The sequence below is a fragment of the Cajanus cajan genome, chromosome 5, assembly GCF_000230855.2.
Source record: "Cajanus cajan strain Asha chromosome 5, NIPB_CcT2T_4, whole genome shotgun sequence".
Taxonomy (NCBI): domain Eukaryota; kingdom Viridiplantae; phylum Streptophyta; class Magnoliopsida; order Fabales; family Fabaceae; genus Cajanus; species Cajanus cajan.
In genome coordinates this window covers 6,303,126-6,447,304 of record NC_138521.1, presented here as the reverse complement: position 1 = coordinate 6,447,304, position 144,179 = coordinate 6,303,126, and the positions used below count along the sequence as shown (strand labels likewise).

Below are 144,179 nucleotides of genomic sequence, written 5' to 3'. Positions count from 1 at the left end.
TTTTTCTTGCATTTTTCAACAACACACATCATCATGTAAGTAATGTGACTAATCTTAGTATTTGTTGTTAATTAGGACATTTTTCACACCAGTTGTCTTAGTATTTATTCTATTTAACAATTCATCAGTGGTTCAGTTTATTTAGAAAACATAAGAAACTAAAATGAATTGATTAACCTGAAACCGCTGGAGTGAAAATGCCGTCTCCTATGACCATGGAAGTCCCCATCATGGTTACAAGTACAAGCAGAACTCGAGCAAAATAACTGTTCTCAAGCTTTTGCTTTAGTTTTGAAGCTCTATTCAACTTGTTAGATGGTGTTTCGAGTATGTAATTTGAAAGCTCCTTGTCCTCTGGTTGATGGTTTGGAATCAAACTCATTTTGGCATGCCTACATATTAGTGAATAAAGTGCAAATGCTCCACCTAGTTAATGCATAAAAATTGTGTTACTCATTTTGAATTGACTTGTCATTTACTACGTAGAAACGCGTCATAATTAATATGTGAAGGAGAAATTTGAAACACGGAAAAAATGTTATAGAAAATTAAAAATGGAAAAATAGAAATACTTGGGTCCACCTTTGGTATTTAGAAATAAATGACACTGCTCTTTGATCATAATTCTTTTTTATTTTTATTTTTATAAATATATAAAAATACTAGTTCAGTAATTTCATCAGAGAAGAAACTAAAAACTTATTCTATTGGTGCATTGATAATGAACCTTATGAATGCTAGTAACTTTAGGTGTTGAAATTACATACAAACAAAAGTACTCTATTATAGATTGTGGCCTATTTATTTGTTACAGACATTATTTTAAAGGCATGACCTGATTTGACTTGATACCTAACAAAATTTTGTGAATTTCAATAGATTTCATTTTATAACAAATACTGTTAAAAAGAATATCATTAAAAATATCTCCTAAAATAAAATATCAATTTTAATTTGTGAATAAGATGAATCATGAAATGCATGTATCTTACCATTGCCATTGTCATTAGCGTGCAGCACAATGAAGACGTATTTAATGAAGGGTATGATAACAATGGTGTAGATTATGAGAGACAAAACTCCAAGAATGTCATCCTTGTGACGAATACCCTCCGTGAAGATTCCTGAGAACACGTAAAGTGGGGATGTGCCAATATCACCATACACGATGCCTATGCTTTGAAATGCTAAACTCAGAGTAGTCTTCCACCCCACCTGTTAATCACCATTCAAAAACTTAGGATTCCTTGGATCCATTAGTTGTAGATGGCACCACACAAAAAATTGATTTTCGTTGATTAAAAAATTATAAAATGCAATCACTTCTTGAGACAATCATCTTGAAAACTTATTCAAGAACAAGTGAATATATAATTTTGTATTAAAAGAAAAATATGTATAGTATAACATGTTTTATGTAAATTTTCACATCTTAAATACGATTTTCAGAAGCTAATAGCTACGGTTTTCATGTCTCAAATAAGATTCATTCCTTCCTAACAAATTATTAAGCAAAATGTTTATCACACATTTATTTTCTCTTCCATCTCAATTTTATTTTTATCTCATGTCACCTTTCATTTTTATTACTTTTCTCTCCACCTCTCTTATTTCCACCAAATAATTGGTTGGGGTTTACCATGATCATCACTCAATTTTGAAACAGGTAGAAAGAGTGTGAGAGAACTCAAACCTTGGAGAAATGTGTTGCAGTCATAGAAACTCTTCCAGCCCCCAAATTGAGGGAATCTGCCCATGATGTCTTTCTCTCTTTCATGAGATGATTTGGTGGAGTTTTATTATTGTCTCCCCCCATGTCTAAAGAATCTGATTTGGTGGAGTTTTTTGACTCTTAATTCTACAAACATGACTTGTGAGGCTTTTCCATTTATTGGAATTAATTTATAGGCACCAATATAGCAGCTACAGCTGGGGACCTCTCAAGTTTTTCCATTTATTGGAATTAATTTATAGGCACCAATATAGCAGCTACAGCCGCTGGGGACCTCTCAAGTTTATGGTCTCGCCAGTCAAGGAAATGCAAAATTACAACTGTTGATTGGGAATATAATACAAAAGTAAAAGTAATTAAGGAAGAGAGAGAAATATAATTGACAACCATCTTGATGTAGTTACAAGAGAAAATTCAGGTTCTACATGGATCTTCATGTTAAAACGACTGTAATTCCTATGCATAACAAGTAAATTAAAATATTATTTTATTTTCTATTATGGAAAAAATATAAATCTATTTTTAAATATGTTAATTAATAAAATATTCCCTCTAAACTTATATATAAACAAAAATAATTATTTTACATAGATTAAGAAAGATAGTTAAATACTTTTAATTTTTACAATTTCATATAATATATATACTATACTAAAATATTCTTAATCATATTTATTCACTACAAGAAAAGTGTCATATTTTAACATACATCCTATAGTGACATGTCATTAAAAATTACTTTTACCTACACAATAATTATAATATATGTTAATATATTATTAAAAAGTGTGGGTATAAGCTATAGTGACACATAAAATATATTGTTAAATCTCATTCAAAATCAACACTAAAATTGTGTATAACTATATGTCAAATAGACATATACTAACATATATTATACTTATAGTAACACTTTTTGTATGTCACTATATGTAACATTTCTTGTAGTGATTATAAATAGTATTTTCATTTATTTTTTAAGGGTATTTTTTAATTAAAATATTAAATAAATTTTATTTAGTTAAAATTTATTTTATAATCAAGTCCAAAAAATTTAAATATTTTCTTACTTACATATAGAGTTTCAGAGAGTAAAGACTTAAATAAGTTTTTACTTATTGTAACAGGATTGGATTTTGATTTTGATATTTTAAAAACATTTCATTGTTTTACATCCTTCAAAAATTTACAAATGTTTTTTTTTTGTCGTTATAAGATATTTATGGTCCTTGTAAAATGAGTAAAGTTTAGTTATGATTCTTCTATAATATTTTTCTTTGATTTTCTTCTTTCTAAAAAGTAAAATAATTATTTTTGACTCTTAATAATAATTTTAAGATAGATAAATAACATTTATTTTAAAGATATATAAATAAAAAAATTAAGATACCAGGCATTAATATTATCATTAATATTTGTAGGTAGCACTTAATTTAATAATCACATAACTTTTTAATAAATAAATAAATAGTTAAAAAATAATTATATAATAATAAAAACTAAAAACAATTTTTCTAAATTTTAGATGCACAATAAAGAATTTCTTTTTATAGAGATTAATGTCAAAACCACTCATTTTGCAAGTATTAAAATCATATTTAAATTTAAAACAAAAATTATATTTTTAATTTATGATGAGTCAAATAAGTCTTTTACTTATTTTTTTTTTTATAAAAAATTCATTGATTAGCTTATTACCCCTACAATTGGTTAAAAAAATTATTATATTTCTTAATTTATGGTGTGGCTAAATATAACTAATATCACTTATATATACCGTTTAATTTTATGAGCAGTAAAATTTAATTTATGATTAATGTCACTAAATATAACTTATATATACATTATTAATAAAAATTAATTACTTAACTATTTTATTAATCTTGACAAATTATGTATTTATTTGTTATATAAAAAATGTATTAGTAACAATATTTTATTAATCATTAAATTTAATTAGAATAGTAATTGGAAATTAATAAATAATTAATAAGTAATATAATATATCACTCCTATTTTATAATAAATATTATATAAAAAACACTCTAAAGATAAATATTATTTTAATTTTTAATATAATAATAGTCGGGTGGGAAGGGATTTGGGTAATTTGAAGCATGAGGACCTAAGTTCAATCTTCACTGCGACTATCTTTGTAATTTTTTTTATCTTTACCAAAAAAAAATTACACATTTTTCACTTATTTCTTACAACAATGTATTTTAGAAAGTTGTTATGTTATATTATTTTCGCTAAAAAAAATTAATAATTAAGTGAATTTCATAAAATAAAATAAAAATTCTTTCTTATTTATTTATTAGTATTGTTTATTGTTCTTGGTTAAAAAAATTAAGCCAACACTTTTTTCAGTTGTAAAAATTATTAACACTTGTTATGCCAGCCTACCTAGTAGTACAATTAAGTTAACACTTATTATGCAATAGACATTACATTTTTATAACAATACACTTAATTAGAAACAAACTTTGTAATTAAGTCTTTTTGTTTTTTATTTTATATTAAATGATTATTAACAAAATTGTTATTATTATTATATATTTTTCTTGAAAAGAATTAGTATTATTGTTACATTGATTTTTTTCTTTTGAAATAATTATTACATTAATTTAATTTGAACCTTCTCCCTTAAGTTTTCAATATGTTGACTTTGAATATTTTATAAAAATATTACGCGTAGCAGTTTGTGTCCTTCGACGCAATGACAACATTCCCCTAGGTAGTTATTTAAGCACATCCCAGTTTGGAATGAATCAGGTGAATCTATAATAATAGATAAATGATACTCAATTTTTCATGTTTTTTTATATTTATTTTTTAAAGATATTTTTATCTTTAATTTTTTACAAAAATTTAATAAATATTATAATTTGTAATCTACTCTTTTTTATCCTTTCTCTCGCTTTTAGATGTTTTTTTCTTAAACCTACAAGTAATTAAGAAGTGTTGTGTTAAAAATTGAAAAAGAAATAGAAAAAAATTCTATAGAAGATGGAAAGAAAAAAAAATGATTTTATCTTTATAATTTTTCTATTCTAATATTATTGACAATTTAATCATTTTCTTTATATATTTTTTCTATTAATAAAAATATTATATTAACATATCAATTATTCCATAATCTCATTTTTCTATTAATTGATTAAAAGTTTTCTAAAGAGTAAATTATAGCTTTTTTATAAATAAAAATATTAAATTTGTTTCCTTTTATAAATTTCAGTATACGAAGCTTTACTCATTTTTTAAAATTTTCATTAAAAAAATTGGTACCATAAATGCAAGTATATTGTAATGTACTTTAATAGTATGTTTTGATGAGAAATTCTAAAAATTTAAGAAATTTAAAATTCAAAATTTAAAATTCTAGAAATCATGTAAGTAATGTGACTAATCTTAGTATTTGTTGTTAATTAGGACATTCTTCGCACCAGTTGTCTTAGTATTTATTCTATTTAACAATTCATCAGTGGTTCAATTTATTTAGCAAACATAAGAACCTAAAATGAATTGATTAACCTGAAACCGCTGGAGTGAAAATGCCGTCTCCTATGACCATGGAAGTCCCCATCATGGTTACAAGTACAAGCAGAACTCGAGCAAAATAACTGTTCTCAAGCTTTTGCTTTAGTTTTGAAGCTCTATTCAACTTGTTAGATGGTGTTTCGAGTCTGTAATTTGAAAGCTCCTTGTCCTCTGGTTGATGGTTTGGAATCAAACTCATTTTGGCATGCCTACATATTAGTGAATAAAGTGCAAATGCTCCACCTAGTTAATGCATAAAAATTGTGTTACTCATTTTGAATTGACTTGTCAATTACTACGTAGAAACGCGTAATGATTAATATGTGAAGGACAAATTTGAAACACGGAAAAAATGTTATAGAAAATTAGAAATGGAAAAATGGAAATACTTGGGTCCACCTTTAGTATTTAGAAATAAATGACACTGCTCTTTGATCATAATTCTCTTTTTATTTTTATTTTTATAAATATATAAAAATACCAGTTCAGTAATTTCATCAGAGAAGAAACTAAAAACTTATTCTATTGGTGCATTGATAACGAACGTTACGAATGCTAGTAACTATAGGTGTTGAAATTACATACAACCAAAAGTACTCTATTATCATTACATTAAAATTAGTTTTTTGTGGCAATTAATTTATTATTTAGCGGCCATATAAATAGCCATAATTTTTTTACCAGCATTTAACTAATGGCTGGTATATCTAGTGTCGTTAATACTATTACCGACATTTATATAAAATGCTGCTAAAAATCTACTAAATAGTCGGAAAAACTTATTTCTTTTAGTGGCAATTCTAGTAACCATTTTAAAGGCTATTAAAAGTTTTTTTTTTCAATTGTCTCCTTTACTTTAAATAATTTATTCCTATAATTTCATTTTCTAAATTCATAACTTATATACTTTTTTATCTCTACTCGATATGGGATTTGTAAGATGAGAGTTGTCTTTTATTTATATATTTTTTAATTTATTTTTTTAATTGTGTTGTCTTTTAAGAGATGTGAGATTTATAAGGTGAAAGTTGCTCTCTAATTATTTTATAGCACTATTGAACTTGGTAACAATGAGTGATTTGATACCAATTTAGAATAGTGAATTAGGAGTCAATCCTATAAAATGAACCTGTAAGGTAATAGTCATTACTCATTTATATATTATTTAATTATCTTATCTCTAATCGATGTGGGACTTAAGTTTTTTCTAATAAATAATTGTTGCTAATAGTAAACTTTAGTGTAATATAATATATTTTTAGTGGCTATTATATATTAGCTATTAATATTTTTACATATGGCGGCAATTAAATTATTGCCATTAAATAATTGTCATTAATAACAAATTTTGTTGTAGTGACTTTTTATTTGAATGTATGAATTCATATGTTTAAATAATTATTTTTCCCATCATTTTACGTCTTCTGTAACTTTGACATTTATTAATGTTTTTTTTAATATTTTGTTTTATTATTATGTTTAAAGATTGTATTATTATGTGTATCATATTTTTTTTTAACATTTACTAGAATATTTCCGGTCAGAGTATACATCTCGTAACTAAACTATTGCATATACCCGTGTATTGCATAGTGATATTTGTATTTTGTTGTGTATATAAAGAGTATATAATTAACATAGTTTATTATAAATATTTAAATTATAATTCAGATAAAATTAAAACATTTTAATTAACACAATTATATTTGGTATAATTAGAGCATGCTTAAAATACGATAATTAGAAGACTTAAATATGTTTTTAGTCCCTGTAAATATAAGTCATTTTTATTTTAAATCCTATGATATTTTTTTGAAATTTTTAATCCCTCAAAATCTTTCTATCATACATTTTAATCCTTTCCATTAAATTATCAATGATTTGAAAAATAGTTTGTTGATATGTCATATATTTTAATCTTTTCCATTAAACTATTAATGATTTGGCCAATAGTTTGCTAATGTAGTTCTAGTAACATGACATATCACTAGCTCTTCTTTATGTGATGGCTAATTCATCTGCACGAAAAAAAAGTTCAAATTCCTAATTCTAATTAATCTTAAATCCATTGTATTTGCTCTTCTTTGTTTCAGGAATTAATGAGTTTTGCTGCTTACACTTGGTTTATCGAGGCGGTTGTCAAAAACTTTTTCACGATTTGTGAACCCATCTTTAACGTCTTTAAAAATGGTATCTATCTCATCTTCTACCTCTCATTCGTTAACGTAAGGAAAATAACACACTCTATAATTCATATTCACCACATTCATCGTCTTCACTTTTGATTTTATTTTTTATATATTTTCTTCTCTCGGTAGGAAACCATTTGTGAGGCCATTGAACACTAAAAAAAAGGTGTGATTTGTGACAGTTAGTTTGATAGTTTCTAGCGGTTAAACACTACCACAAATCACATTACCAGCGTTATTAATAACCGCCAAATCCACACGAAAAACGGTTTGTAGCGCATATTTTTTAAAACGCTGTTTTTGAAGGTTAGAAAATTCAATCACTTTGTCGCGGTTTTAAACCACCACAAATTGAATTTTAATATTACTCTTTTCACAGCTTTTGACGGTGTAAAAACGCCACAAAATTCATCTAATTTTTTTTAATTTAACATTTCTAGTAATTTTAAACTGCCACAAAATTACATTTTTTTTTCACATTTTCTATCAAACCATGCCTAATAAATGGTACACCAACAAAACCAAGAATAGAAAAAAAAATAATTGGGCCTTCAAACCTGAAACATATAGAGAAAAAAAGTCGCACCAACCAAAATGAAATAAATCATATTGAAGAACTCAAAATGTACCAAGTTTCATCCAACAGAACAATGATACCAATGGGTTTTTGCAAAATAATGCAATAGGAAACAAAATTAGTATCATCTAGCAAATTGTGACCAAAAAGAAATAAATCAACAAAAACTATAAAACAAATTGTGAGAAAGGAACCACCATTCTCAGGAAAGGAACATGGGCATGAAAAAGCAACTAAATTAGCAAAAACTAATAACCACCCTTACCAATAAGTACTCCTAATTCTGTACTAAAATAGAATGACCGGTTAGTTATAGAAAAAAAACTATACTTACAAGTTACAACAAAATGTTTATCTAGAGAGTGAAGGGATATGGAATTTACCTTTCATTTGTTCCATTACATGCAATGTTTCATCTTTTGTATTTTTGAAACAGAAGGCACTTAGCACTACTAATATGGAACGTTAGTTTCCATTGTAAAGTTCGTTTTAAATGTTAACATGTGGCAACCTGTGGCCCGCGACACCCATCCTCTATAGCAAGGGAGAAAGAGGAGTACCTTCTCATAAAGACCCGTGATCACCAACCGATGCAACTGTTACAACCCATCCATCTATAATCACAAAGGTGACAGTAGTTCCAGATTTTTGTGCTGAAACAGCAAAGTATATCAAAAACATATTAATTAACTCGGAAGTATAAAAACTATCAACCACAACGAAGAAATATAGAAACTATTAATAACTTCCATTAGTAATTTATATTCTTCATCAACAATCTAATACTCATACGACAACAACTAGCATGGAGTTTTAAATATAGATGATTGGATGCACCTAGTTTGTTGTCATTCATAATGACGAGCTTCTCCAAAAATTGATATATTTAATTACTAATGGTATGTGACTGTTGTTGATTACATGCTTCATGCCTTCATGTATAGTACAAAAAGTAGTTTGATCTAACTATTTTTTGGTACTCTGATTGGACTTATCTCAAATTATTGAGAGATTCAGTAAATGAATTCTCTATATAGTTGAAGACATTGTATATACAGTCATAATTATTAGCATATAAACAAGTTTGTCAGTCTGAAATATCTCCCAAGGACATTATTTTGTACTGCAGCAAGTATCTACGCTAATATAATAATGCCACAAAACGTACTACTGATGAAGGAATAATTGTGATCATTTTGTTCTACGCTAATATTTTGTTTTAGACCTTGTTGTTCTTTTCCAAACATATTTGTTTAATTAATCAACTTGAAGAAGCTAAGTAAAGATTTGTTGATGTAATAAACATGCTTAATTGTTATTAATTCAATAAATTGATGTTATTTATTTATTTTTATTTTTTTTTCAAAATTTCTATTCATAGGCTTAATCATATATGTCAGCGTCAATAAATATTGTCCTACATCTATAATGGGCAATACCCTGCTATTGGAAGAAACCAAGCACTAAGTATACTGATACAAATATAAAAACAAGATGCTATACACAAACTAAGCACCAAGTATGCTAGTTTAAGATTGAAATTGACTATAATTGTCATTAGTATCTCAAGTCTCAACAATCACAATACCAAAAAAAAATTTAAAAATTGAAATTGCATCTATCATGCTTCACTATTTGCAATCTTGTGTCTATTAAAGAAAATAGTTATTCTATCAATGCAACAAAAAAAAGGTTTATTTTATTAATATCAATGAGCAACATCATCATTGACATTTATATCTCTAGAAGCCACATTTGTTGCTGCAACACTGGTAACTATAACACCACTTGTTGCAGCTTCACTCTGATTTCCATTGCTACTTGTTCCAACTACTCAATAATTTTCCTCATTAAGTTGTCCATTTGTTGTATTTTTACATCATTTCCCTTTTCTCTGCATTATACAACACAACTCATTTAAATTAATATTTATTAGTGAGAAAATTAAAGAAAATATAATGTTAATTACCTTAGATTTGGTAGTAGTTGGTTGTTGTTGTTGTTCTCCACCACCTTCTGGTTACTTAAGAGGGTTGGGACAATTTCTCTTGTTGTGCCCATATTAAAGGCACCTACCACATCTATTGCGGGTATGAGTTTTCCTAAGTTTGGTTGGATTCTCATCTTCCTCTAGCATCCTTCTCCTTAATTTTTTTGGCCTACCAGGCCCCCTCTTGAAATCAGGTGGCAATATTATATCATTGTTAGTCACTGGCCACTTATTTTAAGATTGATTATTAGCGTGACTGATCTTAAAAGTTTAACTTTTAAGATCGGCTATTAGCATGACCAATCTCAAAAATTTAACTTTTAAAATTGATTGATGACCGATCTTAAAAAACTCAACTTTTAAGATCAATCAAGGAATCGATCTTAAAAGACAAAAATGATCGATCTTAAAGTATTTTTTTCACTAGTAAAAGTATTATAACAATTATTATTAATGAAAATAAATACAATGAAGGCAAAAAAAAAAAAAAAAAAAAAAGTTTAATAAGATAAGTAACTTGAACAAGTGAGGTACTAATCCCACTCACTCCAGAAAGAACTACATACACATTTAAACAATATGTCAAACGTTTCCATCCAAAGTCCAAATGACTAATATTATTAAAGATGTTTACATATCATACCAATTTGTAGTATATCACAAATTTTGTACAAAAACTCTCTTTTTTTTATTAACCCAACAAATGAATACAGTAAGCTGAAAGCTAGCTAATAATTGATTAACATGATATTGATGGAGTAAAAATCCCGTCTCCAATCACCATGGGAGATCCTACCAGGTTACAAGTACAAGCATATATAACTCTAGCAAAACAACTACTCTCAAGATTTTGCTTTAGCTTTTGGGCTATTTTCAGATTGGTAGATGGTGTTTGGAGCCTGTAATTTGAAAGCTCATTGTCCTCTGGTTGTTGATTTGGAACCAAACTCACCTGGGCATGCCTACATATCAATGAATACAGTGCAAATGCTCCACCTAATTAATGCAAAAGAAAGTAACATGTTAATGACATATAGACCATCTAAATCTGAATTTACTTGCAACCTAGTAAAACGGCATTGCTATCTAACGTACCATTGCCATTGTCGTTAGCATGTATGACAATGAAGACATTTAAGCAAGGGTATGGTCACAATGGAGTAGATTATGAGTGAAAAGACCCCAAGAATGTCATCATTATTTCTAATACCGTCGGGAGAGAAACCTTTGAGGACGTTGAAATGGTGGATCCCGTCTCTTGATGGAGGGAGTCTGCCTATAGTGTCTTTTGCTCTCTATTGAGATGCTTTTGTGGTGTCTTCTTCCATGAGAAAGTACAAAACAATAGTTCAATAACATAAGTTTTTTATTTACTTATTTATTATTTTTAAAATTGAAAATATATCTATGAAAATATTATTATTTATATTTCAAAAGAAAGATGAAAAAATAATCCAAAGCTACATGATTCTTGATAAAATGATTTTTGTATTGATTATTTTAGGAAAAATAGATTGTGTGAGACTAATTTAATTTTATGTTAAGAAAGAGATGAAGGTGTAGGACTATTATACATAAAGCTAAAGTGTGTTGAGAGAGTTTATAGAAAGTACTCCAATAATGTGATAATTAGTTTGAAAGCATGTTGAGATGCATAGGTAAAGAATAAGAGCACAAGTGTATTGTGTTTGTGGATAACAAACCTTACTAGTGATAAATAATAATAAATAAATAAATAAATAAATAACTTTAGATGATCAAGTGTGTTGGCGCTTACTATTTACTTTTTAAACTTTCAATTTATCATAAAAATATATTATATTAATAAAATTTATTGAAGAATTAAGATTCATCTAGTAATAATATCACGGGAGAAAATATATATATATTTATATGTGTATTAATATTTGGTCCGTGAGAGCTAGGGGTTTGGTGAAAAAAAGCAATATATAGACACAAAATGGTCTGGTAGCAAAAAGGATAATTGCAAACAAACAAACGTCACCTCTGGATCTGGTTTATTTTTGTCTTTTGATTCCTCTCCCTTTTTTTTTCTTTTTTTTTTCTTTTTTCCCATTGCATCAGAGTTTTATTGTTTTGATTATTTTGTTTTTAGTGTCATTTTAGACAGCCAATGTAAGCATCTTGAAGCCAATGACTGGCTATTCATCAAATATAGATAGTCAAATATAGATTCCTAATCAGCAATTGTGCATGTGAAGTTTTTCAATTTCTAAAAGGTGTCATTAATTAGAAAATATAGATGCATCTAGAAAAAGACGACATTGAACACTCTATAATTCATATTCACCACATTTAATATCTTTACTTTTGATTTTATTTTTATTTTCTTTTCTCGGTAGGAAACCATTTGTAAGGCCATTAAACAAAACAAAAAAAAAGGTGGGATTTGTGACAGTTATTTTGACAGTTTCTAATGGTTAAACACTGCTACAAATTGCATTACCGTAGTTATTTATAACCGCCGGGTCCACACCAAAAATGAGGTTAGAAAATTCAATCACTTTGTGACGGTTTTAAACCACCACAAATTGAATTTTAATATTATTCTTTTCACAGCTTTTGACGGTGTAAAAATGCCACAAAATTCATCTAACTTTATATTATTAAAAGTAGGATAATCTTTTTGGATTTTCTTCTAGCTCAAAATTACATAGTCTTTACCCACTTTTTTTTCTAAAATTTTTTAGACTTTTAAAATTCAAGCTATTCCAATTTATATCCATATATTGTTAAAGTTAGAATAGTCTCCTAAAAAAAATTTCTAATTAAAATTACATAGGCTAAACCTAGATTTTTGTTTCTAAAACTTTTCAAACTTTTAAAATTTCAATGCTTCCTATTAATTATAAAACAAATTTATTAGTAATTAATAAATTAAATTATGTTGACTAAACAAATACATAATCTTTTAAAAAAAATATATCTATATTCTATATATTATTGAAGGTAGAACAATTTCCTAGAATTTTTTTCTACTCAAAATTATATAGTTTAAGCTTACTTTTTTTCTAAAATTTTTAGACTTTTAAAACTCAAACGCTTCATATTTATATATCTATGTTTATAACTATATATAATATTAAAAGTAGAATAGTCTCCAAGAATTTTTTCCTGCATATAGTTTGGGCCTATGATTTTACTAAAAAATTTTAGACTTTTAAGATTCAAATGTTTTCTATCTATCTTCTATATTTATATATTATTAAAGATAAAATAGTTTGCTAGAATTTTTTTCCTTTCAAAATTACATAGTATAGACTCACTTTTTTTTTGCCTAAAGCTTTTCATACTTTTAAAATTCAGACGCTTTTATATATATATATATATATTATTAAATGTAGAATAGTTTGAGAATTTTTTTTCTCGAGTAAACACCTAATTTACTAAAATATTCTTTTGTGACGTCTAAATTTCTAAACTTTAATTTTATTATGCAAGTTAGTCTTTTCGTTATACTTGGTTACTAAATTCTATTAGTTTCTTTAATAATAAGCAATTAAGTGAGCTTGACCCCTATTCTCTCTTTTAATTAGTCGTTCTCTATCTTAACCACCTAATATAATCATAATATAAGATTTTGATATTTTTCAATTAGTAACAGACACTTTGTTATGTTTAAATAGGTGCTCTAATTAAAATAAAAGGTTCTTGTTAAGTTTTGTATGATTTTTTATAGTTGAAATTTTTTTGTTTTAGTCATCCTTAATTTTTTCGTTTGTTCTAGCTATAAGTTTAGGATTGTATGTCCTAAATTTTTTAATTTGGAATTTATCAAAATGAGTGGTCGTTATGAAAGATTTCAAGCAATGATGTATCAATTGAATACGAGTGTTTTCTGTTATGTTTAATGAATCGTAAAACTCCATAAAAGTGGAAAAAAATTTAGTAGTAATGTTTTTCTTTGTTATTGTAGAAACAATACTCTATTGAGGGTTTCACAAAAAAACCTAGGTAATTTTTTTTCACTTATCTTTTGCCAAGGTATGATAGTTATGTTATTGATGTTTTTTTTTTATTTCTTTCCTCTTAATAATTTGACATTTGAGTTGTCCTTATTGGTACAACTACAATTTCTTTGTTTGGTAAAATGGACTAAATGAATAGCCAACTAAAGAGAGAATATGTTTTAACATTGTAATTGATGGTTGATCAGCTCTAAAACTAACAAAGTTAATAATTGAGTATAATTAAAGGAGTAATTTATATAACAAAATTAAAATTTAGATATCTAAATATTACAAAAACTCTTTTAAAGATGTATATATCAATCACCTCTATCATCTTTCACAAGATCAAATTGAGTATTTATTAAATAATAATACATTAACATTTGGATGTTTACTTATGTACAACATTACATTAACATGACAACATATTGTTTCGTGGCTCTAACTTTTATATATTATAAAAAAAATTCCTTTAGTCAATTAATAATTTTCTAAAAATATTTCAAGAAATTAATAAAATAATTATTTTAAAAATTAAAACACAAATAAAATAAATCCAACTTAAGATAAGTACGTAGATCGAGTTAGCAGATGACATGCCTTGCTAATAACATTCACTAGCAAACAGTCTTACTCAACACGAAATCATTGTTCCACAATCAAATAATTATTATAATGTTAAAATAAAGATAAACATAATAATTTTACCAAACTATATATAACAAAAATTAAATAAAAAATTAAATTCATATGCAGGATAGATTATCAATATTAACACAAAAATGAATCATAAAAATAATATACACATATTTTTCATAAATTTACAATAGTATGTAAAGTACGAAAATTTTAAAAATATTACAAAAATAAAAATATTTTAACCTTGTCGTCGTAAGTGTGCTTATATTTGGGATTTTGGGTCACATGTAACTGCCATAATAAAGGATTTAACTTCATGATAAACCGTAGTCTATATAGTTAATTAGTGTATTTAGAGAGCTTCTAATAATAATTGTATTAAAAAGAGAGAGAGAGGGAGAGAGTTTCTAAATGAGATAATTAAGAGGTGATTTTAAAATGTTGTTTTATATATAACATTGGGATAAAAAATTCCTGTCGGAATTTATTTGGTCTTGAGAAAAGATTCCCATACACAAACATTTAAGAACAAATACAAGCTATTAAGTTAAACACCAAAACAAGCGAAGGCAAGTAGCCAAAATGCAAAATAAAAAAGATCATTCTCATATCTGCATATCATCATGTGTGTCATATTTCATATGTCATTCCAACTTTGAGAAGCTTGTTACGGGGGACTGCCATGGATTTATCCCCCTCTCGAAAGTTTTTTCTTAAGAAGTTATAAGCATAGTTGACAACTATCTTATTGAAGATAGATGATTTAGGGTCTGCCACTACCTCTGCTTCCCCTAGCATGTACACCACACCATTCTCCATTGCCTTCTCTATAAATTCAATCTCCTTTTCAACACCTTTGGCCACCTTGGATTGTTGAATTGAATCTGAAGAGGTACGAGACATAACTAAAGCACCTTCATCTGTAGCATTAATAGTGATTGCCATGTCATTCTCATTTTCAGGAGTGAGTGCTTGTTCATCAGGTGTTGTTCCCTCAGCCTCAAGCATAAAGCTCTCTTGCCTTATAAATTCTTTCAGTTGTAGCACTAACTGGCTCTCAAACTCCAAATGATCCCCAAGCATATCCCTATAACCATACCTCACAATACAACCAAATATTCTATGTTCTTTTGGCTTTACTTGTCGAAACAAAAACCTCTCCTCCAATGCAACTGAAGGAATGGGAATAGCCTTAATGGAAACAAACACAACAACTGAATGGATGGATGGAATGTTGGAAATGAAGTGTGAGAATATAGGAGGAATGCCTTGTAGAAGCTCAGAATACAGAAGTCCAATTCCGGGCACACGGTTTATATTTGGATTGTTAGTCAGATTCCTCACATACTCGGTGGAGACCTTGTTCTTGAGTTCAAACATGTACCTTTCCTTTTGAACATAGTGCCAGATTCCCATGAATATTGTCAAGATGAAAGCTAATAGAATAGGAACAAACCCTCCCTTTGTGAATTTAGTAAGTTGTGATGATAAATAAAGAAGCTCAAGGAAACCTACTGGTAAGAAGAGAGCAACCACCCATACACTTTTCTTCCATATAATCAGCATTATAAGGGAAACTAGAGTTGTTGTGATTAGCATGTCGCAAACTACTGCAATCCCTGCATCAAACATAAAACTTGGCCATTTGTCATGTTGTGCTAATACAACAAAGCTTAGAATTTTGTAGCTTACATGTTTCATTTGAAGTACTCAAATGTATGATGTGCGAAGAGAATTATTAGGTAATCCGAAATTACTATGTAGAATCCATGTATTCAAAAGTTTCATTTACATATCATATAAAAATTAATGAGGACTATGATTTGAAACTACCTAATAATTTCTTATTATGTGTGTATGTGAGAGTTTGAGTGTAGTTACCATATGCATGAGTCATTTTTTCGGAGGTCTTGAAGGCAATAGTGACCAGAATACATGCAATCATGAACATGTAGTTGACCTCAGGAATGTACACTTGGCCCCTATGCTTAGGGGAGGTATGAACAACCTTAACTCTTGGGAAACAACCTAGACTTTGTGCTTGGGATATAACGGAAAATGCTCCAGAAATCATTGCCTGACTGGCTATGATGGCAGCAGCAACAGCAACAACAAATGTTGGCCAATATAAGTGCCCTGCATGTAATTCACAGCATAGGAAAAAAGTAAAAATCAGTTAAACCATTGATTAGATTATTTTTTAAAAAATTATTATATCAATGGATCTTTTAAATTTAAGTGATACCAGGTATACATGCATAGAATGTATTAGATACTTTCTCTGGGAACTTTCGTAGATATGCTGCTTGTCCAAAATATGCAATCAATATTGCTGGGAATACAACACAAGAGAAGCTAATCTGCAACATACGTTACAATCAGTTTATTAAAAGTAACCACTAGGGTTAATCTAGTAGTTGGGAAAGATCGGGGTAATTAGAAGCATAAAAATCTAGGTTCAATCTTTATTACGGTCATCTTTGTAATGTTTTCTATCTTTAAAAAAAAATCAGTTTAAAAGTAATTATAACAAAATTGAATTTCAGAATATATAATTTTATTTTGATAGAAATTGAAGAACCCTTTTTGGCATGGTTTATTCACGTTATTGATTTTGATCAAGAAACACTATAAAAAATTATAAAAAATTATTATACAGTGATATATATTCTATAGTAATATGATTTGTGTCATTAAAAGTTATTTTTATCTATATAATAAGTATAATATATGTTAATATATTATTATTAAAAAAATGTAAATATAGGTTAGAGTGATACAAATCACTAAAATATATAAATTTATTTACTTACTTGAATGGCTCGCACACTAAAGTGACCCAAGTCAGCAAACATTGCCTCAGATCCTATGATTATGCATACAATTATATGTTAGTTAGAAATAAAGAATGATATTCAACTTAATTAAAAATATTAAATGCATAGATATATTTAGATGCAACTCACCTGTGATGCATAGTAAGACTCCACCGAATGAAAACCAACCTTGTTTACCATTCCGTTTGAAAAAATCAATTATATATTTTGGATTGAAAGCACGTAATACTCCAACGTCATGTTTAAATAAATTGTAGATACCAATTCCAACAATGAATGAAAACCACACTATGAGAATTGGAGCGAATGAAGATCCTACTCTATCAGTGCCAAATCGTTGCAGAGAAAAAAGGACAACCAATATTGCTACAGAAATCCCCACAACAGCTTCTGAAAAATATAAAAATAAAATAAAATATTATAATATTTATTATCATTACTTACAATAAAAAAATAATAAGTAAAAGGCTCAATAATATTAGTACCTTGACCTAATGAGGTACTGGTCCCGCTTACTGCAGATAGAACTGCATGCAGATTTGAACATGTCAAGTCTCCATCCAAAGTCCAAATGCTCAATGTCATTAATGACGTTTTCATATTATACTGTTGAATTAATGCAATACAATTTTTTTTTCTTGCATTTTTCAACAACACACGTCATCATGTAAGTAATGTGACTAATCTTAGTATTTGTTGTTAATTAGGACATTTTTCACACCAGTTGTCTTAGTATTTATTCTATTTAACAATTCATCAGTGGTTCAGTTTATTTAGCAAACATAAGAAACTAAAATGAATTGATTAACCTGAAACCGCTGGAGTGAAAATGCCGTCTCCTATGACCATGGAAGTCCCCATCATGGTTACAAGTACAAGCAGAACTCGAGCAAAATAACTGTTCTCAAGCTTTTGCTTTAGTTTTGAAGCTCTATTCAACTTGTTAGATGGTGTTTCGAGTCTGTAATTTGAAAGCTCCTTGTCCTCTGGTTGATGGTTTGGAATCAAACTCATTTTGGCATGCCTACATATTAGTGAATAAAGTGCAAATGCTCCACCTAGTTAATGCATAAAATTGTGTTACTCATTTTGAATTGACTTGTCATTTACTACGTAGAAACGCGTAATGATTAATATGTGAAGGACAAATTTGAAACACGAAAAAAATTAGAAAATTAGAAATGGAAAAATGGAAATACTTGGGTCCACCTTTGGTATTTAGAAATAAATGACACTGCTCTTTGATCATAATTCTCTTTTTATTTTTATTTTTATAAATATATAAAAATACCAGTTCAGTAATTTCATCAGAGAAGAAACTAAAAACTTATTCTATTGGTGCATTGATAATGAACCTTACGAATGCCAGTAACTATAGGTGTTGAAATTACATACAAACAAAAGTACTCTATTATATATCACTACACTAAAATTAGTTTTTTGTGACAATTAATTTATTATTTAGCGGCCATATAAATAGTCATAATTTTTTTACCAGCATTTAACTAATGGCTGGTGTATCCAGTGTCGCTAATACTATTACCGACATTTATATAAAATGCCGCTAAAGATCTACTAAATTATCAGAAAAACTTATTTTTTTTTAGTGACAATTCTAGTAACTATTTTAAAGGCTATTAAAAGTTTTTTTTTCAATTGTCTCCTTTACTTTAAATAATTTATTCCTATAATTTCATTTTCTAAATTCATAACTTATATATTTTTTTATCTCTACTCTCGATATGGGATTTGTAAGATGAGAGTTGTCTTTTATTTATATATTTTTTAATTTATTTTTTTAATTGTGTTGTCTTTTAAGAGATGTGAGATTTATAAGGTGAAAGTTGCTCTCTAATTGTTTTATAACACTATTGAACTTGGTAACAATGAGTGATTTGATACCAATTTAGAATAGTGAATTAGGAGTCAACTCTATAAAATGAACCTGTAAGGTAATAGTTATTACTCATTTATATATTATTTAATTATCTTATCTCTAATCGATGTGGGACTTAAGTTTTTTCTAATAAATAATTGTCGCTAATAGTAAACTTTAGTGTAATATAATATATTTTTAGTGGCTATTATATATTAGCCATTAATATTTTTACATATGGCGGCAATTAAATTATTGCCATTAAATAATTGTCATTAATAACAAATTTGTTGTAGTGACTTTTTATTTAAATGGATGAATTCATATGTTTAAATAATTATTTTTCCCATCATTTAGTAACTTTGACATTTATTAATGTTTTTTTTAATATTTTGTTTTATTATTATGTTTAAAGATTGTATTATTATGTGTATCATTTTTTTTTTAACATTTACTAGAATATTTCCGGTCAGAGTATACATCTCGTAACTAAACTATTGCATATACCCGTGTATTGCATAGTGATATTTGTATTTTGTTGTGTATATAAAGAGTATATAATTAACATAGTTTATTATAAATATTTAAATTATAATTCAGAAAATTTAATCATTTTAATTAACACAATTATATTTGGTATAATTAGAGCATGCTTAAAATACGATAATTAGAAAACTTAAATATGTTTTTAGTCCCTCTAAATATAAGTCATTTTTATTTTAAACCCTATGATATTTTTTTGAAATTTTTAATCCCTCAAAATCTTTCTATCATACATTTTAATCCTTTCCATTAAATTATCAATGATTTGAAAAATAGTTTGTTGATATGTCATATATTTTAATCTTTTCCATTAAACTATTAATGATTTGGCCAATAGTTTGCTAATGTAGTTCTAGTAACATGACATATCACTAGCTCTTCTTTATGTGATGGCTAATTCATCTGTACGAAAAAAAAGTTCAAATTCCTAATTTTAATTAATCTTAAATCCATTGTATTTGCTCTTCTTTGTTTCAGGAATTAATGAGTTTTGCTGCTTACGCTTGGTTTATCGAGGCGGTTGTCAAAAACTTTTTCACGATTTGTGAACCCATCTTTAACGTCTTTAAAAACGGTATCTATCTCATCTTCTACCTCTCATTCGTTAACGTAAGGAAAATAACACACTCTATAATTCATATTCACCATATTCAACGTCTTCACTTTTGATTTTATTTTTTATTTTCTTCTCTCGGTAGGAAACTATTTGTGAGGCCATTGAACACTAAAAAAAAGGTGTGATTTGTGACAGTTAGTTTGATAGTTTCTAACGGTTAAACAATACCACAAATCGCATTACCAGCGTTATTAATAACCGCCAAATCCACACGAAAAACAGTTTGAAGCGCATATTTTTAAAACGCTATTTTTGAAGGTTAGAAAATTCAATCACTTTGTGGCAGTTTTAAACCACCACAAATTGAATTTTAATATTACTCTTTTCACAGCTTTTGACGGTGTAAAAACGCCACAAAATTCATCTAATTTTTTTTAATTTAACATTTCTAGTGATTTTAACCCGACACAAAATTACATTTTTTTTTCACATTTTCTATCAAACCATGCCTAATAAATGGTACACCAACAAAAGCAAGAAAAGAAAAAAAAATAATTGGGCCATCAAACCTTAAACATATAGAGAGAAAAAAGCCGCACCAACCAAAATGAAATAAATCATATTGAAGAACTCAAAATGTACCAAGTTTCATCCAACAGAACAATGATACCAATGGGTTTTTGCAAAATAATGCAATAGGAAACAAAATTAGTATCATCTAGCAAATTACCAAAAAGAAATAAATCAACAAAAACTATAAAACAAATTGTGAGAAAGGAACCACACCATTCTCAAGAAAGGAACATGGGCATGAAAAAGCAACTAAACTAGCAAAAACTAATAACCACCCTTACCAATAAGTACTCCTAATTTTGTAGTAATATAGAATGACCGGTTAGTTATAGAAGAAAACTATACTTACAAGTTACAACAAAATGTTTATCTAGAGAGTGAAGGGATATGGAATTTACCTTTCATTTGTTCCATTACATGCAATGTTTCATCTTTTGTATTTTTGAAACAGAAGGCACTTAGCACTACTAATATGGAACGTTAGTTTCCATTGTAAAGTCCATTTTAAATGTTAACATGTGGCAACCTGTGGCCTGCAACACCCATCCTCTATAGCAAGGGAGAAAGAGGAGTACCTTCTCATAAAGACCGGTGATCACCAACTGATGCAACTGTTACAACCCATCCATCTATAATCACAAAGGTGACAGTAGTTCCAGATTTTTGTGCCGAAACAACAAAGTATATCAAAAACATATTAATTAACTCGGAAGTATAAAAACTATCAACCACAACGACGAAATATAGAAACTATTAATAACTTCCATTAGTAAATTATATTCTTCATCAACAATCTAATACTCATACGACAACAACTAGCATGGAGTTTTAAATATAGATGATTGGATGCACCTAGTTTGTTGTCATTCATAATGACGAGCTTCTCCAAAATTTGATATATTTAATTACTAATGGTATGTGACTGTTGTTGATTACATGCTTCATGCCTTCATGTATAGTACAAAAAGTAGTTTGATCTAACTATTTTTTGGTACTCTGATTGGACTTATCTCAAATTATTGAGAGATTCAGTAAATGAATTCTGTATATAGTTGAAGACATTGTATATACAGTCATAATTATTAGCATATAAACAAGTTTGTCAGTCTGAAATATCTCCCAAGGACATTATTTTGAACTGCAGCAAGTATCTACGCTAATATAATAATGCCGCAAAACGTACATGAAGGAATAATTGTCATCATTTTGTTCTACGCTAATATTTTGTTTTAGACCTTGCTGTTCTTTTTCCAGCAAATTTGTTTAATTAATCAACTTGAAGAAGCTAAGTAAAGATTTGTTGATGTAATAAACATGCTTAATTGTTATTAATTCAATAAATTGATGTTATTTATTTATTTTTATTTTTTTTTTCAAAATTTCTATTCATAGGCTTAATCATATATGTCAGCGTCAATAAATATTGTCCTACATCTATAATGGGCAATACCCTGCTATTGGAAGAAACCAAGCACTAAGTATACTGATACAAATATAAAAACAAGATGCTATACACAAACTAAGCACCAAGTATGCTAGTTTAAGATTGAAGTTGACTATAATTGTCATTAGTATCTCAAGTCTCAACAATCACAATACCAAAAAAAAATTTAAAAATTGAAATTGCATCTATCTTGCTTCACTATTTGCAATCTTGTGTCTATTAAATAAAATAGTTATTCTATCAATGCAACAAAAAAAAAGGTTTATTTTATTAATATCAATGAGCAGCATCATCGTTGACATTTATATCTCTAGAAGCCACATTTGTTGCTGCAACACTGGTAACTATAACACCACTTGCTGCAGCTTCACTCTAATTTCCATTGCTACTTGTTCCAACTACTCAATAATTTTCCTCATTAAGTTGTCCATTTGCTGTATTCTTACATCATTTCCCTTTTCTCTGCATTATACAACACAACTCATTTAAATTAATATTTATTAGTGAGAAAATTAAAGAAAATATAATGTTAATTACCTTAGATTTGGTAGTAGTTGGTTGTTGTTGTTGTTCTCCACCACCTTTTGGTTGCTTAAGAGGGTTGGGACAATTTCTCTTGTTGTGCCCATATTGAAGGCACCTACCACATCTATTGCTGGTATGAGTTCTCCTAAGTTTGGTTGGATTCTCATCTTTCTCTACACCTTCATCTCTTTCTTAACATAAAATTAAATTAGTCTCACACAATCTATTTTCCCTAAAATAATCAATACAAAAATCATTTTATCAAGAATCATGTAGCTTTGGGTTATTTTTTCATCTTTCTTTTGAAATATAAATAATAATATTTTCATAGATACATTTTCAATTTTAAAAATAATAAATAAGTAAATAAAAAACTTATGTTATTGAACTATTGTTTTGTACTTTCTCATGGAAGAAGACACCACAAAAGCATCTCAATAGAGAGCAAAAGACACTATAGGCAGACTCCCCCCATCAAGAGAGGGGAAGACCATCCACCATTTCAATGTCGTCAAAGGTTTCTCTCCCGACCTTCATGTCACTCTGGCTAGTTCTCTCTTTTAGCGTATACATGTTGACACAATTTTTTTAATATAAAAATATAAGACTTTTTGGACTCTAAATTTGAAAAATGTTATCATATTAGTTTGTGAAATTGAAAAGGTGAAAAATATTACGCGTCTCTAAAAGTATAAATTCACATTCACATTAATTCAAAATCCAAAAAAATGTATAACTAAAGTGATAATATTGATATAAATTTATCATAGTATAAGAAGTTAAATTTAAGATTTTATTTGATATTTAGAGACTTATTTAATAATTTATTAGTCTTAAATATTAAAATACGACAGTTTCTTTCAAATTCAAGTAACAAAGTAAGCATTTTTTCTAAAAAAATATTAATTTGCTCTGGTATAGTTTTTCAACCTGCTGCTTTTGAAAAAAGTAGTTCATGACATCATATAATTAAAATAAAAATAAAAATCGTGTGGTCTATATACAACAACTGTATCCATGTAATTCTAAGTTTGTATCAAATTTTCAATTATGATCATTAACAGTTGGGCCGGAGGACTACTCTATGTTTAGCTTTTCACAGCATAGGCATTGTATATGGCGATATTCGCACATCCCCACTTTATGTGTTTTTAGGCGTTTTCACCAACGGTATTAGAAATAATGATGACATTCTTGGGGTCTTTTCACTCATAATCTACTCCATTGTGACCATACCCTTGCTTAAATGTCTTCATTGTAATACATGCTAACGACAATGGCAATGGTACGTTAGATAGCAATGCCTTTTTTCTATGTTGCAAGTAAATTCAGATTTAGATGGTCTACATGTCATTAACATGTTACTTTCTTTTGCATTAATTAGGTGGAGCATTTGCACTGTATTCATTGATATGTAGGCAAGCCCAAGTGAGTTTGGTTCCAAATCAACAACCAGAGGACAATGAGCTTTCAAATTACAGGCTCCAAACACCATCTACCAATCTGAAAATAGCCCAAAAGCTAAAGCAAAATCTTGAGAGTAGTTGTTTTGCAAGAGTTATATATGTTTGTGTAACGCCCAATAGTATTAATATTAATCTTAGTAATATACGTATATATATATATATATATATATATATATATATATAGCTAGAAACACATGTATAATAATATTATACATTATATCATATCATAAGTACTTATCATTATATATTTTACAAAATGCGCGTAGTTGTTTTTCTTACATATATAATACAGATTATTTCGTGCCTATCTACATATCATAGTGTTTCTTTTTCTACTTCCATAATAATTACATAGGTGGTTGGAACAAATTCACAATAGAGTTCACATGATTTGCAGGGGGTAAGTAAAAAGTCACAACGATGGATCCATCAATCACGGTGGGAATTTCTTGGTATGGAGAAAAAGTGAACGATGACACTACGACCCCATTGAAAGTTACAGAGTTAGCGAGAGCATCGACGCTCCAGGTGGTTCCAGAGAAAACAGCAGATATGACTGTAGGGAAAGGGGCAGGTATCTGGCACATCCATCTATATTTATTTAATTATTAAATTTTTCAAAACAAGAAACATAAGGAGTAAGAACATTTTTCAAAGAAATATTTATAATCATAAAGCATGCGTAACAATAGTTAATATTAAACAATATATATAAAATTTGAATTATAATTTGTAGTGACTAGTTAGGATAAATGAGCATTATAATATCAACTAGTGCAAAAAATTTTAATCATAATTTCTTACTCATTTAAATCCCCAAGGTCAAACCTCCAACTATAGATAATTCAAATTTTATCTTCTATGGCCATAGGATAATATTTATCTTCAAAGACATTTTAACAAAATCATATTATAATCAATTATAAAGACAATCACGCTAAATAAATTTGAGAATTTATTTTAACTAAATAACATATACGTAAATAAAATATATTAAAAGTACCAATTAATTAAATGACATGCAAAATAATAACAAGACAAGTCCAAGATATCACAATTATATTATAGTTGATTATAAATATATTTATAATAATTATATTTACGAGAGAAAAAAAAATTAAGGATACCAATAATATAAATAAATATAACAATCGTTATAAAATAATTAAACAATATAAAATATGAACACCTTAATAATTATTATAGATAAAAATAAACATAGATTAAGCAAATAAATGAGGTTAGAGACACCTCACTAGATAAAAATAACATAAATAATAAACATAAGAGTATATAAAAAAATTAAATTAAAGAGATAAAGTTCTCCTTCCCCATAACTTCAGTTTGCAATTCAATCCGTAAGCACTTGCGTAATTTGTTATATACTAACGTGGCACATACTTATACTAACGTGGCACATAAACTCATTCTACCGTGGCACATCAAATTCATAGACCCCTTGTTGACCTGACCCCTTGTTGACTGACGTGGCATATGGATGCTGGATGCTTGCATACAGATTCGTGTTACACTTATAGTTATCTCATCCTGATTTTTAATTGTTTTATAAAAAATATAAGACCATATCGGATTGGAATCCAGCACCAAACACTTAAAGTCCCTAAGAACAAGGAATGAAACCACTATATTATTTTATTTTATATACCTATAATATCATATAAATTTATAATAAGTTATTTCTCATGACAATATTTATAATATAATTAGTTAGTACAGACATATACATACATATATATTTCTTTATTAATTTTACTGAACATAAAATTTTATAAAATAAAATACTATTTATTTATACTAATTACTTTAATTACTTATTAAAATATATAAGTTGTAATAGATAATTTTATATATAATCATAATATGATAAATAGTTATAATATTTTTGGATGTCATCTATATATATATATATGTATAGATTTATTTATATATACATGATAAAAAGAAATGTGAAATATAACTATCTAAAATAATAATACAACCAATTTTATCTATGTTAAATAAGGTATCTGAAATTAAATATATATATATATATATATATATATATATATAAAAGATAATATTGTATCATAAATTTAGAATATTGGTAGGATCTCCCATGGTGATTGGAGACGGGATTTTTACTCCATCAATATCATGTTAATCAATTATTAGCTAGCTTTCAGCTTACTGTATTCATTTGTTGGGTTAATAAAAAAAAAGAGAGTTTTTGCACAAAATTTGTGATATACTACAAATTGGTATGATATGTAAACATCTTTAATAATATTAGCCATTTGGACTTTGGATGGAAACGTTTGACATATTGTTTAAATGTGTATGTAGTTCTTTCTGGAGTGAGTGGGATTAGTACCTCACTTGTTCAAGTTACTTATCTTATTAAACTTTTTTTTTTTTGCCTTCATTGTATTTATTTTCATTAATAATAATTGTAATAATATTTTTACTAGTGAAAAAAATACTTTAAGATCGATCATTTTTATCTTTTAAGATCGATTCTTTGATTGATCTTAAAAGTTGAGCTTTTTAAGATCGGTCATCAATCAATCTTAAAAGTTAAATTTTTTAGATTGGTCATGCTAATAGCCGATCTTAAAAGAAAATTTTTAAGATCAGTCACGCTAATAATCAATCTTAAAATAAGTGGCCAATGACCAACAATGATACAATATTGCCACCTGATTTCAAGAGGGGGCCTGGTAGGCCAAAAAAATTAAGGAGAAGGATGCTAGAGGAAGATGAGAATCCAACCAAACTTAGGAGAACTCATACCAGCAATAGATGTGGTAGGTGCCTTCAATATGGGCACAACAAGAGAAATTGTCCCAACCCTCTTAAGCAACCAAAAGGTGGTGGAGAACAACAACAACAACCAACTACTACCAAATCTAAGGTAATTAACATTATATTTTCTTTAATTTTCTCACTAATAAATATTAATTTAAATGAGTTTTGTTGTATAATGCAGAGAAAAGGGAAATGATGTAAAAATACAACAAATGGACAACTTAATGAGGAAAATTATTGAGTAGTTGGAACAAGTAGCAATGGAAATCAGAGTGAAGCTGGAGCAAGTGGTGTTATAGTTACCAGTGTTGCAGCAACAAATGTGGCTTCTAGAGATATATATAAATGTCAATGATGATGTTGCTCATTGATATTAATAAAATAAACCTTTTTTTTGTTGCATTGATAGAATAACTATTTTCTTTGTTTGTCACAAGATTGCAAATAGTGAAGCAAGATAGATGCAATTTCAATTTTTAAATTTTTTTTTGGTATTGTGATTGTTGAGACTTGAGATACTAATGACAATAATAGTCAATTTCAATCTTAAACTAGCATACTTGGTGCTTAGTTTGTGTATAGCATCTTGTTTTTATATTTGTATCAGTATACTTAGTGCTTGGTTTCTTCCAATAGCAAGGGATTGCCCATTATAGATGTAGGAAAATATTTATTGACGCTGACATATATGATTAAGCCTATGAATAGAAATTTTGAAAAAAAAATAAAAATAAATAAATAACATCAATTTATTGAATTAATAACAATTAAGCATGTTTATTACATCAACAAATCTTTACTTAGCTTCTTCAAGTTGATTAATTAAACAAATTTGTTGGAAAAAGAACAGCAAGGTCTAAAACAAAATATTAGCGTAGAACAAAATGATCACAATTATTCCTTCATCAGTAGTACGTTTTGTGGCATTATTATATTAGCATCGATACTTGCTGCAGTACAAAATAATGTCCTTGTTGGGAGATATTTTAGACTGACAAACTTGTTTATATGCTAATAATTATGACTGTATATACAATGTCTTCAACTATATACAGAATTCATTTACTGAATCTCTCAATAATTTGAGATAAGTGCAATCAGAGTACCAAAAAATAGTTAGATCAAACTACTTTTTGTACTATACATGAAGGCATGAAGCATGTAATCAACAGCAGTCACATACCATTAGTAATTAAATATATCAAATTTTGGAGAAGCTCGTCATTATGAATGACAACAAACTAGGTGCATCCAATCATCTATATTTAAAACTCCATGCTAGTTGTTGTCGTATGAGTATTAGATTGTTGATGAAGAATATAAATTACTAATGGAAGTTATTAATAGTTTCTATATTTCTTCGTTGTGGTTGATAGTTTTTATACTTCCGAGTTAATTAATATGTTTTTGATATACTTTGTTGTTTCAGCACAAAAATCTAGAACTACTGTCACCTTTGTGATTATAGATGGATGGGTTGTAACAGTTGTATCAGTTGGTGATCACGGGTCTTTATGAGAAGGTACTCCTCTTTCTCCCTTGCTATAGAGGATGGGTGTCGCGGGCCACAGGTTGCCACATGTTAACATTTAAAATGGACTTTACAATGGAAACTAACGTTCCATAATAGTAGTGCTAAGTGCTGTCTGTTTCAAAAATACAAAAGATGAAACATTGCATGTAATGGAACAAATGAAAGGTAAATTCCATATCCCTTCACTCTCTAGATAAACATTTTGTTGTTACTTGTAAGTATAGTTTTCTTCTATAACTAACCGGTCATTCTATTTTACTACAGAATTAGGAGTACTTATTGGTAAGGGTGGTTATTAGTTTTTGCTAGTTTAGTTGCTTTTTCATGCCCATGTTCCTTTCCTGAGAATGGTGGTTCCTTTCTCACAATTTGTTTTATAGTTTTTGTTGATTTATTTCTTTTTTGTCACAATTTGCTAGATGATACTAATTTTGTTTCCTATTGCATTATTTTGCAAAAACCCATTGGTATCATTGTTCTGTTGGATGAAACTTGGTACATTTTGAGTTCTTCAATATGATTTATTTCATTTTGGTTGGTGCAGCTTTTTTTCTCTATATGTTTCAGGTTTGAAAGCCCAATTATTTTTTTTTTCTTTTCTTTCTTTTGTTGGTGTACCATTTATTAGGCATGGTTTGATAGAAAATGTGAAAAAAAAAATGTAATTTTGTGGCGGTTTAAAATCACTAGAAATGTTAAATTATAAAAAAATTAGATAAATTTTGTGGCGTTTTTACACCGTCAAAAACTGTGAAAAGAGTAATATTAAAATTCAATTTGTGGTGGTTTAAAACCGCCACAAAGTGATTGAATTTTCTAACCTTCAAAAATAGCGTTTTAAAAATATGCGCTACAAACCGTTTTTCGTGTGGATTTGGCGGTTATTAGTAACGCTGGTAATGCGATTTGTGGTAGTGTTTAACCGCTAGAAACTATCAAACTAACTGTCACAAATCACACCCTTTTTTTAGTGTTCAATGGCCTCACAAATGATTTCCTACCGAGAGAAGAAAATAAATAATAAAATCAAAAGTGAAGACGTTGAATGTGGTGAATATGAATTATAGAGTGTGTTATTTTCCTTACGTTAACGAATGAGATGTAGAAGATGAGATAGATACCGTTTTTAAAGACGTTAAAGATGGGTTCACAAATCGTGAAAAAGTTTTTGACAACTTCCTCGATAAACCAAGCGTAAGCAGCAAAACTCATTAAATCCTAAAACGAAGAAGAGCAAATACAATGGATTTAAGATTAATTAGAATTAGGAATTTGAACTTTTTTTCGTGTAGATGAATTAGCCATCACATAAAGAAGAGCTAGTGATATGTCATGTTACTAGAACTACATTAGCAAACTATTGGCCAAATCATTAATAGTTTAATGGAAAAGATTAAAATATATGACATATCAACAAATTATTTTTCAAATCATCGATAATTTAATGGAAAGGATTAAAATGTATGATAGAAAGATTTTGAGGAATTAAAAATTTCAAAAAAATATCATAGGGTTTAAAATAAAAATGACTTATATTTACAAGGACTAAAAACATATTTAAGTCTTCTAATTATCGTAGTTTAAGCATGCTCTAATTATACCAAATATAATTGTGTTAATTAAAATGATTAAATTTTATCTGAATTATAATTTAAATATTTATGATAAACTATGTTAATTATATACTCTTTATATACACAACAAAATACAAATATCACTATGCAATACACGGGTATATGCAATAGTTTAGTTACGAGATGTATACTCTGACCGGAAATATTCTAGTAAATGTTATAAAAAAAATATGATACACATAATAATACAATCTTTAAACATAATAATAAAACAAAATATTAAAAAAAACATTAATAAATGTCAAAGTTACAGAAGACGTAAAATGATGGGAAAAATAATTATTTAAACATATGAATTCATCCATTCAAATAAAAAGTCAAAATAAAATTTGTTATTAATGACAATTATTTAATGGCAATAATTTAATTGCCGTCATATGTAAAAATATTAATGACTAATATATAATAGTCACTAAAAATATATTATATTACACTAAAGTTTACTATTAGCGACAATTATTTATTAGAAAAAATTTAAGTCCCACATCGATTAGAGATAAGATAATTAAATAATATATAAATGAGTAATAACTATTACCTTACAGGTTCATTTTATAGGGTTGACTCCTAATTGACTATTCTAAATTGGTATCAAATCACTCATTGTTACCAAGTTCAATAGTGCTATAAAATAATTAGAGAGCAACTTTCACCTTATAAATCTCACATCTCTTAAAAGACAACACAATTAAAAAAATAAATTAAAAAATATATAAATAAAAGACAACTCTCATCTTACAAATCCCATATCGAGTAGAGATAAAAAAGTATATAAATTATGAATTTAAAATATGAAATTATAGGAATAAATTATTTAAAGTAAAGGAGACAATTGAAAAAAAAACTTTTAATACCCATGGGGAGTGGTTGTGCGGCTTCTCCAAAGCTTTTGGTCAAGGTAATGCATACAAGGCTGAACTTTTGGTCATTAAGCATGGTATTGAAATTATATAATAGAGTACTTTTGTTTGTATGTAATTTCAACACCTATAGTTACTGGCATTCGTAATGTTCATTATCAATGCACCAATAGAATAAGTTTTTAATTTCTTCTCTGATGAAATTACTGAACTAGTATTTTCATATATTTATAAAAATAAAAATAAAAAGAGAATTATGATCAAAGAGCAGTGTCATTTATTTCTAAATACCAAAGGTGGACCCAAGTATTTCCATTTTTCCATTTCTAATTTTCTATAACATTTTTTCCGTGTTTCAAATTTGTCCTTCACATATTAATCATGACGCGTTTCTACGTAGTAAATAACAAGTCAATTCAAAATGAGTAACACAATTTTTATGCATTAACTAGGTGGAGCATTTGCACTTTATTCACTAATATGTAGGCATGCCAAAATGAGTTTGATTCCAAACCATCAACCAGAGGACAAGGAGCTTTCAAATTATATACTCGAAACACCATCTAACAAGTTGAATAGAGCTTCAAAACTAAAGCAAAAGCTTGAGAACAGTTATTTTGCTCGAGTTCTGCTTGTACTTATAACCATGATGGGGACTTCCATGGTCATAGGAGATGGCATTTTCACTCCAGCGGTTTCAGGTTAATCAATTCATTTTAGTTTCTTATGTTTGCTAAATAAATTGAACCACTGATGAATTGTTAAATAGAATAAATACTATGATAACTGGTGCGAAGAATGTCCTAATTAACAACAAATACTAAGATTAGTCACATTACTTACATGATTTCTAGAATTTTAAATTCAATTTTAAATTTCTTGAATTTCTAGAATTTCTCATCAAAACATATTATTGAAGTTTTATAATATTAAAACAACAAATTAAATAAATTATTTACTTAATAAAATTAAATAAATAATCATAAAATTCACAATATTGCTATAAATATTTTTTTAATACTTTTAAGTGTGAGAATCTTTTTTCTGCCATCCTGCAAGAGAAAAGGACATTACAATATACTTGCATTTATGGTACCAATTTTTTTAATGAAAATTTTTAAAAATGAGTAAAGCTTCGTATACTGAAATTTATAAAAGGAAACAAATTTAATATTTTTATTTATAAAAAAGCTATAATTTACTCTTTAGAAAACTTTTAATCAATTAATAGAAAAATGAGATTACGGAATAATTGATATGTTAATATAATATTTTTATTAATAGAAAAAATATATAAAGAAAATGATTAAATTGTCAATAATATTAGAATAGAAAAATTATAAAGATAAAATCATTTTTTTTCTTTCCATCTTCTATAGAATTTTTTTCTATTTCTTTTTCAATTTTTAACACAGCACTTCTTAATTACTTGTAGGTTCAAGAATAAAACATCTAAAAGCGAGAGAAAGGATAAAAAAGAGTAGATTACAAATTATAATATTTATTAAATTTTTGTAAAAACTTAAAGATAAAAATATCTTTAAAAAATAAATATAAAAAAACATGAAAAATTGAGTATCATTTATCTATTATTATAGATTCACCTGATTCATTCCAAACTGGGATGTGCTTAAATAACTACCTAGGGGAATGTTGTCATTGCGTCGAAGGACACAAACTGCTACGCGTAATATTTTTATAAAATATTAAAAGTCAACATATTGAAAACTTAAGGGAGAAGGTTCAAATTAAATTAATGTAATAATTATTTCAAAAGAAAAAAATCAATGTAACAATAATACTAATTCTTTTCAAGAAAAATATATAATAATAATAACAATTTTGTTAATAATCATTTAATATAAAATAAAAAACAAAAAGACTTAATTACAAAGTTTGTTTCTAATTAAGTGTATTGTTATAAAAATGTAATGTCTATTGCATAATAAGTGTTAACTTAATTGTACTACTAGGTAGGCTGGCATAACAAGTGTTAATAATTTTTACAACCGAAAAAAGTGTTGGCTTAATTTTTTTAACCCAGAACAATAAACAATACTAATAAATAAATAAGAAAGAATTTTTATTTTATTTTATGAAATTCACTTAATTATTAATTTTTTTTTAGCGAAAACAATATAATATAACAACTTTCTAAAATACATTGTTGTAAGAAATAAGTGAAAAATGTAATTTTTTTTGGTAAAGATAAGAAATATTACAAAGATAGTCGCAGTAAAGATTGAACTTAGGTCATCATACTTCTAATTACCCAAATCCCTTCCCACCCGACTATTATTATATTAAAAATTAAAATAATATTTATCTTTTAGAGTGTTTTTTTATATAATATTTATTACAAAATAAGAGTGATATATTATATTACTTATTAATTATTTATTAATTTCCAATTACTATTCTAATTAAATTTAATGATTAATAAAATATTGTTACTATTACATTTTTTATATAACAAATAAATACATAATTTGTCAAGATTAATAAAAATAGTTAATTAATTAATTTTTATTAATAATGTATATATAAATTATATTTAGTGACATTAATCATAAATTAAATTTTACTGCTCATAAAATTAAATGGTATATATAAGTGATATTAGTTATATTTAGTCACACCATAAATTAAGAAATATAATAATTTTTTTAACCAATTGTAGGGGTAATAAGCTAATCAATGCATTTTTTATAAAAAAAAAATAAGTAAAAGACTTATTTGACTCGTCATAAATTAAAAATATAATTTTTATTTTAAATTTAAATATGATTTTAATACTTGCAAAATGAGTAGTTTTGACTTTAATCTCTATAAAAAGAAATTCTTTATTGTGCATCTAAAATTTAGAAAAATTGTTTTTAGTTTTTATTATTATATAATTATTTTTTAACTATTTATTTATTTATTAAAAAGTTATGTGATTATTATATTAAGTGCTACCTACAAATATTAATGATAATATTAATGCCTGGTATCTTAATTTTTTTTATTTATATATTTTAAAATAAATGTTATTTATCTATCTTAAAATTATTATTAAGAGTCAAAAATAATTATTTTACATTTTAGAAAGACAAAAATCAAAAAAAAAAATATTATAGAAGAATCATAACTAAACTTTACTCATTTTACAAGGACCATAAATATCTTATAAGGACAAAAAAAAAACATTTGTAAATTTTTGAAGGATGTAAAACAATGAAATGTTTTTAAAAAATCAAAATCAAAATCCAATCATGTTACAATAAGTAAAAACTTATTTAAGTCTTTACTCTCTGAAACTACATGTAAGCAAGAAAATATTTAAATTTTTTGGACTTGATTATAAAATAAATTTAACTAAATAAAATTTATTTAATATTTTTAATTAAAAAATACCCTTAAAAAATAAATGAAAATACTATTTATAATCACTATAAGAAATGTTACATATAGTGACATACAAAAAGTGTCACTATAAGTATAATATATGTTGGTATATGTCTATTTGACATATAGTTATACACAATTTTAGTGTTGATTTTGAATGAGATTTAACAATATATTTTATGTGTCACTGTAGCTTATACCCACACTTTTTAATAATATACTAACATATATTATAATTATTGTGTAGGTAAAAATAATTTTTAATGACGTGTCACTATAGGATGTATGTTACAATATGATACTTTTCTTGTAGTGAATAAATATGATTAAGAATATTTTAGTACAGTATATATATTATATGAAATTGTAAAAATTAAAAGTATTTAACTATCTTTCTTAATCTGTGTAAAATAATTATTTTTGTTTATATATAAGTTTAGAGGGAATATTTTATTAATTAACATATTTAAAAATAGATTTATATTTTTTCCATAATAGAAAATAAAATAATATTTTAATTTACTTGTTATGCATAGGAATTACAGTCGTTTTAACATGAAGATCTATGTAGAACCTGAATTTTCTCTTGTAACTGCATCAAGATGGTTGTCAATATTATTTCTCTCTCTTCCTTAATTACTTTTACTGTTGTATTATATTCCCAATCAACAGTTGTAATTTTGCATTTCCTTGACTGGGGAGACCATAAACTTGAGAGGTCCCCAGCTGTAGCTGCTATATTGGTGCCTATAAATTAATTCCAATAAATGGAAAAGCCTCACAAGTCATGTTTGTAGAATTAAGAGTCAAAAAACTCCACCAAATCAGATTCTTTAGACATGGAGGGAGACAATAATAAAACTCCACCAAATCATCTCATGAAAGAGAGAAAGACATCATGGGCAGATTCCCTCAATTTGGAGGCTGGAAGAGTTTCTATGACTGCAACCCATTTCTCCAAGGTTTGAGTTCTCTCACACTCTTTCTACCTGTTTCAAAATTGAGTGATGATCATGGTAAACCCCAACCAATTATTTGGTGGAAATAAGATAGGTGGAGAGAAAAGTAATAAAAATGAAAGGTGACATGAGATAAAAATAAAATTGAGATGGAAGAGAAAATAAATGTGTGATAAACATTTTGCTTAATAATTTGTTAGGAAGGAATGAATCATATTTGAGACATGAAAACCGTAGTTATTAGCTTATGAAAATCGTATTTAAGATGTGAAAATTTACGTAAAACATGTTATACTATACATATTTTTCTTTTAATACAAAATTATATATTCACTTGTTCTTGAATAAGTTTTCAAGATGATTGTCTCAAGAAGTGATTGCATTTTATAATTTTTTAATCAACGAAAATCAATTTTTTGTGTGGTGCCATGTACAACTAATGGATCTAAGGAATCCTAAGTTTTTGAATGGTGATTAACAGTTGGGGTGGAAGACTACTCTGAGTTTAGCATTTCAAAGCATAGGCATCGTGTATGGTGATATTGGCACATCCCCACTTTACGTGTTCTCAGGAATCTTCACGGAGATATTCATCACAACGATGACATTCTTGGAGTTTTGTCTCTCATAATCTACACCATTGTCATCATACCCTTCATTAAATACGTCTTCATTGTGCTGCACGCTAATGACAATGGCAATGGTAAGATACATGCATTTCATGATTCATCTTATTCACAAATTAAAATTGATATTTTATTTTAGGAAATATTTTTAGTAATATTCTTTTTAACACTATTTGTTATAAAATGAAATCTATTGAAATTCACAAAATTTTGTTAGGTATCAAGTCAAATCAAGTCATGCCTTTAAAAAAACGTCTGTAACAAATAAATAGGCCACAATCTATAATAGAGTACTTTTGTTTGTATGTAATTTCAACACCTATAGTTACTAGTATTCGTAAGGTTCATTATCAATGCACCAATAGAATAAGTTTTTAGTTTCTTTTCTGATGAAATTACTGAACTGATATTTTTATATATTTATAAAAATAAAAATAAAAAGAGAATTATGATCAAAGAGCAGTGTCATTTATTTCTAAATACCAAATGTGGACCCAAGTATTTCCATTTTTCCATTTCTAATTTTCTATAACATTTTTTCCGTGTTTCAAATTTGTCCTTCACATATTAATCATGACGCGTTTCTACGTAGTAAATGACAAGTCAATTCAAAATGAGTAACACAATTTTTATGCATTAACTAGGTGGAGCATTTGCACTTTATTCACTAATATGTAGGCATGCCAAAATGAGTTTGATTCCAAACCATCAACCAGAGGACAAGGAGCCTTCAAATTACAGACTCGAAACACCATCTAACAAGTTGAATAGAGCTTCAAAACTAAAGCAAAAGCTTGAGAGCAGTTATTTTGCTCGAGTTCTGCTTGTACTTGTAACCATGATGGGGACTTCCATGGTCATAGGAGACGGCATTTTCACTCCAGCGGTTTCAGGTTAATCAATTCATTTTAGTTTCTTATGTTTGCTAAATAAATTGAACCACTGATGAATTGTTAAATAGAATAAATACTAAGACAACTGGTGCGAAGAATGTCCTAATTAACAACAAATACTAAGATTAGTCACATTACTTACATGACGATGTGTGTTGTTGAAAAATGGAAGAAAAAAAATTGTATTGCATTAATTCAATAGTATAATATGAAAATGTCATTAATGACATTGAGCATTTGGACTTTGGATGGAGACTTGACATGTTCAAATCTGCATGCAGTTCTATCTGCAGTAAGCGGGACCAGTACCTCATTAGGTCAAGGTACTAATATTATTGAGCCTTTTACTTATTATTTTTTTTATTGTAAGTAATGATAATAAATATTTAATATTTTATTTTATTTTTATATTTTTCAGAAGCTGTTGTGGGGATTTCTGTAGCAATATTGGTTGTCCTTTTTTCTCTGCAACGATTTGGCACTGATAGAGTAGGATCTTCATTCGCTCCAATTCTCATAGTGTGGTTTTCATTCATTGTTGGAATTGGTATCTACAATTTATTTAAACATGACGTTGGAGTATTACGTGCTTTCAATCCAAAATATATAATTGATTTTTTCAAACGGAATGGTAAACAAGGTTGGTTTTCATTCGGTGGAGTCTTACTATGCATCACAGGTGAGTTGCATCTAAATATATCTATGCATTTAATATTTTTAATTAAGTTGAATATCATTCTTTATTTCTAACTAACATATAATTGTATGCATAATCATAGGATCTGAGGCAATGTTTGCTGACTTGGGTCACTTTAGTGTGCGAGCCATTCAAGCAAGTAAATAAATTTATATATTTTAGTGATTTGTATCACTTTAACCTATATTTACATTTTTTAATAATAATATATTAACATATATTATATTTATTATATAGATAAAAATAATTTTTAATAAGACAAATCATATTATTATAGAGTATATATCACTGTATAATAATTTTTTATAGTGTTTCTTGATCAAAATCAATAACGTGAATAAACCATGCCAAAAAGGGTTCTTCAATTTCTATCAAAATAAAATTATATATTAATTACTTTTAAACTGATTTTTTTTTTAAGATAGAAAACATTACAAAGATGACCGCAATAAAGATTGAACCTAGGTCTTTATGCTTCTAACTACCCCGATCCCTCCCCTCTCAACTACTAGGTTAACCATAGTGGTTACTTTTAAACTGATTGTAACGTATGTTGCAGATTAGCTTCTCTTGTGTTGTATTCCCAGCAATATTGATTGCATATTTTGGACAAGCAGCATACTACGAAAGTTCCCAGAGAAAGTATCTAATACATTCTATGCATGTATACCTGGTACATCTCTTAAATTTAAAAGATCCATTGATATAATAATTTTTAAAAAAATAATCTAATCAATGGTTTAACTGATTTTTACTTTTTTCCTATGCTGTGAATTACATGCAGGGCACTTATATTGGCCAACATTTGTTGTTGCTGTTGCTGCTGCCATCATAGCCAGTCAGGCAATGATTTCTGGAGCATTCTCCGTTATATCCCAAGCACAAAGTCTAGGTTGTTTCCCAAGAGTTAAGGTTGTTCATACCTCCACTAAGCATAGGGGCCAGGTGTACATTCCTGAGGTCAACTACATGTTCATGATTGCATGTATTCTGGTCACTATTGCCTTCAAGACCTCCGAAAAAATGACTCATGCATATGGTAACTACACTCAAACTCTCACATACACACATAATAAGAAATTATTAGGTAGTTTCAAATCATAGTCCTCGTTAATTTTTTTTTCTTGCATTTTTCAACAACACACATCATCATGTAAGTAATGTGACTAATCTTAGTATTTGTTGTTAATTAGGACATTTTTCACACCAGTTGTCTTAGTATTTATTCTATTTAACAATTCATCAGTGGTTCAGTTTATTTAGAAAACATAAGAAACTAAAATGAATTGATTAACCTGAAACCGCTGGAGTGAAAATGCCGTCTCCTATGACCATGGAAGTCCCCATCATGGTTACAAGTACAAGCAGAACTCGAGCAAAATAACTGTTCTCAAGCTTTTGCTTTAGTTTTGAAGCTCTATTCAACTTGTTAGATGGTGTTTCGAGTATGTAATTTGAAAGCTCCTTGTCCTCTGGTTGATGGTTTGGAATCAAACTCATTTTGGCATGCCTACATATTAGTGAATAAAGTGCAAATGCTCCACCTAGTTAATGCATAAAAATTGTGTTACTCATTTTGAATTGACTTGTCATTTACTACGTAGAAACGCGTCATAATTAATATGTGAAGGAGAAATTTGAAACACGGAAAAAATGTTATAGAAAATTAAAAATGGAAAAATAGAAATACTTGGGTCCACCTTTGGTATTTAGAAATAAATGACACTGCTCTTTGATCATAATTCTTTTTTATTTTTATTTTTATAAATATATAAAAATACTAGTTCAGTAATTTCATCAGAGAAGAAACTAAAAACTTATTCTATTGGTGCATTGATAATGAACCTTATGAATGCTAGTAACTATAGGTGTTGAAATTACATACAAACAAAAGTACTCTATTATAGATTGTGGCCTATTTATTTGTTACAGACATTATTTTAAAGGCATGACCTGATTTGACTTGATACCTAACAAAATTTTGTGAATTTCAATAGATTTCATTTTATAACAAATACTGTTAAAAAGAATATCATTAAAAATATCTCCTAAAATAAAATATCAATTTTAATTTGTGAATAAGATGAATCATGAAATGCATGTATCTTACCATTGCCATTGTCATTAGCGTGCAGCACAATGAAGACGTATTTAATGAAGGGTATGATAACAATGGTGTAGATTATGAGAGACAAAACTCCAAGAATGTCATCGTTGTGACGAATACCCTCCGTGAAGATTCTTGAGAACACGTAAAGTGGGGATGTGCCAATATCACCATACACGATGCCTATGCTTTGAAATGCTAAACTCAGAGTAGTCTTCCACCCCACCTGTTAATCACCATTCAAAAACTTAGGATTCCTTGGATCCATTAGTTGTAGATGGCACCACACAAAAAATTGATTTTCGTTGATTAAAAAATTATAAAATGCAATCACTTCTTGAGACAATCATCTTGAAAACTTATTCAAGAACAAGTGAATATATAATTTTGTATTAAAAGAAAAATATGTATAGTATAACATGTTTTATGTAAATTTTCACATCTTAAATACGATTTTCAGAAGCTAATAGCTACGGTTTTCATGTCTCAAATAAGATTCATTCCTTCCTAACAAATTATTAAGCAAAATGTTTATCACACATTTATTTTCTCTTCCATCTCAATTTTATTTTTATCTCATGTCACCTTTCATTTTTATTACTTTTCTCTCTGTGACACCCTCTACCCCGCATATCATAACTCAATAAATTTAAATATAACATTTAATAATCAAACATGTTTAAAGAGTATCACATTTTTAACAAACACAATCAGCAGAAATTACAAAGAAATAAATCTCAAGTTTCCAAAATAATAACATTAACATCCCAATCTAATCTTATCTATGCCCCGATGTCACATGTCCTATCAGAGCATAGCCCATAAAGAAGCCTAAGCTTCACGACCAACATTCTCAGCCTCATACTGATAATCACCTGTATAACAGTCAGAGAAAAACAACACAAAGAAAAAGGGAGTGAGAAAACATCTCACTCGGCTCACAGTGTAGAAATATATACCAGATAGCCAAGCACAAACAAAATATGTATAACATAGATTAATAACAATATCACATCTTACTCATTCAAGGCATATTCATTTGTCATATAACATCAAAAGACACATGTATGGACACGAACTACATTTTATCATGCATGTGGCGCCAGTCACTTATCACGTAGTATATTGCCGCTAGCAATACACAAAGAGTAGTCTAGGAGTACATGCCGGGACACAACCTCTGCGCACTCTCACTAGAAGGACATACTACCAGAGTCTCGTCGGGATAGCTAAGCCGCGCAAGATACATCCCATGCACACAATGGGCGAGACTGGGACTTCCAAACCGAGCCATCCCCAAGGACTGATCCCCACAGCTTTTACACTAGGGGGCCTTCTCTGGCGGCGTATTCCATATCGTACCCTTATCACTTTATGCAAATGATGCATGTCAAACAAGACTCTATGCATTCTCATATCACTTTATCACTTTCCATGGTCATTTCTCTTTATCACATTTCATATCTCATTGTCACATTATCACATTATCTATCTCATGGTCAATCATATCTCATGGTCATTTCACATCATATTTCATCATCACATCATATCATTAGAAACATCACATTCACATTATCATATCATATTCATAACTTTCACAATCATAATCTCAACAGAATTTCTATTCATACACACATATTAACCAAGCAATTAGAACATACAAACAATATAACATACAACAAACACAGGATTGGGGGCCAATCCCACTACCCAGCATACAATCCCACACCCAGAGCGAGATTTCTCACTCCCCCCCTTACCTGGATGACAAGCGCTGAAACTAAAGAAGAGCTTCCTCCTCTAGGCTCCTTCTACTAGGATAGAACCACCTCCTATGGATTCCTCTAGGTCTTCAAAGAGAAGAAGAGGAGAAGAAGAGAGTATAAGAGAAGAGAGAATGAGAATTGAGGGATGGTTTGCAATGGAGAAGTGAAGGGCTATTTATAGCCTTCAAGACACATTAAAAAATGGAAAATAATGAAAAAATCTTAGACAAAACTAAGTGGAATGAATTAGTGAGATGAATTATTAAAGTTGGTGGGATGAATTAATGGAGTTGGTGCCATGTTCTTTTCCTCATCGAATTTAGCTACTGATTTGGACCTTATAGACAGCCGAATCTGAAAATATTTCCTTCATGAAAGTTGTAGGATTTTCTCTTATCTTTCCATAGCCACCAAGTTTGTATCATTTGAACAACCACCGACCAAGTTATACCCCACAAACCGAGGCTTGCCAATCAGTCCAGCGAGAACCAATTGTATCAATCAAATTCCAATTTTGACCTCCAAAACGACCGATTTTGCAAATGGCTATTTCTGTGAAAGTTGTGCGTTTTTCTCTTAGATTTCCATTGACACCAATTTTGCATCATTTGGACCATCACAGCCCAAGTTATGCCCTAAACACCGAGGTTTGCCAGTCAGCCCAGCGAAAACGATTTTATTGAAAAGAAAGTTTACAACTATCTAATTAAGCCCAACAATATACATATATTTCTAAAGCCTACAATTAAGCATAAATGAAATGTGAATTAGCTACAATTGAAGTAAAATATAATCACAAAATTATGACCAAATACCATATAATAATAATAAAAACTGGGATGTTACAATTCTCCCCTCCTTTAAGAAATTTCGTCCTCGAAATTTACCTGAAAACAGGAATGGGTGAGCTTCCCGCATTTTGCTTTCTAGTTCCCATGTAGCGTCTTCTTCAAAGTTTCCTCCCCAAACAACTTTGACTAAAGGAATTTCCTTACCTCTTAGTTGCCTTACCCTCTTGTCCTCAATTCTCAAAGGTATGGTTTCATAAGTGAGGTTATCCTTTAACTGAATGTTGTCGGGTTCCACAATATGAGATGGGTCATGAATGTATTTTCTAAGTTGAGAAACATGGAAGACATCATGAAGATTTGATAGGGATGGAGGTAACGCAATTTGGTAGGCTACATCACCAACTCTTTTAAGGATCTGGTAGGGACCAATGAATCTTGGAGTAAGTTTGCGAGATTTAAGTGCTCTACCAATTCCAGTCCAAGGAGTTACTTTAAGGAATACATGATCTCCCTCTTTAAACTCAAGGTCTTTCCTTCTTTTATCATAGTAGCTCTTTTGTCTACTTTGGGACGCTCTCATTTTATCCTGGATCATCTTAACCTTTTCGGTGGTTTGTTGAACTATCTCAGGTCCCAAAATGGCACTCTCTCCAGGTTCTACCCAACACAAAGGTGTTCTACATCTCCTACCATACAAAGTCTCATAGGGTGCCATCCCAATACTGGAATGGTAGCTATTATTGTAGGTAAACTCTATCAAAGGTAGGAAACTATCCCAAGTACTTCCATGTTCTAAGATACAAGCTCTCAACAAGTCTTCTAAGGATTGTATGGTCCTCTCAGTCTGGCCATCTGTTTGGGGGTGATATGCTGAACTCAACCTAAGCTTAGTGCCTAACGCCTTATGCAAGCTCTCCCAAAATCTAGAGGTGAACCTAGGATCTCTATCAGAAACTATACTAGTAGGAACCCCATGCAACCTTACAATCTCACCTATGTACAACTTGGTTAATCTCTCCAAAGGGTATCTAATGTTAATGGGAATAAAATGGGCAGACTTAGTTAATCTATCCACAATGACCCATATAGCATCCAAGTTCTTCCTTGTCCTAGGTAATCCTACTACAAAATCCATCGAGATGCTATCCCATTTCCACACAGGCACATCTAAAGGTTGTAGCAGACCTGAAGGTTTCTGGTGTTCTACTTTAGCTTTCTGACATACTAAGCAAGCATACACAAATTCCTCTACCTCCCTCTTCATCTTAGGCCACAAGAACATTTTCCTAAGGTCTTGGTACATCTTAGTGGCTCCTGGATGGATACTAAGGCTGCTCCTATGACCTTCTTCTAGGATTGCTTTCTTAAGCTCAGGCACACTAGGAATGCATAACCTGTCCTTAAATCTTAACACCCCATCTACTCCAACTTTAAACTCACTTTCCACACCTTGATTCAACTTCTCTACTTGACTCAATAAGAAAGGATCTGCTTTCTGACCTTTTCTAATCTCATCTATCAAGTTATTAGTCACTCTCAAGGCTCCCAACTTAATACTCCTAGAGGTCAGTTCACACACTAAGCTCATATCTCTAAACTCTTCAATCATGTGCAACTCCTTAATCATCAAAGAAGAGATTCTCAAGGATTTTCTACTCAGAGCATCAGCTACAACATTAGCCTTGCCAGGGTGGTAATTTAATTGAAAATCATAATCCTTAAGGAACTCTAACCATCTCCTCTGCCTCATATTTAGTTCTTTTTGGTCAAATAAGTACTTAAGGCTCTTATGATCACTAAAAACTTCAAATCTAGACCCAAACAAGTAATGCCTCCACAACTTAAGAACAAATACTACTGCAGCTAATTCAAGGTCATGGGTAGGGTAGTTTTGTTCATGGATTTTCAATTGCCTAGAAGCATAGGCTATTACCTTTCCCTTCTGCATAAGTACCCCTCCTAAACCCATCTTAGAGGCATCACAATACACTACAAAGGTTTCATTAGGGTCAGGTAATGCTAAAATAGGGGCACTAGTTAACCTCCTCTTAAGTTCCTGAAAGTTCTCTTCACACTTAGAGTCCCACACAAAAGGTTGATTCTTCCTAGTCAATTTGGTCAAAGGTAATGCTAATTTAGAAAAACCCTCTATAAACCTCCTATAATACCCAGCTAACCCCAGAAAACTCCTGATCTCAAAAACTGACTTAGGTGTTTTCCACTCAAGTACAGCTTCTACCTTAGAAGGGTCTACAGCTATCCCTCCTTCAGAAATCACATGTCCCAAAAAGCTTACACTATTGAGCCAGAATTCACACTTAGACAATTTAGCATATAACTGCTTCTCCTTAAGGGTTTGAAGGACAATCCTAAGGTGTTCAGCATGTTCTTCCTTAGTCTTAGAATATACAAGGATGTCATCTATGAAGACTACTACAAATCTATCCAAATAGGGGTGAAAGATCCTATTCATATAATCCATGAATACTCCAGGTGCATTAGTTACACCGAAAGGCATAACTAAATACTCATAGTGCCCATAGCGGGTTCTAAAAGCAGTCTTTGGGATATCCTCGGATTTCACTCGGATTTGGTGATAACCTGATCTCAAATCTATCTTACTAAACACACAAGCCCCAACTAGCTGGTCCATAAGGTCATCTATTCTAGGCAATGGATACTTATTCTTGATGGTTACTTTATTTAGTTGCCTATAGTCTACGCACAACCTCATGCTCCCATCTTTCTTCTTGACCAACAAAACAGGCGCTCCCCAAGGTGAGACACTAGGTCTAATGAATTGTTTCTCTTGAAGTTCTTCTATCTGTTTCTTGAGTTCAGCTAACTCCTTAGGGGACATTCTATAAGGTGCTATGGATATGGGTGCAGTACCAGGTACTAAGTCTATGGAAAACTCAATCTCCCTCTCAGGTGGTAAGCTAGATATGTCCTTAGGGAAAACTTCAGGAAACTCTCTTACTATGGGAATCTTACTAGGCTCATGGTCTTTCTCAAGAATTAAACAGGCGAGAATCATGTAAACCTTTTCATTTTCCTTTAAACAAGTTTTTATTTTGTTAGCACTTAAAAACTCTGCGCCCTTATTCTCACCAAAAGATATGGATTTTTCAAAACAATTTAGTAGGACATGATTGGAAGATAACCAGTCCATTCCAAGAATGATATCGAGTTGACTAAGAGGCAAACAGATAAGGTCAACCAGAAACTGTCTTTCAGAAATAGCAATTGGGCATTTGAGGCAAATACTAGAAGTAGATATGGGACCTTCTGTGGGAGTTTCTACCACTAGATCATAGCTCAAATAAGACACTGGCAATTTCAATTTTTGGACACAGGCAAAAGAAATGAAAGAATGAGTTGCACCAGAGTCAAACAGTACAACCAAAGGATTCTCAGCTATGAAACAAATACCTTGTATTAAATTATCGGACTGAGTAGCTTCAGCACTACTAAGAGCAAATACTCTTCCAGTAGTTGTTGGACGTTTAGGTTGAGAATTAGCTCCTGTTCCCATCATACGTTGCTTTGGCGATTGTGGACACTGAGTACTAATATGACCTTTGCCATTGCAATTGAAACATGTTATTTCTTTGTCGGGACAGTTATAGTGTTCATGCCCACGCAGCCCATATTTCTTGCATCGATTAGTAGGGGTAGAAACAGAGCCTCCTACACTAGCAGCACCACTTACGAAAGAATTTCTAGCAACGGATCTACTCTTAGCATGATTTCCTTGAATTTTGGTAGGAACAGAGTAAGGCTTACTCTTACCCAGAGCACTAGAACCTGCAGCACGTATAGGACCTCCAGCCCCTTTGTAGAAACTAGCACGTGCACGATTATCACGATCATAGATTCTACTCTTGTTGACAAGCGTTGGATAGTGATAGATCTCTTGATAATTAATTGCTGTTTTTATCTCCGGACGAAGGCCATTCACGAACTTAATACACTTAGCCCTTTCACCACCCTCACCATGGTAATGAGTACAATAACGAACCAAGGCATCAAATTTTGCAGCATACTCTGCCACTGTATCATTTCCTTGTTTCAGCTCGAGAAATTCAACTTCTTTCTGGCTTCTTACATCATCCGGGAAATACTTTTCGAGGAAGACTCTCTTGAAGTTGCCCCAATTCAATTGCACTCCTCCATCAATCATCCTTTGAAGAGCTCCTTCCCACCAAAAATGGGCATCAGCAGTCAACATGAAGGTAGCCAGCCTCACCTTCTGAGCGAAAGGACACTCCATGGCATTAAAAATCTTTTCGATTTCCATTAGCCAATTCATCGCAACATCTGGGTCATATCCTCCTTGGAAAGTAGGTGGATTATTTTGTTGAAATCGCTCTAACCAGTTAGGAGTGATTTCAGCCCTATTATTGTTACTCACGGCTTGTGCTAACGCTAGAAGAGCATCAGCAATTCCACGATCATTTCTACCAGCCATAATCTAAGAAAATAGTACACATGACAACAAACATAATCAACCATCATGCTAGTATAAATTTCTCAACTATCACACAAGCACAGTAGACTCATAACTCACGGTCGATTTGATCGACCTGCTCTGATACCACTAAATGTGACACCCTCTACCCCGCATATCATAACTCAATAAATTTAAATATAACATTTAATAATCAAACATGTTTAAAGAGTATCACATTTTTAACAAACACAATCAGCAGAAATTACAAAGAAATAAATCTCAAGTTTCCAAAATAATAACATTAACATCCCAATCTAATCTTATCTATGCCCCGATGTCACATGTCCTATCAGAGCATAGCCCATAAAGAAGCCTAAGCTTCACGACCAACATTCTCAGCCTCATACTGATAATCACCTGTATAACAGTCAGAGAAAAACAACACAAAGAAAAAGGGAGTGAGAAAACATCTCACTCGGCTCACAGTGTAGAAATATATACCAGATAGCCAAGCACAAACAAAATATGTATAACATAGATTAATAACAATATCACATCTTACTCATTCAAGGCATATTCATTTGTCATATAACATCAAAAGACACATGTATGGACACGGACTACATTTTATCATGCATGTGGCGCCAGTCACTTATCACGTAGTATATTGCCGCTAGCAATACACAAAGAGTAGTCTAGGAGTACATGCCGGGACACAACCTCTGCGCACTCTCACTAGAAGGACATACTACCAGAGTCTCGTCGGGATAGCTAAGCCGCGCAAGATACATCCCATGCACACAATGGGCGAGACTGGGACTTCCAAACCGAGCCATCCCCAAGGACTGATCCCCACAGCTTTTACACTAGGGGGCCTTCTCTGGCGGCGTATTCCATATCGTACCCTTATCACTTTATGCAAATGATGCATGTCAAACAAGACTCTATGCATTCTCATATCACTTTATCACTTTCCATGGTCATTTCTCTTTATCACATTTCATATCTCATTGTCACATTATCACATTATCTATCTCATGGTCAATCATATCTCATGGTCATTTCACATCATATTTCATCATCACATCATATCATTAGAAACATCACATTCACATTATCATATCATATTCATAACTTTCACAATCATAATCTCAACAGAATTTCTATTCATACACACATATTAACCAAGCAATTAGAACATACAAACAATATAACATACAACAAACACAGGATTGGGGGCCAATCCCACTACCCAGCATACAATCCCACACCCAGAGCGAGATTTCTCACTCCCCCCCTTACCTGGATGACAAGCGCTGAAACTAAAGAAGAGCTTCCTCCTCTAGGCTCCTTCTACTAGGATAGAACCACCTCCTATGGATTCCTCTAGGTCTTCAAAGAGAAGAAGAGGAGAAGAAGAGAGTATAAGAGAAGAGAGAATGAGAATTGAGGGATGGTTTGCAATGGAGAAGTGAAGGGCTATTTATAGCCTTCAAGACACATTAAAAAATGGAAAATAATGAAAAAATCTTAGACAAAACTAAGTGGAATGAATTAGTGAGATGAATTATTAAAGTTGGTGGGATGAATTAATGGAGTTGGTGCCATGTTCTTTTCCTCATCGAATTTAGCTACTGATTTGGACCTTATAGACAGCCGAATCTGAAAATATTTCCTTCATGAAAGTTGTAGGATTTTCTCTTATCTTTCCATAGCCACCAAGTTTGTATCATTTGAACAACCACCGACCAAGTTATACCCCACAAACCGAGGCTTGCCAATCAGTCCAGCGAGAACCAATTGTATCAATCAAATTCCAATTTTGACCTCCAAAACGACCGATTTTGCAAATGGCTATTTCTGTGAAAGTTGTGCGTTTTTCTCTTAGATTTCCATTGACACCAATTTTGCATCATTTGGACCATCACAGCCCAAGTTATGCCCTAAACACCGAGGTTTGCCAGTCAGCCCAGCGAAAACGATTTTATTGAAAAGAAAGTTTACAACTATCTAATTAAGCCCAACAATATACATATATTTCTAAAGCCTACAATTAAGCATAAATGAAATGTGAATTAGCTACAATTGAAGTAAAATATAATCACAAAATTATGACCAAATACCATATAATAATAATAAAAACTGGGATGTTACAATTCTCCCCTCCTTTAAGAAATTTCGTCCTCGAAATTTACCTGAAAACAGGAATGGGTGAGCTTCCCGCATTTTGCTTTCTAGTTCCCATGTAGCGTCTTCTTCAAAGTTTCCTCCCCAAACAACTTTGACTAAAGGAATTTCCTTACCTCTTAGTTGCCTTACCCTCTTGTCCTCAATTCTCAAAGGTATGGTTTCATAAGTGAGGTTATCCTTTAACTGAATGTTGTCGGGTTCCACAATATGAGATGGGTCATGAATGTATTTTCTAAGTTGAGAAACATGGAAGACATCATGAAGATTTGATAGGGATGGAGGTAACGCAATTTGGTAGGCTACATCACCAACTCTTTTAAGGATCTGGTAGGGACCAATGAATCTTGGAGTAAGTTTGCGAGATTTAAGTGCTCTACCAATTCCAGTCCAAGGAGTTACTTTAAGGAATACATGATCTCCCTCTTTAAACTCAAGGTCTTTCCTTCTTTTATCATAGTAGCTCTTTTGTCTACTTTGGGACGCTCTCATTTTATCCTGGATCATCTTAACCTTTTCGGTGGTTTGTTGAACTATCTCAGGTCCCAAAATGGCACTCTCTCCAGGTTCTACCCAACACAAAGGTGTTCTACATCTCCTACCATACAAAGCCTCATAGGGTGCCATCCCAATACTGGAATGGTAGCTATTATTGTAGGTAAACTCTATCAAAGGTAGGAAACTATCCCAAGTACTTCCATGTTCTAAGATACAAGCTCTCAACAAGTCTTCTAAGGATTGTATGGTCCTCTCAGTCTGGCCATCTGTTTGGGGGTGATATGCTGAACTCAACCTAAGCTTAGTGCCTAACGCCTTATGCAAGCTCTCCCAAAATCTAGAGGTGAACCTAGGATCTCTATCAGAAACTATACTAGTAGGAACCCCATGCAACCTTACAATCTCACCTATGTACAACTTGGTTAATCTCTCCAAAGGGTATCTAATGTTAATGGGAATAAAATGGGCAGACTTAGTTAATCTATCCACAATGACCCATATAGCATCCAAGTTCTTCCTTGTCCTAGGTAATCCTACTACAAAATCCATCGAGATGCTATCCCATTTCCACACAGGCACATCTAAAGGTTGTAGCAGACCTGAAGGTTTCTGGTGTTCTACTTTAGCTTTCTGACATACTAAGCAAGCATACACAAATTCCTCTACCTCCCTCTTCATCTTAGGCCACCAGAACATTTTCCTAAGGTCTTGGTACATCTTAGTGGCTCCTGGATGGATACTAAGGCTGCTCCTATGACCTTCTTCTAGGATTGCTTTCTTAAGCTCAGGCACACTAGGAATGCATAACCTGTCCTTAAATCTTAACACCCCATCTACTCCAACTTTAAACTCACTTTCCACACCTTGATTCAACTTCTCTACTTGACTCAATAAGAAAGGATCTGCTTTCTGACCTTTTCTAATCTCATCTATCAAGTTATTAGTCACTCTCAAGGCTCCCAACTTAATACTCCTAGAGGTCAGTTCACACACTAAGCTCATATCTCTAAACTCTTCAATCATGTGCAACTCCTTAATCATCAAAGAAGAGATTCTCAAGGATTTTCTACTCAGAGCATCAGCTACAACATTAGCCTTGCCAGGGTGGTAATTTAATTGAAATTCATAATCCTTAAGGAACTCTAACCATCTCCTCTGCCTCATATTTAGTTCTTTTTGGTCAAATAAGTACTTAAGGCTCTTATGATCACTAAAAACTTCAAATCTAGACCCAAACAAGTAATGCCTCCACAACTTAAGAACAAATACTACTGCAGCTAATTCAAGGTCATGGGTAGGGTAGTTTTGTTCATGGATTTTCAATTGCCTAGAAGCATAGGCTATTACCTTTCCCTTCTGCATAAGTACCCCTCCTAAACCCATCTTAGAGGCATCACAATACACTACAAAGGTTTCATTAGGGTCAGGTAATGCTAAAATAGGGGCACTAGTTAACCTCCTCTTAAGTTCCTGAAAGTTCTCTTCACACTTAGAGTCCCACACAAAAGGTTGATTCTTCCTAGTCAATTTGGTCAAAGGTAATGCTAATTTAGAAAAACCCTCTATAAACCTCCTATAATACCCAGCTAACCCCAGAAAACTCCTGATCTCAAAAACTGACTTAGGTGTTTTCCACTCAAGTACAGCTTCTACCTTAGAAGGGTCTACAGCTATCCCTCCTTCAGAAATCACATGTCCCAAAAAGCTTACACTATTGAGCCAGAATTCACACTTAGACAATTTAGCATATAACTGCTTCTCCTTAAGGGTTTGAAGGACAATCCTAAGGTGTTCAACATGTTCTTCCTTAGTCTTAGAATATACAAGGATGTCATCTATGAAGACTACTACAAATCTATCCAAATAGGGGTGAAAGATCCTATTCATATAATCCATGAATACTCCAGGTGCATTAGTTACACCGAAAGGCATAACTAAATACTCATAGTGCCCATAGCGGGTTCTAAAAGCAGTCTTTGGGATATCCTCGGATTTCACTCGGATTTGGTGATAACCTGATCTCAAATCTATCTTACTAAACACACAAGCCCCAACTAGCTGGTCCATAAGGTCATCTATTCTAGGCAATGGATACTTATTCTTGATGGTTACTTTATTTAGTTGCCTATAGTCTACGCACAACCTCATGCTCCCATCTTTCTTCTTGACCAACAAAACAGGCGCTCCCCAAGGTGAGACACTAGGTCTAATGAATTGTTTCTCTTGAAGTTCTTCTATCTGTTTCTTGAGTTCAGCTAACTCCTTAGGGGACATTCTATAAGGTGCTATGGATATGGGTGCAGTACCAGGTACTAAGTCTATGGAAAACTCAATCTCCCTCTCAGGTGGTAAGCTAGATATGTCCTTAGGGAAAACTTCAGGAAACTCTCTTACTATGGGAATCTTACTAGGCTCATGGTCTTTCTCAAGAATTAAACAGGCGAGAATCATGTAAACCTTTTCATTTTCCTTTAAACAAGTTTTTATTTTGTTAGCACTTAAAAACTCTGCGCCCTTATTCTCACCAAAAGATATGGATTTTTCAAAACAATTTAGTAGGACATGATTGGAAGATAACCAGTCCATTCCAAGAATGATATCGAGTTGACTAAGAGGCAAACAGATAAGGTCAACCAGAAACTGTCTTTCAGAAATAGCAATTGGGCATTTGAGGCAAATACTAGAAGTAGATATGGGACCTTCTGTGGGAGTTTCTACCACTAGATCATAGCTCAAATAAGACACTGGCAATTTCAATTTTTGGACACAGGCAAAAGAAATGAAAGAATGAGTTGCACCAGAGTCAAACAGTACAACCAAAGGATTCTCAGCTATGAAACAAATACCTTGTATTAAATTATCGGACTGAGTAGCTTCAGCACTACTAAGAGCAAATACTCTTCCAGTAGTTGTTGGACGTTTAGGTTGAGAATTAGCTCCTGTTCCCATCATACGTTGCTTTGGCGATTGTGGACACTGAGTACTAATATGACCTTTGCCATTGCAATTGAAACATGTTATTTCTTTGTCGGGACAGTTATAGTGTTCATGCCCACGCAGCCCATATTTCTTGCATCGATTAGTAGGGGTAGAAACAGAGCCTCCTACACTAGCAGCACCACTTACGAAAGAATTTCTAGCAACGGATCTACTCTTAGCATGATTTCCTTGAATTTTGGTAGGAACAGAGTAAGGCTTACTCTTACCCAGAGCACTAGAACCTGCAGCACGTATAGGACCTCCAGCCCCTTTGTAGAAACTAGCACGTGCACGATTATCACGATCATAGATTCTACTCTTGTTGACAAGCGTTGGATAGTGATAGATCTCTTGATAATTAATTGCTGTTTTTATCTCCGGACGAAGGCCATTCACGAACTTAATACACTTAGCCCTTTCACCACCCTCACCATGGTAATGAGTACAATAGCGAACCAAGGCATCAAATTTTGCAGCATACTCTGCCACTGTATCATTTCCTTGTTTCAGCTCGAGAAATTCAACTTCTTTCTGGCTTCTTACATCATCCGGAAAATACTTTTCGAGGAAGACTCTCTTGAAGTTGCCCCAATTCAATTGCACTCCTCCATCAATCATCCTTTGAAGAGCTCCTTCCCACCAAAAATGGGCATCAGCAGTCAACATGAAGGTAGCCAGCCTCACCTTCTGAGCGAAAGGACACTCCATGGCATTAAAAATCTTTTCGATTTCCATTAGCCAATTCATCGCAACATCTGGGTCATATCCTCCTTGGAAAGTAGGTGGATTATTTTGTTGAAATCGCTCTAACCAGTTAGGAGTGATTTCAGCCCTATTATTGTTACTCACGGCTTGTGCTAACGCTTGAAGAGCATCAGCAATTGCACGATCATTTCTACCAGCCATAATCTAAGAAAATAGTACACATGACAACAAACATAATCAACCATCATGCTAGTATAAATTTCTCAACTATCACACAAGCACAGTAGACTCATAACTCACGGTCGATTTGATCGACCTGCTCTGATACCACTAAATGTGACACCCTCTACCCCGCATATCATAACTCAATAAATTTAAATATAACATTTAATAATCAAACATGTTTAAAGAGTATCACATTTTTAACAAACACAATCAGCAGAAATTACAAAGAAATAAATCTCAAGTTTCCAAAATAATAACATTAACATCCCAATCTAATCTTATCTATGCCCCGATGTCACATGTCCTATCAGAGCATAGCCCATAAAGAAGCCTAAGCTTCACGACCAACATTCTCAGCCTCATACTGATAATCACCTGTATAACAGTCAGAGAAAAACAACACAAAGAAAAAGGGAGTGAGAAAACATCTCACTCGGCTCACAGTGTAGAAATATATACCAGATAGCCAAGCACAAACAAAATATGTATAACATAGATTAATAACAATATCACATCTTACTCATTCAAGGCATATTCATTTGTCATATAACATCAAAAGACACATGTATGGACACGGACTACATTTTATCATGCATGTGGCGCCAGTCACTTATCACGTAGTATATTGCCGCTAGCAATACACAAAGAGTAGTCTAGGAGTACATGCCGGGACACAACCTCTGCGCACTCTCACTAGAAGGACATACTACCAGAGTCTCGTCGGGATAGCTAAGCCGCGCAAGATACATCCCATGCACACAATGGGCGAGACTGGGACTTCCAAACCGAGCCATCCCCAAGGACTGATCCCCACAGCTTTTACACTAGGGGGCCTTCTCTGGCGGCGTATTCCATATCGTACCCTTATCACTTTATGCAAATGATGCATGTCAAACAAGACTCTATGCATTCTCATATCACTTTATCACTTTCCATGGTCATTTCTCTTTATCACATTTCATATCTCATTGTCACATTATCACATTATCTATCTCATGGTCAATCATATCTCATGGTCATTTCACATCATATTTCATCATCACATCATATCATTAGAAACATCACATTCACATTATCATATCATATTCATAACTTTCACAATCATAATCTCAACAGAATTTCTATTCATACACACATATTAACCAAGCAATTAGAACATACAAACAATATAACATACAACAAACACAGGATTGGGGGCCAATCCCACTACCCAGCATACAATCCCACACCCAGAGCGAGATTTCTCACTCCCCCCCTTACCTGGATGACAAGCGCTGAAACTAAAGAAGAGCTTCCTCCTCTAGGCTCCTTCTACTAGGATAGAACCACCTCCTATGGATTCCTCTAGGTCTTCAAAGAGAAGAAGAGGAGAAGAAGAGAGTATAAGAGAAGAGAGAATGAGAATTGAGGGATGGTTTGCAATGGAGAAGTGAAGGGCTATTTATAGCCTTCAAGACACATTAAAAAATGGAAAATAATGAAAAAATCTTAGACAAAACTAAGTGGAATGAATTAGTGAGATGAATTATTAAAGTTGGTGGGATGAATTAATGGAGTTGGTGCCATGTTCTTTTCCTCATCGAATTTAGCTACTGATTTGGACCTTATAGACAGCCGAATCTGAAAATATTTCCTTCATGAAAGTTGTAGGATTTTCTCTTATCTTTCCATAGCCACCAAGTTTGTATCATTTGAACAACCACCGACCAAGTTATACCCCACAAACCGAGGCTTGCCAATCAGTCCAGCGAGAACCAATTGTATCAATCAAATTCCAATTTTGACCTCCAAAACGACCGATTTTGCAAATGGCTATTTCTGTGAAAGTTGTGCGTTTTTCTCTTAGATTTCCATTGACACCAATTTTGCATCATTTGGACCATCACAGCCCAAGTTATGCCCTAAACACCGAGGTTTGCCAGTCAGCCCAGCGAAAACGATTTTATTGAAAAGAAAGTTTACAACTATCTAATTAAGCCCAACAATATACATATATTTCTAAAGCCTACAATTAAGCATAAATGAAATGTGAATTAGCTACAATTGAAGTAAAATATAATCACAAAATTATGACCAAATACCATATAATAATAATAAAAACTGGGATGTTACACTCTCCACCTCTCTTATTTCCACCAAATAATTGGTTGGGGTTTACCATGATCATCACTCAATTTTGAAACAGGTAGAAAGAGTGTGAGAGAACTCAAACCTTGGAGAAATGTGTTGCAGTCATAGAAACTCTTCCAGCCCCCAAATTGAGGGAATCTGCCCATGATGTCTTTCTCTCTTTCATGAGATGATTTGGTGGAGTTTTATTATTGTCTCCCCCCATGTCTAAAGAATCTGATTTGGTGGAGTTTTTTGACTCTTAATTCTACAAACATGACTTGTGAGGCTTTTCCATTTATTGGAATTAATTTATAGGCACCAATATAGCAGCTACAGCTGGGGACCTCTCAAGTTTTTCCATTTATTGGAATTAATTTATAGGCACCAATATAGCAGCTACAGCCGCTGGGGACCTCTCAAGTTTATGGTCTCGCCAGTCAAGGAAATGCAAAATTACAACTGTTGATTGGGAATATAATACAAAAGTAAAAGTAATTAAGGAAGAGAGAGAAATATAATTGACAACCATCTTGATGTAGTTACAAGAGAAAATTCAGGTTCTACATAGATCTTCATGTTAAAACGACTGTAATTCCTATGCATAACAAGTAAATTAAAATATTATTTTATTTTCTATTATGGAAAAAATATAAATCTATTTTTAAATATGTTAATTAATAAAATATTCCCTCTAAACTTATATATAAACAAAAATAATTATTTTACATAGATTAAGAAAGATAGTTAAATACTTTTAATTTTTACAATTTCATATAATATATATACTATACTAAAATATTCTTAATCATATTTATTCACTACAAGAAAAGTGTCATATTTTAACATACATCCTATAGTGACATGTCATTAAAAATTACTTTTACCTACTGTAACATCCCAAATTTTATTCAATGAAAAAGGGTTATTTTTATGTATTTTAAATATTTATGAAATTATTAAAGGGTTTAAAAATGTAATATCCCAAATTTTAATAAATAAAACAAGTTATTTTGATTTTAAATATTTATTGAGATTATTAGAAGGTTTGTCATATTTTTATTTAAGTATTTTACTATTTACGTATTTTACTATTCATGTATTTTACTATTCACGTATACGTTTTTCACTATTCATAAATACGTATTTACGTATTTGTAAATAGTATTTTACTGTGCATGTGCACAGTAACTGGCGGCTACAGAGGGGCTGCGGATCTGAAGTTTATAAATTTTAATAAATTTTATTATTTTAATGAATAGTGCATAGTACATAGTAATTTATAATATTATTTTAATGAATAGTGCATAGTGCATAGTAATTTATAATATTATTTTAATGAATAGTGCATAGTGCATAGTATTTTCAAAATTTCTATAAATAGGGGCCTAAGGTTTTGAAAATTTAGAATTCTAGAGAGAAGGAAATTCTGGAGAAATAGAGAGAGAAAGTAAGAGAGAGAGAAGGAGAAAGAAAAGGAGGTTCTGCTCTAGTGCCTTGTTTAAGGAGAAAGAGGAAGAGATTCTGCCCTAATTCCGATTCCTTTTAAAGAAAGAAGAGAGGAGATTCTGCCCAAATTTCTGTAAACCCAGGTAAGGGGGGAGTGGGAAACCTCGCTTGGGGGTGTGGGAATAATTGTTAAATAGTTTGTTTGTTGGATTGGCTCCCGATCCCTTACCTGTTGTTTATTTCTTTGAATATGTATTATTGATGTGTTTTGTTTTATATCTTATTTATTTACATATTAGAATCTGTTATTTGAATGGAAGGCTAAGCCTCCTAAGTATTTATAAATTTGTAATCTATTATTTAAATGGAAGGCTGAGCCTCCTTATTATCTTATATTACCTTTTAAGCTTCCTACTTTACTTAAAAGATCTTAATATATTATTATTGAAAAATATGATACCTAAGCAACCTCTGGACTGTTGGACTGTTGGACTGTTGGACTGTTGGACTGTTTGGACTATTGGACTGTTTGGACTGTTGGACTATTGGACTATTAAATTGGATTATTGAAATAATTCTTAATTATGAAATATGAATATAATATGTGTAACATGCTAAAGGTTGAGTCTGTGAATGTATGACATGCATCATATGCACATATTACTCCAGGTGTGCCGCTGAGGCCGCATACCCACGACTAACAAGGTGTACCTTTGAGTCACCCACGATATGCTAACGAGGTGTATGAACACCAGTGATAGGTGTGCCTTCGGGACACCAGTGATGTAACATGCTAACGAGGTGTATGAACACCAGTGATAGGTGTACCTTTGGGTCACCAGTGATAAATTCTGCAACTTCTGTATGGCGCCACATGCATACATTAGTGAGTCAAGTCAAGGAAATCATTATACATAAGCATATATGTGAGATTGATTATATATGTGAATTATATTGCGTGTGTGTGTGCTATTTAACTTTTATTTCTATATCTGCAACTGAGTGAGAAGTTTCTCACTCCCTTGTCATTTTTGTGTATATTTAAATTATGATGCAGATAATTAGCATGAGGCTAAGGATGTTGGTGGTGAAGCTTAGGCTTCTGTTTGGGTTTCGCTCTGATAAGATGTGACATCGGGATTAGCTAGACTTATTGTTAAATTATTATTATTTTTTTCTTTTGTAATTTTTATGTTATTTATGTTGAAAGTGTGTATTTTTGTCATATTATAATTTTACTAAAAGATTATAAGTTAATTCCTAACTAGGAGGCCCTGCCACCTTTACTGGGATTAATTTATAATCTTTGTTTTATAATAACTTCTTGAGTGTAATATTTATGTGTATGTATTATGAATGTGCATCTTCTACCTTATGATACTTATTGTTTTATATCATTCTATGAAAATCTTTTATAAATATAGTTTATGTTTATTAATGATATTGGGGTAGAGGGTGTCCCATTTAGTGGTATCAGAGCAGGTCGATTTAATCGAACGTGTGTGTTATGTGCTTATCATGACTCTGTTGTGTACTCTGACTATGTTTTATTTGTTGTGTATTATGATGATGATGTTTGTTTTGTGTTGATATTGTTGATTTTGATATTGCTATGTAATTAGAGGAAAGATAGTCATGATAGTGTTAGCCAACTAGAGCTATTAGAACCTTGGATGTGAGTGATACATTGAGTGTACTAAGAGTTTATGATTGGTGGAGTTTTTGACATCTATAGTTGTAGCAGGTTCAATCTAAGGGTGGTTGTCTCCTTGGTGAGAGATCGAAATGATGATAATTCCCTTAAGTGTTATTATTGACAAGTTAATTATTTATGGTTTAGGTAGCATGTGAGTTATTGCGGTTGAGGATAGTATTGAGAAGCTTGAACGAGAAATTGAGGAGTGAATTTGGAAAGAGTTGAGGTACTTTGTGACATTAGATATATTGATACACTAATGTTGTTTGGTGTAGAAAATATTTTCGCTACAGTTTTGACAGTTTGAGTATCATATTGACAGAATTAGATTTTTTTTTTTTTTTTTTTTTTTTTTTTTTGCGGTCTTTATGAAGATTATGGCTTTGGATATTATTTTCCCAATGGAATTGGAAAAAGATAAAACAGAGGTTTGAAACTTTAGTTATGACTGCTTCGATGATCAGAAGTTTAGTTGTAAGCGCTGAATATACTTGAAGTGATTTTTGAATCTTTAGCTAAGGAGATGATCTTTTTGGAATCTTATGTCTTTCTAAGAGTTGTAGTTTAATCAATTAGTTTTCTTTGATGATAGGATAAGATCAAATGGAAGAATTGAACTCTCTATGTGTTGTTTTCTTTGATAGTTATTTAAAAAAAAGAAATTAGGCTGTATAATAATATTTTTGGGTTAGTAGGCAATGCAATGATAAGAATTGACTTTGTTAAGATATTTGGGATGTTATCATGTGGATTAAGAGGTTGTTTAAGGTTGTATGATGCTATGTGGTAAAGGTTGTTCATGTACATACTTATGAATGGTATATAAACAGGTTTAAAGTAGGTATTCTAATATGATTTAATATGCATGCATGTTGATTTGTGGATAGATGACCTTAGGGATCAATTGGTGAATGTCGTGTAGTTAGTGAAAGTGATTTTAGGGTGTGATATGATCATATTATAGTTGAAGATGAAGATATATCTAAGATGAGTATATGTTAAATTGTCTAAGTATTACTATTATATTTATTTTATTTTATTATATGAGGTAAGTTTTCTAGTTCCTGTAAATTCCAGTTGAGGTAAATATGGATCTGTTTAGGTAGAAGTTGTGTTTAAAATGAGGAAATATCTAAGCCAGTTAGGAAGGATAAGAGTTTTATTAGGTTAGCCTATTATTATTAAAGAATTATTAAAGGAATTTCTAGGATAGTATTGCCCTTAACTACATTCACTAGGAGGAAGTATTATCTTTATGTGGAATAGTAGGTTTGAGAGTAGTTTCAACTCTTATGGAAACATTGACTAGTGATAACGTTACCGGACTTTAGTGAGTTTTATGTGGTATAGAGTGATGTTTTGAAGACAAGTTTGATGGATTATTTCCATGACCTTGAGTTAGGGGTTGTAATGTTTACACTTGAGATTTTGGAGACATTACTGGTATAATACTAAGCTTGAGGTATTTAGCGATCATAAGAGCCTTAAATATCTTTTGACCGAAAGTGATAGTTGAAAATCTTTAAGGAATAAGATTTTAATTTTGAAAGTTATTGAGCCAAAGTTATTGTGGTAACCGATGTTTTGTGTAGGAAACCTTTATATTTTCCTTATGGATCTTTGGACTCAAATTAAAAATTTAAGTCTGCCTTGTGAGATTACTCCTAGTAATGTAAAACTAGGTATGACTCGAGTAACAAGTGGATCATTGAAAGAAATTTGAGAAAATATAATTAGTTGATTCATTTTGGTGACAAGATACGAGGCTATAAGATAAGGTGATGGATAAAAATTTGAATTGGTTGTAGATGGAGTAGTAAAATTAGTGATATGATATATGTAACATATGCTTAGGAGCTTGATCTTTATAGATAATCGTAGAAGTAAAAACAATATTCTGGCAGATATTTTGATTACGATGATCACTAATTTATTATTTTGATGATTTAAGGAGTGAATTTGATTGCAGAATTTAGAAACTTATGCTTGATGTGTAAGATTATCTCTAGTAGCATTGACTTATTAATGGGTGAGATTAGAGGAACCAGGAGTTAGATCCTTTATTAGTGACCCAAGTAAGCAAGATATTAGAAAGGACACATTTGGATGCTTAGTAAACTTGAAAGGACATAAGAGTACTCTTAATATTTATTTAGGAGTTGCTAAAATGTATCAGAGTGGCGCAGCAGAAGCGTGATGGTCTAAGATGAAAGAGAAGTAGAGAAATTGAATCAAGGTATGGAGAGTGAGTTTAAATTTGGAGTGGATGAAGTTTTGAGATTTAAGGATAAGTTGTGCATTTCTAGTATGTCAGAGCTTAAAGCAATCCTAGAAGGAGGTCATAAGAGTATCCTTAGATATCTTTTGAGTTGTACATCAATAAGGTAGTAAGGTTGCATAGGATTTAAAAAGCAAGATACGTGAAGTTTATTCATTCATATTTTCAAGCAAATTTCGGGGACGAAATTTCTAAAAGGAGGGGAGTAAATGTAACATCCCAAATTTTATTCAATGAAAAAGGGTTATTTTTATGTATTTTAAATATTTATGAAATTATTAAAGGGTTTAAAAATGTAATATCCCAAATTTTAATAAATAAAACAAGTTATTTTGATTTTAAATATTTATTGAGATTATTAGAAGGTTTGTCATATTTTTATTTAAGTATTTTACTATTTACGTATTTTACTATTCATGTATTTTACTATTCACGTATACGTTTTTCACTATTCATAAATACGTATTTACGTATTTGTAAATAGTATTTTACTGTGCATGTGCACAGTAACTGGCGGCTACAGAGGGGCTGCGGATCTGAAGTTTATAAATTTTAATAAATTTTATTATTTTAATGAATAGTGCATAGTACATAGTAATTTATAATATTATTTTAATGAATAGTGCATAGTGCATAGTAATTTATAATATTATTTTAATGAATAGTGCATAGTGCATAGTATTTTCAAAATTTCTATAAATAGGGGCCTAAGGTTTTGAAAATTTAGAATTCTAGAGAGAAGGAAATTCTGGAGAAATAGAGAGAGAAAGTAAGAGAGAGAGAAGGAGAAAGAAAAGGAGGTTCTGCTCTAGTGCCTTGTTTAAGGAGAAAGAGGAAGAGATTCTGCCCTAATTCCGATTCCTTTTAAAGAAAGAAGAGAGGAGATTCTGCCCAAATTTCTGTAAACCCAGGTAAGGGGGGAGTGGGAAACCTCGCTTGGGGGTGTGGGAATAATTGTTAAATAGTTTGTTTGTTGGATTGGCTCCCGATCCCTTACCTGTTGTTTATTTCTTTGAATATGTATTATTGATGTGTTTTGTTTTATATCTTATTTATTTACATATTAGAATCTGTTATTTGAATGGAAGGCTAAGCCTCCTAAGTATTTATAAATTTGTAATCTATTATTTAAATGGAAGGCTGAGCCTCCTTATTATCTTATATTACCTTTTAAGCTTCCTACTTTACTTAAAAGATCTTAATATATTATTATTGAAAAATATGATACCTAAGCAACCTCTGGACTGTTGGACTGTTGGACTGTTGGACTGTTGGACTGTTTGGACTATTGGACTGTTTGGACTGTTGGACTATTGGACTATTAAATTGGATTATTGAAATAATTCTTAATTATGAAATATGAATATAATATGTGTAACATGCTAAAGGTTGAGTCTGTGAATGTATGACATGCATCATATGCACATATTACTCCAGGTGTGCCGCTGAGGCCGCATACCCACGACTAACAAGGTGTACCTTTGAGTCACCCACGATATGCTAACGAGGTGTATGAACACCAGTGATAGGTGTGCCTTCGGGACACCAGTGATGTAACATGCTAACGAGGTGTATGAACACCAGTGATAGGTGTACCTTTGGGTCACCAGTGATAAATTCTGCAACTTCTGTATGGCGCCACATGCATACATTAGTGAGTCAAGTCAAGGAAATCATTATACATAAGCATATATGTGAGATTGATTATATATGTGAATTATATTGCGTGTGTGTGTGCTATTTAACTTTTATTTCTATATCTGCAACTGAGTGAGAAGTTTCTCACTCCCTTGTCATTTTTGTGTATATTTAAATTATGATGCAGATAATTAGCATGAGGCTAAGGATGTTGGTGGTGAAGCTTAGGCTTCTGTTTGGGTTTCGCTCTGATAAGATGTGACATCGGGATTAGCTAGACTTATTGTTAAATTATTATTATTTTTTCTTTTGTAATTTTTATGTTATTTATGTTGAAAGTGTGTATTTTTGTCATATTATAATTTTACTAAAAGATTATAAGTTAATTCCTAACTAGGAGGCCCTGCCACCTTTACTGGGATTAATTTATAATCTTTGTTTTATAATAACTTCTTGAGTGTAATATTTATGTGTATGTATTATGAATGTGCATCTTCTACCTTATGATACTTATTGTTTTATATCATTCTATGAAAATCTTTTATAAATATAGTTTATGTTTATTAATGATATTGGGGTAGAGGGTGTCCCACCTACACAATAATTATAATATATGTTAATATATTATTAAAAAGTGTGGGTATAAGCTATAGTGACACATAAAATATATTGTTAAATCTCATTCAAAATCAACACTAAAATTGTGTATAACTATATGTCAAATAGACATATACTAACATATATTATACTTATAGTAACACTTTTTGTATGTCACTATATGTAACATTTCTTGTAGTGATTATAAATAGTATTTTCATTTATTTTTTAAGGGTATTTTTTAATTAAAAATATTAAATAAATTTTATTTAGTTAAAATTTATTTTATAATCAAGTCCAAAAAATTTAAATATTTTCTTACTTACATATAGAGTTTCAGAGAGTAAAGACTTAAATAAGTTTTTACTTATTGTAACAGGATTGGATTTTGATTTTGATATTTTAAAAACATTTCATTGTTTTACATCCTTCAAAAATTTACAAATGTTTTTTTTTTTGTCGTTATAAGATATTTATGGTCCTTGTAAAATGAGTAAAGTTTAGTTATGATTCTTCTATAATATTTTTCTTTGATTTTCGTCTTTCTAAAAAGTAAAATAATTATTTTTGACTCTTAATAATAATTTTAAGATAGATAAATAACATTTATTTTAAAGATATATAAATAAAAAAAATTAAGATACCAGGCATTAATATTATCATTAATATTTGTAGGTAGCACTTAATTTAATAATCACATAACTTTTTAATAAATAAATAAATAGTTAAAAAATAATTATATAATAATAAAAACTAAAAACAATTTTTCTAAATTTTAGATGCACAATAAAGAATTTCTTTTTATAGAGATTAATGTCAAAACCACTCATTTTGCAAGTATTAAAATCATATTTAAATTTAAAACAAAAATTATATTTTTAATTTATGATGAGTCAAATAAGTCTTTTACTTATTTTTTTTTTATAAAAAATTCATTGATTAGCTTATTACCCCTACAATTGGTTAAAAAAATTATTATATTTCTTAATTTATGGTGTGGCTAAATATAACTAATATCACTTATATATACCGTTTAATTTTATGAGCAGTAAAATTTAATTTATGATTAATGTCACTAAATATAACTTATATATACATTATTAATAAAAATTAATTACTTAACTATTTTATTAATCTTGACAAATTATGTATTTATTTGTTATATAAAAAATGTATTAGTAACAATATTTTATTAATCATTAAATTTAATTAGAATAGTAATTGGAAATTAATAAATAATTAATAAGTAATATAATATATCACTCCTATTTTATAATAAATATTATATAAAAAACACTCTAAAGATAAATATTATTTTAATTTTTAATATAATAATAGTCGGGTGGGAAGGGATTTGGGTAATTTGAAGCATGAGGACCTAAGTTCAATCTTCACTGCGACTATCTTTGTAATTTTTTTTATCTTTACCAAAAAAAAATTACACATTTTTCACTTATTTCTTACAACAATGTATTTTAGAAAGTTGTTATGTTATATTGTTTTCGCTAAAAAAAAATTAATAATTAAGTGAATTTCATAAAATAAAATAAAAATTCTTTCTTATTTATTTATTAGTATTGTTTATTGTTCTTGGTTAAAAAAATTAAGCCAACACTTTTTTCAGTTGTAAAAATTATTAACACTTGTTATGCCAGCCTACTAGTAGTACAATTAAGTTAACACTTATTATGCAATAGACATTACATTTTTATAACAATACACTTAATTAGAAACAAACTTTGTAATTAAGTCTTTTTGTTTTTTATTTTATATTAAATGATTATTAACAAAATTGTTATTATTATTATATATTTTTCTTGAAAAGAATTAGTATTATTGTTACATTGATTTTTTTCTTTTGAAATAATTATTACATTAATTTAATTTGAACCTTCTCCCTTAAGTTTTCAATATGTTGACTTTGAATATTTTATAAAAATATTACGCGTAGCAGTTTGTGTCCTTCGACGCAATGACAACATTCCCCTAGGTAGTTATTTAAGCACATCCCAGTTTGGAATGAATCAGGTGAATCTATAATAATAGATAAATGATACTCAATTTTTCATGTTTTTTTATATTTATTTTTTAAAGATATTTTTATCTTTAATTTTTTACAAAAATTTAATAAATATTATAATTTGTAATCTACTCTTTTTTATCCTTTCTCTCGCTTTTAGATGTTTTTTTCTTAAACCTACAAGTAATTAAGAAGTGTTGTGTTAAAAATTGAAAAAGAAATAGAAAAAAATTCTATAGAAGATGGAAAGAAAAAAAAATGATTTTATCTTTATAATTTTTCTATTCTAATATTATTGACAATTTAATCATTTTCTTTATATATTTTTTCTATTAATAAAAATATTATATTAACATATCAATTATTCCATAATCTCATTTTTCTATTAATTGATTAAAAGTTTTCTAAAGAGTAAATTATAGCTTTTTTATAAATAAAAATATTAAATTTGTTTCCTTTTATAAATTTCAGTATACGAAGCTTTACTCATTTTTTAAAATTTTCATTAAAAAAATTGGTACCATAAATGCAAGTATATTGTAATGTCCTTTTCTCTTGCAGGATGGCAGAAAAAAATTCTCACACTTAAAAGTATTAAAAAAATATTTATAGCAATATTGTGAATTTTATGATTATTTATTTAATTTTATTAAGTAAATAATTTATTTGATTTGTTGTTTTAATATTATAAAACTTTAATAGTATGTTTTGATGAGAAATTCTAAAAATTTAAGAAATTTAAAATTCAAAATTTAAAATTCTAGAAATCATGTAAGTAATGTGACTAATCTTAGTATTTGTTGTTAATTAGGACATTCTTCGCACCAGTTGTCTTAGTATTTATTCTATTTAACAATTCATCAGTGGTTCAATTTATTTAGCAAACATAAGATCCTAAAATGAATTGATTAACCTGAAACCGCTGGAGTGAAAATGCCGTCTCCTATGACCATGGAAGTCCCCATCATGGTTACAAGTACAAGCAGAACTCGAGCAAAATAACTGTTCTCAAGCTTTTGCTTTAGTTTTGAAGCTCTATTCAACTTGTTAGATGGTGTTTCGAGTCTGTAATTTGAAAGCTCCTTGTCCTCTGGTTGATGGTTTGGAATCAAACTCATTTTGGCATGCCTACATATTAGTGAATAAAGTGCAAATGCTCCACCTAGTTAATGCATAAAAATTGTGTTACTCATTTTGAATTGACTTGTCAATTACTACGTAGAAACGCGTAATGATTAATATGTGAAGGACAAATTTGAAACACGGAAAAAATGTTATAGAAAATTAGAAATGGAAAAATGGAAATACTTGGGTCCACCTTTAGTATTTAGAAATAAATGACACTGCTCTTTGATCATAATTCTCTTTTTATTTTTATTTTTATAAATATATAAAAATACCAGTTCAGTAATTTCATCAGAGAAGAAACTAAAAACTTATTCTATTGGTGCATTGATAACGAACGTTACGAATGCTAGTAACTATAGGTGTTGAAATTACATACAACCAAAAGTACTCTATTATCATTACATTAAAATTAGTTTTTTGTGGCAATTAATTTATTATTTAGCGGCCATATAAATAGCCATAATTTTTTTACCAGCATTTAACTAATGGCTGGTATATCTAGTGTCGTTAATACTATTACCGACATTTATATAAAATGCTGCTAAAGATCTACTAAATAGTCGGAAAAACTTATTTCTTTTAGTGGCAATTCTAGTAACCATTTTAAAGGCTATTAAAAGTTTTTTTTTTCAATTGTCTCCTTTACTTTAAATAATTTATTCCTATAATTTCATTTTCTAAATTCATAACTTATATACTTTTTTATCTCTACTCGATATGGGATTTGTAAGATGAGAGTTGTCTTTTATTTATATATTTTTTAATTTATTTTTTTAATTGTGTTGTCTTTTAAGAAATGTGAGATTTATAAGGTGAAAGTTGCTCTCTAATTATTTTATAGCACTATTGAACTTGGTAACAATGAGTGATTTGATACCAATTTAGAATAGTGAATTAGGAGTCAATCCTATAAAATGAACCTGTAAGGTAATAGTCATTACTCATTTATATATTATTTAATTATCTTATCTCTAATCGATGTGGGACTTAAGTTTTTTCTAATAAATAATTGTTGCTAATAGTAAACTTTAGTGTAATATAATATATTTTTAGTGGCTATTATATATTAGCTATTAATATTTTTACATATGGCGGCAATTAAATTATTGCCATTAAATAATTGTCATTAATAACAAATTTTGTTGTAGTGACTTTTTATTTGAATGTATGAATTCATATGTTTAAATAATTATTTTTCCCATCATTTTACGTCTTCTGTAACTTTGACATTTATTAATGTTTTTTTTAATATTTTGTTTTATTATTATGTTTAAAGATTGTATTATTATGTGTATCATATTTTTTTTTAACATTTACTAGAATATTTCCGGTCAGAGTATACATCTCGTAACTAAACTATTGCATATACCCGTGTATTGCATAGTGATATTTGTATTTTGTTGTGTATATAAAGAGTATATAATTAACATAGTTTATTATAAATATTTAAATTATAATTCAGATAAAATTTAATCATTTTAATTAACACAATTATATTTGGTATAATTAGAGCATGCTTAAAATACGATAATTAGAAGACTTAAATATGTTTTTAGTCCCTGTAAATATAAGTCATTTTTATTTTAAATCCTATGATATTTTTTTGAAATTTTTAATCCCTCAAAATCTTTCTATCATACATTTTAATCCTTTCCATTAAATTATCAATGATTTGAAAAATAGTTTGTTGATATGTCATATATTTTAATCTTTTCCATTAAACTATTAATGATTTGGCCAATAGTTTGCTAATGTAGTTCTAGTAACATGACATATCACTAGCTCTTCTTTATGTGATGGCTAATTCATCTGCACGAAAAAAAAGTTCAAATTCCTAATTCTAATTAATCTTAAATCCATTGTATTTGCTCTTCTTTGTTTCAGGAATTAATGAGTTTTGCTGCTTACACTTGGTTTATCGAGGCGGTTGTCAAAAACTTTTTCACGATTTGTGAACCCATCTTTAACGTCTTTAAAAATGGTATCTATCTCATCTTCTACCTCTCATTCGTTAACGTAAGGAAAATAACACACTCTATAATTCATATTCACCACATTCATCGTCTTCACTTTTGATTTTATTTTTTATATATTTTCTTCTCTCGGTAGGAAACCATTTGTGAGGCCATTGAACACTAAAAAAAAGGTGTGATTTGTGACAGTTAGTTTGATAGTTTCTAGCGGTTAAACACTACCACAAATCACATTACCAGCGTTATTAATAACCGCCAAATCCACACGAAAAACGGTTTGTAGCGCATATTTTTTAAAACGTTGTTTTTGAAGGTTAGAAAATTCAATCACTTTGTCGCGGTTTTAAACCACCACAAATTGAATTTTAATATTACTCTTTTCACAGCTTTTGACGGTGTAAAAACGCCACAAAATTCATCTAATTTTTTTTAATTTAACATTTCTAGTAATTTTAAACTGCCACAAAATTACATTTTTTTTTCACATTTTCTATCAAACCATGCCTAATAAATGGTACACCAACAAAACCAAGAATAGAAAAAAAAATAATTGGGCCTTCAAACCTGAAACATATAGAGAAAAAAAGTCGCACTGTAACAGCCCAAGCAACCCGCATGAGGATATTGTCCGCTTTGGCCCACGGCCGCACGGTTTTGCTCTTGGCGATGACACGCATGCCACCCCAAAAGGCCTCCTCACAAGGAAGGTATCCACACCCATATATATGGCATGCTTCGTTCGCCTTCCTAACCGATGTGGGACTATATCCACCCCCCCTCAAGGGAGTCCAGCGCCCTCGCTGGCACACCGATCCGGGCCCCGGCTCTGATACCAATGTAACAGCCCAAGCAACCCGCATGAGGATATTGTCCGCTTTGGCCCACGGCCGCACGGTTTTGCTCTTGGCGATGACACGCATGCCACCCCAAAAGGCCTCCTCACAAGGAAGGTATCCACACCCATATATATGGCATGCTTCGTTCGCCTTCCTAACCGATATAGTCCCACATCGGTTAGGAAGGCGAACGAAGCATGCCATATATATGGGTGTGGATACCTTCCTTGTGAGGAGGCCTTTTGGGGTGGCATGCGTGTCATCGCCAAGAGCAAAACCGTGCGGCCGTGGGCCAAAGCGGACAATATCCTCATGCGGGTTGCTTGGGCTGTTACATTGGTATCAGAGCCGGGGCCCGGATCGGTGTGCCAGCGAGGGCGCTGGACTCCCTTGAGGGGGGGTGGATATAGTCCCACATCGGTTAGGAAGGCGAACGAAGCATGCCATATATATGGGTGTGGATACCTTCCTTGTGAGGAGGCCTTTTGGGGTGGCATGCGTGTCATCGCCAAGAGCAAAACCGTGCGGCCGTGGGCCAAAGCGGACAATATCCTCATGCGGGTTGCTTGGGCTGTTACATTGGTATCAGAGCCGGGGCCCGGATCGGTGTGCCAGCGAGGGCGCTGGACTCCCTTGAGGGGGGGTGGATATAGTCCCACATCGGTTAGGAAGGCGAACGAAGCATGCCATATATATGGGTGTGGATACCTTCCTTGTGAGGAGGCATTTTGGGGTGGCATGCGTGTCATCGCCAAGAGCAAAACCGTGCGGCCGTGGGCCAAAGCGGACAATATCCTCATGCGGGTTGCTTGGGCTGTTACACGCACCAACCAAAATGAAATAAATCATATTGAAGAACTCAAAATGTACCAAGTTTCATCCAACAGAACAATGATACCAATGGGTTTTTGCAAAATAATGCAATAGGAAACAAAATTAGTATCATCTAGCAAATTGTGACCAAAAAGAAATAAATCAACAAAAACTATAAAACAAATTGTGAGAAAGGAACCACCATTCTCAGGAAAGGAACATGGGCATGAAAAAGCAACTAAATTAGCAAAAACTAATAACCAACCTTACCAATAAGTACTCCTAATTCTGTACTAAAATAGAATGACCGGTTAGTTATAGAAAAAAAAACTATACTTACAAGTTACAACAAAATGTTTATCTAGAGAGTGAAGGGATATGGAATTTACCTTTCATTTGTTCCATTACATGCAATGTTTCATCTTTTGTATTTTTGAAACAGAAGGCACTTAGCACTACTAATATGGAACGTTAGTTTCCATTGTAAAGTTCGTTTTAAATGTTAACATGTGGCAACCTGTGGCCCGCGACACCCATCCTCTATAGCAAGGGAGAAAGAGGAGTACCTTCTCATAAAGACCCGTGATCACCAACCGATGCAACTGTTACAACCCATCCATCTATAATCACAAAGGTGACAGTAGTTCCAGATTTTTGTGCTGAAATAGCAAAGTATATCAAAAACATATTAATTAACTCGGAAGTATAAAAACTATCAACCACAACGAAGAAATATAGAAACTATTAATAACTTCCATTAGTAATTTATATTCTTCATCAACAATCTAATACTCATACGACAACAACTAGCATGGAGTTTTAAATATAGATGATTGGATGCACCTAGTTTGTTGTCATTCATAATGACGAGCTTCTCCAAAAATTGATATATTTAATTACTAATGGTATGTGACTGTTGTTGATTACATGCTTCATGCCTTCATGTATAGTACAAAAAGTAGTTTGATCTAACTATTTTTTGGTACTCTGATTGGACTTATCTCAAATTATTGAGAGATTCAGTAAATGAATTCTCTATATAGTTGAAGACATTGTATATACAGTCATAATTATTAGCATATAAACAAGTTTGTCAGTCTGAAATATCTCCCAAGGACATTATTTTGTACTGCAGCAAGTATCTACGCTAATATAATAATGCCACAAAACATACTACTGATGAAGGAATAATTGTGATCATTTTGTTCTACGCTAATATTTTGTTTTAGACCTTGTTGTTCTTTTCCAAACATATTTGTTTAATTAATCAACTTGAAGAAGCTAAGTAAAGATTTGTTGATGTAATAAACATGCTTAATTGTTATTAATTCAATAAATTGATGTTATTTATTTATTTTTATTTTTTTTTCAAAATTTCTATTCATAGGCTTAATCATATATGTCAGCGTCAATAAATATTGTCCTACATCTATAATGGGCAATACCCTGCTATTGGAAGAAACCAAGCACTAAGTATACTGATACAAATATAAAAACAAGATGCTATACACAAACTAAGCACCAAGTATGCTAGTTTAAGATTGAAATTGACTATAATTGTCATTAGTATCTCAAGTCTCAACAATCACAATACCAAAAAAAAATTTAAAAATTGAAATTGCATCTATCATGCTTCACTATTTGCAATCTTGTGTCTATTAAAGAAAATAGTTATTCTATCAATGCAACAAAAAAAAGGTTTATTTTATTAATATCAATGAGCAACATCATCATTGACATTTATATCTCTAGAAGCCACATTTGTTGCTGCAACACTGGTAACTATAACACCACTTGTTGCAGCTTCACTCTGATTTCCATTGCTACTTGTTCCAACTACTCAATAATTTTCCTCATTAAGTTGTCCATTTGTTGTATTTTTACATCATTTCCCTTTTCTCTGCATTATACAACACAACTCATTTAAATTAATATTTATTAGTGAGAAAATTAAAGAAAATATAATGTTAATTACCTTAGATTTGGTAGTAGTTGGTTGTTGTTGTTGTTCTCCACCACCTTCTGGTTACTTAAGAGGGTTGGGACAATTTCTCTTGTTGTGCCCATATTAAAGGCACCTACCACATCTATTGCGGGTATGAGTTTTCCTAAGTTTGGTTGGATTCTCATCTTCCTCTAGCATCCTTCTCCTTAATTTTTTTGGCCTACCAGGCCCCCTCTTGAAATCAGGTGGCAATATTATATCATTGTTAGTCACTGGCCACTTATTTTAAGATTGATTATTAGCGTGACTGATCTTAAAAGTTTAACTTTTAAGATCGGCTATTAGCATGACCAATCTCAAAAATTTAACTTTTAAAATTGATTGATGACCGATCTTAAAAAACTCAACTTTTAAGATCAATCAAGGAATCGATCTTAAAAGACAAAAATGATCGATCTTAAAGTATTTTTTTCACTAGTAAAAGTATTATAACAATTATTATTAATGAAAATAAATACAATGAAGGCAAAAAAAAAAAAAAAAAAAAAAGTTTAATAAGATAAGTAACTTGAACAAGTGAGGTACTAATCCCACTCACTCCAGAAAGAACTACATACACATTTAAACAATATGTCAAACGTTTCCATCCAAAGTCCAAATGACTAATATTATTAAAGATGTTTACATATCATACCAATTTGTAGTATATCACAAATTTTGTACAAAAACTCTCTTTTTTTTATTAACCCAACAAATGAATACAGTAAGCTGAAAGCTAGCTAATAATTGATTAACATGATATTGATGGAGTAAAAATCCCGTCTCCAATCACCATGGGAGATCCTACCAGGTTACAAGTACAAGCATATATAACTCTAGCAAAACAACTACTCTCAAGATTTTGCTTTAGCTTTTGGGCTATTTTCAGATTGGTAGATGGTGTTTGGAGCCTGTAATTTGAAAGCTCATTGTCCTCTGGTTGTTGATTTGGAACCAAACTCACCTGGGCATGCCTACATATCAATGAATACAGTGCAAATGCTCCACCTAATTAATGCAAAAGAAAGTAACATGTTAATGACATATAGACCATCTAAATCTGAATTTACTTGCAACCTAGTAAAACGGCATTGCTATCTAACGTACCATTGCCATTGTCGTTAGCATGTATGACAATGAAGACATTTAAGCAAGGGTATGGTCACAATGGAGTAGATTATGAGTGAAAAGACCCCAAGAATGTCATCATTATTTCTAATACCGTCGGGAGAGAAACCTTTGAGGACGTTGAAATGGTGGATCCCGTCTCTTGATGGAGGGAGTCTGCCTATAGTGTCTTTTGCTCTCTATTGAGATGCTTTTGTGGTGTCTTCTTCCATGAGAAAGTACAAAACAATAGTTCAATAACATAAGTTTTTTATTTACTTATTTATTATTTTTAAAATTGAAAATATATCTATGAAAATATTATTATTTATATTTCAAAAGAAAGATGAAAAAATAATCCAAAGCTACATGATTCTTGATAAAATGATTTTTGTATTGATTATTTTAGGAAAAATAGATTGTGTGAGACTAATTTAATTTTATGTTAAGAAAGAGATGAAGGTGTAGGACTATTATACATAAAGCTAAAGTGTGTTGAGAGAGTTTATAGAAAGTACTCCAATAATGTGATAATTAGTTTGAAAGCATGTTGAGATGCATAGGTAAAGAATAAGAGCACAAGTGTATTGTGTTTGTGGATAACAAACCTTACTAGTGATAAATAATAATAAATAAATAAATAAATAAATAACTTTAGATGATCAAGTGTGTTGGCGCTTACTATTTACTTTTTAAACTTTCAATTTATCATAAAAATATATTATATTAATAAAATTTATTGAAGAATTAAGATTCATCTAGTAATAATATCACGGGAGAAAATATATATATATTTATATGTGTATTAATATTTGGTCCGTGAGAGCTAGGGGTTTGGTGAAAAAAAGCAATATATAGACACAAAATGGTCTGGTAGCAAAAAGGATAATTGCAAACAAACAAACGTCACCTCTGGATCTGGTTTATTTTTGTCTTTTGATTCCTCTCCCTTTTTTTTTCTTTTTTTTTTCTTTTTTCCCATTGCATCAGAGTTTTATTGTTTTGATTATTTTGTTTTTAGTGTCATTTTAGACAGCCAATGTAAGCATCTTGAAGCCAATGACTGGCTATTCATCAAATATAGATAGTCAAATATAGATTCCTAATCAGCAATTGTGCATGTGAAGTTTTTCAATTTCTAAAAGGTGTCATTAATTAGAAAATATAGATGCATCTAGAAAAAGACGACATTGAACACTCTATAATTCATATTCACCACATTTAATATCTTTACTTTTGATTTTATTTTTATTTTCTTTTCTCGGTAGGAAACCATTTGTAAGGCCATTAAACAAAACAAAAAAAAAGGTGGGATTTGTGACAGTTATTTTGACAGTTTCTAATGGTTAAACACTGCTACAAATTGCATTACCGTAGTTATTTATAACCGCCGGGTCCACACCAAAAATGAGGTTAGAAAATTCAATCACTTTGTGACGGTTTTAAACCACCACAAATTGAATTTTAATATTATTCTTTTCACAGCTTTTGACGGTGTAAAAATGCCACAAAATTCATCTAACTTTATATTATTAAAAGTAGGATAATCTTTTTGGATTTTCTTCTAGCTCAAAATTACATAGTCTTTACCCACTTTTTTTTCTAAAATTTTTTAGACTTTTAAAATTCAAGCTATTCCAATTTATATCCATATATTGTTAAAGTTAGAATAGTCTCCTAAAAAAAATTTCTAATTAAAATTACATAGGCTAAACCTAGATTTTTGTTTCTAAAACTTTTCAAACTTTTAAAATTTCAATGCTTCCTATTAATTATAAAACAAATTTATTAGTAATTAATAAATTAAATTATGTTGACTAAACAAATACATAATCTTTTAAAAAAAATATATCTATATTCTATATATTATTGAAGGTAGAACAATTTCCTAGAATTTTTTTCTACTCAAAATTATATAGTTTAAGCTTACTTTTTTTCTAAAATTTTTAGACTTTTAAAACTCAAACGCTTCATATTTATATATCTATGTTTATAACTATATATAATATTAAAAGTAGAATAGTCTCCAAGAATTTTTTCCTGCATATAGTTTGGGCCTATGATTTTACTAAAAAATTTTAGACTTTTAAGATTCAAATGTTTTCTATCTATCTTCTATATTTATATATTATTAAAGATAAAATAGTTTGCTAGAATTTTTTTCCTTTCAAAATTACATAGTATAGACTCACTTTTTTTTTGCCTAAAGCTTTTCATACTTTTAAAATTCAGACGCTTTTATATATATATATATATATTATTAAATGTAGAATAGTTTGAGAATTTTTTTTCTCGAGTAAACACCTAATTTACTAAAATATTCTTTTGTGACGTCTAAATTTCTAAACTTTAATTTTATTATGCAAGTTAGTCTTTTCGTTATACTTGGTTACTAAATTCTATTAGTTTCTTTAATAATAAGCAATTAAGTGAGCTTGACCCCTATTCTCTCTTTTAATTAGTCGTTCTCTATCTTAACCACCTAATATAATCATAATATAAGATTTTGATATTTTTCAATTAGTAACAGACACTTTGTTATGTTTAAATAGGTGCTCTAATTAAAATAAAAGGTTCTTGTTAAGTTTTGTATGATTTTTTATAGTTGAAATTTTTTTGTTTTAGTCATCCTTAATTTTTTCGTTTGTTCTAGCTATAAGTTTAGGATTGTATGTCCTAAATTTTTTAATTTGGAATTTATCAAAATGAGTGGTCGTTATGAAAGATTTCAAGCAATGATGTATCAATTGAATACGAGTGTTTTCTGTTATGTTTAATGAATCGTAAAACTCCATAAAAGTGGAAAAAAATTTAGTAGTAATGTTTTTCTTTGTTATTGTAGAAACAATACTCTATTGAGGGTTTCACAAAAAAACCTAGGTAATTTTTTTTCACTTATCTTTTGCCAAGGTATGATAGTTATGTTATTGATGTTTTTTTTTTATTTCTTTCCTCTTAATAATTTGACATTTGAGTTGTCCTTATTGGTACAACTACAATTTCTTTGTTTGGTAAAATGGACTAAATGAATAGCCAACTAAAGAGAGAATATGTTTTAACATTGTAATTGATGGTTGATCAGCTCTAAAACTAACAAAGTTAATAATTGAGTATAATTAAAGGAGTAATTTATATAACAAAATTAAAATTTAGATATCTAAATATTACAAAAACTCTTTTAAAGATGTATATATCAATCACCTCTATCATCTTTCACAAGATCAAATTGAGTATTTATTAAATAATAATACATTAACATTTGGATGTTTACTTATGTACAACATTACATTAACATGACAACATATTGTTTCGTGGCTCTAACTTTTATATATTATAAAAAAAATTCCTTTAGTCAATTAATAATTTTCTAAAAATATTTCAAGAAATTAATAAAATAATTATTTTAAAAATTAAAACACAAATAAAATAAATCCAACTTAAGATAAGTACGTAGATCGAGTTAGCAGATGACATGCCTTGCTAATAACATTCACTAGCAAACAGTCTTACTCAACACGAAATCATTGTTCCACAATCAAATAATTATTATAATGTTAAAATAAAGATAAACATAATAATTTTACCAAACTATATATAACAAAAATTAAATAAAAAATTAAATTCATATGCAGGATAGATTATCAATATTAACACAAAAATGAATCATAAAAATAATATACACATATTTTTCATAAATTTACAATAGTATGTAAAGTACGAAAATTTTAAAAATATTACAAAAATAAAAATATTTTAACCTTGTCGTCGTAAGTGTGCTTATATTTGGGATTTTGGGTCACATGTAACTGCCATAATAAAGGATTTAACTTCATGATAAACCGTAGTCTATATAGTTAATTAGTGTATTTAGAGAGCTTCTAATAATAATTGTATTAAAAAGAGAGAGAGAGGGAGAGAGTTTCTAAATGAGATAATTAAGAGGTGATTTTAAAATGTTGTTTTATATATAACACTGGGATAAAAAATTCCTGTCGGAATTTATTTGGTCTTGAGAAAAGATTCCCATACACAAACATTTAAGAACAAATACAAGCTATTAAGTTAAACACCAAAACAAGCGAAGGCAAGTAGCCAAAATGCAAAATAAAAAAGATCATTCTCATATCTGCATATCATCATGTGTGTCATATTTCATATGTCATTCCAACTTTGAGAAGCTTGTTACGGGGGACTGCCATGGATTTATCCCCTCTCGAAAGTTTTTTCTTAAGAAGTTATAAGCATAGTTGACAACTATCTTATTGAAGATAGATGATTTAGGGTCTGCCACTACCTCTGCTTCCCCTAGCATGTACACCACACCATTCTCCATTGCCTTCTCTATAAATTCAATCTCCTTTTCAACACCTTTGGCCACCTTGGATTGTTGAATTGAATCTGAAGAGGCACGAGACATAACTAAAGCACCTTCATCTGTAGCATTAATAGTGATTGCCATGTCATTCTCATTTTCAGGAGTGAGTGCTTGTTCATCAGGTGTTGTTCCCTCAGCCTCAAGCATAAAGCTCTCTTGCCTTATAAATTCTTTCAGTTGTAGCACTAACTGGCTCTCAAACTCCAAATGATCCCCAAGCATATCCCTATAACCATACCTCACAATACAACCAAATATTCTATGTTCTTTTGGCTTTACTTGTCGAAACAAAAACCTCTCCTCCAATGCAACTGAAGGAATGGGAATAGCCTTAATGGAAACAAACACAACAACTGAATGGATGGATGGAATGTTGGAAATGAAGTGTGAGAATATAGGAGGAATGCCTTGTAGAAGCTCAGAATACAGAAGTCCAATTCCGGGCACACGGTTTATATTTGGATTGTTAGTCAGATTCCTCACATACTCGGTGGAGACCTTGTTCTTGAGTTCAAACATGTACCTTTCCTTTTGAACATAGTGCCAGATTCCCATGAATATTGTCAAGATGAAAGCTAATAGAATAGGAACAAACCCTCCCTTTGTGAATTTAGTAAGTTGTGATGATAAATAAAGAAGCTCAAGGAAACCTACTGGTAAGAAGAGAGCAACCACCCATACACTTTTCTTCCATATAATCAGCATTATAAGGGAAACTAGAGTTGTTGTGATTAGCATGTCGCAAACTACTGCAATCCCTGCATCAAACATAAAACTTGGCCATTTGTCATGTTGTGCTAATACAACAAAGCTTAGAATTTTGTAGCTTACACGTTTCATTTGAAGTACTCAAATGTATGATGTGCGAAGAGAATTATTAGGTAATCCGAAATTACTATGTAGAATCCATGTATTCAAAAGTTTCATTTACATATCATATAAAAATTAATGAGGACTATGATTTGAAACTACCTAATAATTTCTTATTATGTGTGTATGTGAGAGTTTGAGTGTAGTTACCATATGCATGAGTCATTTTTTCGGAGGTCTTGAAGGCAATAGTGACCAGAATACATGCAATCATGAACATGTAGTTGACCTCAGGAATGTACACCTGGCCCCTATGCTTAGTGGAGGTATGAACAACCTTAACTCTTGGAAAACAACCTAGACTTTGTGCTTGGGATATAACGGAAAATGCTCCAGAAATCATTGCCTGACTGGCTATGATGGCAGCAGCAACAGCAACAACAAATGTTGGCCAATATAAGTGCCCTGCATGTAATTCACAGCATAGGAAAAAAGTAAAAATCAGTTAAACCATTGATTAGATTATTTTTTAAAAAATTATTATATCAATGGATCTTTTAAATTTAAGAGATGTACCAGGTATACATGCATAGAATGTATTAGATACTTTCTCTGGGAACTTTCGTAGATATGCTGCTTGTCCAAAATATGCAATCAATATTGCTGGGAATACAACACAAGAGAAGCTAATCTGCAACATACGTTACAATCAGTTTATTAAAAGTAACCACTAGGTTTAACCTAGTAGTTGGGAGGGATCAGGGAAATTAAAAACATAAAAACTTAGGTTCAATCTTTATTGCGGTCATCTTTGTAATGTTTTCTATCTTTAAAAAAAATCAGTTTAAAAGTAATTATAACAAAATTGAATTTCAGAATATATAATTTTATTTTGATAGAAATTGAAGAACCCTTTTTGGCATGGTTTATTCACGTTATTGATTTTGATCAAGAAACACTATAAAAAATTATTATACAGTGATATATACTCTATAATAATATGATTTGACTCATTAAAAGTTATTTTTATCTATATAATAAATATAATATATGTTAATATATTATTATTAAAAAAATGTAAATATAGGTTAGAGTGATACAAATCACTAAAATATATAAATTTATTTACTTACTTGAATGGCTCGCACACTAAAGTGACCCAAGTCAGCAAACATTGCCTCAGATCCTATGATTATGCATACAATTATATGTTAGTTAGAAATAAAGAATGATATTCAACTTAATTAAAAATATTAAATGCATAGATATATTTAGATGCAACTCACCTGTGATGCATAGTAAGACTCCACCGAATGAAAACCAACCTTGTTTACCATTCCGTTTGAAAAAATCAATTATATATTTTGGATTGAAAGCACGTAATACTCCAACGTCATGTTTAAATAAATTGTAGATACCAATTCCAACAATGAATGAAAACCACACTATGAGAATTGGAGCGAATGAAGATCCTACTCTATCAGTGCCAAATCGTTGCAGAGAAAAAAGGACAACCAATATTGCTACAGAAATCCCCACAACAGCTTCTGAAAAATATAAAAATAAAATAAAATATTATAATATTTATTATCATTACTTACAATAAAAAATAATAAGTAAAAGGCTCAATAATATTAGTACCTTGACCTAATGAGGTACTGGTCCCGCTTACTGCAGATAGAACTGCATGCAGATTTGAACATGTCAAGTCTCCATCCAAAGTCCAAATGCTCAATGTCATTAATGACGTTTTCATATTATACTGTTGAATTAATGCAATACAATTTTTTTTTTCTTGCATTTTTCAACAACACACATCATCATGTAAGTAATGTGACTAATCTTAGTATTTGTTGTTAATTAGGACATTTTTCACACCAGTTGTCTTAGTATTTATTCTATTTAACAATTCATCAGTGGTTCAGTTTATTTAGAAAACATAAGAAACTAAAATGAATTGATTAACCTGAAACCGCTGGAGTGAAAATGCCGTCTCCTATGACCATGGAAGTCCCCATCATGGTTACAAGTACAAGCAGAACTCGAGCAAAATAACTGTTCTCAAGCTTTTGCTTTAGTTTTGAAGCTCTATTCAACTTGTTAGATGGTGTTTCGAGTATGTAATTTGAAAGCTCCTTGTCCTCTGGTTGATGGTTTGGAATCAAACTCATTTTGGCATGCCTACATATTAGTGAATAAAGTGCAAATGCTCCACCTAGTTAATGCATAAAAATTGTGTTACTCATTTTGAATTGACTTGTCATTTACTACGTAGAAACGCGTCATAATTAATATGTGAAGGAGAAATTTGAAACACGGAAAAAATGTTATAGAAAATTAAAAATGGAAAAATAGAAATACTTGGGTCCACCTTTGGTATTTAGAAATAAATGACACTGCTCTTTGATCATAATTCTTTTTTATTTTTATTTTTATAAATATATAAAAATACTAGTTTAGTAATTTCATCAGAGAAGAAACTAAAAACTTATTCTATTGGTGCATTGATAATGAACCTTATGAATGCTAGTAACTATAGGTGTTGAAATTACATACAAACAAAAGTACTCTATTATAGATTGTGGCCTATTTATTTGTTACAGACATTATTTTAAAGGCATGACCTGATTTGACTTGATACCTAACAAAATTTTGTGAATTTCAATAGATTTCATTTTATAACAAATACTGTTAAAAAGAATATCATTAAAAATATCTCCTAAAATAAAATATCAATTTTAATTTGTGAATAAGATGAATCATGAAATGCATGTATCTTACCATTGCCATTGTCATTAGCGTGCAGCACAATGAAGACGTATTTAATGAAGGGTATGATAACAATGGTGTAGATTATGAGAGACAAAACTCCAAGAATGTCATCCTTGTGACGAATACCCTCCGTGAAGATTCCTGAGAACACGTAAAGTGGGGATGTGCCAATATCACCATACACGATGCCTATGCTTTGAAATGCTAAACTCAGAGTAGTCTTCCACCCCACCTGTTAATCACCATTCAAAAACTTAGGATTCCTTGGATCCATTAGTTGTAGATGGCACCACACAAAAAATTGATTTTCGTTGATTAAAAAATTATAAAATGCAATCACTTCTTGAGACAATCATCTTGAAAACTTATTCAAGAACAAGTGAATATATAATTTTGTATTAAAAGAAAAATATGTATAGTATAACATGTTTTATGTAAATTTTCACATCTTAAATACGATTTTCAGAAGCTAATAGCTACGGTTTTCATGTCTCAAATAAGATTCATTCCTTCCTAACAAATTATTAAGCAAAATGTTTATCACACATTTATTTTCTCTTCCATCTCAATTTTATTTTTATCTCATGTCATCTTTCATTTTTATTACTTTTCTCTCCACCTCTCTTATTTCCACCAAATAATTGGTTGGGGTTTACCATGATCATCACTCAATTTTGAAACAGGTAGAAAGAGTGTGAGAGAACTCAAACCTTGGAGAAATGTGTTGCAGTCATAGAAACTCTTCCAGCCCCCAAATTGAGGGAATCTGCCCATGATGTCTTTCTCTCTTTCATGAGATGATTTGGTGGAGTTTTATTATTGTCTCCCCCCATGTCTAAAGAATCTGATTTGGTGGAGTTTTTTGACTCTTAATTCTACAAACATGACTTGTGAGGCTTTTCCATTTATTGGAATTAATTTATAGGCACCAATATAGCAGCTACAGCTGGGGACCTCTCAAGTTTTTCCATTTATTGGAATTAATTTATAGGCACCAATATAGCAGCTACAGCCGCTGGGGACCTCTCAAGTTTATGGTCTCGCCAGTCAAGGAAATGCAAAATTACAACTGTTGATTGGGAATATAATACAAAAGTAAAAGTAATTAAGGAAGAGAGAGAAATATAATTGACAACCATCTTGATGTAGTTACAAGAGAAAATTCAGGTTCTACATAGATCTTCATGTTAAAACGACTGTAATTCCTATGCATAACAAGTAAATTAAAATATTATTTTATTTTCTATTATGGAAAAAATATAAATCTATTTTTAAATATGTTAATTAATAAAATATTCCCTCTAAACTTATATATAAACAAAAATAATTATTTTACATAGATTAAGAAAGATAGTTAAATACTTTTAATTTTTACAATTTCATATAATATATATACTATACTAAAATATTCTTAATCATATTTATTCACTACAAGAAAAGTGTCATATTTTAACATACATCCTATAGTGACATGTCATTAAAAATTACTTTTACCTACACAATAATTATAATATATGTTAATATATTATTAAAAAGTGTGGGTATAAGCTATAGTGACACATAAAATATATTGTTAAATCTCATTCAAAATCAACACTAAAATTGTGTATAACTATATGTCAAATAGACATATACTAACATATATTATACTTATAGTAACACTTTTTGTATGTCACTATATGTAACATTTCTTGTAGTGATTATAAATAGTATTTTCATTTATTTTTTAAGGGTATTTTTTAATTAAAAATATTAAATAAATTTTATTTAGTTAAAATTTATTTTATAATCAAGTCCAAAAAATTTAAATATTTTCTTACTTACATATAGAGTTTCAGAGAGTAAAGACTTAAATAAGTTTTTACTTATTGTAACAGGATTGGATTTTGATTTTGATATTTTAAAAACATTTCATTGTTTTACATCCTTCAAAAATTTACAAATGTTTTTTTTTGTCGTTATAAGATATTTATGGTCCTTGTAAAATGAGTAAAGTTTAGTTATGATTCTTCTATAATATTTTTCTTTGATTTTCGTCTTTCTAAAAAGTAAAATAATTATTTTTGACTCTTAATAATAATTTTAAGATAGATAAATAACATTTATTTTAAAGATATATAAATAAAAAAAATTAAGATACCAGGCATTAATATTATCATTAATATTTGTAGGTAGCACTTAATTTAATAATCACATAACTTTTTAATAAATAAATAAATAGTTAAAAAATAATTATATAATAATAAAAACTAAAAACAATTTTTCTAAATTTTAGATGCACAATAAAGAATTTCTTTTTATAGAGATTAATGTCAAAACCACTCATTTTGCAAGTATTAAAATCATATTTAAATTTAAAACAAAAATTATATTTTTAATTTATGATGAGTCAAATAAGTCTTTTACTTATTTTTTTTTTTTATAAAAAATTCATTGATTAGCTTATTACCCCTACAATTGGTTAAAAAAATTATTATATTTCTTAATTTATGGTGTGGCTAAATATAACTAATATCACTTATATATACCGTTTAATTTTATGAGCAGTAAAATTTAATTTATGATTAATGTCACTAAATATAACTTATATATACATTATTAATAAAAATTAATTACTTAACTATTTTATTAATCTTGACAAATTATGTATTTATTTGTTATATAAAAAATGTATTAGTAACAATATTTTATTAATCATTAAATTTAATTAGAATAGTAATTGGAAATTAATAAATAATTAATAAGTAATATAATATATCACTCCTATTTTATAATAAATATTATATAAAAAACACTCTAAAGATAAATATTATTTTAATTTTTAATATAATAATAGTCGGGTGGGAAGGGATTTGGGTAATTTGAAGCATGAGGACCTAAGTTCAATCTTCACTGCGACTATCTTTGTAATTTTTTTTATCTTTACCAAAAAAAAAATTACACATTTTTCACTTATTTCTTACAACAATGTATTTTAGAAAGTTGTTATGTTATATTGTTTTCGCTAAAAAAAAATTAATAATTAAGTGAATTTCATAAAATAAAATAAAAATTCTTTCTTATTTATTTATTAGTATTGTTTATTGTTCTTGGTTAAAAAAATTAAGCCAACACTTTTTTCAGTTGTAAAAATTATTAACACTTGTTATGCCAGCCTACTAGTAGTACAATTAAGTTAACACTTATTATGCAATAGACATTACATTTTTATAACAATACACTTAATTAGAAACAAACTTTGTAATTAAGTCTTTTTGTTTTTTATTTTATATTAAATGATTATTAACAAAATTGTTATTATTATTATATATTTTTCTTGAAAAGAATTAGTATTATTGTTACATTGATTTTTTTCTTTTGAAATAATTATTACATTAATTTAATTTGAACCTTCTCCCTTAAGTTTTCAATATGTTGACTTTGAATATTTTATAAAAATATTACGCGTAGCAGTTTGTGTCCTTCGACGCAATGACAACATTCCCCTAGGTAGTTATTTAAGCACATCCCAGTTTGGAATGAATCAGGTGAATCTATAATAATAGATAAATGATACTCAATTTTTCATGTTTTTTTATATTTATTTTTTAAAGATATTTTTATCTTTAATTATTTACAAAAATTTAATAAATATTATAATTTGTAATCTACTCTTTTTTATCCTTTCTCTCGCTTTTAGATGTTTTTTTCTTAAACCTACAAGTAATTAAGAAGTGTTGTGTTAAAAATTGAAAAAGAAATAGAAAAAAAATTCTATAGAAGATGGAAAGAAAAAAAAATGATTTTATCTTTATAATTTTTCTATTCTAATATTATTGACAATTTAATCATTTTCTTTATATATTTTTTCTATTAATAAAAATATTATATTAACATATCAATTATTCCATAATCTCATTTTTCTATTAATTGATTAAAAGTTTTCTAAAGAGTAAATTATAGCTTTTTTATAAATAAAAATATTAAATTTGTTTCCTTTTATAAATTTCAGTATACGAAGCTTTACTCATTTTTTAAAATTTTCATTAAAAAAATTGGTACCATAAATGCAAGTATATTGTAATGTCCTTTTCTCTTGCAGGATGGCAGAAAAAAATTCTCACACTTAAAAGTATTAAAAAAATATTTATAGCAATATTGTGAATTTTATGATTATTTATTTAATTTTATTAAGTAAATAATTTATTTGATTTGTTGTTTTAATATTATAAAACTTTAATAGTATGTTTTGATGAGAAATTCTAAAAATTTAAGAAATTTAAAATTCAAAATTTAAAATTCTAGAAATCATGTAAGTAATGTGACTAATCTTATTATTTGTTGTTAATTAGGACATTCTTCGCACCAGTTGTCTTAGTATTTATTCTATTTAACAATTCATCAGTGGTTCAATTTATTTAGCAAACATAAGAACCTAAAATGAATTGATTAACCTGAAACCGCTGGAGTGAAAATGCCGTCTCCTATGACCATGGAAGTCCCCATCATGGTTACAAGTACAAGCAGAACTCGAGCAAAATAACTGTTAGATGGTGTTTCGAGTCTGTAATTTGAAAGCTCCTTGTCCTCTGGGTGATGGTTTGGAATCAAACTCATTTTGGCATGCCTACATATTAGTGAATAAAGTGCAAATGCTCCACCTAGTTAATGCATAAAAATTGTGTTACTCATTTTGAATTGACTTGTCAATTACTACGTAGAAACGCGTAATGATTAATATGTGAAGGACAAATTTGAAACACGGAAAAAATGTTATAGAAAATTAGAAATGGAAAAATGGAAATACTTGGGTCCACCTTTAGTATTTAGAAATAAATGACACTGCTCTTTGATCATAATTCTCTTTTTATTTTTATTTTTATAAATATATAAAAATACCAGTTCAGTAATTTCATCAGAGAAGAAACTAAAAACTTATTCTATTGGTGCATTGATAACGAACGTTACGAATGCTAGTAACTATAGGTGTTGAAATTACATACAACCAAAAGTACTCTATTATCATTACATTAAAATTAGTTTTTTGTGGCAATTAATTTATTATTTAGCGGCCATATAAATAGCCATAATTTTTTTACCAGCATTTAACTAATGGCTGGTATATCTAGTGTCGTTAATACTATTACCGACATTTATATAAAATGCTGCTAAAGATCTACTAAATAGTCGGAAAAACTTATTTCTTTTAGTGGCTGTAACAGCCCAAGCAACCCGCATGAGGATATTGTCCGCTTTGGCCCACGGCCGCACGGTTTTGCTCTTGGCGATGACACGCATGCCACCCCAAAAGGCCTCCTCACAAGGAAGGTATCCACACCCATATATATGGCATGCTTCGTTCGCCTTCCTAACCGATGTGGGACTATATCCACCCCCCCTCAAGGGAGTCCAGCGCCCTCGCTGGCACACCGATCCGGGCCCCGGCTCTGATACCAATGTAACAGCCCAAGCAACCCGCATGAGGATATTGTCCGCTTTGGCCCACGGCCGCACGGTTTTGCTCTTGGCGATGACACGCATGCCACCCCAAAAGGCCTCCTCACAAGGAAGGTATCCACACCCATATATATGGCATGCTTCGTTCGCCTTCCTAACCGATGTGGGACTATATCCACCCCCCCTCAAGGGAGTCCAGCGCCCTCGCTGGCACACCGATCCGGGCCCCGGCTCTGATACCAATGAATGTGACACCCTCTACCCCAACATTATAAATATAGTTTAGGTTTATTAATAATGTTGGGGTAGAGGGTGTCACATTCATAAAAACAACAAGGGATCGGGAGCCAATCCAACAAACAGACTATTTAACAATTATTTCTACACCCCCAAGCGAGGTTTCCCACTCCCCCCTTACCTGGATAAATAGGAATTTGGGCAGAATCTCCTCTCTTTCTCCTTAAACCGGAACCGGAACTAGAGCAGAACCTTCTCTATTCTCCTCCTCTTTTCACAACCTAGGCAGAACCTTCTCTCTTACTTTCTCTTTCTATCTCTCTAGAATTCCTTCTCTCTAAACTTTTCTTCTCTCTAGTTATGAATTTTCAAAATCCTTAGGTCCCTATTTATAGAATTTATGAAGTTACTATGCACTATGCACTATTTAAGGTATTTATGAATTTATGATAAGAATTGACTTTGTTAAGATATTTGGGATGTTATCATGTGGATTAAGAGGTTGTTTAAGGTTGTATGATGCTATGTGGTAAAGCCACTAAATGTATCACTCACATCCAAGGTTCTAATAGCTCTAGTTGGCTAACACTATCATGACTATCTTTCCTCTAATTACATAGCAATATCAAAATCAACAATATCAACACAAAACAAACATCATATCAACATAATAGATCTCACAATCAATTCATTTATCAATAAATATAGTAGACACATAACTCACGGCCGATAAAACCGACCTGCTCTGATACCACTAAATGTGACACCCTCTACCCCAACATTATTAATAAACCTAAACTATATTTATAAAAGATTATCATAGAATGATATAAAACAATAAGTATCATAAGGTAGAAGATGCACATTCATAATTCATACACATAAATATTAAACTCAAGAAGTTATTATAAAACAAAGATTATAAATCAATCCCAGTAAAGGTGGCAGTGCCTCCTAGTTAGGAATCAATTTATAATTTATTAAATTACACAAGAAAAGAAAATATTTTTAGAACAAGTGTGACACCCTCTACCCCAACATCATTAATAAACATAAACTATATTTATAAAAGATTTTCATAGATTGGTATAAAACAATAAGTATCATAAGGTAGAAGATGCACATTCATAAATTCATTAACATATATATATAACTTAAGAAGTCATAATAAAACAAAGATTATAAATCAATCCCAGTAAAGGTGGCAGTGCCTCCTAGTTAGGAATCAACTTATAATTTTTTGTATCATACAAATATATTTAAATTTCAAAAGAAAGAAAATAAAACATTATTATCCCAGAAAGAAGCCTAGCTAAGCCCGATGTCACATCCTATCAGAGCATGCCCCAAGAAACCTTTAGGCCTCATCACCAACATCCTCATGATGATGAACACCTGCAACATAAATTTAAACATATACAGAAAAAAAAAACAACAAGGGAGTGAGAAACATCTCACTCAGTTGTAGATGAAGAAATAAAAGTTAAATAGCACACACACACGCAATATAATTCACATATATAATCAATCTCACATATATGCTTATGTATAATGATTTTCTTGACTTGACTCACTAATGTATGCATGTGGCGCCATACGAAAGTTTCAGAATTTATCACTGGTGACCCAAAGGTACACCTATCACTGGTGTTCATACACCTCGTTAGCATGTTACATCACTGGTGTCCCGAAGGCACACCTATCACTGGTGATCATACACCTTGTTAGCATCACTGGTATGCGGCCTCAGCGGCACACCTGGAATAATATATGCATATGATGCATGTCATACATTCATAGACTCAACATTTAGCATATTACACATATAAGATTCATATTTCATAATTATGATTTATTTTATTAATCCAACTTTAATAGTCCAATAGTCTAACAGTCCAATAGTCCAACGGTCCAATAGTCCAACGGTTCAACGGTCCATTCATGGATCGTAGGTCACAAGTCATGAGTACATATTTCATACAGTCATATCCTCATAGGTCCGCATAGGTCTCATATATACTTCATATACTCAAGTCATAATAAGATCTTCATAAGTTCGCATAGGTATTTTTATTCTAAAACTTATTCTTTTTTAACATCAAATTCATATTTATTAATAATAATATATTAAGATCTTTTAAGTAAAGTAGGAAGCTTAAAAGGTAATATAAGATAATAAGGAGGCTCAGCCTTCCATTTAAATAACAGATTACAAATTTATAAATACTTAGGAGGCTTAGCCTTCCATTCAAATAATAGATTCTAATATGTAAATAAATAGGATATAAAACAAATCACATCAATAATACATATTCAAAGAAATAAATAGCAAGCAAGAGATCGGGAGCCAATCCAACAAACAAACTATTTAACAATTATTCCCACACCCCCAAGCAAGGTTTCCCACTCCCCCCCTTACCTGGATAAGTAGGAGTTGGAACTAGCGCAATAACTCTCTAAAAACTTGGGCAGAATCTCCTCTTCTCTTTCCTTAAAAAGGAATCGGAATTAGGGCAGAATCTCTTCCTCTTTCTCCTTAAACACGGCACTGGAGCAGAACCTCCTTTTCTTTCTCCTTCTCTCTCTTACTTTCTCTCTCTATTTCTCCAGAATTTCCTTCTCTCTAGAATTCTAAATTTTCAAAACCTTAGGCCCCTATTTATAGAAATTTTGAAGTTACTATGCACTATGCACTATTCATTAAAATAATATTATAAGTTACTATGCACTATTCATTAAAATATTAAAATTAATTAAAAAATTGAAACTTGCTTCCCTCGTGGTTTCCTTAGCAGCCATTTACTATTCACATATACGTATACGTGAATAGTAAAATACGTATATGTAAATAGTAAAAATACGTATACATAAATAGTAAAATACGTATACGTAAATAGTAAAATACGTATAAAAATATGATAATCCTTCTAATAATCCCAATACATAAGAATAAAATTTTTGGGATGTTACATTACTCCCCTCCTTTTAGAAATTTCGTCCTCGAAATTTTTGCAATGATAAACTCTTCGCTTCTTACTTCTAATTCTTATGCAACCTCACTACCTTACTTATACAACTCTATCAATTTCATCAAATGATTTCTAAGGGTAAGACAAATAACCTTGACAAGCCTATCCATATAAACAAAATCAATCTCTTAAGTGTCTCAGACAAATCTATCACTAAAGTCTTATCCATTCACCATTTTACTTCCAACATGGAGCGTCCAAGTGCTACAAAATTCTTAAAGACTTATAGTATGCTAATCACAAGTATACAATTGCTTCACTCCTCTCTTCATCATAGGTCACAATACTTCCGCTGCGCTCCTCTGATACATCGTAGTAGTTCTTAAATAAAAGAGTACTCTTATATTCTTCCTCTAAAATCATTTTTCTTAATTCAAAATTACTAAGCGCCCAAATTTATTCTTGCATCTCAAAACAACATCAATTTCTATTTAGAAAATGTTAATCATATTCCTACTAATATTTTCCACTTGGTTCACTAGGAAAGGCTCTAACCCCTGAGCTTCTATAATCTTATTCACTAATTCACTAGTTATTTTCAATCATACTCAATTCAATATTCCTAGAGGTAATCTCACACATCAATCATAAGTCTCTAAATTCTTCAATCAAATCCAATTCTTAAATAATCAAAAATAATATATTAGTGATCATCGTAATCAAGGGATCTATCACAATATTGATATTACTTCTATAATCATCTATAAAGATCAAACACCTAAGCATGTTAACTAGATACACATATCAAATCACTAATTTTACTATTCCATCTACAACCAAGTCAAACCTCTATCCATCACCTTATTCTATATCCTCATATCTTGTTACCAATATGAATCAACTAATTGTATTTCTCCAATTTCTCTCAATGATCCACTTGTTATTCGAATCATACCTAATTTTTCACCACTAGGAGTAATCTCACAAGTCAGACTTAAATTCTTAAAAAGATCCATCTTTCTAATCATAAGGAAAATATAAAGGTTTTCTAATCAAAACATTAATTACCACAATGGCTTTGGCCAAATAACTAATAAGATCAAAATCTTATTTCTTAAGAAGTTTCTAACTATCTCTTTTGGTCAATAGATATTTAAAACTGAATACCTCAAGCTTAGAATCATATAGGTAATGTCTCCAATTCAAGGTCATGGGTAAGGTAATTCCTCTCATGAATTCTCAATTTTCTAGAAGTATAAGCTATTATTTGATCCATTTTGCATTCACATTCTATCCAAACCTACCTTAGGAACATAAATATATATACCACAAAAGACTTACTAAAATCTAGTAGTATTAACATTAGTCAATCTTGCCTTAAGAGTTGGAACTACTCTCATACCTACTATCCCACATAAAGACAATACCCCTCTTAGTGAATATAGTTAAGGGCAATGCTATCTTAAAAATTCCTTTAATAAATCTCCAATAATAATAAACTAATATCATAAAACTCTTATCTTCACTAACTGGATTAGATATCTCCCCACTTAAACACAACTTCTATATGAGTCATATCCATGTTTACCTCAACTGGAATTTATAGGGACAAGAAAACTTATCTCATACAATAAAAATAAATTAATCAATTAAACAAGCAATCACTCAATCAATAAAAATAAGATAAAATAAAATAATAATACTTTGATAACTCAACATACATCCGTCTTGAATATATCTCCACCCTTAACTGCAATATGATCATATCATACCCTAAGATCACTTTTACTAACCACACTACATTCACCAATTGATCCCTAAGGTCATCTATCCACATATCAACCTACCTGCATATTAAATCATATTCGAATTCCTACTTTAAACCTTCATATATACCATCCATATGAACAACCTTTACCACATAGCATCATACAACCTTAAACAACCTCTTAATCCATATGATAACGCACCGAAATATTTTAACAAAGTCAATTCTTATCCTTGCATTGCCTACTAACCCAAAAACATTATTATACAGCCTAACTTCTCTTTTAAACAACTACCAAAGAAAACAACACATCCCACGTGATCTCAACCTATCACCAAAGAAAGCTAAGTGATTAAACTACAACTCTTATGAAGACATCAGAATTTAAAAGGATCATCTTCTTAGCTAAAAATTCAAAAATCACCACAGATATATTCAATGCTTACAACTAGACCTTTGCTCATCAAAGTAACTATAACGGGAGTGCAAACATCCCCTACACACTAATGCATCAACATCTAAGCCACAAAATACCTCAATCCTTCCAAACTTACTTCTTACCACCTCAAATTTAAATCAAATTTTCTCACCACAAATTTAAACCAAACGATTCACATATTCGTATAAAAAAGACTTAGAAAATATGCGGCTATCAAATTCTAGAAATCATCAATTCTTCAATTTCTCCTTAAAAAAAAATACCAAAACCCCATTTCTCGACATATGTCATCCTTGAATTCAATCGCTACAACTATAGCTTCCAAAAATTTCACTAATCGTAAACTCTTAGTACACTTAAAATAAATCCATGTCTTATTCAAATCTAAGGCCTCAATAATTCCTATAATATTAGCACAGTATCTCGTCTATTATTCACACATATGCTTTCAACACAAGCGATATCACTAAACCACTACCTCTTACGTAAGCAAGAAATATCAAACAAATAAGCGATTATCAAAGAAGCAATCAAAAATAGCATTCATCAAAATCTATCATACAAATCCTGAGAACACATTGCACACAAATAACAACATAATCAATCATCACATTAGCACATCAATCAACTCATCACATTATTAATCTACCAAACAAGCATAGTAGACTCATAACTCACGGCCGATTGGATCGGCCTGCTCTGATACCACTAAATGTGACACCCTCTACCCCAACATCATTAATAAACATAAACTATATTTATAAAAGATTTTCATAGATTGGTATAAAACAATAAGTATCATAAGGTAGAAGATGCACATTCATAAATTCATTAACATATATATATAACTTAAGAAGTCATAATAAAACAAAGATTATAAATCAATCCCAGTAAAGGTGGCAGTGCCTCCTAGTTAGGAATCAACTTATAATTTTTTGTATCATACAAATATATTTAAATTTCAAAAGAAAGAAAATAAAACATTATTATCCCAGAAAGAAGCCTAGCTAAGCCCGATGTCACATCCTATCAGAGCATGCCCCAAGAAACCTTTAGGCCTCATCACCAACATCCTCATGATGATGAACACCTGCAACATAAATTTAAACATATACAGAAAAAAAAACAACAAGGGAGTGAGAAACATCTCACTCAGTTGTAGATGAAGAAATAAAAGTTAAATAGCACACACACACGCAATATAATTCACATATATAATCAATCTCACATATATGCTTATGTATAATGATTTTCTTGACTTGACTCACTAATGTATGCATGTGGCGCCATACGAAAGTTTCAGAATTTATCACTGGTGACCCAAAGGTACACCTATCACTGGTGTTCATACACCTCGTTAGCATGTTACATCACTGGTGTCCCGAAGGCACACCTATCACTGGTGATCATACACCTTGTTAGCATCACTGGTATGCGGCCTCAGCGGCACACCTGGAATAATATATGCATATGATGCATGTCATACATTCATAGACTCAACATTTAGCATATTACACATATAAGATTCATATTTCATAATTATGATTTATTTTATTAATCCAACTTTAATAGTCCAATAGTCTAACAGTCCAATAGTCCAACGGTCCAATAGTCCAACGGTTCAACGGTCCATTCATGGATCGTAGGTCACAAGTCATGAGTACATATTTCATACAGTCATATCCTCATAGGTCCGCATAGGTCTCATATATACTTCATATACTCAAGTCATAATAAGATCTTCATAAGTTCGCATAGGTATTTTTATTCTAAAACTTATTCTTTTTTAACATCAAATTCATATTTATTAATAATAATATATTAAGATCTTTTAAGTAAAGTAGGAAGCTTAAAAGGTAATATAAGATAATAAGGAGGCTCAGCCTTCCATTTAAATAACAGATTACAAATTTATAAATACTTAGGAGGCTTAGCCTTCCATTCAAATAATAGATTCTAATATGTAAATAAATAGGATATAAAACAAATCACATCAATAATACATATTCAAAGAAATAAATAGCAAGCAAGAGATCGGGAGCCAATCCAACAAACAAACTATTTAACAATTATTCCCACACCCCCAAGCAAGGTTTCCCACTCCCCCCCTTACCTGGATAAGTAGGAGTTGGAACTAGCGCAATAACTCTCTAAAAACTTGGGCAGAATCTCCTCTTCTCTTTCCTTAAAAAGGAATCGGAATTAGGGCAGAATCTCTTCCTCTTTCTCCTTAAACACGGCACTGGAGCAGAACCTCCTTTTCTTTCTCCTTCTCTCTCTTACTTTCTCTCTCTATTTCTCCAGAATTTCCTTCTCTCTAGAATTCTAAATTTTCAAAACCTTAGGCCCCTATTTATAGAAATTTTGAAGTTACTATGCACTATGCACTATTCATTAAAATAATATTATAAGTTACTATGCACTATTCATTAAAATATTAAAATTAATTAAAAAATTGAAACTTGCTTCCCTCGTGGTTTCCTTAGCAGCCATTTACTATTCACATATACGTATACGTGAATAGTAAAATACGTATATGTAAATAGTAAAAATACGTATACATAAATAGTAAAATACGTATACGTAAATAGTAAAATACGTATAAAAATATGATAATCCTTCTAATAATCCCAATACATAAGAATAAAATTTTTGGGATGTTACAACAAGAAATACATAAGAGAAATCCTAGCTAAACCCGATGTCACATCCTATCAGAGCATGATTATCTCTAGTAGCATTGACTTATTAATGGGTGAGATTAGAGGAACCACGAGTTAGATCCTTTATTAGTGACCCAAGTAAGCAAGATATTAGAAAGGACACATTTGGATGCTTAGTAAACTTGAAAGGACATAAGAGTACTCTTAATATTTATTTAGGAGTTGCTAAAATGTATCAGAGTGGCGCAGCGGAAGCGTGGTGGGCCCATAACCCACAGGTCCCAGGATCGAAACCTGGCTCTGATACCACTAAATGTGACACCCTCTACCCCAACATTATTAATAAACCTAAACTATATTTATAAAAGATTATCATAGAATGATATAAAACAATAAGTATCATAAGGTAGAAGATGCACATTCATAATTCATACACATAAATATTAAACTCAAGAAGTTATTATAAAACAAAGATTATAAATCAATCCCAGTAAAGGTGGCAGTGCCTCCTAGTTAGGAATCAATTTATAATTTATTAAATTACACAAGAAAAGAAAATATTTTTAGAACAAGAAATACATAAGAGAAATCCTAGCTAAACCCGATGTCACATCCTATCAGAGCATGATTGAAACAGGTAATCTCCTTGTTAAATATATTTCTAATATATGGTTTATTTTATTAAATAATTAAGGGGGGAGTGGGAAACCTCGCTTGGGGGTGTAGAAATAATTGTTAAATAGTCTGTTTGTTGGATTGGCTCCCGATCCCTTGTCTGTTGTTTGATTATTTGAATATACATTATTACTGTGTTTTGTTTGTACTACTTGATTTTCTTGTTGCGGTAATTAATAATTATAATTAATGGATAATTTTACTTTTACTATTCTAAAATATTCATTGAATGGAAGACTAAGTCTCCTATTAACTTATAAATTTAGACTTTATTATCTAAATGGAAGGCCGAGCCTCCTTATTTTCATTAAGCTTCCTATTTTACTTAAGGATATAATTATACCAGGAAATATAAATTATATGATCCCTAAAGACCTTTGAACTATTGGACCCCTGACTTAATGACCTTGGACTATTGAACTGTTGGACTGTTGGACAATGGACTATTGGACTATTGAACCTTTGGACTATGGGACTATTGAATTATTGGACCTTTGGACTATTGGATTAATAAAATATAATATAAGTATGAATTAAGCTTATGATATGGTATATTATAGGAAATTCTGTAACATGTGAAATGTTAAGTTTATAATTGTATGACATGCATCATATGCATATATACTCCAGGTGTGCCGCTGAGGCCGCATACCCACGACTAACAAGGTGTGCCTTTGGGTCACCAATGATGTAACCAGGTGTTCCTTTGGGTCACCCACGATATGCTAACTAGGTGTGCCTTAGGGTCACCAATGATGATATGTGAACTTCCGTATGGCGCCACATGCATATATTTATGAGTTGAGTCTATGACATCATTGCATGATAAATAATTATTATATATGATAATGATTATGTGTGTGTGCTATTTAACTTTTATTTCTTCATCTACAACTGAGTGAGATGTTTCTCACTCCCTTGTTATTTTTTTTGTATATGTTTAAATTTATGTTGCAGGTGATCATCATCATGAGGATGTTGGTGATGAGGCCTAAAGGCTTCTTGGGGCATGCTCTGATAGGATGTGACATCGGGTTTAGCTAGGATTTCTCTTATGTATTTCTTGTTCTAAAAATATTTTCTTTTCTTGTGTAATTTAATAAATTATAAATTGATTCCTAACTAGGAGGCACTGCCACCTTTACTGGGATTGATTTATAATCTTTGTTTTATAATAACTTCTTGAGTTTAATATTTATGTGTATGAATTATGAATGTGCATCTTCTACCTTATGATACTTATTGTTTTATATCATTCTATGATAATCTTTTATAAATATAGTTTAGGTTTATTAATAATGTTGGGGTAGAGGGTGTCACATTTAGTGGTATCAGAGCCGGGGCCCGGATCGGTGTGCCAGCGAGGGCGCTGGACTCCCTTGAGGGGGGGTGGATATAGTCCCACATCGGTTAGGAAGGCGAACGAAGCATGCCATATATATGGGTGTGGATACCTTCCTTGTGAGGAGGCCTTTTGGGGTGGCATGCGTGTCATCGCCAAGAGCAAAACCGTGCGGCCGTGGGCCAAAGCGGACAATATCCTCATGCGGGTTGCTTGGGCTGTTACATTGGTATCAGAGCCGGGGCCCGGATCGGTGTGCCAGCGAGGGCGCTGGACTCCCTTGAGGGGGGGTGGATATAGTCCCACATCGGTTAGGAAGGCGAACGAAGCATGCCATATATATGGGTGTGGATACCTTCCTTGTGAGGAGGCCTTTTGGGGTGGCATGCGTGTCATCGCCAAGAGCAAAACCGTGCGGCCGTGGGCCAAAGCGGACAATATCCTCATGCGGGTTGCTTGGGCTGTTACATTGGTATCAGAGCCGGGGCCCGGATCGGTGTGCCAGCGAGGGCGCTGGACTCCCTTGAGGGGGGGTGGATATAGTCCCACATCGGTTAGGAAGGCGAACGAAGCATGCCATATATATGGGTGTGGATACCTTCCTTGTGAGGAGGCCTTTTGGGGTGGCATGCGTGTCATCGCCAAGAGCAAAACCGTGCGGCCGTGGGCCAAAGCGGACAATATCCTCATGCGGGTTGCTTGGGCTGTTACATTGGTATCAGAGCCGGGGCCCGGATCGGTGTGCCAGCGAGGGCGCTGGACTCCCTTGAGGGGGGGTGGATATAGTCCCACATCGGTTAGGAAGGCGAACGAAGCATGCCATATATATGGGTGTGGATACCTTCCTTGTGAGGAGGCCCTTAGGGATGCCATGAGGGCATTGCCTAGGACAAAACCCTGAGGCCTGAGGGCAAAGGGGACAATATCTTGCCATGTGGGGTCGCTGCGCTACTCTGATGGGTTGGCAGGACTTGCCTTGGAGGAGGCCTTTTGGGGTGGCATGCGTGTCATCGCCAAGAGCAAAACCGTGCGGCCGTGGGCCAAAGCGGACAATATCCTCATGCGGGTTGCTTGGGCTGTTACATAACATCGGTTAGGAAGGCGAACGAAGCATGCCATATATATGGGTGTGGATACCTTCCTTGTGAGGAGGCCTTTTGGGGTGGCATGCGTGTCATCGCCAAGAGCAAAACCGTGCGGCCGTGGGCCAAAGCGGACAATATCCTCATGCGGGTTGCTTGGGCTGTTACATTGGTATCAGAGCCGGGGCCCGGATCGGTGTGCCAGCGAGGGCGCTGGACTCCCTTGAGGGGGGGTGGATATAGTCCCACATCGGTTAGGAAGGCGAACGAAGCATGCCATATATATGGGTGTGGATACCTTCCTTGTGAGGAGGCCTTTTGGGGTGGCATGCGTGTCATCGCCAAGAGCAAAACCGTGCGGCCGTGGGCCAAAGCGGACAATATCCTCATGCGGGTTGCTTGGGCTGTTACATTGGTATCAGAGCCGGGGCCCGGATCGGTGTGCCAGCGAGGGCGCTGGACTCCCTTGAGGGGGGGTGGATATAGTCCCACATCGGTTAGGAAGGCGAACGAAGCATGCCATATATATGGGTGTGGATACCTTCCTTGTGAGGAGGCCTTTTGGGGTGGCATGCGTGTCATCGCCAAGAGCAAAACCGTGCGGCCGTGGGCCAAAGCGGACAATATCCTCATGCGGGTTGCTTGGGCTGTTACATTGGTATCAGAGCCGGGGCCCGGATCGGTGTGCCAGCGAGGGCGCTGGACTCCCTTGAGGGGGGGTGGATATAGTCCCACATCGGTTAGGAAGGCGAACGAAGCATGCCATATATATGGGTGTGGATACCTTCCTTGTGAGGAGGCCCTTAGGGATGCCATGAGGGCATTGCCTAGGACAAAACCCTGAGGCCTGAGGGCAAAGGGGACAATATCTTGCCATGTGGGGTCGCTGCGCTACTCTGATGGGTTGGCAGGACTTGCCTTGGAGGAGGCCTTTTGGGGTGGCATGCGTGTCATCGCCAAGAGCAAAACCGTGCGGCCGTGGGCCAAAGCGGACAATATCCTCATGCGGGTTGCTTGGGCTGTTACATAACATCGGTTAGGAAGGCGAACGAAGCATGCCATATATATGGGTGTGGATACCTTCCTTGTGAGGAGGCCTTTTGGGGTGGCATGCGTGTCATCGCCAAGAGCAAAACCGTGCGGCCGTGGGCCAAAGCGGACAATATCCTTGTCGCCACCGGCCCGAGACGGGCTTTCGGCATTCGCGAAGGATGGTTGGACTCGTTTATTTGTTTAAGAATGTGGATTGCTAGAATGACTTATTCTCAAACTGAGACCTCGTCAAACGAGCAATTTTATTAAAAGTCTCACTAATCCATATTAATCCCAAGCGGGACCCTCCATGGATTAGTGGTTTTCGTAAAAGGAGGGTTCGTGGAGTCGCCACCAATATTTTACTCAAAACATTGGAAAAAAGGATAAGGCAATTGATTTTATAAATCAACTTTGGCCATTACAACCAGAGTTGGGTAAGGGAGTCGGTTACGCGTGGGGAAGGTGTTAGCACCCCACAGCGCCCCTTTCGGGTTCCCTATGACAGATTATATTCTAAAATAACAGTATAAAATTACTAAATTACCCCTATTTATTATAAGCGATTATAAATTAACTATCTACATGATGACAGTTTAAGTATGCACACAGAAAGCAGTAAAAGGAAGGATTTAAGAAGAAACCTCTTGAAGCGTGCTTTTTATATATTGAGTAAAACTGGGAAGCTTTTTGGCGTTCCCTCGCTCTACAAGCTCGCTCGCTCCTTCCTAAAAACTTTTGACTATGGAAATCCGGAGGATTTCCCTTCGACTAGGTTCGAATCTCCAAGCTAAGTGCTCGGAATTCCAGAACTTCGTCGGATCGACTCCCAGAGAGATTTCTAGGGCAGAACACTGCTCAAAAACCCCAGAATACTCAAGGAGGGAGTCAAAACTGAGTGAAAAAGTGTGAAATGACGTCCAATTGACGTCATATTTATAGGGAACAGGCGCAGTACGGCCTGCAGGGCCAATACGGCCGTATTGAAATTTTTGAACTTCAATACGGTCGTATTGGAGTTCAATACGGTCGTATTGAAAGTCAGAAATTTCAATACGCCCGTATTGAGTTCGCAGTGGTCGTATTGAAGTGTCAATACGGTCGTACTGACTTCAGTATGGCCGTATTGAAGCTTCAATACGGCCGTATTGAGTTCAGTACGGCCGTATTGGGCTTTTTCCCTCCACTTCTTTATTTTGAGCTATTCTAAGACCTCTGGACCTACAGAGAACCCTCCTAGGGCCTTCGAGGAGTCCTTCTGGCTGATTATCCTTCAGTCTTCGAGAGTCTTCAAGCTTTATTTCCGACCCGGACAATTTTAGGGGTCTACAGCTGCCCCCCCTTTACTTAGTCGGACGGCCTCTTGGTGTATCGGCTGACAAGTAAAGGAGTTGACCCAATTGTCCGGGTATTGTGCCGACCTTCTGACTTGTAGCGTCTTCCGGTGGGAAAATGTTGAGTAGCCTCTCCAGGTGGGTGCATACCTCGGCGCTTCTGACATCCTCGGCAGCTGAGTTTACCTTCTCCAAGGCCAACTTCACTCGACGCCCGAGCCGGAAGCTGGACATCAACGCGCCTCTGATGACGCTGATGGTTGAGTACCCGCCTCTCCAGGCTTAGCTTCACTCTTTGTTCGAGCCGGAAGCTAAGTACCTTTGTGACGACGGTGAGCGATGTGAGTTTTGCCTCTCCAGGCCTTGCTTTGCTTGTTGCCCAAGCTGGAAGCTGTGAGTACCGTCTCTCCAGGCTTAACTTCACTCTTTGTTCGAGCCGGAAGCTGAGCACCTTTGTGACGACGGTGAGCAGTATGAGTTTTGCCTCTCCAGGCCTTGCTTTGCTTGTTGCCCAAGCTGGAAGCTGTAAGTACCGTCTCTCCAGGCTTAGCTTCACTCTTTGTTCGAGCCGGAAGCTAAGTACCTTTATGACAACGGTAGGCGGTGAGTACCCTTTTTCCAGAGATAGCTTCGCTCATTGTCCGAGCCGGAAGCTGCATACCTCCGTGTTTGTGACGACGGGGTAGCGTGAATATCTCCTTTCCAGGGATTTGTGATGATTTTGTCTCCACAGTCCACGATGCTGCTTCGACGGTTGTTTTTTGATTTTGTGCCACTAGGGGCTGGATAACGCAGGGATCCGTCTAGGGGATGTGCAGTTACTCATAGGTTCTTGTGTCCCAACTTGCATTGCATTGTTGGTACCCTTGAGGAATTTCTGACTCCTTGGGGTATAGACACAAAGATGCTCTTTCTGATGTGAGCGGTGCCTTATGATTGGCTGACGTCCTTTCGACGTTGGTGGAGTATCCCGGTTATCCTTATTCGGGTGACTCTTTTTGATTTTCTGATTTTGTAGCCTCTGTGTAGGCTGTTATCCGCTAGGGGATTTTGTCATTGGTTGTGATTAGCCTCTTCTGTTAGGCGTATCGGCTTGACGTTCGATGTTTGGCTAAGAGCCGGATTCCACTTGGGGAATACTTATTGATCTTTTTATGATATTTGCTTTTTGAAGGAAGTGCCTCTGAGTAGGCGAATTATCTTGATGTTTGATGATTGGCTGAAAAGCCAAATTCCACTTGGGGAATTGTTATTGATTTCTTTTTTGGGTTTTCCTTTTTGAAGGAGTGCCTCTTGAGTAGGCGACTGGGGATTTGAAGTCCAGTGTTCGGCTGAGTGCCGGATTCCGCTTGGGGAATATTTATTGATCTATTTTTTGATTTTCCTCCTTTTGCAGGGATGCCTCTGAGTAGGCGATTGGGGAATGAGGGATCTTATGTATCCCAGAGTATTATTTAGGAAGCCTCTGCAGGCTTAGCCTCACTCAGCGCTTTGAGTCGGAGAGCTATCTTCCACTGAGGAAGTGTTAAGTCCTTTGACTAGTATATACTGTTTGGATGATCGCACTTCCATTGGGGGTTGCGTCGATTTTGCTTTGATAGCTCTCGCTGGGGGATTTGGCCCGTGAGTGTAAGCTTGAGATATCTCTGGGGAATCGAGCCTTTCTAGGCCCAACTATTCTGAAGGAAGAGTATTGTTTCTGCGAGCCTCTCCAGGCTCAATTATTCTGAGGGAGTATTTTTTCTGCGAGCCTCTCCAGGCTTTAGTTATGATGAAAGAGTATTATTTCGGCTAGCCTCTCCAGGCTCAATTATTCTGTCTGATCGGGAGAGTATTATTTAGGAAGCCTCTACAGGCTTAGCCTCACTCAATGCCTGAGTCGGAGAGCTATTTTCCACTGAGGAAGTCTGAAGTCCTTTGACTTGGATATATTACTTGGATGATCGTACTTCCTTTGGGAGATTTTGACGATCTTGCTTTGAAAGCTCTTGTTGGATATTGGCTTCGTGAGCTGAGGTTCCCTTTGGGGAGTATTATTTCTGCGAGCCTCTCCAGGCTCATTTATTCTGATGAAGTATTATTTCTCCAAGCCTCTCCAGGCTCAATTATTCTGAAAGAGTATTATTTCGGCGAGCCTTTCCAGGCTCAGTTATTCTGAAAGATGTGAAATCTTTGTCTTTTTTGTCGACTTTTGACTTTTTCTGTATGTTTGCCTTTTTTCGTCATTTTTTGGCTTTTTCTGTATTTTTGCCTTTTTTGTTGTTTTTCGGCTTTTTCTGTACAGAAATATCTCAGTTTTTATGAGAGAGTATTATTTCGGCGAGCCTCTCCAGGCTCAATTATTTTGAGAGTATTATTTTGGCGAGCCTCTCCAGGCTCAGTTATTCTTAAAGAGTATTATTTCAGCAAGCCTCTCCAGGCTCAGTTATTCTGAGAGTATTTTTTCGGCAAGCCTCTCCAGGCTCAGTTATTCTGAGAGTATTTTTTCGGCAAGCCTCTCCAGGCTCAGTTATTCTGAGAGTATTTTTTCGGCAAGCCTCTCCAGGCTCAGTTATTCTGAGAGTATTTTTTCGGCAAGCCTCTCCAGGCTCAGTTATTCTGAGAGTATTTTTTCGGCAAGCCTCTCCAGGCTCAGTTATTCTGAGAGTATTTTTTCGGCAAGCCTCTCCAGGCTCAGTTATTCTGAGAGTATTTTTTCGGCAAGCCTCTCCAGGCTCAGTTATTCTGAGAGTATTTTTTCGGCAAGCCTCTCCAGGCTCAGTTATTCTGAGAGTATTCTTTCGGCAAGCCTCTCCAGGCTCAGTTATTCTGAGAGTATTCTTTCGGCAAGCCTCTCCAGGCTCAGTTATTCTGTATGACGCTGTTGATTTTCTGAATCTTTGCATTTTGTTTGCTGCTGTCATACACAAGCAATTTTCTATTTTTCTATTTTTGTGTGGTTGCCTCATGACGAGGTCTTTGAAAATTTCTTTATGGCCAATACGGCCGCATCCATTTCAGTACGCCCATGTTGAGTTGAAATTTTGTTCATAACCCTGATTTTAGCATGGGTGTACTGAACATGGTACGGGCGCATTGTTTTTTCTGAAATTTATATTTTTTATTATTTTTTGTATTTTTAATAAACAGAGAATAAGTGATCTTCCAGTACACCTATCATCTGTATGCATGTATGCAGTATGATGCACCTAATTCTATTTGATTCTTTTTTCAAAAGAATTAATCGATGCGTTTTTGTGTTTGGATTTTGCCATTCCTCCAGACGGACTGTGCTCTGCCGATTTCTGTTACCGAGGAATGATGCATATTTGATTTTGGTGTCATCAACCAAGTGATTCTTCCCTTTCTTTAGAAGATGTGTCAACCCTCCTATTGACCACTATATCTCCATGTTTCCACTAGATTATTCAAAAATCGTTGGGACAAGAGAGAAAAGAAGGAAAGGATATATATTTTCAAAAGTTTGTGTTTTAGAGGGGATTTATTTTTATTTTGATAAATTTGTTTTTGTAAGAATGGCTGGCCATGGTAGGCTTATGTGTTTAGGCTCGTTCGATTAAACACTTATGAGGTTAAGCACATCTTTGTTATTAATGATTGTGCTTTGACAACTTGGATAGCTTTTCTTGAGTCCCTTGTTGAATTCAATTGATGGTACCATCATGGATTTATTTTTTTTTTTTTTTCTTTTTTTTTTTGACGGCCCTAACTTTTGCCTAAAACACCCTTTTGTGATGTCTTAGCGGGCTTTTGTATTCATTTTGTAACCCTAACTTTTGCCTAGGTCACCCTTTTCGTGGGATTCCTAGCGGGTTTTTGTCTTCATTTTGTAACCCTAACTTTTGCCTAGGTCACCCTTTTGTGGGATTCCTAGCGGGTCTTTTGCTCTTATTTTTGCGCAGTCCCTTTTTTGGGTTTCCTGCCGAGCTTTTTGTCTTTAGGATTTCTTTTATCCATGATGGCACTTATTGAGGCCAAGAAAAGGTGCTCCAAGTTGACACACATACTTCCACATAAAAATGATGTGGGTTTAAGATGATTTTAACCTCATTCATGTTTATTCAAACAGGGTTAAAATAATGTGGTCTAGAATTTTATTGCAAGCGAGAAAAGAAGCAATAAAGAATTAATGAAGAATGATTTTATTATAATCATAATGGAAACATGTGCCCTATCGAGGCTCGGGGGTCGGGCTGTCCCCGAGGAGTGATCTCTAATAGTCACTGAGTCTATACATCCCTATCGGAAGGAGAAGGACACTTGATGACAACAGCTGGCCTTGACGTTTGTAAACCAGCCTTCCTAAAGATCTGGCTTAAAGAACGTCGAGAAGGATCTTGGTTCCTCTTCGTCCTTTGATCTTTGTTAGGGTTGTATCTTAACCCTTGTTTCCCCGGATTGTCTTTGATAATGGGTAGCTCCGGGATTCCTTGGGAGTCCTTGCCTAATTCTTGTCTTGGCAAGTATCCGTTCTTTATGAGCATATGAGCTACCTTCTTCATTTCTCGGGGAAACGTTTCAACATTGGCAATTTCCAATGCTTGGAAGGCGGTTTCCAAAGCTTCCTCTGCTGCCTCCACATAAGGTATGTTGGATGGCTTGCTGATGAGTATGTCATCTTCAGCTTGTACAGTCACCAATTTGTCACCCACTATGAACTTGACTTTCTGGTGGAGCGTAGAGGGTACAGCTTTCGCATCATGAATCCAAGGTCGGCCGAGGAGACAGCTGTATGCAGGAGTAATATCCATCACTTGGAATTCGACATTTAAAGACGGTGGGTCCAATTTGGATTGGAAGATTGACTTCTCCCACCACTTCTCTTTTAGAGCCGTCGAAAGCTCGAACGATCATGTTGCTCGGGCGCATTTGGACTCCCTTGATTGCCACTTGCTCGAGCGTTCTTTTTGGCATTACGTTCAAGGAAGATTCATTATCTACCAAGACTTTAGCGATGTGATACTCCTTGCACTTTATAGAGATGTGCAAGGGCTTGTTGTGGTTTGATCCCTCGGTGGGGATTTCTTCATCGATGAAGGTGAGGTGATCATTAGCCTTGATGTGACTAACAATCCCCTCAAACTCGTCTTGGGAGATAGTGTGCGACACGTATGCCTCGTTCAAGACTTTCAACAGAGCTTGCCGATGCGGTTCGGAGCATAGGATCAACGACAACAGCGTAATCTTTGCTGGCGTCCTATGAAGTTGATCCACGATGGAGTACTCGCTCTGTCGGATAAATTTTAACAGCTTGTCAGTCTCCTCCTCGGATTCTTTTTCCTCGGTTTTCTTTTCTTCTTTTTCTTTATTCTTGGGGGCTTTGTTATGAAGATCATCGGGAGTGTAGATCCTACCACTCCTAGTCATGCCCCCAAGTCCAGCGATGTTGGAGATATCGCTGTCGGCAGAAGAGTGGATGTCGTATATCCTCGGCACAGCCTTATTTGATTCGTAGGGGAAAGGTCTTGGAGCGGTGATCCTTAATGGTGTCGGACCTTCCCCTTTATTCGTCTTGATTACCAACAACGGAGTTGATGTGCGCTCGCTTGGCGCGGTTGTTGGCTTACACTTGATGACGAACGGCGTGCGATCCATTTTTGAACATACGCATCGATTTAATCCTTTCTTTTTATTAATGTTTATTAATGGATTACTAGGAGAGATGTATGAATGACTCCTAGATCTCTCCATGATCTATATGCATGATATGAGATGATGAGGTTGAATATGCATGCATAGTGTTTATTCAACTAAGCATTATCATGTTTTTAGGATGTTCCTAAGATGATGCATGATATTGCTTGGTTTGGATAAATAACCCTTTTTTCCTTTTTTTGGGTATTTTTTATTTTATATATTTTTTGTATTTTTTGGGTGAAAAGGGAAACTACCTATATGAATGCAATAAAGGTAGATGTTAACACCATGTACTAGAAGATCTTTATTTCTATTTATTCTTTTTATTTAAAAAAGAATGTTGTACGTTTAAAAGGTGCAAATGTATGCTCATACAATGTCACATAAAAATGCACAAACAATTCACTCATCCACGAACAGTCACGAGCGAATCACGAGGTAGGGGTCTCCTGCAGAAAAGTGCATATTCAAGGAGGATCTAACTGTTCTCACTTGGTCAAAGGCCCCCAAGGTGCCCCCATTATAGGGACCCAATTCCTCTCGTCGTAGGTCGATGGAAAGTTCCAACGCACCGTCGGACTCAAGTTCATGGTTATCACCTTGAGTGATGTTTTCCGACAACGGTCTACGGGCACCTATAGACCCATTCGACAACCGGCCGTACTAACATCCACTCCCTATGGTTAATCACTCATGCCCCCGGGTATAGAGGGAACTGTTGTGTGCAAAGGTTTGTGTGCAATTTTATTTCAAACAATTGCGGAATTTAAACATACAACAGTTATTTAAAGCCATATAATAAATCATGTTTTTATACAAGCAAGGGGTAATAAAGTAATTTTAACTATTATTTGTTAAAAATAGTCTGTCACTAAATGGGACTGACTCTCGAAGCTTCCCCAGTGGAGTCGCCATCTGTCGCCACCGGCCCGAGACGGGCTTTCGGCATTCGCGAAGGATGGTTGGACTCGTTTATTTGTTTAAGAATGTGGATTGCTAGAATGACTTATTCTCAAACTGAGACCTCGTCAAACGAGCAATTTTATTAAAAGTCTCACTAATCCATATTAATCCCAAGCGGGACCCTCCATGGATTAGTGGTTTTCGTAAAAGGAGGGTTCGTGGAGTCGCCACCAATATTTTACTCAAAACATTGGAAAAAAGGATAAGGCAATTGATTTTATAAATCAACTTTGGCCATTACAACCAGAGTTGGGTAAGGGAGTCGGTTACGCGTGGGGAAGGTGTTAGCACCCCACAGCGCCCCTTTCGGGTTCCCTATGACAGATTATATTCTAAAATAACAGTATAAAATTACTAAATTACCCCTATTTATTATAAGCGATTATAAATTAACTATCTACATGATGACAGTTTAAGTATGCACACAGAAAGCAGTAAAAGGAAGGATTTAAGAAGAAACCTCTTGAAGCGTGCTTTTTATATATTGAGTAAAACTGGGAAGCTTTTTGGCGTTCCCTCGCTCTACAAGCTCGCTCGCTCCTTCCTAAAAACTTTTGACTATGGAAATCCGGAGGATTTCCCTTCGACTAGGTTCGAATCTCCAAGCTAAGTGCTCGGAATTCCAGAACTTCGTCGGATCGACTCCCAGAGAGATTTCTAGGGCAGAACACTGCTCAAAAACCCCAGAATACTCAAGGAGGGAGTCAAAACTGAGTGAAAAAGTGTGAAATGACGTCCAATTGACGTCATATTTATAGGGAACAGGCGCAGTACGGCCTGCAGGGCCAATACGGCCGTATTGAAATTTTTGAACTTCAATACGGTCGTATTGGAGTTCAATACGGTCGTATTGAAAGTCAGAAATTTCAATACGCCCGTATTGAGTTCGCAGTGGTCGTATTGAAGTGTCAATACGGTCGTACTGACTTCAGTATGGCCGTATTGAAGCTTCAATACGGCCGTATTGAGTTCAGTACGGCCGTATTGGGCTTTTTCCCTCCACTTCTTTATTTTGAGCTATTCTAAGACCTCTGGACCTACAGAGAACCCTCCTAGGGCCTTCGAGGAGTCCTTCTGGCTGATTATCCTTCAGTCTTCGAGAGTCTTCAAGCTTTATTTCCGACCCGGACAATTTTAGGGGTCTACAATCCTCATGCGGGTTGCTTGGGCTGTTACAGAAGCAAGATAGATGCAATTTCAATTTTTAAATTTTTTTTTGGTATTGTGATTGTTGAGACTTGAGATACTAATGACAATAATAGTCAATTTCAATCTTAAACTAGCATACTTGGTGCTTAGTTTGTGTATAGCATCTTGTTTTTATATTTGTATCAGTATACTTAGTGCTTGGTTTCTTCCAATAGCAGGGGATTGCCCATTATAGATGTAGGAAAATATTTATTGACGCTGACATATATGATTAAGCCTATGAATAGAAATTTTGAAAAAAAAATAAAAATAAATAAATAACATCAATTTATTGAATTAATAACAATTAAGCATGTTTATTACATCAACAAATCTTTACTTAGCTTCTTCAAGTTGATTAATTAAACAAATTTGTTGGAAAAAGAACAGCAAGGTCTAAAACAAAATATTAGCGTAGAACAAAATGATCACAATTATTCCTTCATCAGTAGTACGTTTTGTGGCATTATTATATTAGCATCGATACTTGCTGCAGTACAAAATAATGTCCTTGTTGGGAGATATTTTAGACTGACAAACTTGTTTATATGCTAATAATTATGACTGTATATACAATGTCTTCAACTATATACAGAATTCATTTACTGAATCTCTCAATAATTTGAGATAAGTGCAATCAGAGTACCAAAAAATAGTTAGATCAAACTACTTTTTGTACTATACATGAAGGCATGAAGCATGTAATCAACAGCAGTCACATACCATTAGTAATTAAATATATCAAATTTTGGAGAAGCTCGTCATTATGAATGACAACAAACTAGGTGCATCCAATCATCTATATTTAAAACTCCATGCTAGTTGTTGTCGTATGAGTATTAGATTGTTGATGAAGAATATAAATTACTAATGGAAGTTATTAATAGTTTCTATATTTCTTCGTTGTGGTTGATAGTTTTTATACTTCCGAGTTAATTAATATGTTTTTGATATACTTTGTTGTTTCAGCACAAAAATCTAGAACTACTGTCACCTTTGTGATTATAGATGGATGGGTTGTAACAGTTGTATCAGTTGGTGATCACGGGTCTTTATGAGAAGGTACTCCTCTTTCTCCCTTGCTATAGAGGATGGGTGTCGCGGGCCACAGGTTGCCACATGTTAACATTTAAAATGGACTTTACAATGGAAACTAACGTTCCATAATAGTAGTGCTAAGTGCTGTCTGTTTCAAAAATACAAAAGATGAAACATTGCATGTAATGGAACAAATGAAAGGTAAATTCCATATCCCTTCACTCTCTAGATAAACATTTTGTTGTTACTTGTAAGTATAGTTTTCTTCTATAACTAACCGGTCATTCTATTTTACTACAGAATTAGGAGTACTTATTGGTAAGGGTGGTTATTAGTTTTTGCTAGTTTAGTTGCTTTTTCATGCCCATGTTCCTTTCCTGAGAATGGTGGTTCCTTTCTCACAATTTGTTTTATAGTTTTTGTTGATTTATTTCTTTTTTGTCACAATTTGCTAGATGATACTAATTTTGTTTCCTATTGCATTATTTTGCAAAAACCCATTGGTATCATTGTTCTGTTGGATGAAACTTGGTACATTTTGAGTTCTTCAATATGATTTATTTCATTTTGGTTGGTGCAGCTTTTTTTCTCTATATGTTTCAGGTTTGAAAGCCCAATTATTTTTTTTTTCTTTTCTTTCTTTTGTTGGTGTACCATTTATTAGGCATGGTTTGATAGAAAATGTGAAAAAAAAAATGTAATTTTGTGGCGGTTTAAAATCACTAGAAATGTTAAATTATAAAAAAATTAGATAAATTTTGTGGCGTTTTTACACCGTCAAAAACTGTGAAAAGAGTAATATTAAAATTCAATTTGTGGTGGTTTAAAACCGCCACAAAGTGATTGAATTTTCTAACCTTCAAAAATAGCGTTTTAAAAATATGCGCTACAAACCGTTTTTCGTGTGGATTTGGCGGTTATTAGTAACGCTGGTAATGCGATTTGTGGTAGTGTTTAACCGCTAGAAACTATCAAACTAACTGTCACAAATCACACCCTTTTTTTAGTGTTCAATGGCCTCACAAATGGTTTCCTACCGAGAGAATAAAATAAATAATAAAATCAAAAGTGAAGACGTTGAATGTGGTGAATATGAATTATAGAGTGTGTTATTTTCCTTACGTTAACGAATGAGATGTAGAAGATGAGATAGATACCGTTTTTAAAGACGTTAAAGATGGGTTCACAAATCGTGAAAAAGTTTTTGACAACTTCCTCGATAAACCAAGCGTAAGCAGCAAAACTCATTAAATCCTAAAACGAAGAAGAGCAAATACAATGGATTTAAGATTAATTAGAATTAGGAATTTGAACTTTTTTTCGTGTAGATGAATTAGCCATCACATAAAGAAGAGCTAGTGATATGTCATGTTACTAGAACTACATTAGCAAACTATTGGCCAAATCATTAATAGTTTAATGGAAAAGATTAAAATATATGACATATCAACAAATTATTTTTCAAATCATTGATAATTTAATGGAAAGGATTAAAATGTATGATAGAAAGATTTTGAGGAATTAAAAATTTCAAAAAAATATCATAGGGTTTAAAATAAAAATGACTTATATTTACAAGGACTAAAAACATATTTAAGTCTTCTAATTATCGTAGTTTAAGCATGCTCTAATTATACCAAATATAATTGTGTTAATTAAAATGATTAAATTTTATCTGAATTATAATTTAAATATTTATGATAAACTATGTTAATTATATACTCTTTATATACACAACAAAATACAAATATCACTATGCAATACACGGGTATATGCAATAGTTTAGTTACGAGATGTATACTCTGACCGGAAATATTCTAGTAAATGTTAAAAAAAAAATATGATACACATAATAATACAATCTTTAAACATAATAATAAAACAAAATATTAAAAAAAACATTAATAAATGTCAAAGTTACAGAAGACGTAAAATGATGGGAAAAATAATTATTTAAACATATGAATTCATCCATTCAAATAAAAAGTCACAATAAAATTTGTTATTAATGACAATTATTTAATGGCAATAATTTAATTGCCGTCATATGTGACACCCTCTACCCCGCATATCATAACTCAATAAATTTAAATATAACATTTAATAATCAAACATGTTTAAAGAGTATCACATTTTTAACAAACACAATCAGCAGAAATTACAAAGAAATAAATCTCAAGTTTCCAAAATAATAACATTAACATCCCAATCTAATCTTATCTATGCCCCGATGTCACATGTCCTATCAGAGCATAGCCCATAAAGAAGCCTAAGCTTCACGACCAACATTCTTAGCCTCATACTGATAATCACCTGTATAACAGTCAGAGAAAAACAACACAAAGAAAAAGGGAGTGAGAAAACATCTCACTCGGCTCACAGTGTAGAAATATATACCAGATAGCCAAGCACAAACAAAATATGTATAACATAGATTAATAACAATATCACATCTTACTCATTCAAGGCATATTCATTTGTCATATAACATCAAAAGACACATGTATGGACACGGACTACATTTTATCATGCATGTGGCGCCAGTCACTTATCACGTAGTATATTGCCGCTAGCAATACACAAAGAGTAGTCTAGGAGTACATGCCGGGACACAACCTCTGCGCACTCTCACTAGAAGGACATACTACCAGAGTCTCGTCGGGATAGCTAAGCCGCGCAAGATACATCCCATGCACACAATGGGCGAGACTGGGACTTCCAAACCGAGCCATCCCCAAGGACTGATCCCCACAGCTTTTACACTAGGGGGCCTTCTCTGGCGGCGTATTCCATATCGTACCCTTATCACTTTATGCAAATGATGCATGTCAAACAAGACTCTATGCATTCTCATATCACTTTATCACTTTCCATGGTCATTTCTCTTTATCACATTTCATATCTCATTGTCACATTATCACATTATCTATCTCATGGTCAATCATATCTCATGGTCATTTCACATCATATTTCATCATCACATCATATCATTAGAAACATCACATTCACATTATCATATCATATTCATAACTTTCACAATCATAATCTCAACAGAATTTCTATTCATACACACATATTAACCAAGCAATTAGAACATACAAACAATATAACATACAACAAACACAGGATTGGGGGCCAATCCCACTACCCAGCATACAATCCCACACCCAGAGCGAGATTTCTCACTCCCCCCCTTACCTGGATGACAAGCGCTGAAACTAAAGAAGAGCTTCCTCCTCTAGGCTCCTTCTACTAGGATAGAACCACCTCCTATGGATTCCTCTAGGTCTTCAAAGAGAAGAAGAGGAGAAGAAGAGAGTATAAGAGAAGAGAGAATGAGAATTGAGGGATGGTTTGCAATGGAGAAGTGAAGGGCTATTTATAGCCTTCAAGACACATTAAAAAATGGAAAATAATGAAAAAATCTTAGACAAAACTAAGTGGAATGAATTAGTGAGATGAATTATTAAAGTTGGTGGGATGAATTAATGGAGTTGGTGCCATGTTCTTTTCCTCATCGACTTTAGCTACTGATTTGGACCTTATAGACAGCCGAATCTGAAAATATTTCCTTCATGAAAGTTGTAGGATTTTCTCTTATCTTTCCATAGCCACCAAGTTTGTATCATTTGAACAACCACCGACCAAGTTATACCCCACAAACCGAGGCTTGCCAATCAGTCCAGCGAGAACCAATTGTATCAATCAAATTCCAATTTTGACCTCCTAAACGACCGATTTTGCAAATGGCTATTTCTGTGAAAGTTGTGCGTTTTTCTCTTAGATTTCCATTGACACCAATTTTGCATCATTTGGACCATCACAGCCCAAGTTATGCCCTAAACACCGAGGTTTGCCAGTCAGCCCAGCGAAAACGATTTTATTGAAAAGAAAGTTTACAACTATCTAATTAAGCCCAACAATATACATATATTTCTAAAGCCTACAATTAAGCATAAATGAAATGTGAATTAGCTACAATTGAAGTAAAATATAATCACAAAATTATGACCAAATACCATATAATAATAATAAAAACTGGGATGTTACAATTCTCCCCTCCTTTAAGAAATTTCGTCCTCGAAATTTACCTGAAAACAGGAATGGGTGAGCTTCCCGCATTTTGCTTTCTAGTTCCCATGTAGCGTCTTCTTCAAAGTTTCCTCCCCAAACAACTTTGACTAAAGGAATTTCCTTACCTCTTAGTTGCCTTACCCTCTTGTCCTCAATTCTCAAAGGTATGGTTTCATAAGTGAGGTTATCCTTTAACTGAATGTTGTCGGGTTCCACAATATGAGATGGGTCATGAATGTATTTTCTAAGTTGAGAAACATGGAAGACATCATGAAGATTTGATAGGGATGGAGGTAACGCAATTTGGTAGGCTACATCACCAACTCTTTTAAGGATCTGGTAGGGACCAATGAATCTTGGAGTAAGTTTGCGAGATTTAAGTGCTCTACCAATTCCAGTCCAAGGAGTTACTTTAAGGAATACATGATCTCCCTCTTTAAACTCAAGGTCTTTCCTTCTTTTATCATAGTAGCTCTTTTGTCTACTTTGGGACGCTCTCATTTTATCCTGGATCATCTTAACCTTTTCGGTGGTTTGTTGAACTATCTCAGGTCCCAAAATGGCACTCTCTCCAGGTTCTACCCAACACAAAGGTGTTCTACATCTCCTACCATACAAAGCCTCATAGGGTGCCATCCCAATACTGGAATGGTAGCTATTATTGTAGGTAAACTCTATCAAAGGTAGGAAACTATCCCAAGTACCTCCATGTTCTAAGATACAAGCTCTCAACAAGTCTTCTAAGGATTGTATGGTCCTCTCGGTCTGGCCATCTGTTTGGGGGTGATATGCTGAACTCAACCTAAGCTTAGTGCCTAACGCCTTATGCAAGCTCTCCCAAAATCTAGAGGTGAACCTAGGATCTCTATCAGAAACTATACTAGTAGGAACCCCATGCAACCTTACAATCTCACCTATGTACAACTTGGTTAATCTCTCCAAAGGGTATCTAATGTTAATGGGAATAAAATGGGCAGACTTAGTTAATCTATCCACAATGACCCATATAGCATCCAAGTTCTTCCTTGTCCTAGGTAATCCTACTACAAAATCCATCGAGATGCTATCCCATTTCCACACAGGCACATCTAAAGGTTGTAGCAGACCTGAAGGTTTCTGGTGTTCTACTTTAGCTTTCTGACATACTAAGCAAGCATACACAAATTCCTCTACCTCCCTCTTCATCTTAGGCCACCAGAACATTTTCCTAAGGTCTTGGTACATCTTAGTGGCTCCTGGATGGATACTAAGGCTGCTCCTATGACCTTCTTCTAGGATTGCTTTCTTAAGCTCAGGCACACTAGGAATGCATAACCTGTCCTTAAATCTTAACACCCCATCTACTCCAACTTTAAACTCACTTTCCACACCTTGATTCAACTTCTCTACTTGACTCAATAAGAAAGGATCTGCTTTCTGACTTTTTCTAATCTCATCTATCAAGTTATTAGTCACTCTCAAGGCTCCCAACTTAATACTCCTAGAGGTCAGTTCACACACTAAGCTCATATTTCTAAACTCTTCAATCATGTGCAACTCCTTAATCATCAAAGAAGAGATTCTCAAGGATTTTCTACTCAGAGCATCAGCTACAACATTAGCCTTGCCAGGGTGGTAATTTAATTGAAAATCATAATCCTTAAGGAACTCTAACCATCTCCTCTGCCTCATATTTAGTTCTTTTTGGTCAAATAAGTACTTAAGGCTCTTATGATCACTAAAAACTTCAAATCTAGACCCAAACAAGTAATGCCTCCACAACTTAAGAACAAATACTACTGCAGCTAATTCAAGGTCATGGGTAGGGTAGTTTTGTTCATGGATTTTCAATTGCCTAGAAGCATAGGCTATTACCTTTCCCTTCTGCATAAGTACCCCTCCTAAACCCATCTTAGAGGCATCACAATACACTACAAAGGTTTCATTAGGGTCAGGTAATGCTAAAATAGGGGCACTAGTTAACCTCCTCTTAAGTTCCTGAAAGTTCTCTTCACACTTAGAGTCCCACACAAAAGGTTGATTCTTCCTAGTCAATTTGGTCAAAGGTAATGCTAATTTAGAAAAACCCTCTATAAACCTCCTATAATACCCAGCTAACCCCAGAAAACTCCTGATCTCAAAAACTGACTTAGGTGTTTTCCACTCAAGTACAGCTTCTACCTTAGAAGGGTCTACAGCTATCCCTCCTTCAGAAATCACATGTCCCAAAAAGCTTACACTATTGAGCCAGAATTCACACTTAGACAATTTAGCATATAACTGCTTCTCCTTAAGGGTTTGAAGGACAATCCTAAGGTGTTCAGCATGTTCTTCCTTAGTCTTAGAATATACAAGGATGTCATCTATGAAGACTACTACAAATCTATCCAAATAGGGGTGAAAGATCCTATTCATATAATCCATGAATACTCCAGGTGCATTAGTTACACCGAAAGGCATAACTAAATACTCATAGTGCCCATAGCGGGTTCTAAAAGCAGTCTTTGGGATATCCTCGGATTTGGTGATAACCTGATCTCAAATCTATCTTACTAAACACACAAGCCCCAACTAGCTGGTCCATAAGGTCATCTATTCTAGGCAATGGATACTTATTCTTGATGGTTACTTTATTTAGTTGCCTATAGTCTACGCACAACCTCATGCTCCCATCTTTCTTCTTGACCAACAAAACAGGCGCTCCCCAAGGTGAGACACTAGGTCTAATGAATTGTTTCTCTTGAAGTTCTTCTATCTGTTTCTTGAGTTCAGCTAACTCCTTAGGGGACATTCTATAAGGTGCTATGGATATGGGTGCAGTACCAGGTACTAAGTCTATGGAAAACTCAATCTCCCTCTCAGGTGGTAAGCTAGATATGTCCTTAGGGAAAACTTCAGGAAACTCTCTTACTATGGGAATCTTACTAGGCTCATGGTCTTTCTCAAGAGTTAAACAGGCGAGAATCATGTAAACCTTTTCATTTTCCTTTAAACAAGTTTTTATTTTGTTAGCACTTAAAAACTCTGCGCCCTTATTCTCACCAAAAGATATGGATTTTTCAAAACAATTTAGTAGGACATGATTGGAAGATAACCAGTCCATTCCAAGAATGATATCGAGTTGACTAAGAGGCAAACAGATAAGGTCAACCAGAAACTGTCTTTCAGAAATAGCAATTGGGCATTTGAGGCAAATACTAGAAGTAGATATGGGACCTTCTGTGGGAGTTTCTACCACTAGATCATAGCTCAAATAAGACACTGGCAATTTCAATTTTTGGACACAGGCAAAAGAAATGAAAGAATGAGTTGCACCAGAGTCAAACAGTACAACCAAAGGATTCTCAGCTATGAAACAAATACCTTGTATTAAATTATCGGACTGAGTAGCTTCAGCACTACTAAGAGCAAATACTCTTCCAGTAGTTGTTGGACGTTTAGGTTGAGAATTAGCTCCTGTTCCCATCATACGTTGCTTTGGCGATTGTGGACACTGAGTACTAATATGACCTTTGCCATTGCAATTGAAACATGTTATTTCTTTGTCGGGACAGTTATAGTGTTCATGCCCACGCAGCCCACATTTCTTGCATCGATTAGTAGGGGTAGAAACAGAGCCTCCTACACTAGCAGCACCACTTACGAAAGAATTTCTAGCAACGGATCTACTCTTAGCATGATTTCCTTGAATTTTGGTAGGAACAGAGTAAGGCTTACTCTTACCCAGAGCACTAGAACCTGCAGCACGTATAAGACCTCCAGCCCCTTTGTAGAAACTAGCACGTGCACGATTATCACGATCATAGATTCTACTCTTGTTGACAAGCGTTGGATAGTGATAGATCTCTTGATAATTAATTGCTGTTTTTATCTCCGGACGAAGGCCATTCACGAACTTAATACACTTAGCCCTTTCACCACCCTCACCATGGTAATGAGTACAATAGCGAACCAAGGCATCAAATTTTGCAGCATACTCTGCCACTGTATCATTTCCTTGTTTCAGCTCGAGAAATTCAACTTCTTTCTGGCTTCTTACATCATCCGGGAAATACTTTTCGAGGAAGACTCTCTTGAAGTTGTCCCAATTCAATTGCACTCCTCCATCAATCATCCTTTGAAGAGCTCCTTCCCACCAAAAATGGGCATCAGCAGTCAACATGAAGGTAGCCAGCCTCACCTTCTGAGCGAAAGGACACTCCATGGCATTAAAAATCTTTTCGATTTCCATTAGCCAATTCATCGCAACATCTGGGTCATATCCTCCTTGGAAAGTAGGTGGATTATTTTGTTGAAATCGCTCTAACCAGTTAGGAGTGATTTCAGCCCTATTATTGTTACTCACGGCTTGTGCTAACGCTTGAAGAGCATCAGCAATTGCACGATCATTTCTACCAGCCATAATCTAAGAAAATAGTACACATGACAACAAACATAATCAACCATCATGCTAGTATAAATTTCTCAACTATCACACAAGCACAGTAGACTCATAACTCACGGTCGATTTGATCGACCTGCTCTGATACCACTAAATGTGACACCCTCTACCCCGCATATCATAACTCAATAAATTTAAATATAACATTTAATAATCAAACATGTTTAAAGAGTATCACATTTTTAACAAACACAATCAGCAGAAATTACAAAGAAATAAATCTCAAGTTTCCAAAATAATAACATTAACATCCCAATCTAATCTTATCTATGCCCCGATGTCACATGTCCTATCAGAGCATAGCCCATAAAGAAGCCTAAGCTTCACGACCAACATTCTTAGCCTCATACTGATAATCACCTGTATAACAGTCAGAGAAAAACAACACAAAGAAAAAGGGAGTGAGAAAACATCTCACTCGGCTCACAGTGTAGAAATATATACCAGATAGCCAAGCACAAACAAAATATGTATAACATAGATTAATAACAATATCACATCTTACTCATTCAAGGCATATTCATTTGTCATATAACATCAAAAGACACATGTATGGACACGGACTACATTTTATCATGCATGTGGCGCCAGTCACTTATCACGTAGTATATTGCCGCTAGCAATACACAAAGAGTAGTCTAGGAGTACATGCCGGGACACAACCTCTGCGCACTCTCACTAGAAGGACATACTACCAGAGTCTCGTCGGGATAGCTAAGCCGCGCAAGATACATCCCATGCACACAATGGGCGAGACTGGGACTTCCAAACCGAGCCATCCCCAAGGACTGATCCCCACAGCTTTTACACTAGGGGGCCTTCTCTGGCGGCGTATTCCATATCGTACCCTTATCACTTTATGCAAATGATGCATATCAAACAAGACTCTATGCATTCTCATATCACTTTATCACTTTCCATGGTCATTTCTCTTTATCACATTTCATATCTCATTGTCACATTATCACATTATCTATCTCATGGTCAATCATATCTCATGGTCATTTCACATCATATTTCATCATCACATCATATCATTAGAAACATCACATTCACATTATCATATCATATTCATAACTTTCACAATCATAATCTCAACAGAATTTCTATTCATACACACATATTAACCAAGCAATTAGAACATACAAACAATATAACATACAACAAACACAGGATTGGGGGCCAATCCCACTACCCAGCATACAATCCCACTACCCAGCATACAATCCCACACCCAGAGCGAGATTTCTCACTCCCCCCCTTACCTGGATGACAAGCGCTGAAACTAAAGAAGAGCTTCCTCCTCTAGGCTCCTTCTACTAGGATAGAACCACCTCCTATGGATTCCTCTAGGTCTTCAAAGAGAAGAAGAGGAGAAGAAGAGAGTATAAGAGAAGAGAGAATGAGAATTGAGGGATGGTTTGCAATGGAGAAGTGAAGGGCTATTTATAGCCTTCAAGACACATTAAAAAATGGAAAATAATGAAAAAATCTTAGACAAAACTAAGTGGAATGAATTAGTGAGATGAATTATTAAAGTTGGTGGGATGAATTAATGGAGTTGGTGCCATGTTCTTTTCCTCATCGACTTTAGCTACTGATTTGGACCTTATAGACAGCCGAATCTGAAAATATTTCCTTCATGAAAGTTGTAGGATTTTCTCTTATCTTTCCATAGCCACCAAGTTTGTATCATTTGAACAACCACCGACCAAGTTATACCCCACAAACCGAGGCTTGCCAATCAGTCCAGCGAGAACCAATTGTATCAATCAAATTCCAATTTTGACCTCCTAAACGACCGATTTTGCAAATGGCTATTTCTGTGAAAGTTGTGCGTTTTTCTCTTAGATTTCCATTGACACCAATTTTGCATCATTTGGACCATCACAGCCCAAGTTATGCCCTAAACACCGAGGTTTGCCAGTCAGCCCAGCGAAAACGATTTTATTGAAAAGAAAGTTTACAACTATCTAATTAAGCCCAACAATATACATATATTTCTAAAGCCTACAATTAAGCATAAATGAAATGTGAATTAGCTACAATTGAAGTAAAATATAATCACAAAATTATGACCAAATACCATATAATAATAATAAAAACTGGGATGTTACATCATATGTAAAAATATTAATGGCTAATATATAATAGTCACTAAAAATATATTATATTACACTAAAGTTTACTATTAGCGACAATTATTTATTAGAAAAAACTTAAGTCCCACATCGATTAGAGATAAGATAATTAAATAATATATAAATGAGTAATAACTATTACCTTACAGGTTCATTTTATAGGGTTGACTCCTAATTCACTATTCTAAATTGGTATCAAATCACTCATTGTTACCAAGTTCAATAGTGCTATAAAATAATTAGAGAGCAACTTTCACCTTATAAATCTCACATCTCTTAAAAGACAACACAATTAAAAAAATAAATTAAAAAATATATAAATAAAAGACAACTCTCATCTTACAAATCCCATATCGAGTAGAGATAAAAAAGTATATAAATTATGAATTTAAAATATGAAATTATAGGAATAAATTATTTAAAGTAAAGGAGACAATTGAAAAAAAAACTTTTAATACCCATGGGGAGTGGTTGTGCGGCTTCTCCAAAGCTTTTGGTCAAGGTAATGCATACAAGGCTGAACTTTTGGTCATTAAGCATGGTATTGAAATTATATAATAGAGTACTTTTGTTTGTATGTAATTTCAACACCTATAGTTACTGGCATTCGTAATGTTCATTATCAATGCACCAATAGAATAAGTTTTTAATTTCTTCTCTGATGAAATTACTGAACTAGTATTTTCATATATTTATAAAAATAAAAATAAAAAGAGAATTATGATCAAAGAGCAGTGTCATTTATTTCTAAATACCAAAGGTGGACCCAAGTATTTCCATTTTTCCATTTCTAATTTTCTATAACATTTTTTCCGTGTTTCAAATTTGTCCTTCACATATTAATCATGACGCGTTTCTACGTAGTAAATAACAAGTCAATTCAAAATGAGTAACACAATTTTTATGCATTAACTAGGTGGAGCATTTGCACTTTATTCACTAATATGTAGGCATGCCAAAATGAGTTTGATTCCAAACCATCAACCAGAGGACAAGGAGCTTTCAAATTATATACTCGAAACACCATCTAACAAGTTGAATAGAGCTTCAAAACTAAAGCAAAAGCTTGAGAACAGTTATTTTGCTCGAGTTCTGCTTGTACTTATAACCATGATGGGGACTTCCATGGTCATAGGAGACGGCATTTTCACTCCAGCGGTTTCAGGTTAATCAATTCATTTTAGTTTCTTATGTTTGCTAAATAAATTGAACCACTGATGAATTGTTAAATAGAATAAATACTATGATAACTGGTGCGAAGAATGTCCTAATTAACAACAAATACTAAGATTAGTCACATTACTTACATGATTTCTAGAATTTTAAATTCAATTTTAAATTTCTTGAATTTCTAGAATTTCTCATCAAAACATATTATTGAAGTTTTATAATATTAAAACAACAAATTAAATAAATTATTTACTTAATAAAATTAAATAAATAATCATAAAATTCACAATATTGCTATAAATATTTTTTTAATACTTTTAAGTGTGAGAATCTTTTTTCTGCCATCCTGCAAGAGAAAAGGACATTACAATATACTTGCATTTATGGTACCAATTTTTTTAATGAAAATTTTTAAAAATGAGTAAAGCTTCGTATACTGAAATTTATAAAAGGAAACAAATTTAATATTTTTATTTATAAAAAAGCTATAATTTACTCTTTAGAAAACTTTTAATCAATTAATAGAAAAATGAGATTACGGAATAATTGATATGTTAATATAATATTTTTATTAATAGAAAAAATATATAAAGAAAATGATTAAATTGTCAATAATATTAGAATAGAAAAATTATAAAGATAAAATCATTTTTTTTCTTTCCATCTTCTATAGAATTTTTTTCTATTTCTTTTTCAATTTTTAACACAGCACTTCTTAATTACTTGTAGGTTCAAGAATAAAACATCTAAAAGCGAGAGAAAGGATAAAAAAGAGTAGATTACAAATTATAATATTTATTAAATTTTTGTAAAAACTTAAAGATAAAAATATCTTTAAAAAATAAATATAAAAAAACATGAAAAATTGAGTATCATTTATCTATTATTATAGATTCACCTGATTCATTCCAAACTGGGATGTGCTTAATATCTAGGGGAATGTTGTCATTGCGTCGAAGGACACAAACTGCTACGCGTAATATTTTTATAAAATATTAAAAGTCAACATATTGAAAACTTAAGGGAGAAGGTTCAAATTAAATTAATGTAATAATTATTTCAAAAGAAAAAAATCAATGTAACAATAATACTAATTCTTTTCAAGAAAAATATATAATAATAATAACAATTTTGTTAATAATCATTTAATATAAAATAAAAAACAAAAAGACTTAATTACAAAGTTTGTTTCTAATTAAGTGTATTGTTATAAAAATGTAATGTCTATTGCATAATAAGTGTTAACTTAATTGTACTACTAGGTAGGCTGGCATAACAAGTGTTAATAATTTTTACAACTGAAAAAAGTGTTGGCTTAATTTTTTTAACCCAGAACAATAAACAATACTAATAAATAAATAAGAAAGAATTTTTATTTTATTTTATGAAATTCACTTAATTATTATTTTTTTTTTAGCGAAAACAATATAATATAACAACTTTCTAAAATACATTGTTGTAAGAAATAAGTGAAAAATGTAATTTTTTTTGGTAAAGATAAGAAATATTACAAAGATAGTCGCAGTAAAGATTGAACTTAGGTCATCATACTTCTAATTACCCAAATCCCTTCCCACCCGACTATTATTATATTAAAAATTAAAATAATATTTATCTTTTAGAGTGTTTTTTTTATATAATATTTATTACAAAATAAGAGTGATATATTATATTACTTATTAATTATTTATTAATTTCCAATTACTATTCTAATTAAATTTAATGATTAATAAAATATTGTTACTATTACATTTTTTATATAACAAATAAATACATAATTTGTCAAGATTAATAAAAATAGTTAATTAATTAATTTTTATTAATAATGTATATATAAATTATATTTAGTGACATTAATCATAAATTAAATTTTACTGCTCATAAAATTAAATGGTATATATAAGTGATATTAGTTATATTTAGTCACACCATAAATTAAGAAATATAATAATTTTTTTAACCAATTGTAGGGGTAATAAGCTAATCAATGCATTTTTTATAAAAAAAAAATAAGTAAAAGACTTATTTGACTCGTCATAAATTAAAAATATAATTTTTATTTTAAATTTAAATATGATTTTAATACTTGCAAAATGAGTAGTTTTGACTTTAATCTCTATAAAAAGAACTTCTTTATTGTGCATCTAAAATTTAGAAAAATTGTTTTTAGTTTTTATTATTATATAATTATTTTTTAACTATTTATTTATTTATTAAAAAGTTATGTGATTATTATATTAAGTGCTACCTACAAATATTAATGATAATATTAATGCCTGGTATCTTAATTTTTTTTATTTATATATTTTAAAATAAATGTTATTTATCTATCTTAAAATTATTATTAAGAGTCAAAAATAATTATTTTACATTTTAGAAAGACAAAAATCAAAAAAAAAATATTATAGAAGAATCATAACCAAACTTTACTCATTTTACAAGGACCATAAATATCTTATAAGGACAAAAAAAAAACATTTGTAAATTTTTGAAGGATGTAAAACAATGAAATGTTTTTAAAAAATCAAAATCAAAATCCAATCATGTTACAATAAGTAAAAACTTATTTAAGTCTTTACTCTCTGAAACTACATGTAAGCAAGAAAATATTTAAATTTTTTGGACTTGATTATAAAATAAATTTAACTAAATAAAATTTATTTAATATTTTTAATTAAAAAATACCCTTAAAAAATAAATGAAAATACTATTTATAATCACTATAAGAAATGTTACATATAGTGACATACAAAAAGTGTCACTATAAGTATAATATATGTTGGTATATGTCTATTTGACATATAGTTATACACAATTTTAGTGTTGATTTTGAATGAGATTTAACAATATATTTTATGTGTCACTGTAGCTTATACCCACACTTTTTAATAATATACTAACATATATTATAATTATTGTGTAGGTAAAAATAATTTTTAATGACGTGTCACTATAGGATGTATGTTACAATATGATACTTTTCTTGTAGTGAATAAATATGATTAAGAATATTTTAGTACAGTATATATATTATATGAAATTGTAAAAATTAAAAGTATTTAACTATCTTTCTTAATCTGTGTAAAATAATTATTTTTGTTTATATATAAGTTTAGAGGGAATATTTTATTAATTAACATATTTAAAAATAGATTTATATTTTTTCCATAATAGAAAATAAAATAATATTTTAATTTACTTGTTATGCATAGGAATTACAGTCGTTTTAACATGAAGATCTATGTAGAACCTGAATTTTCTCTTGTAACTGCATCAAGATGGTTGTCAATATTATTTCTCTCTCTTCCTTAATTACTTTTACTGTTGTATTATATTCCCAATCAACAGTTGTAATTTTGCATTTCCTTGACTGGGGAGACCATAAACTTGAGAGGTCCCCAGCTGTAGCTGCTATATTGGTGCCTATAAATTAATTCCAATAAATGGAAAAGCCTCACAAGTCATGTTTGTAGAATTAAGAGTCAAAAAACTCCACCAAATCAGATTCTTTAGACATGGAGGGAGACAATAATAAAACTCCACCAAATCATCTCATGAAAGAGAGAAAGACATCATGGGCAGATTCCCTCAATTTGGAGGCTGGAAGAGTTTCTATGACTGCAACCCATTTCTCCAAGGTTTGAGTTCTCTCACACTCTTTCTACCTGTTTCAAAATTGAGTGATGATCATGGTAAACCCCAACCAATTATTTGGTGGAAATAAGATAGGTGGAGAGAAAAGTAATAAAAATGAAAGGTGACATGAGATAAAAATAAAATTGAGATGGAAGAGAAAATAAATGTGTGATAAACATTTTGCTTAATAATTTGTTAGGAAGGAATGAATCATATTTGAGACATGAAAACCGTAGTTATTAGCTTATGAAAATCGTATTTAAGATGTGAAAATTTACGTAAAACATGTTATACTATACATATTTTTCTTTTAATACAAAATTATATATTCACTTGTTCTTGAATAAGTTTTCAAGATGATTGTCTCAAGAAGTGATTGCATTTTATAATTTTTTAATCAACGAAAATCAATTTTTTGTGTGGTGCCATGTACAACTAATGGATCTAAGGAATCCTAAGTTTTTGAATGGTGATTAACAGTTGGGGTGGAAGACTACTCTGAGTTTAGCATTTCAAAGCATAGGCATCGTGTATGGTGATATTGGCACATCCCCACTTTACGTGTTCTCAGGAATCTTCACGGAGATATTCATCACAACGATGACATTCTTGGAGTTTTGTCTCTCATAATCTACACCATTGTCATCATACCCTTCATTAAATACGTCTTCATTGTGCTGCACGCTAATGACAATGGCAATGGTAAGATACATGCATTTCATGATTCATCTTATTCACAAATTAAAATTGATATTTTATTTTAGGAAATATTTTTAGTGATATTCTTTTTAACACTATTTGTTATAAAATGAAATCTATTGAAATTCACAAAATTTTGTTAGGTATCAAGTCAAATCAAGTCATGCCTTTAAAAAAACGTCTGTAACAAATAAATAGGCCACAATCTATAATAGAGTACTTTTGTTTGTATGTAATTTCAACACCTATAGTTACTAGTATTCGTAAGGTTCATTATCAATGCACCAATAGAATAAGTTTTTAGTTTCTTTTCTGATGAAATTACTGAACTGATATTTTTATATATTTATAAAAATAAAAATAAAAAGAGAATTATGATCAAAGAGCAGTGTCATTTATTTCTAAATACCAAATGTGGACCCAAGTATTTCCATTTTTCCATTTCTAATTTTCTATAACATTTTTTCCGTGTTTCAAATTTGTCCTTCACATATTAATCATGACGCGTTTCTACGTAGTAAATGACAAGTCAATTCAAAATGAGTAACACAATTTTTATGCATTAACTAGGTGGAGCATTTGCACTTTATTCACTAATATGTAGGCATGCCAAAATGAGTTTGATTCCAAACCATCAACCAGAGGACAAGGAGCCTTCAAATTACAGACTCGAAACACCATCTAACAAGTTGAATAGAGCTTCAAAACTAAAGCAAAAGCTTGAGAGCAGTTATTTTGCTCGAGTTCTGCTTGTACTTGTAACCATGATGGGGACTTCCATGGTCATAGGAGACGGCATTTTCACTCCAGCGGTTTCAGGTTAATCAATTCATTTTAGTTTCTTATGTTTGCTAAATAAATTGAACCACTGATGAATTGTTAAATAGAATAAATACTAAGACAACTGGTGCGAAGAATGTCCTAATTAACAACAAATACTAAGATTAGTCACATTACTTACATGACGATGTGTGTTGTTGAAAAATGGAAGAAAAAAAATTGTATTGCATTAATTCAATAGTATAATATGAAAATGTCATTAATGACATTGAGCATTTGGACTTTGGATGGAGACTTGACATGTTCAAATCTGCATGCAGTTCTATCTGCAGTAAGCGGGACCAGTACCTCATTAGGTCAAGGTACTAATATTATTGAGCCTTTTACTTATTATTTTTTTTATTGTAAGTAATGATAATAAATATTATAATATTTTATTTTATTTTTATATTTTTCAGAAGCTGTTGTGGGGATTTCTGTAGCAATATTGGTTGTCCTTTTTTCTCTGCAACGATTTGGCACTGATAGAGTAGGATCTTCATTCGCTCCAATTCTCATAGTGTGATTTTCATTCATTGCTGGAATTGGTATCTACAATTTATTTAAACATGACGTTGGAGTATTACGTGCTTTCAATCCAAAATATATAATTGATTTTTTCAAACGGAATGGTAAACAAGGTTGGTTTTCATTCGGTGGAGTCTTACTATGCATCACAGGTGAGTTGCATCTAAATATATCTATGCATTTAATATTTTTAATTAAGTTGAATATCATTCTTTATTTCTAACTAACATATAATTGTATGCATAATCATAGGATCTGAGGCAATGTTTGCTGACTTGGGTCACTTTAGTGTGCGAGCCATTCAAGCAAGTAAATAAATTTATATATTTTAGTGATTTGTATCACTTTAACCTATATTTACATTTTTTAATAATAATATATTAACATATATTATATTTATTATATAGATAAAAATAATTTTTAATAAGACAAATCATATTATTATAGAGTATATATCACTGTATAATAATTTTTTATAGTGTTTCTTGATCAAAATCAATAACGTGAATAAACCATGCCAAAAAGGGTTCTTCAATTTCTATCAAAATAAAATTATATATTAATTACTTTTAAACTGATTTTTTTTTTTAAGATAGAAAACATTACAAAGATGACCGCAATAAAGATTGAACCTAGGTCTTTATGCTTCTAACTACCCCGATCCCTCCCCTCTCAACTACTAGGTTAACCATAGTGGTTACTTTTAAACTGATTGTAACGTATGTTGCAGATTAGCTTCTCTTGTGTTGTATTCCCAGCAATATTGATTGCATATTTTGGACAAGCAGCATACTACGAAAGTTCCCAGAGAAAGTATCTAATACATTCTATGCATGTATACCTGGTACATCTCTTAAATTTAAAAGATCCATTGATATAATAATTTTTAAAAAAATAATCTAATCAATGGTTTAACTGATTTTTACTTTTTTCCTATGCTGTGAATTACATGCAGGGCACTTATATTGGCCAACATTTGTTGTTGCTGTTGCTGCTGCCATCATAGCCAGTCAGGCAATGATTTCTGGAGCATTCTCCGTTATATCCCAAGCACAAAGTCTAGGTTGTTTCCCAAGAGTTAAGGTTGTTCATACCTCCACTAAGCATAGGGGCCAGGTGTACATTCCTGAGGTCAACTACATGTTCATGATTGCATGTATTCTGGTCACTATTGCCTTCAAGACCTCCGAAAAAATGACTCATGCATATGGTAACTACACTCAAACTCTCACATACACACATAATAAGAAATTATTAGGTAGTTTCAAATCATAGTCCTCGTTAATTTTTATATGATATGTAAATGAAACTTTTGAATACATGGATTCTACATAGTGATTTCAGATTACCTAATAATTCTCTTCGCACATCATACATTTGAGTACTTCAAATGAAACGTGTAAGCTACAAAATTCTAAGCTTTGTTGTATTAGCACAACATGACAAATGGCCAAGTTTTATGTTTGATGCAGGGATTGCAGTAGTTTGCGACATGCTAATCACAACAACTCTAGTTTCCCTTATAATGCTGATTATATGGAAGAAAAGTGTATGGGTGGTTGCTCTCTTCTTACCAGTAGGTTTCCTTGAGCTTCTTTATTTATCATCACAACTTACTAAATTCACAAAGGGAGGGTTTGTTCCTATTCTATTAGCTTTCATCTTGACAATATTCATGGGAATCTGGCACTATGTTCAAAAGGAAAGGTACATGTTTGAACTCAAGAACAAGGTCTCCACCGAGTATGTGAGGAATCTGACTAACAATCCAAATATAAACCGTGTGCCCGGAATTGGACTTCTGTATTCTGAGCTTCTATAAGGCATTCCTCCTATATTCTCACACTTCATTTCCAACATTCCATCCATCCATTCAGTTGTTGTGTTTGTTTCCATTAAGGCTATTCCCACTCCTTCAGTTGCATTGGAGGAGAGGTTTTTGTTTCGACAAGTAAAGCCAAGAGAACATAGAATATTTCGTTGTATTGTGAGGTATGGTTATAGGGATATGCTTGGGGATCATTTGGAGTTTGAGAGCCAGTTAGTGCTACAACTGAAAGAATTTATAAGGCAAGAGAGCTTTATGCTTGAGGCTGAGGGAACAACACCTGATGAACAAGCACTCACTCCTGAAAATGAGAATGACATGGCAACCACTATTAATGCTACAGATGAAGGTGCTTTAGTTATGTCTCGTGCCTCTTCAGATTCAATTCAACAATCCGAGGTGGCCAAAGGTGTTGAAAAGGAGATTGAATTTATAGAGAAGGCAATGGAGAATGGTGTGGTGTACATGCTAGGGGAAGCAGAGGTAGTGGCAGACCCTAAATCATCTATCTTTAATAAGATAGTTGTCAACTATGCTTATAACTTCTTAAGAAAAAACTTTCGAGAGGGGGATAAATCCATGGCAGTCCCCCGTAACAAGCTTCTCAAAGTTGGAATGACATATGAAATATGACACACATGATGATATGCAGATATGAGAATGATCTTTTTTATTTTGCATGTAATTCTAAGTTTGTATCAAATTTTCAATTATGATCATTAACAGTTGGGCCGGACTCTATGTTTAGCTTTTCACAGCATAAGCATTGTATATGGCGATATTGGCACATCCCCACTTTATGTGTTTTCAGGCGTTTTCACCAACGGTATTAGAAATAATGATGACATTCTTGGGGTCTTTTCACTCATAATCTACTCCATTGTGACCATACCCTTGCTTAAATGTCTTCATTGTAATACATGCTAACGACAATGGCAATGGTACGTTAGATAGCAATGCCTTTTTTCTAGGTTGCAAGTAAATTCAGATTTAGATGGTCTACATGTCATTAACATGTTACTTTCTTTTGCATTAATTAGGTGGAGCATTTGCACTGTATTCATTGATATGTAGGCATGCCAAGGTGAGTTTGGTTCCAAATCAACAACCAGAGGACAATGAGCTTTCAAATTACAGGCTCGAAACACCATCTACCAATCTGAAAATAGCCCAAAAGCTAAAGCAAAATCTTGAGAGTAGTTGTTTTGCTCGAGTTATTAGCTAGCTTTCAGCTTATTGTATTCATTTGTTGGGTTAATAATAAATAATAAATAAAAAAGAGTTTTTGCACAAAATTTGTGATATACTACAAATTGGTATGATATGTAAACATCTTTAATAATATTAGCCATTTGGACTTTGGATGGAAACTTTGACATATTGTTCAAATGTGTATGTAGTTCTTTCTGGAGTGAGTGGGATTAGTACCACACTTGGTCAAGTTACTTATCTTATTAAACTTTTATTTATTTATTTATTTTTTTTTGCCTTCATTGATAATAATTGTTATAATACTTTTACTAGTGAAAAAATACTTTAAGATCGATCATTTTTGTCTTTTAAGATCGATTCCTTGATCGATCTTAAAAGTTGAGCTTTTTAAGATAGGTCGTCAACCAATTTTAAAAGTTAGACTTTTGAGATCGGTCATGCTAATAGCCGATCTTAAAAGTTAAACTTTTAAGATCGGTCACGCTAATAATCAATCTTAAAAATTAGACTTTTAAAATTGATTATACTTATAAGCTTATTTATAAAAATGTCATTGTGTCACTTTTAAGATCGATTCTCTAGTGAACAATCTTAAAAGTTGTAATCTTATTTACAAAAATATTACCGCGCCACTTTTAAGATCGACTCTCTAATAATCGATCTTAAAACCCTGATCTTGAAATTAATTTTTGTACTAGTGTTCAATTGATCTTTTTTTTTTCAGATGTTGTTGTGGGTATTACTATAGTGATATTGGTCACTTTTTTACTCACTACTAGAAAAATGTCATTTTTCTACAATTTTTTTTGCAAAAAAATATTCGTATAAAGTTTTTGCGAAATTTCCTACAAAAAAATATTCGCAGAAATTTTTTGCCAATTTTTCTGCAAAAAATAATTTACAGATATTTCTTACAAATTTTGCTACAATTTAATAATCATGGAAAAAAAATTCCATGGTAAAAATTTGTAGAAAATATTGTAAGAATTTTATTTTATTTCTTGTAGATTTTCTTGCAAAAATAAATTCCCAACTAATGTTTAGTAAATGGTAGAAAAATTTTGCAGGTAACTTTTCCTGCGGATTTTCCTGCAAATTTTAATTCGCAGGAAAAATAAAAAAATATTTAAATTCATAAGTTTAATATTTTAAAAAATCTTCAAGTCCCACATCGATTGAAAATAAAAATAATTAAAGAGTATATAAGTTGGGACAACACTTATCTTACAAGTTGAATTGTATGGTTGAGTATTAGGCTTATAATCTACAATCTTAGAATTTAAAAGATTATATATGAGGCATGAAAATAAAAGATTATGAATTCTTAAAATATATAATTTATAGTAATTTTTTCGTAAGAAATATTCCTGCAAAATTTCTTACGAAAAAATTTGCAGGAAAGTTTCATGTGAATTTTCTTGCGAAATTTTTTTTTGCAGGAAAATTTCCTGCAAATTTTTTTTTTGCAGGAAACTTTCCTGCAAATTTTCCTACAAATTTTTTTTTGCAGGATTTCCTGCATTTTTTTTATAGGAAACTTTCCTACGAATTTTTTTCGCAATAAATTTCGTAGGAAAATTTCTTGCGAATTTTAAAATTCGCAAAAATATATTATCTACGAAGGTATTACCTGCAAATAAAATTTGTAAAAACAACATTTCTTACAAATTTTTATGAAAAATTCGTAAGAAAAATCACATATAATAAGAGAAATTCTAGTAGTGACTCTTCAGCGATTTGGCATTGATAGAGTAGGATCTTTATTAATTTGCTCCAATTCTCTTGGTGTGGTTTTCATTAATCAGTGGAATTAGGCTCTACAACTTACGTAAACATGAGATTGGCGTATTAGGAGCTTTCAATCCAAAATATATGGTTGATTATTTCAAACGGAATGGTAAACAAAGATGGATATCACTAAGTGGAGTCTTTCTATGCATCACAGGTGAATCACATCTAGTCATATATGCAATTAATTTTTCTAATTAAGTTGTCACATTCTTTAATTCTATCTAATATATGATGTATTTTTAATCATAGGGTCCGAGGCAAGGCAATGTTTGCAGACTTGGGTCACTTCAATGTGAGAGCCATTCAAGTAAGTTAATAAATGTATAACTGTAATATATAGTACCTCCAGCTTATGACATATAAAAGGTTAATGATTGTTGTACATCATTTCCTTAATATTATATTTCTTGGAGATGGATGTTATTATTATTTTTGTTCACAACTCACATGACTTTGAGTCTGCAAAATATATGATAATTTTTTTAATGTAGAATTAGAATAAAATTGAGAAGCAAAAGGAAACAAATAAATCATGACAAAATAAGTTTGTTGTTTTTCTACCGAAATAAAGCCATGTATTTTGGAATTCAATTTTTTTATAATTATAATTAAACTGATAGTGTATCATCTGATGCATTAGTTTCTCTTATGTTACATTTCCTGCTGTATTGACTGCATATATTGGACAAGCAGCATAGCTAATTGGGAAAGTATCTAATACTTTCTAAGAATGTATATCTGGTACATTGCTTAAATTTAAAAGATCCATTAATACATTAACCATTCTTATAATCTAATCAATGGTTTAATTGATATATTCCCTTTTTCCCTGTTCTGTGAATAACATGCAGGCCACTTATATTGGCCAACATTTGTTGTTACTGCTATCATAGCCAGTCAAGCAATGATTTAAAGAGCATTTTCCGTAATATCCCAAGCACAAAGTCTGGGTTGTTTCCCAAGACTTAAGGTTGTTCATACTTGCACTAATCACAGGGGCCAGGTGTACATATTCATGAGGTTAACTACATGTTCATGATTGCATGTATTGTGTTCACTATTACCTTTAAGACCTCTGAAAAAAATAGTCATGCATAGGGTAATTATTCTTGTACCTGTCGAAAGGATACACCAGTAGTCTTGTCGCAGTTTGAGGGCCGAACGAGCACTCTAATCGAATATTCCAGTGAAGGGGTTGGTACCTGCAAAAGGCACTTCAACGCTCAAGTCAGGATAAGCACAAATATCTAGAATAATTAATGAACAGTGACGTTACCTTCTGACATGAGCTATTTATATTGACATTTATGGGCCCGGATTACCATGGGCCCTGCAACAGGATTACCATATTAGGTAATATGTCTCTAATCGGCTTATTAGTGTGATTAACTCTTAGTCCCTAATTAAGGGTAATTGTTAACTCCTGCTTGGGAATAGCCTTAGCTTATGTACCATCCGGTGGCCGATCGACGGTCGGTCACCTGGTTCAGCCATATGGGTGCCTTTTGGGTGTCGGTCATTACGTGGCCGAATGACCTTACTAGTACACTTGCCCCCTAGCCTTGGAGAAGGAACATCTTGTTCAAGGGTATAGAAATGGTGTTAAGGTATGTGAGGAGACGAAAGGTTGGAGCAATCTTCGCCGTTGGATTTTGAAGATCTGGCAGTTACTTTTTTGAATTTTCCCGCCATTTTGGTTTTGCTATATATAGGTATGGGTGGTAGGGCCTCCTACGCATATCGCTTTCAGCCAAATTGTGTCGTCTGAGCTAGTTTTAGAGATCCAACCACACACGCCGAGTGATTGCTTTAAAATTTCATTGTTGGTAAGTTCGATTTTATGGCTACTTCTTCTGAAAGCTCTTCGACTAGTGGGGTTCGGTCGTCGTCGTCCGAGGAGTCATTGTCCAGTGCTTCGGAGCATTCACATGTGGAGGTGTCTTCACCGAATGAAGTCAGAGAATCTGGTGAGAGTGAGAGTGGGTCCGAAGAGGCCTCAACTAGTGGGAGTGAGGAGGTGCCGATCAAGAGTAGGCGTGTCTCCAATCGGCAAAAATATGGGTCGTCTGAAGTACCGGAGTACGAATGGGTGAATGGAGAGGTCACTTCGTATTATTCTCGCTACCGAGATACTACTATGATTACAAACCTATTGGAGTATACCAATTGTTTGACCTTCGATGCTGGGGAGAATCCCTACCCGATTAGGGTTCGTGCATGCCGAAACAATGCCTTTCCCAATCCCGACATCGTATGCCTAGACAAACAGGCCGAGCGGATGGCATCCTTTTATTTGTACTATTGTCTTCTGCGAGACTTAAAGGTGAAGTTGTCGTTTGATGAATTCACCATGGGGGTGCTTAGAGTTTTAAACGTAGCGCCGACTCAACTACATCCGAATAGCTAGGCACAGCTTCAGGGTTTTAAACATCTGTGTCGGTGCGTGAACATCAAACCTTCCCCTCTACTTTTTCTCTATTTTTACTCTTCTCGGCCTTCAGACTTGGCGAAATGGGTATCACTTAACTGAGTGGGGAGTCGGGAACTTCTGGATAGCTTCACATCATCTTATAAGAACTTCAAGGCTGGGTTCTTTCGAGTGACCATTCGCCCGAATGGACGATGTTTCTTTTTCGGGGCCGACAATAAGAGTTTGTTTCCGTTGTACTGGACACACGCCCCTCGGCCATATGATGAAGTACCGGACGACCTTTTCACAGCCGAAGAGCAGGGAGACATTCAATTTTTGCTTAAACTTCCTCGGCTTTTGCTGCCGAGGTCACTAATAAATTTAGTGGATTCTTCCCGATGGGATAATGATTTGATAGGTATGTGCTTTTCCTATTTCGGCCTTAAACTAAATTCATATTGATGTTTACCTGGTCAATTTTGCAGGAATCATGGTGAAGAAAGGGGCCGACGAGTTCAACATTCGTGACCTTCTGGCTGGTCGGGTCCAGCATGTTAAGGCTTTTGGGGTTATGGGCAGTTCATTCGTTGCTCAATCCCCTCGGCCCGAACAGGATAACCGGAGTCCACCTTCGCCAACTCGTAAACATAAGAAGGGGAAGAAAGGGAAGGAGGTGGCCGAGGTGAGCCAGAAAAGGAAGAATGTTGAGGAGAGGCCCGAAAAGACAAAGAAGTCGAAACACACTATGACTTCATCGGGAGAAACAGTGATTTGTGTACCCCCTGGGCTAATGTCTCAGAATTTTTGGAGTGAGGGTGTGTCGTCCGACTCACTGGTTCGTCCGGAAGCTATTTCGGATCAGGGACGAGAGTTTTTGAGCAAGGCCGATGCGGTGTCCAAATGGAAATATTATTGTGAGTTGCAGTCTCGTTTGCTGGCGTTGATTCATCAACTTGCCATGGGGCCTCTCGGTGAGTTAATGCAACTACGACAAAGACTTGAAGAGGCCGATAAGGCAACAATCGAGGCCATGACAACGGCCGAGGAAGCTTTAGCTAGGAACCGCCAACTTGCCGCCAAACTAGATGTGCAAAGGCACAACAATGACATGCTTCGGCTGAACCTCCAAAAGGCAAAAAACGAAGAGAACCGCCTAGCAGAAGAGGCCCAGGCCGAATTGGACAGGGTAAAAAAGGAGGCGAAAGAGCGCATTGTGGCTCAGCATGAGGCCGGATTTCGCCACGCTCTTCGGCAAGCAAAGTACTTCGGCCGTTTCTGCGAGGACTTTGAGTTCGACATGACCAAAGACTTTTACCAAGGGTTTTTCATGTCTTTTGCCGAAATGCCTGCGGGAGCTACTCCAGATAGTGATGAACAAGATGATGCTTCGGAGGGGGAAGAGACTCAAGGTGCCTCGGATGACGAAGCCGAGGATGATCATGAAGGACTGACCCACGAGCAAGAGGACGAGCCGGAGACTCAGAAGGATGCCCTCATTCCCTTTGATGAATGATTGCCTTTATGTGTATTTCGTAAAATTTGAATAGTGTAGGATTTAATAGGCCGATAGAGCCTTTTTTGTATCTTTTGTTTGGAGTAATGAAAAGTGACTTTGTGCTTGCATTCCGTAACGATGTTTCATATTGTTAAACTGCTGAGTCCGGAGTTTACGTAAACCCTTTAAGTTGAATATAATCATCTTAATAAGGACCGAGCTAAAGTTGGTCTCTTTTATTAAAACTGAATAAGATTCTTTGAAACAAGTCTGAATGGCCTTACGAACGCTTGAATCAACACCGAAAGAGTTCCTTCGGAATTGAGTGTTTTGGAATCAAAACTGAATGAGGTCGTTCAGACATAAAAAATGAGAGAGTTCCTTCGGATTTGATTGTACTTGAGTGAAAACCGAATGGGTTCATTCGGCCTTGAGAATCAATAGAGTTCATTCAGATTTGATTGTTTTTTAGCAAAAACCGAATGAGGTCGTTCGGACATGAAAAACGAGAGAGTTCCTTCGGATTTGATTGTACTTGAGTGAAAACCGAATGGGTTCATTCGGACTTGCGAATCAAGAGAGTTCATTCGAATTTGATTGTATTTGAGCGAAAATCGAATGGGTTCATTCGGCCTTGAGAATCAAGAGAGTTCATTCAGATTTGATTGTTTTTTAGCCAAAACCGAATGAGGTCGTTCGGACATGAAAAATGAGAGAGTTCTTTCGGATTTGATTGTACTTGAGTTCCTCGGCCGAGTGGGATCACTCGGGAAGGAAGCCTTTTTTGCGTATCCTGAAGGCACATCCTTGGCCGAGTGGGGTCACTCGGGAGGGAAGCCTTTTTTGCGTATCCTGAAGGCACATCCTTGGCCGAGTGGGGTCACTTGGGAGGGAAGCCTTTTTTGCGTATTCTAAAGGCACATCCTTGGCCGAGTGGGGTCACTCGGGAGGGAAGCCATTTTGGAAATAAACACTGAAAAGAAAGATTACACATATATATGCTGAATTGTATTTTATTGATGTGTGCCTCATTAAAAACCTTGTCGGCCAAAACCCCTTTTCACTTTTTTATAAGGGGAAAAAAGACCGATCAAGGAAAAGAGTGCACCATGTATTTACATATTTGATCACTATTACAAAATGTCAACTATAGTATGTCTTCAAATGGGACGAGTTCCATGTTCGCGGAATGATCTTGCCCGAGAGTTCTTCAAGCTTATAAGCGCCATTGTCGAGACTGTATCGAACTCGAAACGGTCCGTCCCAATTAGCTGCTAACTTGCCTTCCCAGGGATTGCGCCTTGCTGATCCCTGTACTCTCCACACTAAATCCCCTTCCTTGAAGCTTCTTTTGGTGAGGTTAGAGTTGAACCTTCGTGTCATCCTCTGTTTACGTGCTTCGGCTATAACTTGAGCCCGAGCACGTACTTCCTCGACTAAATCAATTTCCGCTCGTAAGGATGACTCATTGGAATCTTCGTCAAAATGTGTTTGACGAAAGGAAGGCTCTCCGAATTCGACTGGTATCATTGCATCGGTGCCATATGTTAGTCGGAAAGGGGTCTCTTGAGTTATGGATTGAGGTGTACACCGATACGCCCACAGTACTTCCGAGAGCTCCTCGGTCCATGCGCCCTTTGCTGCCCCCAAGCGCTTCTTCAACTCCGAAAGGATGACTTTGTTAGCGGCCTCAGCCTGACCGTTTGATTGAGGGTGTTTGACTGACGTGAATCGGTGTTTGACCCCCAAGTCTTGAAGAAATTTGTTGAGTTTTCGATCTGTGAATTGAAGTCCATTGTTAGTGATAACGGCATGAAGGATACCGAAGTGTGTGATGATGTTTTTCCAGAGAAATTTTTGAACGTTATTTGCTGTAATTGTCGCAAGAAGTTCAGCTTCGATCCATTTTGTGAAATAATCAACCGCGACGAGCAAAAACTTACATTGCCCCTTAGCAAGTGGAAATGGCCCCAGTATATCCATTCCCCAAAGGGCGAACAGCCATGGTGAATCAATGTTGTGAAGCTGTTCGGCTGACGCATGGATTAGATTACCATGCTTCTGGCATTGAATGCATTTTTTAACAAACTCCATGCAATCAGTCTTGAGTGTCGGCCAATAATAGCCCGAAGTACCTTTGATGCTAAAGTTCTTCCCCCGGAGTGGGAACCGCAGATGCCCTCATGCACTTCTCTTAACACGTAATTAGCTTATTCAGGACCGAGGCACTTGAGTAGAGGAGATGAGAAACCTCTGCGATAAATTTCTCCACCTACCACTGAATATCTCGCGGCCTGAGTTCTCAACTTTTTGCCTGCTGAAGGACATGTCGGCTCGATACCTTCAGTAATGAATCTGAGTATATCGGTCATCCATGTTGAGGATTGCTCGGAGGCTGACAAACATTCAACAACATCAATGCTTGGGTTTGAGAGCTCCAAGTGAAGGGTGGTTCGAAGTTGTCCAGGTTTTCGATTGCTGGTGGCCAATCGGGCTAATTGGTCAGCCCTTTCATTATTTTCACGATGAGTATGTTTCACCGTGACTTCATCAAAATGTTGACACATGTTTTGGAAAGTATGATAATACCTCAACAAATATGCGTCTTTAACTTGGAAGTTCTCATTAACCTACTCTGAAACAACTTTCGAATCGGTCCAACATAACAACTTTCGAACGCCCACTTCCCGAGCCAACCTCAATCCAGCTAGTAACACCTCGTATTCGGCTTGATTATTCGAAGCTTTGAAAGCGAAACGTAGAGATTGTTCAAGTGTCACACCTGTTGGTCCTTCGAGGATTATCCCGTCCCCATTGCCTTGGCTATTAGACGACCCGTCAACACGAAGTACCCATTGATCACTCTCAAAATGTCCAACCGGTTGTAACTCATTAACAAAGTCAGCCAAGTATTGTGATTTGATCAGGCCTCTTGGTTCGAACGATATGTCGAATTCAGATAATTCCACGGACCAAGCCATCATTCGTCCTGCTAGCTCGGGCTTCCGTAGAACTTTGGCAATTGGACAATCAGTCCTAATCACAATTTTATGGTTGTGGAAGTACTCTCGAAGACATCGTGCCACGTGGACCACCCCAAGTGCCATCTTTTCGAGAAGTTGGTATCTTCGTTCGGTGTCTTGTAGCATTCGGCTCACAAAATAGATTGGTTTTTGGGATTCTCTTTCTTGTATTAGGACGGCATTGATTGCCTCATTGGAAACACACAAATACACTATCATATTGAGGCTTGGATCGGGTTTTGAAAGTATCGGGGGTGTGCCGAGTCGATGCTTGAGGATCTTGAATGATTCTTCACACTCTGTTGTCCAAGTGAACTTACTGGTCTTTTTTAACAACCCGATGATGGGTTTGGCCGTTTCGACTAGGTAGGGTAGGAGCCAAGAAAGAGAAGTGAGTCGTCTGGATAAGACTTGAACTTCTTTAATATTATGCGGGCTTCGCATGCCGATAACCGACTGACATTTATCTGGGTTAGCCTCGATACCTCTGGCAGATAGCATGAATCCAAGAAACTTACCCCCAGCTATATCGAATACACATTTTTCAGGGTTGAGCCTCATGTTGTGTTTCCGAAGCTGCTTGAAAACTTCTCCAAGATCACTTTGGTGGGTGCTGAGGTCATCCGACTTGACAACCATATCGTCAACATAAACTTCCAGGTTTCGACCAATCTGATGTTTGAAAATTTTATCCATGAGTCGTTGGTATGTAGCTCCTGCATTCTTTAGGCCGAATGGCATTACTCGGTAGCAGTAGTTGGCCGAGCCCGTGATGAAAGCTGTTTTCTCTTCATCCTGCGGATGCATGCGTATTTGATTGTAGCCCGAATAAGCATCCAAGAAGGTCAATAAACGATGTCCAAACGCCCCATCAACCAATCGGTCAATGTTAGGTAGCGGATAGGCATCTTTCGGGCATGCCTTATTGAGATTGGTATAATCAGTGCACATTCTCATTTGCCATTTGGCTATTTAACCATGACTACATTGGCTAGCCATGTGGTGTATTGAACTTCCCTAATGAACCAGGCTTGCAACAGCTTAGCTACTTCTAACTCAACGGTAGCTTTTCTCTCCGTTCCCATTTTCCTTTTTCGTTGTGCCACTGGTTTAGCGGCCGAGCAAATCGACAGTCTGTGACACATAAAGCTCGGATCTATTCCCGGCATGTCTGATGGAGTCTAGGCAAACAAGTCTTTGTTCGAGGCAATTACTTTACTCAACTCAAGTCTTTCGGTGTCTGACAAACCACTACCGATGTAGGTAACTTGAGATGCCTGTTTTCCGATTTGTATTGGGATTTTTTCCTCCACTGGTTCTGCTCTTTCATCATTCATTCGTGTATCGAGATCACATGGTGAAGCCAATTCTGGGGAAGGAGTGATCACATGAACCCTCCTTGATTTTGCTGGTTTCTCTTGAACAGGCGGTATGCGCAAGCTGGCGAAGTAACACTCCTGAGCTGCCTTTTGATCGGCGTGTATGGTGAGAATGTTTCCTTTGGCCAATGGGAACTTCATAGCCAGAGGCAGTGTTGACACAATTGCCCCCAACGCGTTTAGTGATGGCCGACCTAGCAATATGTTGTAAGATGTGTTGGCTTGGACAATAATATATTTCACTTGGATATCTCGGTGTTCCCTTTTCATCGAAACAAAATCGAGTAGAGAGTTTGATGAATCCCTTGGTGTTGACTCTTTCCCCTGCAAAACCGACCAGTGGTTCATTGTAGGGGGTTAGCTCCTCTTCAGGAATACCGAGCTGCATGAAAGTGTTCCAATATAGAATATCGGTCGAACTGCCTTGATCAATTAATGTCTTCTTCACAATACAATTGCGTATTTCCACGTTGATAACCATAGGATCATCTTGAACCGGATCAATGCCTTGAAAATCCTCATCAGTGAATGTGATGGTGGGTAATCGCCTAGTCCCCCTTTGCTCAAGAGCATTCACGGATCGGACAACTCGTAAATGTCATTTTTGAGCCGATGATGTCGACCCACCTCCAGCAAACCCCCCGGCAATCGTGTTGATTACCCGCCGATGCGTTGTATGAGGATCTTCCTTCCAATCCCTTGACCGGCTACGCTAACGGTGATACCTATCTGAGCGATCAGACCTGTCTTGCTGCCGAGGTTGGTATGTTGACTGATGTCGAGACGAGTTTGGCCGATCCACGAAATTTCTGAGTTGCCCTTGTTTGATCAAATCCTTAATTTTATCTTTCAACGCTGCACACTCTTCGATTGAATGTCCGCGATTGCGGTGATGCTTGCAAGATTTGTTGACATTGGCGCTTGGTGGGGTTGAGGCTCTTTTTGGAACTGCTAACACTTTTGAGGCCAGGGCTTGTTCAAGCACAGCGGCTCAGCTTGCATTGAGTAGAGTATAATGGGAGTACTTCGGACCTCGCGTAGGTCGGTCACGTAAGGTTAAATCTTTGCCTCGTCCCCCTATATGGTTGTTCTGGTTGTTTCTCAGGTTTGCCACCTGGTTCAGCTCGGGCCTGATTGCAATACTCTGCCAATTCTTCCATCTGCATGTATTTATCTGCTCGCCTTAGCAGGTCATTCATGTCCGAAGGAGGTTTTTTGCAGATGCTATTAACGAATGGTCCAGGTTTCAAAGCTGTTGTGAGATGATGGAGCGCTACCGCCGGATTAAGATCTCGGATTTCCAAGGTTGCCTTGTTGAACCGATCCATGAAAGCTTGAAGCGACTCCTTTTTGTCTTGCCGAAGGCTAAGCAATGACAAGGACGTCAAGCTGTGAGGGCGAGTCGTAGCAAACTGAATAGTAAACTGGGACGATAAAGTGTTGAACGAGTCGATGGAATTGGGGGGAGCCGAGTAAACCAACTCAAGGCCCTACCTTTGAGGGATGTTGGAAAGAGCCGACACAACGCGGCATCATCTGTTGTGCTCAAAGTTACCTGCGTTAGAAAAACATCCAAATGTTCGTCAGGATCTGTTGTACCATCATATTTGTCAATAGGCAAAGATTTCCAATTGTCCATTAGGGGGAGTTGCATAATAGAAGGGATGAAAGGATGTCGGTGCGATCCGATAGTTGCCACATCTGTGGGACGACCAACTGTGGGTAGGGCCGAAGGGAACTTCTCAGGTGCTGCGGCCGAAGCATGGGGAACCGAGGTGTAGATCGCTTGGGACTGGTAAGATCCTTGAGTTTGCGTGTTTGCAGCTTGAGAGGGTTTCCACGACATATTGTCCTTTTTTAAGGCCTCGTTTTCGGCTCTCAAGGCCGAAAGTTCCCTCGCATCTTTTTCTCGTTGTTGTTTCATGACCTCCATTTCTTGTTTCAACAACCGGACAGCTTCAGAAAGATCCGTTTCGTCAACAACCTCAACATGTTCTTCCTCTTCGGGTTGGTGGTCCTAAGTGTTTGTTCTCCTAAATATCGCCATGACTTAATTCGGTTAATCTTCCAACTTTCTTCGTTCGACCCCACGGTGGGCGCCAAATGTACATGTCGAAAGGATACACCAGTAGTCTTGTCGCGGTCTGAGGGCCGAACGAGCACTCCAATCGAATATTCCAGTGAAGGGGTTGGTACCTGCAAAAGGCACTCCAACGCTCAAGTCAGGATAAGCACGAATATCTAGAATAATTAATGAACAGTGACGTTACCTTCTGACATGAGCTATTTATACTGACATTTATGGGCCCAGATTACCATGGGCCCTGCAACAGGAGTACATATTAGGTAATATGCCTCTAATTATCGGCTTATTGGTGTGATTAACTCTTAATCCCTAATTAAGGGTAATTGTTAACTCCTGCTTAGGAATAGCCTTAGCTTATGTACCATCCGGTGGCCGATCGACGGTCGGTCACCTGGTTCAGCCATATGGGTGACGTTTAGGTGTCGGTCATTACGTGGCCGAATGGCCTTACTAGTACAATTCTCATAAACTCTTTCACACACTCGACACATCATACTTTTGTTTGATCACTTCAAATAAGACGTGAAAGCTACAAAATTCTAACCACTCAAGAACAAGGTTTCCTCCAAGTATTTAAGAAAAATGGCTAACAACTCAAACATCTATTGCCCATATATGACATTTCAAAAGAAAATAGTTTCACATTACTTGAACCACTCAAGTGTAGAGTCTTTATATATCAAAGTGTTCCTTACACTTCAAAGAGATAAGCAATGAGTGGTGGATTTGCACACGTAAGAATGGGTCTTGTGAGCCTGTTGTAGTTCAAATTTCAATTTGCCTTCTCTGCACGTAAGAATGAGTCTTATGAACACTTTGATTACTTTGAAATTATTGTTTAATTTAAAAAAAATTGATATAACAATACAAGTTGATATGAAGTTATAATTTATCTCAAAGCGGCAAGCAAAAATTCACATTTAATATAAAGTTATTGAATAGTATATAATACTTGATAAAAAAAATACATCGTTTGAACCCTTTTCTCTCCACCCCTCCCCTCTCTCTCTCTCTCTCTCTCTCTCTCTCTCTCTCTCTCTCTCTCTCTCTCTCTCTCTCTCTCTCTCTCTCTCTCTCTCTCTCTCTCTCTCTCTCTCTCTATATATATATATATATATATATATATATATATATATATATATATATATATATATATATATATATATATAGGAGGGTTCAAACGATATCGGCATAACTTTTACTAAGTCATATTACACCGCTCAATAACTTTAAATTAAATGTGAATTTTGTAATGTATATACACACATATATATATACGCACTAATTTAATACAACGATAATGGTAATAGACATCAAAATTTTGATATAAATTAATTAATAATTACATATTATATTTATAATTAATAATAAATACTTTCTTATTTTTTTCTCTATCTGATATTTTAATGGAAATCATTGTATTAATTTAAAATTAATATATTCACTACAACAAAATTTGTTATTAATGACAATTATTTAATGACAATAATTTAACTGCCGCTATATGTAAAAATATTAATGGCTAATATAAAATAGCCACTAAAAATGTATTTATATTACACTAAAGTTTACTATTAGCGACAATTATTTATTAGAAAAAACTTAAGTCTCACATCGATTAGAGATAAGATAATTAAATAGTATATAAATGAGTAATAATTATCACCTTACAGGTTTATTTTATAGGATTGACTCCTAATTCACTATTCTAAATTAGTATCAAATCACATTGTTACCAAGTTTAATAATGATATAAAACAATTAGAAAGCAACTTTCACCTTATAAATCTCACATCTCTTAAAAGACAAGACAATTAAAAAAATAAATTAAAAAATATATAAATAAAAGACAATTTTCATCTTACAATTTAGTAGATCTTTACTGACATTTTATATAAATGTCGGTAATAGTATTAGCGACACTGGATATACTAGTCATTAGTTAAATGCTGATAAAAAAAATAATGACCATTTATATGACCGCTAAATAATAAATTAATTGTCATAAAAACTAATTTTAGTGTAGTGATTCAATAATATATATATATATATATATATAATTACTAATTAAATATAATTTTCAATTATCAGTTATTTAAACTAAATAGTTAATAATTACCTATTATTAATTAATTCATTTTAATCAAATTTAATCTCTCAATAAGTTACGCATTAATATTTAAATATAAATAATATTTAACTTTTTTTATTAAGTAATAAAATTTTAAATTACAGTACAAATGCGTTGCTAACAATTACTTTCTAATTATTATTATATAAATTACACACACAATAATAATAATAGACATCGAAGTTTTAATATAATTAATAATTATATTATTTTGTTTTCTTTTTATAATTAATAATTATTTTCTATTTATTATTTTTAATATTTTAGTAAAATTTATTATTTTCTATTTATTATTTTTATAATATTTTAATAAAATTTAGTATTTAATTTAAATTTAATGTAATTAATAATATGTAATTACTAGACATCGAAGTTTTAATATAAT

At 32.7% G+C, this 144,179-nt stretch overlaps 2 protein-coding genes, 2 long non-coding RNA genes, 1 other non-coding gene and 4 pseudogenes across 8 annotated transcripts; 4 read left to right on the top strand and 5 right to left on the bottom strand.

Annotated features, from left to right (window-relative positions):
- Nucleotides 1-172: 172 nt before the first annotated feature.
- LOC145957800 (potassium transporter 5 pseudogene) lies at nt 173-1,816 on the bottom strand (annotated as a pseudogene).
- A 13,286-nt stretch (nt 1,817-15,102) lies between these two features.
- On the bottom strand, nt 15,103-18,528 carry LOC145958191 (potassium transporter 5-like). Its single transcript, XM_083074826.1, has 7 exons — nt 18,285-18,528; nt 17,961-18,002; nt 17,605-17,865; nt 17,452-17,504; nt 16,884-16,998; nt 16,520-16,774; nt 15,103-16,257 (listed from the first exon to the last, which is right to left on the bottom strand). The coding sequence occupies exons 1-7, from the start codon at nt 18,487-18,489 to the stop codon at nt 15,269-15,271; spliced, it is 1,920 nt and encodes a 639-aa protein (XP_082930952.1). The 5' UTR covers nt 18,490-18,528; the 3' UTR covers nt 15,103-15,268.
- Nucleotides 18,529-35,517: 16,989 nt separating this feature from the next.
- LOC145957799 (potassium transporter 5-like) lies at nt 35,518-39,072 on the top strand (annotated as a pseudogene).
- On the bottom strand, nt 38,887-56,380 carry LOC145958192 (potassium transporter 5-like). 2 transcript variants are annotated; one of them, XM_083074827.1, is made up of 3 exons: nt 55,777-56,380; nt 39,964-40,186; nt 38,887-39,397 (listed from the first exon to the last, which is right to left on the bottom strand). In XM_083074827.1, the coding sequence occupies exons 1-3, from the start codon at nt 55,897-55,899 to the stop codon at nt 39,144-39,146; spliced, it is 600 nt and encodes a 199-aa protein (XP_082930953.1). In that variant the 5' UTR covers nt 55,900-56,380; the 3' UTR covers nt 38,887-39,143. The 2 variants fall into 2 exon arrangements, with proteins under 2 accessions (XP_082930953.1, XP_082930954.1); XM_083074828.1 differs by lacking the exon at nt 38,887-39,397 and adding an exon at nt 39,424-39,823.
- A 275-nt stretch (nt 56,381-56,655) lies between these two features.
- Nucleotides 56,656-58,519, top strand: LOC145958195 (uncharacterized). Its single transcript, XR_014433844.1, has 2 exons — nt 56,656-57,265; nt 58,180-58,519. It is a non-coding gene; the product is annotated as an uncharacterized LOC145958195 (long non-coding RNA).
- An 18,616-nt stretch (nt 58,520-77,135) lies between these two features.
- On the bottom strand, nt 77,136-82,179 carry LOC109793880 (potassium transporter 5-like; annotated as a pseudogene). Its single transcript, XR_014433841.1, has 9 exons — nt 81,860-82,179; nt 81,159-81,381; nt 80,344-80,592; nt 80,019-80,060; nt 79,664-79,924; nt 79,511-79,563; nt 78,954-79,068; nt 78,588-78,842; nt 77,136-78,325 (listed from the first exon to the last, which is right to left on the bottom strand). The product of XR_014433841.1 is annotated as a potassium transporter 5-like (transcript).
- Nucleotides 82,180-87,952: 5,773 nt separating this feature from the next.
- LOC145958194 (uncharacterized) lies at nt 87,953-94,673 on the bottom strand. Its single transcript, XR_014433843.1, has 3 exons — nt 94,112-94,673; nt 89,242-93,088; nt 87,953-88,217 (listed from the first exon to the last, which is right to left on the bottom strand). It is a non-coding gene; the product is annotated as an uncharacterized LOC145958194 (long non-coding RNA).
- Nucleotides 94,674-94,895: 222 nt separating this feature from the next.
- Nucleotides 94,896-94,967, top strand: TRNAM-CAU (transfer RNA methionine (anticodon CAU)). Its single transcript has one exon. It is a non-coding gene; the product is annotated as a tRNA-Met (tRNA).
- A 29,269-nt stretch (nt 94,968-124,236) lies between these two features.
- Nucleotides 124,237-129,143, top strand: LOC145958193 (potassium transporter 5-like; annotated as a pseudogene). The gene is made up of 9 exons (XR_014433842.1): nt 124,237-124,395; nt 124,874-125,095; nt 125,663-125,911; nt 126,193-126,234; nt 126,331-126,591; nt 126,692-126,744; nt 127,170-127,283; nt 127,395-127,649; nt 127,912-129,143. The product of XR_014433842.1 is annotated as a potassium transporter 5-like (transcript).
- The last annotated feature ends 15,036 nt before the right edge of the window (nt 129,144-144,179 follow it).

Bases quoted from the DNA above. Each gene is read 5' to 3' on its own strand.
- LOC145958191 (XM_083074826.1), bottom strand. From the start codon at position 18,489: ATGAGTTTGATTCCAAACCATCAACCAGAGGACAAGGAGCTTTCAAAT. The intron at 16,999-17,451 runs GTAAGTAAATAA...CGTATGTTGCAG, and splicing joins TTAGTGTGCGAGCCATTCAA to ATTAGCTTCTCTTGTGTTGT. The intron at 16,258-16,519 runs GTAACTACACTC...TGTTTGATGCAG, and splicing joins AAAAATGACTCATGCATATG to GGATTGCAGTAGTTTGCGAC.
- LOC145958192 (XM_083074827.1), bottom strand. From the start codon at position 55,899: ATGGGGGGAGACAATAATAAAACTCCACCAAATCATCTCATGAAAGAG. The intron at 40,187-55,776 runs GTTTGAGTTCTC...GGTGATTAACAG, and splicing joins CTGCAACACATTTCTCCAAG to GTGGGGTGGAAGACTACTCT. The intron at 39,398-39,963 runs GTAAGATACATG...TGCATTAACTAG, and splicing joins CGCTAATGACAATGGCAATG to GTGGAGCATTTGCACTTTAT.